Below are 135,704 nucleotides of genomic sequence, written 5' to 3' on the forward strand. Positions count from 1 at the left end.
AATTCAAAGGGGCGTGGGGGTTCTTACACTTGAAACTTTTGATCCCATAGGTTGCTGCTGGGTGACACTCTATGTTGAGAAATCTGAGGGATTGGATTTCACTTAGTAAGTGTGCTCATTTCCCTATTATGTTTATTTTTGGAGTTTTTCACATTTAAAATCTTTCTGATGTGCGCTTACAGCCAGACCTGGCGTGTCCTGGGCCTGCTATGTACTGTATTATTGATGAGTGGAAACAGATGCAATGTTTCTGTGTTACTTCGTTCAAATAATCTCATCATGTTTTTCAGGGCCAGGGGATGGGTTTTGGGGGAGAAACACTGGTGTGTTTGAGTCACAAAGTCATGTCATCCTAGCTTTCTCTAACATACTGCTGCAGTATCAGATAATTAACTGGATGCACTGGCAACACAGCTGTTTAATGCAGAACTCACTTGAAATAAATTAGTCATGGGTTTATATTTGTGTTTATTCCAGATGTGCTGTGGTATCAAAAAATTAACCACTACCATTTTAAAAATATAAAGTAATGGGATCTGGCATCAGTGCATCTCAAGGTGCTGCTAATACTGTAACATGATGTAGAAATGATTCCACATCCTCCCAGGAGCCCTGTTCCCAGGATCTGTGCAAAAGATGTAGCTCAAACCATGGCAATAACACCCCCACTTGATATCTGAGTGGGAGGAAGATTTCAGCATTTTTTTAGTGTGTGAGAGAGTGCACTTCTTCCTCCTACTGCACACAATCCCAATACTGTATGTCAACTATTTGTGGATTGACAATACACATATAGTATAACCACAAACGATGTAGTTTATATCAACATCCCTGTACCGGTTGTATTATACATGCTGTTGTGAACATGTCTGGTCTTTTGACAACAAAAGTAGCTCAAAGGAGGACATATTTTTGCCATGTGTGTGCTTTTAAAGCAGGGTCCTTTAAAAAGAACATGCTTTTAATTAAATTTCTGATAAAGATCAAGATAAAGGGAGCAAGTGAGGCTTATTTATTTGGACTGTGACTCTATACAGCCTTCTATTAAGTCTCTACCACTCATAATATCAGTAATATCCTTCAAACTCATTTTCCTGCTTTCAAGTTAATAAGAACCTTTGAAAGATGCAACAATATTAGGTTGCACACAAATAACTAAATAACACTTTTTAGGTCCATCGTGCCACGATATTACCAAACAGGGAACATTTTTCTAATCTACTATTGTACAATTTTGGGGAACCTGTGAAAATTGTAGCCTCAGTTTCATGTTCTTAGCTGATAAGAATGACACCCAGAGTGGTCCTCTGCTGCCCATCTGCTTTAAGGTTTGACTTTTTGAGGGCTCAGGGATTGTATTCTGCATACCTTGGTTGTAACCATTTAAGTTACTGTTGCCTTTCTATCATCTCCAACCAGTATGCAGATTCTCCTCTGACTGCTCAACAAGGCATTTTCATCTAAAAACTGCTGCTTACTGGATATTTTCTCTTTTTCAATCCATTCTCTGTAAACCCTAGAGATGGTCAGGAGTGAAAATCCCAGTAGATCAGCAGTTTTTAAAATGTTCAGACCAGCCTATCTGGCACAAACAACCCTGACACTTTCAAAGCCATTTAAGTCAGTTTGAACTTCAGCAGGTGTGTCAGCTAATCAGGCTGATTATCTGTTTTTGTTTTTAATGTAAACCTGCCATTAAGGATTAATTGTAGGGCTGTTGTATTGAACTGAATTAGTTTAAATAGGAGTAAACAAACTGCAAGCTGAATGTAGATCCTCATGCTGATATTCTTTTTGTGTATATGACCCCAGCACTCTTCGAAAGTTCAGCTACAGTTCTTGTCAACTACCACACTTGTTATATTTCCCAGACACATGTAAACAGCTTTTAATTTTTTATTTTATTCATGATGTTCCTGTTCTTGTTAGTACTCAGTGCACCTAACTTGTATGATCCTAACTGACTCACTGTTCGTTCTCCTCAGCGTGCTGTCTGAGTGTTTCTAGTGGAGCTGATGATCAAACTGTATGGCTGCAGTCTCACTCCACCCCCTCATACCGGGGTATGCCCTTCTTTCCGTGGAGGCCTTGATAACAGCACTGACTGCTGGGCCGATTTACGTCACTCTCACATTTTTACTTTCAGGCACCAAACATGGAGAAAGCTTATGTTGCATCATGAGATCTCTTCATATCTGTCAGCCATCACTGGCTTACATAGACATTATTAATCCTTGTTCAGTGGCGTCACTGACTATGTAGGAATGGAGCAGCATCTTCCCAATGGCAGCAGGAAATCCTTGACTGATTTGTTCTTTTTATGTTAAGTTTGTGGATCTTTGAAAATTCTTTGGGCTGATTTTGTCATTGGCTGTGCTAGTGGATGAAAGAATATAATAATAAGACATTGTGTTTCTGATACCATCTACAGTTTTCCTTTTTTATTTTTTAATTCCACAGCAGCAATATCAAAATTTGTTCAGAAGGACATAGAGCACAAGGTGATGAGCACAAATCAATATTTATTTATTTATTTGCCATCTATAGCTCTAATTCTTCTGAAAACATGTTTTGTAGTTCAAGTACAGATTGTTACACTGTCATTCACTGATTTATTGATGAAGAAACCTATGCAACAATTTAAATTGTCCTTTTTTTCTGTCGAAAATAAAAGTAGTTCACAAGTGATTTATACATACTGACTGTTGTGTCTAAGTGTAAAATATTAGCATATCAACTTAGTTTTTATGCACCAAACAGTGAGCCAACTTTACACATTTTACTGATTTAAATTAATCAGTGTCTTATGTTCTGTATAACTTTATCTCTGGTGGTTTTAACAGAATTTAACATTATTGCGTACAAATGAGTGATAATGAAGCAAAATTTCAGTGTTTTTATATTTATGAAGTGATAACTTTCCACAGCTGACAGGTCATTTATTACCTCATTGATATTCAGTTGATGCAAGGTGTACCTGCATAGGTGCAGATGGTTAGTGTTTTCTATAAACCTGCAATCAGATTGTAGTTGTGTTTGTGAGATGATTATTGGTCCTTTTTGGCTGAACCTTAAATGGTACAGTCCTAGATACCCATGGCTCTGAGTGGCTGACTGATGAACTTACACATTTTGTGGGAGTTTGTGCTGGATGAGTTATGAAGTGCCACCATTTGCCAGCCAGACGAGTGTTAACAATTTTCCCACTGGCTATCACGCATTCACAGCAAGGAACAGGACTCAAAGACAGCTCATCATCCTTTCCAAAGTAAGCTGCACTTTTTTGTCATTGAGATTATTTTTGAGGAATTAAAAGTCCCATAAGAATGTAATTGTTTGGCATTCTTTAGCCGCCAAAGGCTCTATGAGAATTAGGCAAATAAGTTCACTAAAGTATTTACAAAAAGAAAGAGTGATGTTTCTCTTCTCTGTTGTAACAGAGTCTGAGTAAGGGAAGATACTGAAAGAGATGGTGGCTCAGGAGCAATTATTCACTCCACTGGTAAGAACAGCAGTATTTTTCATTGGTTTTAAGAAAGATTCTGCTCTATTAATTTGAACAAAACCAACATGTTTGACTTTTATGTGTGATGTAAGCTGCCAGTATATGTAGAGAACTGGGCTGTGTGGGCTTTGATTATCCCTTTAACAAATTACCTCTACTGTTGCACAGTTATTATACTCTATGTATTATAGTCTTATATAACTGTATATGGAGCTGTATAAGTTAGTAATAAAAAGATACAGAATCACTCATTTCATTCTGATGTTTAAGCAGCAAAGAGGGATTTGCCTGGAGGTGTTTTTAATTTACGTAATAAAATGGGGTTCATATTTACTCATCAACATTATTTTTTCTTTGCGATTCAAGGTGTGTGGGATTAAAATGGAATTCATTCTCGCCTTCTACTTAATTACTTTGGACCAAGAAAAACAATTAGTGCCAAAACTATCTGAGAAATCATTCAGTGAAAACATTTCCCAGCTGTAGCGTGAGCACACAGTATTTATAGGCTATCAGAACAAAAAGATAGGCTTCTTCTATTGACACACATTTCAAACTTGGCACTCTTTCTTAGCTGGCATTGAATATATTCTAGTATCCACAGAACATGATGAAATAATATTATAGTACAAAGGTTAATGCATTTGTAACATTACTTACATGAGAGGATGTCAAACTTTGGTGCCAAAGAAAGTTATACATTCACCACAGGCCAGGGATTTGACCGGAGTTGACTTAAGTCCAATTTTAGAACAATCCTGCCACTAGAGGGACTGTCTGAGCAGCTCCACAGAAGAGGAGAGTTTGTATCCCATACAACGTAGTCAAGATTGGACAATATGAGCATTTTATGTATGTACGCTGTGTTAAACTTTTATATATATATATATATATATATATATATATATATATATATATATATATTGTAATAGAATTAGCCTAATATAGCAGGTGCACAGCACAGTGGGTCCCACTCCCATTTTGTTACAAAAGCCTAAAAGTAAAGTCAATAATAATTATCCAGCTTCAAGCAGGATAACGAATTTTAAAATTTACCTCCACAGTCAGTATCTGGTGAAATGAAGAGGCTGGAAACTCCTTTTAAAAAATAAACCTAATTGGTCAAAAACAGTGATGCTATTCTTTAAAGTATTACTTTGCTATTAGTGCCAAATATTTTAACGCAGCGCGCATTGTGACGCACATTAAGCTGAATGTAACGGCAACGTCACATTGCTCAACTTATTTTTTATGTAATATGATTACAGAGTCAAAGACACATCGAGTCATATAACATACAAGGGAGTAAAGGAACTTTTATGCTCACGCACACCAGTTCACCCACATTGCCATACACACACTTGTATAACCGTTTAGATAACAGTCGGTCGCTCTGAGCCGCTGTGAGCCAACCATCGTCACTGCTTCATTCACCGGCAGCTGCGTCGTAGTGATTTGCTCTCGCAGCTCTCATGCCGGGAGAAGCCGTGGGTTTCCACGTGAAAGCGGTGACACCCTTACATAAAGGGACTGACAGCAGTTCGGACCAATGGCAGCAAGGAGCGTTGTTCTGGGCCTTCGCCCGCGCCAACCCTCTTTATATTGATAGGTTTAATCTGCTGTGTGGTAGCGGTTGGCGGTGGTGTAGACCAATAGATGTAAAGTTAGGGGAGGAGCTGAGGGAGGAGCTCGAAATGAGGTCACTGACTGCGTTGTAGATGCAGGGCACTGTGTGTGGAGTGGACGGCGTAACTGAAGGAAGTGGTGAACCAAACCAGACCAGGTCCAGTGGCACGCGTACCGCATCCCTAGTAGGAGTCAGGAAAAGAAGAGCTCCAGCAACAAGGCTTTATCTAACTGAGACACCTAAATCAACAGCGAGACTGCATTTTTTATCAGGTGAGTGGAGTTTTACTTGAGCTATAACGTGCGGAGTTGCTGCGTATTTAAAACATGTAAGATATGGACAACACAGCTGCGCTTTGCAAAATATATCAAATCTTGATTGTCAGTGTAGGATGAAAGTTGCATAAGTGTGTCACCGTGAGGAGTCAGTAGACTTTGCGTGGACACCGACCCTGTTTCGCACAACGAATCGGAACCCCGGTCCATGCCTGACGGAGCAGTGATGCAAGCTGAAATACCGCAGGTGACGTGCGGGAACTTTATATAAGAAGAGTAAAAGCAGCCAGCTGTAAAAGTGATGTGGGGTGACGGCGTAACTAGAGCAGAGTGACTGCGGTGATGTCAGATTCACATATGGAGCATTGTAGACGTGCACTGTGGTGTCACTGTCATGAAAATTCCGGCATAACCCTTACATAAAAGTCTACTGATGCAGCACATGCAAGTCCAATTAGATAATTTGCGATGTATGGTTCGGTTCTCCACGAAGAGACTTAAGCTGTTTGAACTGACATTGAGTAATCCTAAAAGGCAACTTTGCTTCTTGTCTGGGAATAAGGTGGCAAGTACTTCTGATTTACATCTGTTTTTGTGTTTCTTTTCTTTCATGGTGAATTAATGTTTAGTCTTAGGTTGAAAAGGGCAAACCAGTGTAGTATAACAGCTGGCTTAAAACTTATACTAAAACGTATGACGCAAAATCAGAGGTAATAATAATAATAATAACAATAATAAATAATAATAAAAGGTTTATAAATTTATTCACATTTAGGATTGAGTTTTAAATTAGGCTCTTATAATGAGATCCTGTGTCAACAGCCATGCAGCATGTGGCCAAATTCAGCTTACCCTTTGTGACTTGCGAGGGAGGAGAAAGGAAGACTGACGCATAAAGGGGTTGGCAAGGGAGAAGTCCAGAGTGTTTATCTTAATGCTGCAATCAGCGGAAGGGTTGCCATCTCTACAAAAACTTCCCTGCAGCCACTGATGCACAGGAGGGAATTCAGACTGCTTTAATGTTGTATTGTCATTTTATATTCAGACTTACCAATGAGACAGTCTGAATGAACACCAAAATACGGCTATATAAGTCCATTATTCAGGAATGAATGCCTTCAGCATGACGTCGCTGAAAGAGTGCTGTAACTTCAGTGATGGTTGTATAAGATGTGTTGAGGTGACGCAGTAGCTAGATGTGATGACCAGAGCAGTCATGTGCATGTTTTTACGTCAGATGAAAATAAATGTGAAGTGCTTATGATAGATTAATAGTCACTTACTTATTACAGAAAGCTCAAATTAATGCTATATAGTGAGGAGGATATTTTGAAAACAGTTTGATTTTAAAACAAACCCCACCAGATTTAAGTCTATGAGCTGTCGGTGTTGTGTGGGTTTAAAATTGATATTTAAAGAATATGATTCCCATAATATAGTCTCAGATTTATTAATTATTTGTAGGCTACAATTGTATGATCAGTAAAGGAGAGAAACTTGCAGCAGCACTTGTAGCCAAAGTAGTGGTCTGTTCACTAAGCGTGGTTGCGCATCCATCCGGACCAGTCACTCATCACCTATTGCTGCGACCACTGCGTCAATCTGTTGTCCTCCATCAGTTATCAGTCGTATTTGCTTACATTTTCCGATGATAATTTATGTAAAAACACTTTAAGTGTTGATACAGAGCTAATAGCTAACGTTATTTTTTAGGGATTAATTTTTCCTCTTGATGCCTCTTGAGACACAACTGACAGAAGCATGCTTTAGTTCGGACATCAGCACTCACGTGGTTCCTTCCTGTCTCCGTCTGCGTGCCTGTTTTCTGCTCTGCTCATACTTAGTGTCGTAGTTCTTTCACAAGGAATATCACATACCTCGGAACATGCTAGCCATATTATATGAGGAATGCCGGTGGTCCAGACCAACTGTAATCCACCGCACACTTCCCGTCTTTTCTCCCATTCTCCGGCCATATGGTGGCTACTACGCTTGTGTTAGTTAAAACAAAGTCTAAAATTGATTCTGTTTATTAGACCAAGACAAGTAAAATGTATGTAAACTTAAAAAAAATCATATTAAAGCATGAACATTACAATGAAAGTTCAAACTGTTTTATTTTTTTAAACAGGGGCGGGTCTTTAAGATTTTTGCTGGGTGGGTCAGGCACAGACTGGCACAGTGAATGAAACCCTTAAAAAAGATTTTTGGAAATAATAAACTTTTTTGTAGAGCTGAAGTAGTTGTATAAGGTTAAACAAAGTAAAGGAACATTTGTAAAAGCAAACAATAATATATACTTATCAACAACTGTTGATCCTGGATTGTATGGCTTTTTAATTAATTGATAATGTGGGGGGGGGGGGGGGGGGGGACTTCATTTGAACCAGTCACAAGTAGGATCAGTGTTTTTCGGAATTGTAGACTATTTAACTTTTCATTGTCACATCTGGTGGGTTTATGAGTGTTACACCCTTTAAAGTTAAGTCCATCCATCCATCCATCCATCCATCCTATAACTGTTTTATCTCATTCAATTGGTTTGCAACATTGCCAAGCTAGATTGATGTATAGTGGATGATTTGGATTTCATGGTTGAAAAAGACTGTGCAAAGCTCACAGGATTTTTACAGAATGGATGAATGTATCTGGCAGACAGGTAAAGATCAGAAATTACCTACAAAATAAAGACAACACATTAAAAGATTAATAGTAAGAATCACAGACTTTGTTTTGCAATGGTCCAGACAAACTGTGATGACATTAATCTATACAGATTAAATCAGATTTTAATTTCCCACCTTGATTAAAGCTATATCCCTAATGGTTTTGTGTCAAATGGAGTTTTTCTTTTTTTTTTAAATAATGCAATTTATTTAAAATGATTTCCCCTTTAAGTCCAAAAAGACTCAAAGGCCAAGTACGCATCATGTTCCCATGAGCCCAAAATAAGGTTTTGATTGAATTAAATTGAATTACCACAAAGAGCAATCTGTAACCTTGAACTGAGTTGTGGTTCTTATTCTACCCTGTTAGACACCTTTTGTGTACTTCGACCAGAAAACACTATAACTGACATGATATGTGTCACATGTGTCCATAGATTATGTAAATGAAAGTTGATGACTGAGTGACTCTGCAGAAAAAGGGTATCCATCAAGGACCTCTGCAAGATAACTCAGTTTAAAATGATGAGTGGCTTCCCCACAGGGACAGATTATATCCAGGTTATCATCTGCTCTGCTTCTTTCTCTGTAGCAGCTCAGCTGGATGGCAAAAATTTAATTAATGATGTAGAAGAAATGAAATACTCAGATGTTGAATTAGCCTTTGCAGTATTTATTGCACAAGTTGTTTAGATCAGTGGTTCCCAACTTGTTTTCATTGAGGACCCTCTTTATACAAACACTAAAAAGCCATGGAGCCCCCTGCCCCACCCCATGCTGAAACCATGCTTGGTTTTATGCTTTCAAAAGTGAGATTCTCACCATGAGTAATGTATTCTAGCTGAGTTCTATGTCCCCAGCCAAAGTTAAATTAACAACATATAGTTTTCGTTTTTTATTATTAAAATAGGGGAAATGTGTGGACATTAATCATAATGGCTATGAATGTTCAAAGCCTTTCGGGACTCCCTATACTCTTTGGGAGACCCCCTTTGGGGGTACCGGACCCCACGTGTGGAGCCACTCGTTTAGACAATCACAGGTTCTTATAAGACATGGTAAAAGGTGTTTTTAAACAGTAAATACTCATTTTAAACCACTGTTTATGACTTCTTTTTTTTCAGTCTTGTTAGCGTGTGAAAACCAAAGCGACTGCCCTGTTCAAATGAAATAGTCTGTCCAGAGAGCCACCTCATAACCATTTCAGTGTTGTCAGGGTAAATATTTGATTGTTTTACTCTGTTATGTGCCCTACATGATGGGGATTTTGGTTTGCAGCTGCACAAATATATTTAACTGACATTTGTCTACGCTGTGTATTTTTTTAAGCAACCTTGCTCATTAAAAAAATTAAGTTCAGTTAAACTTAATCAGTTGTCAGTATTAGCCATGACAATAATATATGTGTTCTCACCATCTCTCATAAGACTCATGCCAAATGTAGAGAAAATTGTTTACAATCTGTATATCTCTGTCTATTCTTGCCCTAAACTAAGTTGATGACCGTCCTGCTATCTGTCAGTCTGTCTCAGTATCAGACATACTTAGGTCTTCCTCCTCCTTGCCGCTCTGCTGCCTCACTCTTGTCATCTCTGTCTGCTGGTACTGAGCCAGTAGATTTGGCCTGATTGTAAGCCAATAAGGTGAAAGTCTGGCAGGTAGGTGGTAGCTACTGTGAACTTTTGGACTTTGAATATCAGATAAATTGGCTGTTAGCTTATTAACTTTGGACCATATTTAAGTTGCAGTTGTTGCTTCTGCAGCAACAACTGCAACTTAAATATGTCCCCAGCATAGTTGAAGTAAAAAAAAATACAGATGCAGTGTCCTGATCTGGTCCAAAAAAAAACCCTTGGGGCACCTATTTGTTCAGAATGTTCAGTATATGAAGTACTTTGGGTGAGTAATGCCCCTTGGTTAGATGGTCCACTTTGCCTAATAAAGTGCTCTGTGTAGAGGGGATATTTATTGTGTCCTGCAGGAAAACCTCAGCCTCAGAAATTGAGTCATTGCCAAACTGTTTGCTCCACTTTAGCTTACTAGGCATTTTCCAAACTACAGTCCCTGGGTTTCTCATTCAACTCTTTTTGATCATGTCACTTACTGGCTAATGCTGACCCAGTTCAGCACAGCCACTGGAAATAAGCCTAGCTTGAAGCAGCTCAGTGATAAGCAGAATAGTGTGCTCTCAGTGCTCTGCCATCTGATAAGACCAACAAAATTGTTAACTATTAATAACAAGTACCTTGCTGCAGTCGTTTTACTTTTTTTTTTATGCCAAAGTATGTCCATGGTGTCAAATTGCATAATCCATTAACCTTTTTGATTTCCAGTTGATACCGGTTAGGAGCTGAACCAGCATTTGAACATGCACACAATAGTTTTGTTAATGGAAAATCAGGACACTGCATCTGTTTTTTTTACTTCAGCTATGCTAGGGACATTTTATAAATGTCTTTTCAAAAGTTCTTTTAACTACTAATTTGAACAAATTTAACTCCTGTGCACTTTTCTTTTTCAAACATGCTTAATACAAGTACAAACTTTCAAAATAGTTCTTGCTAATTGATGGTATTGTGTTAGCTTTATTCTGTTTTTTGTTAGAGAACAGTCATATAGTCTGATAGTTAAAGCTCTGAAATAACTCCATAATGTGCTGTGTAGGTTAGGAAGGATGAACTTCTCAGGCTAATATAACCAATGTAAAATGAAGGTCAATCAAGTTGTGATTAAAAAGAAATAAATCCCAACACAGTCTTTTAAAAGTGCTTAATAATGAGAGACAACATAATATTTGGACATAACTGTAAGGGCAGCACATTTTAACATAAAATGCCTTTATAACAAAACATGCACACTCTACTAACAGTCTTAACTCTGCTGTCAACACATCCTTAGCATATTTCAGACAACAATCTGAGTGACGCAGAAGATGAAGCTTATGTAAAAACCCCTGTACATGCATGGACTTGGACTTGAACTTGAAATCTCAATCTGTGAGACTGTGCAATACACTGGGATGTGTATTGCCCAGTAAAAAAAAAAAGTAAAAAAAAAAAGAAAGTCAAAAGCCATGCCAGTGTCTTCTCAGCTTATCCCAGAAAAGCAGCAGGATGACAGTTATACACAAACACTTTGTGGCTCAGCATGCTGCTCAGCAACAGAGTGATCGTTTATTTTATGGTGCTCTATATTTAAAGCTTGATGATAATTACCAGCTTAGCTTAATGTTAGTTTCATCAAGTTCAAACTTAAATCTACATAAATCCTAGCTCAGATACCTAACTCCAAAGATGTCTGCAAGTTCTTCCTGCTGAGACAGTCAGAGAAACCAGGGGTTATATACATCACTGCAGCATAATTAGTACAAAAGTATATCATTAAGAACTAAAGGGGCAAGCACAACCTTTTTATCTCATCTGGTTGGATTTGCACGTGTAGTACATGTTGTGGGTGGACAGGGGGCTGTTATATTATAACTTGCATGGAATTTTCTAGTCCTCTCAAGCATTCCATGGTTTATCACCAATCAAACATGGGAATACACACTTGTGGTAACTTTGAACCTCATTTTCTTGTCATTGCTCTGTAACAGCTTTACAAAATGCTCCAATATCACTTTTCATAGCTACTACTGATCATAGTTAATTTCCAGCGTTCCTTGTGTTTTATTGCAAACACACTATTGTTGATTCTCCCCAAAGATAAGGTGTTTGTCACTTCCTGTAATTTAAAGTGTTCCCATTCAGTACTGTTTGAAAATCTGACAAGCATGTGATGCAGTTATCTGAGACTGCACAAGTTTTTTTTTTTTTTTTTTTTTTGCATGGCATTATGTCTGTAACCCTTCTTTGCTGCCTCACACGAGATCACATATAACAGGGCAAAGTTCCACATTGTTGGCCACCGACTTGCTGGCAGATAAATCTTGTCTAGTGTTCTTTGTTCCAAGGTGAAAAATCCTTTGCAAGGGTTGAAGGGCTCAGACGGGACAGACCTGCTATTCTTAAAGGCCACACTGTCTGAACCAGAGAGGCTTTCATTGCACATCAGAGAGGAATCTGCAGGGCTTCTCAGAGGTCAGGGGGTAAACCCTGTGATGTGGTCTGATCTCACACCAGACAAAAGGCATTAGACTCCTATTTGAAGGAGAATGTGTGCAGATTGATTTTAGTCTCAAACATATTTTAACTGTGAGCATGTGTGCACACATACAAATCTGTTGTGTTGTGCAGTTGCCTCCCTGAGTTTAAGTATCATGCTCGTGTTAAATGTTTGGACTAACTGAACACAAGTCAAACATTGAATTAATGAGGACTATTTTAAGAAGCTCGTGACTTCACATTAGGGGAAAATCTAATTTCCTGTGCAGGCTGTAAAATTCAGTTGATCTAACTGATTTGTTTCCTGCCAACATTTACCTGTCCAGGAAAAGTTGCACCATCACCACACTGCAATGTGACTGAATTTATTATATAATATATACATCTGAAAAAAAGTTTGATTTCCCTTGAACTCTAATTTACAAAGTACTTTTTGTTGCAGTGCCTAGATTTCAGTATGTTATTTCCAGATCTTTAAAAATGTGCATATTTACATTGTTAATTTCTAACACATACTATGATCTCTTTCTCTCCACAGATCATTCTGTTCCCTCTTTCATTCACTTGGCCATTGCCCTTCTAGAAATGGGGTGATTGCCTTATTTCATTTTCCCGTTAACTAACCTATAAGAAGCCCAGGGTGGAACTCCTCCTGATGTCAGTGGATTCAGACTCCAAACCCTATTGCTTCCCGGTGCAAGAGGACCAGGATGGAGCCTCAGGGTGCAGGCCATCCACTTCAAGTGGCTCCATGCCAAGGGGGGCCTCAGGTTGCAGCTCAGTCGCACAGCTGCACCGAATGGGTGGCTACAGCCAAGTTGGACCCGACCTAGGCCTCCTGTCAGAGAGCAGTGACAGCAGTGGTCAGGACCCTCCAGCTTCACCACACAACATTCGGAAGAATGCACGCTCTCGATTGCTCCCCGAAGAAGATGTGGAGATGAAAAGCAATGGGTCCAGCGGGAGTGGGACAGAATCACATGGCAATGAAAGCCAAGGCAATGAGAGTCATGGCAACGAGAGCAACAGCCACGAGTCAGTGGGCAGTTCCAATGGCAACAGCAAAGACTCAGCCCTGCTGGAATCTTCTGAGAGCAATAAAAGGCAAGTGATAAAAACAAATCTATTAATAGGTCGGACTTTTCTAATGGCACACTTATTATGATTTTGAGTGTTAAAAAAAAAAGAAAGGAAAAACAGAGAGAGATAAGACCATTCTTCTTGTTGGTATAGTGACGCCTGCAAGAATCCTCCCTGCATCTAGGGATGTTTAGTCTAGTCAGCTCACACTAACCCGCTTTGTTTTTATAAATATATTTGGTCAAGATAAACTATTAAATCAAACCTGCCCAGAACATTCAGGACAGTTGGATGAACACTCAGAAACAGGCGAAACTAAACAGGGTGAAGACCAAAGGTTACAGTTTGTAAAGTTTACATAGCAGACTGGAAAAGTTATTTTGAAAGCGACAGTACTGTCGTTTTTGTGGTCAGACAGCCGCTTATAAACTCAGGCTTATTGATTTAGCCACACAGTCATTCAACTCCCAACTTTTTTTGCGATAAAGGCAATAATCGTAATGCAGCTCCAGAAGAAATACATTTATGAACCCAAGCATTAGCCAAAAAGTCTGACAGAAAAAGCTACAAATAGCACTGAATTCATTTAGGAGTCGTGAGTTACAGGGAACACCTGTATTCATGGTGGGGAATTATTCATGTTTTCTGTTGAACCTCATCATTAACCTTGGCATGTACATATAGATGGCATGGAAATGAGAAATTATGTCTGTTCCTGACATTTTCCACTGATAATATATGCAACTATAAGCACCGGATGCATTTGTCAGCCCTGACTGCTGTCTGCAAATGAGTGAGCCAAAACCTCAATGATGGCCAACAAGCTGTTGACCGGATATGCGTTTAAAACGTACATGAACCTGCTTTGTTCATTTTCACTGACCATGAGTTGTCTCCCTCTCCCCACCCACCCTGCAAAACTAACATTTGAATAATAGCCCGTAAATGGCACTGCTCTCAATGACACTTTCATTGCCAGTTGAGCACGACCAATGGATGAACTTAAAGTAAATCTGCCCTTCCTGTTAGTCATCCCATTTTACCTTGACACTTAAGCCAAGTGGGCATTAATTGAGCTCAATTCCCTTTGACCAGATCTGGTTATCACTTCCTAAATTAGATCTCATGCTAACATTACGCACAAGTGAGTCAGCTGTTGTCTGATGGGAGCAGTTGGTGGTTGTTTTCAACAGCTCTGCGTGTACAAAATCTTGTTTTGTATCTCCATCTTGATGAACGTCTGCAAAAAGAAAAAACATCTGATTTGTATGTAGGACATAAAACTTTGGTTTTTCTCAATAATCTCATGTGAGAGAATTTAAAGGTTGACACATTTCAGTGTAGTAGTGGTACCTGACTAGAGTATACTTATATAGTTTCCAAATCTTAAAGTTAAAATGTGTGTGTATGATGTTTTTAGACAAACAGTCCAATTGTGACACACTTTCCTAACCTAAAACAAACCTCCTTTTTAAAGAGTTATTGGTGACTGTAGAGTTACATGTGCCAGCCAGATCCCTTGCTTCTTGTAATGAAAGCAATTTGTTTGAATAACCAGGACAAATGTTTGTAAAACACCCAAATATTCTCACAACGTCATGGTCAAACTATCTTTATATGCTAAGCAGTCTGCCTAGGAGAAGACCAGAACAGAGGAAAAAAATAAATGACATTATCTCCCAGTAGGAAACCTATATTTATGTCATTTGTGAGGCTGGGAGTTGGTTCTAATCCAATGCCATATGGGCTGTGTGACGCTCTCCAACGGTCTTTGCTTACCATGGCAACATAGTGTTTGTGTATGTTTATCCGGGTGGAGTTAGACAGTCACGTCTCTGACGTATTTCTCCATCTTAGTTCTGCCTCACTTAACTCACTTGATCCTTTATATCTAGACTTCTTTACAAACCACACTTTCCTGTTTGATCAGCTTCCTACGTAGAAGTTACCTTGCTCATGTGCTGGCAGGATGATTTTTATTATCCCTCCATTTCTCGCTTTCCTTTTCCACTCCCCTCATTGTTCCTCTTTTTCTGCACCCCCTTCCTCACTGCAGTTGAACTTCTAACCTTTTGTACCCATTTTTTGGGAAGGATAAACCATTCCCTCAATAGCCTCTCCACATCTCTCTATACAGATCAAACTTCTCTAAACACTCCTGCTTTTACTGACCCATATCACTAAAAATATAGCTGCGATTGGGTTAGTGCAACATAGGCTAATGTAGTCCTAGAAACAGTCCCACATTTTAGAAAATGCATGAAAGCATTTATATGTAATTGTTGGTGCTTATATTCAGTTTGGAAAAATGCTTGAAACATATTTAGGACAGAGACAGGAAAGAGGAGGAAATGAGAGGCTGTATTATAAAGAAAACAACAATAGTCTTTTACAACCTTGACTTTTGTGACACATCCCTAGAAACAGAAGCTCAGTATGAAAGTGAAATCTAACTTGTAGAAACTGAAACACAGATGCAAAACAAAAATAAACAACATAGTCTTTCGCAGCTGGAAAATAAGTTTTTCCAATAATATGATGGATCGGGTGCATCTACTTTCCATACAACCGAGCGTGCACAATAACAGTGGCTGGGAACTGTCCAGTCATGTCACTCTTTGGTTAATATTAATGCTTTAAATTACACCTGTTCTTGTCCTGCAGCATCATGTTCAAACATCAGGTGTGGAAAATAAAGATCTGTTGAGTCGTGAAATCACAAAGCACACCTGTTGTCTGCTTCATCGGCTGCTTTTTCCATAGACTGTGAGAAGATTATGAAGATAAGGTAGCTTTCCACAAAGTCCAAATTAGCTGGTGGTTGGTTTCTTCACCAGCTACATTTTTAGTTGGCAACAAATACAGAGCACTGTTTCCACATCAGTTAACAAACCTTGTTTTTTTACAGACTCAAAGAGTAGTTTTCCTCTGGGTTGAAGTGAAGAGTTTACATTTGTGTATTCACGTTTAAATTTTGGTTTAGATTAGATTTGTTTATTTAATTCATTCTTGAGACAAACAACATAAACAAAGGATAATCATAAATACAGCAAGTATTATTTATTAAATGTTACTGCTATATAAAGATTGTGTCATTTCAGAGATTTTGTCCATATCATTAGTTGGCAGTGTTGGGTAGTAACGCATAAAGTCGCTACTTTTCTCAGTAGCTAATAGTCTAATAAATTACTCTTTCAAATAAAGTAACTCAGTTACCTTTACCCTATGGTGCGTTTGTCTGTTACTACCTAAATTAATATATTTTGTCCAGCAGCTGTGCGCTTCTTCCTGTTTACAGCGGCGATGCAGCTCAACATGAGCAGTGTTGCAAAGTCCGCTTGTTGAGCTTATTTCTCTGAAAAGTCGCTTGTAAATATGGTCACTCGCGGGTTGAGGGTTCCTCTGCTCCCTTTGTGAAGCCCAGCCCAACTTCACTTGACAGAAAGACAGTGATAATGCCCGCAAATAACTAAGGAAATATGTAAATAAAAATACTTATAATAAAGAGTAGGAGAAATATAGTTGGCCTGACTAATAAATTATAGTTGAAAAATAATTTTTCATTTTGAGTTTTTTTTATTTTTTATTTCATACAACACTTTATATAAGTTATAAGGATATCAATGGGAGCGTTTTTAATGTTCTTTTACAAAAGTAACTACAAAGTTACTTTTAACAGTAATGCATTACTATGGTGTAAGTGATCAACAAAGTAACACAGTTATTTTTCAAATGAAGTAAATATTAACTGTAACTATTTACTTTTTTTCAGTAGTTAGCACAATAGTGTTAATCAGATAAACATGTCCTGTAGATAAGGATCCACTGTGTAAAAAATGATATTTGTTGAAAATAAATTTCTTCTTAGTTGGTTTCAGTTATCACTTTGCTTTAGGACTTTTACAGCATGTCCTCCTCATGACATTTTTGTCCATTTTTTATTCATTTGACAGCAAAATTTATTTGATGTCATTAGTATTTTTCTATGAAGTATCAGCTTCTTCCTCAGGTGACCTTCGTGGCCAAACGTGTCCAATTGACTGCCATTAAAACTATCTATTTTACCCCTTAATCATTACAGTTTAAAGTTATTCATTCTTTAATGTTATTTAATTTGGAGGAAACATAGTGATATTTAACTATTTCCTTCATTCCACCAAATTCAGCTGCTTTCACCTTGTAGACAGATGCAGAAAATCCTGGTATTTTGTGTGTTATATGTATGAGTGGTATAAATTTCTAATCAAAATCTTATCAACATTTTGATAATCAGAAATAATTTCACACACACATGCAAAGAAATCACTATTAGCAGCCCATGGTGATCCCATGATTCCATAATATATCTGTATAAAATACCAGGATTCTGGTTCTGCCTACAATAGGAAACCAGTTGAATCTGGTAAAATTAAGTAAATTTGTTAAAAGTCTCTAGAATTACATTTCTGGCCATATGTGATGTTCAAACATAACCTGTTGTAGAAAGGAGAAACAAGCAAACTGGTTCTCTATTTGTGACAGTTTCATTCTGCAAGTCTTGCTCTGGTTCATTCGAGTTAGCTTTTTAGTTATTGTTTATTTATCACACAAAGTGGAAAAATATACCAGATTTTAAGCTTGTTGGAGTTGCCCTATTTATATGCAAAGTGTTTGTTGTGTTATTCATGTGGCAGACACAATCTGTCAAGGGCAGATTTTTATCCCGATTGTGCCTCTGCTCCCATAAAATAAGCTGAAATGTCTCTGTCTCTTTCTCGATTTGCAGACTCACTAATACATGCTCAGACTGCCTAGTCCAAAACCAGCTGTTGCATTCTTCAGGCTTATGGTTATTTTGATAGAATTAGACTTACTTGTGCTTGGAAAGGCTATTTATGAAGATGTTGTCTATTCTTAGCATGTAAGCGGGTTATTCATAGTAGCTTGAGTTGTAGTGCAGGTGAGTAACCTTCTCAGACAGCTGTTAATAGTCTTTGTTAAGCTTGTTCGCTAATACATCACAGTGGACTACATCCACAGAGTTCAGTGGATTGCCAACATTTATCTGACTTATTGTACTACTTCAACTGACAATGTTACAGTTGTGAAGGAGTTTTTTTGTCTTAGTTATTTTTGCCACTTGCAGCCTTGGACTCCTCTCCTTTATAACAAATCTGAACAAATACAAAACTGTGTCTGAGCAGATTCTCAGACAAGTGGAAATAAACATCTTTACTAAGAGAGGAGGTCTAAACATCTTTAAACATCTAGGACAGAAATGTGTCTCATTCATTTTTTTAATTTCTCTGCAGTTACTTGATGCTAAATGATAACTTACACTTAAGATAAGATAAGATAAGCTTTATTCATCCCCTAAAAGGTTCAATAAAGTGAGTTATTTGAAAATGTGGTCTTACTCCTGTAGTCTTTGTCAGCGGGTTTTGAACAAGAAATCAACCTTAGTCATTTCCAGTCTTCACTAAGAAAGCAAATTTATACTCAAAAAAAGGCAAAACAAGAGCACAATTAACAAGAGCCTTGCTGTAAGCATAAAATTTACTAAATTAAAATGCTGCACAGTGGTGTGGTGGTTAGCACCGCAGCCTCACAGCAAGAAGGTCGCCAGTTCGAGCCTCGGCTGGGGGGAGGTTCGAAGCTGGGGGGTGGTGGCCTTTCTGTGTGGAGTTAGCATGTTCTCCCCGTGTATGCGTGGGTTCTCTCCGGGTTCTCCGGCTTCCTCCCACCATCCAAAGACATGCATGATAGGTTAATTGGTTATTCTAAATTCTCCCTAGGAGAGAGTGTGTGTGTGAATAGTTGTTTGTCCATCTGTGTTGGCCCTGTGACAGACTGGTGACCTGTCCAGGGTGTACCCTGCCTCTCAACTGTTAAAATGCTGGGATAGGCTCCAGCTCACCCGTGACCCGTAATGGAATAAGCGGTCAAGAAAATGAATCAATAAAATGCATAAACAGGAATGCATACAATAAAAAAGTCAAATAGAAAAAGAAAAAAAGACAAAATAAGGTTATAGCTATAGCTATTATAGTGATATGAAAAAAGCTGCAGCAGACCTGCAATCCTTTGGGAATTTGTTTCATATATATGAGGCATAAAAGCTGGAAGCAGTTTCTCATATTTAGTTTGAACTCTGGAAACAGAAGAAGACATTTTCTATTCCCAAACCATTTCTTTTATATGGCAACAGCAATGTTTTAGAATCATTGGACAGGAAGCCAGAACACATATTTATTTTTTAAGAACACTATCTGAATGTTCTTGCAATTTTTTGTACCTCCAACTAACTCTTCAAACAGTAGCTGCTGTCCTTCTTCTGTAAGCGCTGATAATAAAGTTACTTACATGTTCGATCTGTCCTGTCTAAAACCAGCTGTGGCATTTCTGAGTACTTAAGGTTTTATTTGACCCACCTATGCTTGGAGAGGCTATTTGTACAGGTGAATCCTATTTTTAGCTGGGTAAGGCTGTTATATACACTGTAGTAAGCTGTATTGCAGTGAGTCCCTGCCTCTGAGTGCTGCTGATTTTAGAGTATTAGTGCAGAGTAAAGCTTGTGGGTTAACACCTTAGATCACATATTTATTCTTCAGCTGCAGGCTCTTAGAATAGCTGAAGGAGCACAGACACGACAACTAGAACTGAAAAGTTTAACAAAAATAATACATCTAGTTTTGCCTTACGTTTTTTTTTCAGAACTTTGTTAAAAATCTCCACCTTTCTCAGCGAACAGAAGGGGCTCAGTTTGACCTAACTGTGGAAAATTGGTCATGCGAGTTGTTGTCGTGGTGGTGATTATCATGGCAACTTCAAGTTATCATAACATCTGAGCACAATGAAGTCAAGGACGACACTGCTGGTTAGATACAGAGTAAGCTTCCCAGAAGCTAAGGTCAAACACCTTCTGTTTATGTCTAAAATTAACCATTATTATTGGCAATATATATTCTTGCATTCAGTGTATGGTTTAAAAAATGGCTTTACAAAATCTGTTGTAGTTGTAAATTAGCAGCACAAAGCCTAGCTTTTCACCTTGAATGCTGAAGATCAGGACTAACTTTCTATTACTATTAATCTCAAACAAGTCTGCAATCCTTTCTACATATATTCACTACCACTGAAACTGGGAATGATGTATTTTTAAAATTTAGATCCTCCTGTTAAAGTGGCTTGTAAAAATATTCAACTTCCTTTGTGTTATTCTCATTTTTTGCATTGCACCCTGGAATTTAAATGTGTGTGTGTGTGTGTGTGTGTGTTCTTTTTTTTAAACTTAATGTACTTACACAAAATGGTCCCAATTTGTGAAGAGAAATTAAAAAATGGTATCTTTAAAAATTAACTAAAGACAATTCATATATTTAATTCAATTTATATTTATTTCTTCAGAACAAAACCCAGTGCTACCAGAAAAAAATGGTAAAATGATCAATGGTCTGTATATATATATATATATAGCCTGGAACTTGGAATGATACCCAAAGCTCTTTACATTATACATCACATTCACCCATTCACACACACATTCACACACTGATGACGGAAGCTACCATGCAAGTTGCTAACCATGACCCATCAGGAGCAATTTGGGGTTCGGTGTCTTGCTCAGGGGACACCGTGACATGAGCTCAACAGGCCTAGGATCAAACCAGCAAAGTCCAGATTAACCGACAACCACTGACCTGACCTGACTACACTGACCCTGCCACTGAGTATATTTTGTCCTTAAAGGGAAACACTGTTTGGCACAGGCACAGTGAAGCATAGTGGTGGCAGGACCATGCTGTGGGATGTTTTTCATTGTCAGGTACTGTGAAACTGGTCAGAATTTAGGGAATTGTGGATAATGCTAAATACAGAGAAAGTCTTGAGGAAAACCTCTTTCATTCTTCTAGAGATTTCAGACTGGTAAGGAGATTCACCTTCTATCACAAAAATGACCCTAACCATACTGCTAAAGCAGTACTCAAGTGGTTGAATGTTTGGTCTAAAATTGGGGAGTCAGAAGCTAGAGTCACACAGGAGTCTAGGAATAAATAACCATTATAGACTGACGATGATATTTTCTCAGATGTAGCACCAAATGAGCGACTGGTCTCCCCTGATGTGCTGTAACCCCTTATTCTTTCTTTAGCAGTGCTTTCCTGCTGTGCAGCCATTGAGCTGCAGACACACTTTGGTCCTCAAGTAGGTGAGATGGACCTCAGCTTAAGAGTGTTCTTTCTTTTGTAACTCGAATTAGATACAAAGCTGCATGCAGACTTTTCCCCATGCACTTTTACAAAGGCAAAAAAAAAAAACAAAAAAACAGCAGATTCTATTTTAGGTTAACTTAATGACACTCCATAGAGTGAAAATGAGTACACTTCTACTTTTCAAGTTGATGGTAACTTGAGTACCTCAGATGCATGTTGGAATCATGTGAAATTTGAGCTTTAGTAAAGTTAATTTGATGAGTAAGGGCTCAAAAGCAGGCCGACTAAATAAAACTCAGGAACAATGGTCTTCCTCTCTCGCTCTTTCTCTCTCTCGTTGTGGTAATGGAAGTAATTTTGCTTCATTTTGCTGATATTCAGTCAGCAATGTTAAATCCACTGTCCTTTTTTCTCCTGTACAGTTCCAACTCTCACAGTCCGTCTCCTCCAAGCAGCTCAAACGCCTTCAGTCTGCTGAGTTCAGAGCAAGACAACCCTTCAACTAGTGGCTGCAGGTTAGTTCACTGACCAGCACTGCTGTTAATGTCACAGGACACAGGATTTGTTAAGGAAACTACAAGTGGTCTCCAAACTGACACAAGCCATAAAATCTTAATTATATTCTTAATTATTTTATTTCCTTTACTGCTCTGCTTGTTTTCACAACTGACTCTTGATTGTGCATGTTTGTCATGCAGTAGTCAAGAGTCTGCCAAAGCCAAGACCCAGAAGGAGGTGCTCAAGATTCTGAAAGAGCTGAAGCTTCACCTGCCAGCTGAGAAGAAACACGATAACAAGTCTACCACACTGAACACCCTTAAATACGCCCTTCGCTGTGTGAAACAGGTAGAAGGTATGTAGTGCATTAAGACAACATTCTGTCTGCCTTCTCTGCACTTTGGTCTTGTACCATCAAAAATAAAAAAGTTTATAGTCCATCAGTCAAAAGACATAACTTTGAGTTGGAGGGAACATTTTTCTAGGCAATTCTGGAGCTAATGGTCTGTAAATGTTTAATTTAACACTTTTAAAATGTTTGCAGATGGAAATGGGTGGGTAGAGGTTCAGCAGCACAGTTCTCAGTATGAGTTTGCAGAATGTGACGTGTTCCAGCCTTCCTCAGACACTTTTCATCACTAAAAAATGTCTTTGACATCAGTATGACTTCATCATTTTTATGTTTGAATCTTACTTGTTTTTGTCATTAAAATACCAGTTTCTTTCATAGCTGGTCTCCAAGAACATGATATGTTCTTTTTATGTATTGACCAAACTCTGATGAAAAGATGTTTTCTTCTTTCTTCCAGCTAATGAGGAATATTACCAGCTCCTGATGATCAATGACAGTCAGCCCCCAGGCCTGGATGTTTCTTCTTATACCATAGAGGAGATAGATAGTATCACTTCTGAATACACCCTCAAAAACAACGTGAGACAAAGCTATTTTCTTTTCCCCCAAGAAATATTTAGATTTAATTTAAATCATATTTACATACATGACTCTAACCAAAACATTCAGATTGAATTTGTTTCAGTGGTTTGGCACAAGGTGTCTCATTTATCTCCAATTTGGAATGTGTCTTCAACAGGACATTTTTGCAGTAGCAGTGTCTCTCATCACAGGAAGGATAGTCTACATTTCTGATCAGGCTGCCTCAATTCTCAACTGCAAAAGAGATGTGTTCAAAGACACTAAGTTCGTGGAGTTTCTGACACCCCAGGATGTTAGTGTCTTCTACAGCTTCACAACTCCTTACCGCCTTCCATCCTGGAGCATGTGTACTGGAGCAGGTACAACTATTATATGTCTCTTTTCCAACAAAATATCAATAGATACAGCACTCTGGAGGACATGTTTTATGAGTTTCCTTCACAAAAGTTCAGTGAATTACCACAGCAATCATCATGGTACATTTAGTACAGCGTGAACTGACCTTAACTATTCATAAAGCTGGTTATGTTTTGGCTTTCAGCTAAGCTGAAGAGAACATACTGAGCTGTCTGTTTATAAGCATCATTAGAAAAGAATAATCTGCAAATGACAGCTTTTAAGGAGTCACAGGAGAACAAAATGTATAAGTGCTAATTGCAGTCTGAATTGAGATGAAAAATTCATTTTAAGTATTTTTTTAGAGACTCCAATTTAGCTGGTAATGCCATCTAGAGTGCCATTTACATGAGACCCACAGCTGCCCTTTTCACTTACTGATTTGACCTCTACATGCCTTGAAATATTTAGGTTATCACTTCAAACTGAGAACTGGACTCTGTTTAAATTCAGTGCATATACAGTATGTGCAGAGGTGTGCTTTAAATCATGTTTTTTATGCAATTAATTAAATCTTATACGCCTGCAGGAGCCAGTCATTTATGTGTATCATGTTCCCTTTGAATTAAAACATTTCTTTTTCCTATTTCAGAGTCATCTCCGCCTGACTGCATGCAGGAGAAGTCCTTTTTCTGTCGTATCAGGTGGGCTTGAGTTGTTTCATACGCACTGTCAGGCCATCTGCTGCCCGTACCTGTTTGTAGTTTATATTAATATTTTAATTACAGTCTAGATGCTTTTCAATTAGTTTGTGACATCATACACGCTTGAACTGTAATTAGATGCTATTTTCCAGGTCTGTGTTTTTACATATTTACAGACTCATAAAAATTTAGAGTTCACATTGCCTTTGATAGGATACTCTGTTGATTTTAATATTCTTTCCTTCAAATCCCTTGTCTCTTCATCTAAAAGTCACTATCACAGCTAGGAGAAGAGCAGACATTCAAGATGCACATTAACATGTGCCACCAAAATGAATAGGAAAACAGCTATATAGTGCCCCCGTGTGTTCAGTCTGAAAACCCAACTCCAGTCTCTTGCAGAATATGTGTGCATGTCTGAATGAAACAAACTCCTCTGGCTTCATTGAGTTAAGTGTAACCATTGTTCTAACATCCAGTGGTGGTAAGGAGAATGAGGGTGACCTACAGTACTATCCATTTCGCATGACACCGTACCTGATGAAGGTCCAAGACACAGTCCATGCTGAAGACCAGTTCTGCTGCCTTCTCCTGGCTGAGAGGGTTCACTCTGGCTACGATGGTAAGAACTTACCTGGAGCATTGAAACAAGAAGTTATGGATCACATCTTACTGTTTAATGTAGATTTACAGCCAGTTACTTATGATAGTCAAACTTATTTCTAGCTTTTTTTAGCATATATTTTTTTGCCAAAAGCTGAACAAGAATTCAAGTAAATATTGATCATTGAACAACCCTGTAATTCTTTTTGTAATTAAATTCCTCACAGCACCCAGAATTCCAACAGACAAGCGCATTTTCACCACCACACACACTCCGAGTTGTGTTTTCCAGGATGTGGATGAGAGGTGAGGCATTAATGTTCAGTATATGTCCGACATCCCTGAAGTCTTTACAGATACGAACAGAGACGATGTGTTTTGGTTTGTATCAGGGTGGTTCCTCTCCTCGGATATCTCCCCCAGGATCTGATTGGTACCCCAGTCCTTCTTCACCTGCATCCCAATGACCGTCAGGTGATGCTGACCATCCACAAAAAGAGTGAGTCAAACAGATGAAAAGATGAAGGATCAACGTTCCATGTCTGACCTGATCTGACTTGGCCGTTTATCGTTTCATCTTTTTCTACAGTTCTTCAGTATGCAGGGCAACCATTTGACCACTCGTCCATTCGCTTCTGTGCACGGAATGGTGAATACATCATCCTAGACACCAGCTGGTCCAGTTTTGTCAACCCATGGAGCCGAAAGGTCTCGTTTGTTATTGGGAGGCACAAAGTCCGCATGTGAGTATTCCTTCTGTAAAAACCAAGAAGGGCTTCTTGCAAATATTTTCATAACAGAGGAACAAATATTTTATAACAAGTGAAAGTAAGCACACACAGTTAAAACTATTTATGGTCATTTAATGAATATTTTAAAATATATTTAAGAGATAATTTAAATAACTGACATGAGCAACATTATATCAATTATTGGTTCTTAATGTCGGTTTCAATTAACTTTTGATTAATTGCCCAGCCCTAACACAGATCACCAAGCCACTGCTGGAATGAAAGAGTTTGTTTCTAATCGGTTTATGTATTTTTTTTTACCAGGGGTCCCGTGAATGAAGATGTTTTCAGGGCCCCTGTGTCTTCTGTCGGACATATGAAGACCATAGACTCTGACATCCTGGAGATAACTGAGCAGATCCATCGGCTCCTGTTACAGGTGAGATTGGAGCAAGGACAGTTCAATCAAAGAAGAGATGCAAATGCTTGCATATGAAACAAAAGGATTAGACTAACTTATTGCTCCAATAAATCAAGATCATATTTAAAAGACTCATAACAGAGTGAAAGGAAGAGCAACTTAAAGACCTTCAAGTCCCAAAAGAATCTAATAATTTCAGCATCCTTTTTTCTACTCCTTTTTAAAACCTGTCTTCCCTTTCTGTATCTGTAATCAGCCGGTTCATAACAGTGGGTCCAGTGGCTACAATAGTATGAACAATGATCACCTTCTGGGAATGACCTCCTCTAGCGAGAGCCTGAACAACGTCAATGGGAGCATAATGCAACAGGAGGAGGGGGAAGTGAGCAGTAAAAGCAGACCTGTGAGTATTACTGATTCCTGAAGTTGTGTCTGAAATCTAAAAAACTGTTTGAAAACTGAATTTGCTTCCAATCGTCTAGTTAACTATTGAGCATTTAAAATTGGGAGTTGTTACTGCATGAACAACTGTTTTGCACTCTGTTCCAGGCCTTAATGCCCTGCTTTGACTAAACCTAGTTGTATTTACTGTGTGTTTTTTATAGAAACCTGTAACTTTTTTTTTTTTTTTTTTTTTTTTTTTTTTGCATTTTTTCTTTTTGGTTTCTTGAATAGATGTTGTATTGACTCACTAGTTTTCTGTCTGTCACAGCGAACCTTTCAAGAAATATGTAAAGGAATTCATCTTCAAAAGAGCCAAGAGCAGCAGATGGCAAAAATAGGCCACAAAAAAAGCAGTGCCAGTAAGTCTTGTCCAGCAAATGTGAAAATTTCACACTTATCCACATCTTATTCTCAGACCCTAACTATTGATTTATCTCAGAGTCTGAATCGAAGGGCCAAGCTGTAGTGCGACTCAAAGACTCGGCCCCTTCTATAAACTGGAGGGACGCAGCAATGGAGGAGAGCAGAGCCTCTTTCCAGGACGAGTTGGCCCTCAATGATCAAGCGGTGTACTCTTACCAGCAGGTCAGCTGTCTGGACAGTGTAATCAGGTACAAAGATAAAGACTCATATGAATGTGATAAATGTTTGTCTTTAGGGTGGTTCATCCTAAGGGGAAGAACTGTAGCTCCATTTTTACAAAAAGACAGTAGATAAGTGAATTTTAATTTTGTAAAGACTGTGGAAAACCTCAGACTCAAAATAAGTCGAACTTGGACTGAAAGTTTTATTTTACAATGATGAGAAAATAGAAGAACTTGGTTTCCTGGAGAAGCAAACCAACTGAGGTTGTGGTGCACCAGAGAAGGGCAATAAGTGGCAAGATGGTGAGGAAGCCACCAAACAAAAGCCAGTTCAAACAAACTGCTGCTGTTCTGGGGCTGCAGTAAATATTTTGCATATTTAGGGGCTTGGGCATGCAAGGGACCATGGGGAGGGAGGGAACAGACAAAGTGTACCTTAACAGACCCCTATGATGGAAAGCAACTTTCAGACATGGGTCACCGGGGTGCCCCTCTGGAGCCAGGCCTGGAGTTGAGGCACAGATGCAAACACCTGGTGGCTGGGCCTTGGCCCACGTATCCTGGTGGGCTCACCCCCTGCAGGAGGGGCCGTAGGGGTCGGGTGCAGTGCGAGCTGGGCAGTAGTGAGTAGAGAAGGAGCCTGATCTGGTGTGTGAGGTTGAGCAGTTCTGGCTAGATAAAGTTGGACTCATCTATCTTTCCTGGATTTTGTTTAGCCTCTGGCTCCTGTAGTGGACCAAGAAGCTGTCAAAACACAGCTTATACTGTTACAAATTCACAAAACAGAAATCTTTCAATTAAAGAAATCAATATTTCTCATGGTAGTTCTCTTGTGCCAGCCACTGTAACTCAGTGGCTACACAGAGTAAGCCTGGTTATTTTGTCTTTTGTAAGGCAGAGCTTCACTGTAAAATGCTTGACCTTGTGTTTTGCGGTGCTTCTTACCCTTGTAAATAATTACCTGACAAGTGATGGCGAATGCGCTGAAACTGACCTTCATATTGTGATTGATGGTTCTTCAAGGTACTTGGAAAGCTGTAATGTTCCCATCACCATGAAGAGGAAGTGCCAGTCTTCCTCCAACACCACGTCTTCTAACTCAGATGAGGACAAACAGAAAGGGTCAAATGGCATGCAGATATCAGAAGGTATGTGACACTACTTTACTATATAATATAAGAAAACAGACTTGTTACCTTGCCATACAACGCTGCGGCCTTCTTAGGCACTTTCACACTCTTCCATTTAAACTTCTCTCTCAGACCCGGCAATGGTCTGTACTTTTTTTGCCAGTACCTCATCAGTAGGTCTTGTTCTCTGTTCTCTTTGGCAGAACCAGCCTTATTGAAGGATCAATCTGGTCTCTCCGCTTTGGATGACCCTGACAAAAAGTCCAGTGAAACGGCCACGGCTGTAGTGGGTACTTCGCTGCCCCTACCTGTTCCAAACAAACCAGAAAGTGTGGTGTCCATAACCAGCCAGTGTAGCTACAGTAGCACCATAGTGCATGTTGGGGACAAGAAACCTCAGCCTGAGTCAGGTACAGTGGGGTGAAAAATACTGCTCTCTAACCAGATTACTTCTTTGGTTGCATACTTTTCATACTGAAACAACAAGATCCAAACAAAATATACTATCAGACATGTAAGATATGACCACTTTTATTTACTAACATGTTGCTTCTAATTGTAAGCAATAAGTAATCTAACTTATAACACTTTTAGATGCTTTAGCTGCTATTTATATTAAACAATCTTTGGTCTCTAGCAGAAGAGAGGGTTTTTAAGCATCACCTAGCTTTAACAATGATCTAAGCTACTCAGTGTGAGAAATATCATATAATAGAGAAAATCATATCAGAGGCAAATGGTTTCTCACAGCACTGTAAATGTATGTAAGTATAGGGCAGGGTGTCAGTAGATGTGCGAAATGACATGCTAAACTACAAAAATATTATGCTTTTATAAGGCGAAAGTTGAACAATGATTTGTTTATATGATAGGAAACCAAACAGTTGGGTTCATGGTCTGTAGTCTATGATATTTTCAGCAGCAAATTAGTTTTAGTAAAACCGGCAACTAGCTCATCTCTAATTGTCAGCTCCACCATCTCAAGTGATAATCTTTCCAGTCGGAGCATGCTTAACTATGTAGTAGTCAATATGTTGTGGTAAACTGGCTTGTTTTGGTACAGTTTTGTACCTTTTGTCTGTGTCACCCTATCTGTCTGAAAACCCTAAACTGTGCAATTGTTTTATGCTTATTCATGTTCTGGCATCTGATAGACCTGAAAGTGATTCCAGCTTGTGTATAACAGGCCAAACTCACTTACTTTGCACTTCTTTGCCTGATTTTTCCTGTACTCTGTCTTTAAATAGATTTAGTGCTTACAACAGAGTCTTTTACTGTATTCTAGTATAAATGTTTTGCTCATATAACTTTCAATAAAGCATTTGCTAAATAACTAAATGTGAATGTGTGTGGCAGGTATGTGACCTGCAGCTGCTCGTTGCTTAATCAGCATTGCTCTTCTTGTCAACCCTGTTAATTGTTAACAAGTCTGCTTCCTAAAACTCTTCCTTTCACTGTTTGACAGTATGTTAAAATTGTCATCTTGCTTTTATCCATGCAGAGATCACAGAGGATGTACCGGGCACGGGGGAGACGGCAGAATCCAGCCAGAACCCCGGGAATCCTACTTGTGCGGTTTCACCTCCCAGTCAGGAGAAAGAGTCCTACAAGAAACTGGGCTTGACTAAAGAGGTGCTGGCAGCTCATACGCAGAAGGAGGAGCAGGCCTTTCTGTTTCGCTTCAGAGAGCTTCGTGGAATCGTGGCCCTCAAAGCAAACTACTCTCAGTACCTGGAGAATCAGAGAGAAGAGACTGCCAATGATGGTAACACTAAATACATACGCCTCACTGTTATGAGTCAACATGGACTCACCATGTTAATTTAGCTTACTGGGTTTTGCAACATCACCAAAAGAAAGTCAAATACAGTAAAAGACTGGAAAGTTTCTTCATATTTTATAAATGAAAAAAAAGAAAAAAAAAGATCACCTTTAACCAACTTAATTGAAATTCCCAAATCACTTTTTTCTTTTTTCTTGACCCTCTAGCTGCGTGTGCCACCCGACCCCACAAACAAGAAGAACTGGTTGCAGATGCAGCCATGCGTCGGGCTTCACGGAACAAGAAGACCAAGTCAAAGCGAGCGAAGCACATCACTTCCACAGCTACCACAGTGTCCCAACAGAGACAGCAACAGCTGCAACCTCCTCAGCCAAACCCTGGTCTTAAACAGACCTGGTTGTCTCCTTCTGATGCCTCACAGTCCACTTTCTCTATGGCGTACCCTGCCATGATACCAGGCTACCCCCTACAGGTTTACCCCAGAACAGATTCCACATCTCTTTGCACAGAATCCACTCCACAAGGCTTTGTAGACAGCCAGGGTATCCAAGTCCCTCCCTGCCCTCCTTCCATTCATTCTGCTCCCTACACCTCCCCCCTTGTTACCCCCATTGTGGCTTTAGTCCTGCCCAACTACTTATACCCTCTGATTGGGCCTGGGCATCCACAACCACCACCACCACAGCCAATGTACCAAGTAGACTCTGGGGCCTTCCCCACCCAAATGCAGCCTTTTGGCCAGGCTGCCTTTCCAAGCCAAGGTGCCTTCACATCTCCACCTTCCTTTAGCAGTCAGAATCAGTTCAACACCAACAATCACTTTACTCCTCAAACAGGCTACCCAACTCCATCATTTCATGCCCCTTCGTCCTCGGAAACCCCAATGCCCCACGTGAAGGGCCACTCCCGCTCCTCCACACCTCAGTCTGGTGAAGCTGGAGGTGCAGCATCCCCACCTTTGTTCCAGTCCCGCTGCAGTTCACCCCTCAACCTGCTGGAACTGGAGCTGTCTGTGGACAGGCAGGACAGTGCAGCACCCTCTTCAGGAGGACAAGGGAATAATATGGCTGAAAGGGAGAAAGGAGCAACCAGCAACCAGACCAAAGAGAGGGAGCTGAATCAGGTAAATGAGAAAATCTTCCACAGCCGCCTTCTGATATCCTCCGCCTGAAACTGCCTGACAAAAAAGTGCAAATGCTTCACTGAACTTTGCCATTGTGGTCTGAACCCCACCCACGCACCCACTAGACTTTGAATCATGTGTCTGTTTTGGGATTTGATCCCAACATCACAATGATTCATAAAAATAGTCACAGTATTAAATTGCTGCAGTTTTTTGTTGTATTGCTATGCCATGTGTAAAGTCAAATCAGTCAAGACTCCTCAGATGAAATGTGGAGCCGGGTGTTAATCCATGATGTTATTATCCCTTACACCCTTTAGCCCTCTCTCAGTCTCCTTGGTCCACCTGGACCCTTGTATTTCGAGGGCACAACCTGTGTCTGTGAGCGTTTGTCTTGGGATAAAGTGTGGTCTAGGCTGGGGGCGTGCAGCAAAGAGGTAGGCAAATAATCAGAAAACCTCCACACCTTTCAAATCCTATTCCTCCCAGATACCATATATCAACTGTAACAGTTTCTCTTCTGTGCATTCATCTGACCTATGATTTATATTTTTACCTTCACTGTACTTATCTGTTTAGTGGCAAGCTTGGCATGGATTTCAATTTAAGCATGAGACTGAGGAGCTTAAGAGATTTGGGAAACAAGTTTTAGTATGTGTGTTTGCACATGTCATACAGCCTCTGGAATTTTTTTCTTTTTGTAATTGTTAAGAAAAATGTGGTGTGTTCTTCATCTAAATCACAACTGCAGTCAATCACACTGTGTTTAATCAAAACTATGTTTAAAGTACAAACAGTTTGAATTGATACTTTGATTTGTGAAGTGGTCAGACCTCCTGGCAGAAAGAAATGCACAGAATTCAATGGAAACATTTTTTTACAATTCATTTATTCTTCTTAGCCAGATTCACATCATGTCTCAGGGGAATTCTTGTGGTTTTGACATGTTTCTGTCAAAGTAAAGGGTTTGGGTTGTGGCTGAACCTGCTTTGGTTTTTAGGGTCACTTTCCTGCTGCATCACCAAGCATCCGCTAAGCTTCAGCTGATACCTTTATCAATTCTTTTCCATTTATGCCCCAAGGCAGCCAAACACCCTCAAATCATGATGCTACTTCTACCATGCTTCATATTTGAGATGAGATTTTCATTGTTGCACACACTGCCTTTTATTCTTTTTTCACATATTTTTGTGTATTATCACCAAACAATTCAACCTGAACTTTCTTAGTCCTGAGGACCAATGTGGAGTGTCAGTGGGCAATTTGGCAAACTTCAGGTGCATAGTGGTATTTGTCTCTTATTAGAAAGTAGCAGTTCTTTGGTGTCACTGCATGAACTTAATTTGTGCTAAGCAGTTTGGGAATGATAGATGTTTGAATTGATAGTAGGCAAAAAATATCTTAGACACACACACACTGCCTTATTTGATTGATTAGACTACTCATTATTCAATCTTGATTTAACTGAAGTCATTGCCCTGCAGGTCCACATCATCTATAATCAGTGTGTCAGTTAAATTAAAAAATGGTTTGTGAGTCAATAGTAAAAATAGATTGTTTTTGTTTTTAATTGTTGCTTATATGAAGATCTGACCATACTTTTGTTTTATTTTCTTTTGCCACTGTGCACACTCTGATTTTGCATGCAAGTTTCTGGTGATTCATCAAAGACAATAATCTCTTCCATGGAAACCTGTTTTAGCATCAGCTGTGGGGAACTTGCTCTTTGGATTCTGTTATACTAAGATGTGACAAGGAACACAGGAAGGAAGTTGTTTTCAAGCATCTTGTATCAGTGGAAATATATTCCCAGGTTGCGAAACAGCCAGCGACATTGAATCTGCCTGCATTACAAAGAAGCGGCAGAAGGGCAGTTTGCTACAGCACCAGGTAGTGTGATCAAGTTCATCCTTAATGATATCGCTTCAATTTCTGTGTCTTTACAGAGGAGCTTGCATGGCTACGGTAACAACAGTGATGCTAACTCTACATCCAGCGACATGTTGGACATCATTCTACAAGAGGACTCTTGTTCTGGCACCGGCTCAGCCACATCTGGCTCAATGGCCTCAGGGTCCAACGGCTGTGGAACTTCAGCCAGCGGGACATCTAAGAGCAGGACATCAGCCAGTGGAGCCTCAGCTAGTGGGACCTCAGGCAGTTGTTCAGGTCTGTACCCAACTTACAGCCTCTTATTGATGTTATAAACTGAGCTTCATTCATCTTTAAGGGAAAATGAGGCGAACAAACTTGACATGGGTAGCAGTAGTAGAAGAAGAGAAGATTAAAGGGAACATAATTAGATTTCATTTCATTTCATTTTCATATTTAATCAAGTGTTGTACATTTCTTTGACTTTCAGCTGAGTAACCTAGCTTACTTTACTCATAAAAGATAGCTTTTTTTTATCATACACAACCACAGCATGTGATTTTCGTTTAAGTGTGGGTTTTTTGGCCTCTTTTCAGGAAGCAACAACAGCAGTAAATACTTTGGCAGCGTGGACTCGTCTCAGAGCAGTCAGAGGGTCAAAGGTCACTTAAGCAACAGTGAGAGAAGACCTGTGGAGATGGAGCAGAGCGAGCAGTTCATCAAGTGTGTACTGCAGGATCCCCTGTGGCTGCTTATGGCTGACACAGATGAGAAAATTATGATGACATATCAGCTGCCCTCATGGTGAGTCCAAGGATGGGGCTGCAGCCATTGAGAAGGACAGCAGCCCTGTAGTCAGAGTGTTCTCTAGTTGTCATTCATATTCTGTTTTCCCGATAAAGGAGCATGTGTGCAGACATGAGACAAACAGATGTATGTACATGTTAGGATCTTGTTTTATCTGGAATCATCAACCTGTGAAATGAATTTAAAGACATTTTACAGAAAATAGTAAATTACTTTCTTACTTGATGTCTACTTTTTGACCCTAGCTCCAAATACAGCTCAAAATGTTGTGCCTGGATACTTTTTCATGCACAGCAATATGCTAACTATTACATAAGATAGTATAGGCTATGATTTTTAACTTGGCTGCTGATAAGATGGTATTCATGTTCCTGTTTAAATCTTACAGAGCATATTCTAAATAATGATTTTCAAAAACCTTATATCTCCTATTAGCACTATGCTCTTTGTACTCATATCCCTCAAAACATAGAGTATTATTTAGGTTCTGCCTTCCATTAAAAGTGTTTTGGGCTAATATTGCATTTTATGCACTTCAGAAGTTGTAAAAAGATTAAGAATCACATAATTCTTGACCTCACATAAAGAGGGGAAGAAAAAAAGTTACCCTTTCCTGCTTTTTTAGTCTATTAACAGCAAATCCTGATCAACAGATACATAGCTCCCGTAACTTTAGAAAAAACTAATCTAAAATTACTTTAATAGTACTTTGCCCAATGTGTCAAAGAGTTCAATTTAAATTGGTATGGTGAATTATTTAAATTACAAAGGTTGTGTATGACAAACTTCATCTAAGTTTCCAAAAAGGAAATATGTCTTTTGGTGGTGTTTATATTTTGCATTTGGAAATGAGCAGTTCTGAGTTCCCTACTGGTACTGAATGCAGCGAGAGAGCAAAGGTCTTGGTTACATTTGTGTGTTTGTCCCAGTAGTTAAATAATAGACCTAATGAAACATAATGAAGCGTTTCATCGTACTGCAGTGAGAATTTTCTGCCAGTAGATGGCGCCCTCATAAACTGTGTAGAGCCTGATATTAGAAATAGGTAGTGGATGACTGTACTGTGGAGGAGCAGGGACTAAGCAAAAGGAGATAGGAAGTCACACCAACACACACTGCAATAGCTCATAATTAAAGGAGTCAAAGCTTTGTTGTTGTCCCTATAAATAATGATCCAGCTCTCCTCTATGCAAATCCAACATTGTCAGAACCTTTGTCGAATGACAATGTTTACTGAATGTGGTGGTTTGTGTTTGCATTTATGTACAGTGACATCCAGAAAATACTCAAAGAGGACAAAGAGAAGCTGAGGCTGCTGCATAAGTACCAACCTCGGTTTTCTGAGGAGCAGAAGAAGGAGTTGATCGAGGTCCATCCCTGGATGAAGAAGGGAGGTTTACCCAAAGCCATCGATGTCAAGGTAGTCACACTTCTTGCTAGTTTAACACATGTTGCTCCTGACTTAATTGGCCTGATTTAATCCTGTATTTGCGTTTACCAGGGGTGCTTCTGCTGTGATGGCACCTCAGAGACAGCAGCTGGGATAGAGGACCAGCCAGACATTGAACTCAGTGATACAGAAACAGACCATGTCAGCTGCCAGCAAAACCCCAAAGATGAGCCCTTGAACTCTGACATCAGCACCTCCATCGGCCCTTGTCAGAGCCCTGACCCCCCTACATAAGCAGAAAGACAATTAACAGAATTTTAGAGGGGCTACTGTTACTTTTTCACTTATTTTTCTGCAGAACTCTGAAGAGCAAACTAAAAAAAGAACTGCTTTAGATAAGCTCTCAATGGTTTTGTCTTTCTGTAAATGTTGCTGTAAAATGTGAATGTATGTGGTGGACATCAAATTACATTTTATTTTAAGGTACACTAAGCAGGATTTAGTAGTTGCTTGGGAAATTGCTTTGTGACTACATATGTTTTATTTTTGTTTATTTGATTTGTTTTTTTTTTTTCTCATTGTAGCACACATATCAGTGTTTGCCACCTTGAAAACATACCATGCACTAATTAGGGGATGCAGCAGCCCATTAAAAAAATATAAGCGTCATAACACCATGGATGGTGCCAAAGGGCATTCCTCTTGCCACCTCACACAACTAACAGTAAAGTCCTACAGAGGGCTATTCATAGAAACTCCTGTTTGTCCTCAAATCAGTCAGATTATATATATATATATATATATATATATATATATATATATATATATATATCAGAGTTAGTTTCAGATGCCTGTCACTCATACACACCAAACACCAAATGAGCACAAGTGCACTTTCTTTGCTGCAGTGGATGAAAAGATGGATTTTGAAGTTATTGTTTGGTTATTGAATGTTTAACAAGCGTGCAGCATATGGGCCTGGTTTAAAAAGCTGATTTCATGTTGTGCTTGAAAAAATCTTAGTGTTGTAGCTTAAAGTAGTCACGAGTGTATGTAGTAATGAAACTACTGAGACACGTTTACTGATCATCACATTGGATGAAGGTGGTGAGGACATTTGAACTCAGAAAAGCACAATAAAGCTTAGCATTTGCTCTGTGCTACATTTACTTACTTGCCCCCATGTTTTAGAATTTCAAACAAGATTACTGTCTGTCAATTACTGTCAACATTTTTATTGTCCTTATCATTGGAGCCATCTTTGTAACACATTTTTAAAAGCAGCTCATTATGAGAATATTTTCAGTCTCTTGTTTCTTACAAAAAGTGTAATTTGTTTCAGATTTGAAGCTTTTCTTTCTTTGCTGCATCTTATTTGAATAAGCTGATGCATTGTGTTAATGTCTGTAACAGTCTTTAAGTGTGTGTATATAAATGTATATATATTTAAATACGATGCTTATGAAAAAAAGATGTTTCTAAATTATAAAGAAATAAAGCTTCAAAAGCAACAGGACCACATTTATCACTGTAAATGCTATTTTGAAGATGTGACTCGTGTTATCCACATTAGCACCGTTCCCACTAAACTGAAAACACAAAAACGGTTGTATTGTGGTCGGTGGGGACGGTAAAGTTTGAAATATTGTCCCTGGTTTATTAAATTGTGCTTCGTGAGCCTGATATTATCTAACGTTGCCCTGGTAGATGTGGATGAATAGCATCCTGAGCTCTGCAGCTAATTTCCATGGAGAACATAAAAGGAAAGCAGGTCACTTCAGACGGATTTTTAGGGTAATTGCAATTGGTAATAAAGCAGCTCAGACAGATGTCAGGTGGCTGGAGTTCATGTTTTAATTGGACATGAACCAGTTCTCTTTCTCTGCACACTCAAACTTCTCTTGAATTTGACATTTTTGTTATATGAACACATTGACGCAAAGCTTTTATCGTTTCTTTATTTGTTCTTATTATAAATTAATAATTATTTTCTCAAAATAAAATGTTGCCTAATTTTCTGAAGTGTCATGACTCGTTTGATTCATCCTCTTTTTTTCTGCATTGATAGGCAGCGCAGATTAAACCTGAGTCTTTCCAGATTGCCGCAGTTTGATGTCCGACATGCGGGCGTTTGTTGAAACAAGTATAGTCATAAATCACTTTTGAGCATCTCATTTTGCGCGTGACGGTTTAAAAATCCCAAATATGGGCCAATAAATAAGTTGCATTACATAGGTATAAAATGATCAAAGATGTTAAGTTTCAGTGGTCTGAGATCGTGACTTTCACCTTCCTGATGCAAATATCTGCGCGATCATTGAAACAAAAGCCGAGATTCACCCTGTTGGCAGACAGGCAGCGTCTCGTGATCAAAGCGAGCGCCCCTCCGCTGTTCACACCTTTTTACTTTAATACACGCTGAGGATGAAGTGTGAAAATGTACAAGCTGCTTCCTACTGCGGTAATTTACACCTCTGCAGATCCGCAAATCCGGTCTAGTCATTACAGTGTCAAATAACTGTAGCCTATAAAGTTCATCATACTCAAGCTGTTCTTTATTTCTGTCAAATGGAAATATATTTACGTTAAAAAAACAGTAAAGTAAAACTATTAATATTTCATGACGCAGCTCTTGTTTTAATGTAACATTGTGAAGTCACAGAGCACGATTTCCCTTGTAGGCAAAGAACACGCAAGTGAAATAAACACGAACAAAATGCAAACTACTTAAAATCTTATCCAATTACAGTCTTTAGTACTCACTTTCCAGCATTGTGTATGCTAAATAGGACAGCGCTTTAATTTAGTCCAGTGCTTACTGTATTAATCTTTTTCTTGTTTCACTTTAAGTGTCTGAGTGATGGTGGTGAAAGAAGTGTAAGAAGTAACACTTGATGGATATCACAGGAACACCAGAGATGAAATAAGACTGGTGTCAAAAATGCTGTCTTTTCTTATTCATCAAGTGCAGCTGTAACTTGGCCCTATGTGTCATGCATGTGCATTTAAATTATTTGTAATACACTTGTCTGTGGTTGTATTTACACAATTGCAAATATTATTATATGATTAGATTATCATCTCTGGTTGCCAAACGACTATATCAGTTTATTGCATGCAAAGTTAGCAAATCTTAAAACCTCAGTCATGACTTAGCAAGTTGTGCAGCCAAGTTATTTAAAGTCATGAAAAAGCTGAGCTAAAGTAGAGCTGTAAAATCCATCTGACAAGTTCTCAACAAGGCCTATAAAAGGAGCGAGTGGATTACTCATTTCATACCTCACAAATGCCTACGATGTGTTAAGGGATCTTGGAGAGTGAGAGAGTGCACACAAACTGGCCCACAAATGCAGAGTAATAGCTAATATCTTTGTAACAGACCAAGGTGGGTGGTTAGTGGGATCATTGTCATCATATTTATTGAAAGTTAAACCTTAGACAAATTATGTGAGGTAGCCTGCTAAGCATCATTTGAGAGGTTTAAATACATCTCTAGTGTCTCTATTGTCTATGCAGCCCAGTCAACAAGTACATATTTACAAATGCATATTTCCCCTTTACTTAAGGCAGGCCTATACTCTTCCAAAGGTAGACAGCACAGGTAACTGAAATATCCAAAAGATTTAATTAGATATTTTACTTATTAAATAGTTCAATTGCAATTCAAAGATATTTTACAAAGAGCTCATCACATGCATTTGAATAAGTTAAGAGTTGTCATCTTATCAGTGTTTTTTAAAGCCATTGACTGAGGCCTATACCAACATCCTAACACAAACCATTAAATCATCTATCTGTTTATATCACGCGTCTTCATTTTAAATGGTCTACCAAGGTCTCCACACTGACTTGGACAAAGTTGAGCCAGGTAACACATCAAGGCAGTCTACCTCCTCTAAGGAAGAAACCTGACTTTGCTCGGAGTCTGTCTCATCCAGATCAGAGCTGAGGTCATCAGTGGAGATGGTGGAAGGTGCTGGAGACACAAGGGCCGAGTACATGTTCTCAGGCAAGGACCAAGTGCTGTTGCAGCCGGGGTTGTCTGGCACAATGTCTGGGAGCATCACCTGGAGTCGGTCGTCGTAGTTCAGGGGCATGCTTTCTAGAAGGTGGTTCAACAGCTCCATTGCTATCCCTGGGTCTATTCCCGGAAAGCTGGACACAAAGGTGTGGACGTCGTGCATACACTGGATGTAGCCGGCTGCAAACCGCTCAGAGGCTTCCCGGTTAACAGCATCTACCTCTGGGAAAAGACAAATTCATATAACAGTTTTAGAATTACACACACACACACACAGACACACACACACACACACACACACACACACACACACACACACACACACACACACACACACACAAACAGACAAAACAAAAAAAACATTAAGCCACCTGACTCTCTGCTCTGATTGGCTTAACCGCTGTCGAAACGCACATATGACCACTGTGCAATTAATTAGAATAGCTATTAAAGCTATTAATCCACTAACTTTAATGAATTTGTATTTGGCTGGTAAACAGTTCACAAGAATTATATATTTTGGCGAAAGAATAAGTAAGTTAAAAAGCTTTGTGATCTATATTAAATTCTGTGTAATTATTTTTTTAAAAAAACTTTCCACAATGGTACCGACAGTTAGTGTAACTGATTAGTAATGTTTACCTTCGACACGGCTTTGCAGTATGCTCTCCACGCTTTTCACTGTCATCTCCAGCACTTCGGCATTCTCCATCTTTGATTGTAACTGGCGAATGACAAAACACACAAGCAAAAACCGTTAGCAACATAAGCTAAATGATGCTAATAAAGCTATGTCGGCGTAATTAAGTTTTAGGAATAACGACTAAATTTCTTACGTCTGCATCCGCGATGAGAACTCTGAGCTCTTGTAAACTTTCATTGATGCGAGCCCTCCTTTTCTTTTCGACCAGAGGTTTCCTCATCTGGCAACAGTTGAGTTACTTTGTCAGTTCCATACCCAGTCGTAACGTGGATAATGGTAATAAGGGCCCACTCATCTTACCTTTCTGTCAGAGCTGACTCCACTGTCACCCCTGTCCGGTCCTTGTGTGTTGTTGCGGATGGGGGCCATTTCGCTCAAGTTTGGACTGGAGGCTGGGGTGCAATCCAAAGAGCCGTTAGAGCTTGTCAGGGAGACAGATGGTGCGACTCCAGCAGTAAGCCCTCAGAGAATGGGCTGTTAATGCTGCTCCGAGGGGGCATGTGTGGGGCGTATATGTTGGTTCATTTACATGTGAATGACTGACCTGGCTGCGAAACATCGAGGGCGCGCAGCGGTCATCACCAGGGGTCATGTTAACGCCTGTATGAACCGCAGAGCCAGATAAACCCACCAACCCTCTGATCCCACATCCTATCAGCAGCTTCACCTAAAACAGTAGAAGTACTTTCAAAACAATTAATGTCGTATAATGCTAATAGTCTACTGAAAGCAACTAAATATATTTAAGGACATTTTAATCTATCAAACGTATCTTGCATATTGAATAACATTTCAGCATTTGCTCTCCAATGTTGCCAAGCTTAAGCTCTGCCTTAAATGTGATCATCACTATGGGCCATATAACTGGCAGTTCTCACATTAGATCATTAGTTACTTTGCTAATTCATTCTTGATTGTTAACAATCAGCCCACCTATGACGATGACCAAGTCTTCCAGATAGATAGATAGATAGATAGATAGATAGATAGATAGATAGATAGATAGATAGATAGATAGATAGATAGATAGATAGATAGAATTTATTTATCTATAAATAGATAGATTTAGTAGTTAATCATAAGTGCACTGTCATGACTTTTCACATGTGCCAAAAAGAGCTGTCTGTGTGCTATGACTGTATGTGGTATTAGTTTGCATATGACAGATATATAAATATTTATAATAAACTGTTTTTATTTAATCAAATTAAATCTACGTTATGGATCTTAATTTTAAATCTGCAAATGAGTATATTCTTAAAACTCCACTTTGTTAGCACAAGTATTTTATAAACATTACGGTCTATTTAGTTGAAATTATAGGCTACATTGTTAGAATGCACCAACTAGAAACAAATAGCCCCAACAATAAATGAACATCATTATTACTACTCAGTAATAGCGACCTATTGATAACTTTATTGCTGTATAGTTGCTGTCTGAGCTAATTTCAAACATCACAACATTTCCGGATGACAGTGTTAGGAACATGGTAGAGAGGAGGATATTCAGCTTTAAATAAAAAGCGGAAAACACTACCATATTGGGCACTGTCCTTCAAAATAGCGGGCAATGTAGTCTACTGTCGACAATAGAGCTTTAAAATGCGCATTTTCCCCCATGATGTATGCATATAAACATTTAAATAGTTTAAATTATAAGTAAATAAGCCATGCACATTAGCTTTTGTGTCAATATCAATATGTTTTAGGCTTATTTAGGTTTTTATTCTGACAGCGGTGAGGAGGATTTCCCTCATACCCACACAGCGCGTGTTCGTCAGAGAAGACGCTCTTCTGACGTGACAAAGTCCCGGGGGCGAGCCCGCTCCGCCGCTATATAATCTTCCCGGTGTGGTGGACGATTCAGCGCATTGAACCAGATAGGAGACAAAGCAATTGCATATACTGAACTGAAAAAATGGTGAAGATCACTTTTCAACCAGTGTCGGCGCAGAAGCCTGAAAAAGATAACGATGAGGACAAGATAACCATACCGCAGGTTCATGTGAGTATGCACTTTCTTTTTACGTTCTTTCTTTTACTTTTTTTTTTCTTTTTAGGCTTTTGTTTTATACAGTATATTTTGTCTTGTGTCTAGTATAGCATGAGTGGGCTATACTCCTCTGCAGAGCCTATAACTAAGAAGATTAGCGTTAATCGTGTTTGGCCACGCATCATCCTGTCACTGATGGGATTTAATATTAGTCGGTTAATCCATTTAAAAAAAAAATACTTATACGTAAACTAATATATGCATACAATGCTATTTAGATTTTAAAAAATATTAACATGACCAATATGTTTCTACTTAGTTGAGATGGTGCAGTTTATATTGGGCTAAAGTAGTAATTAAGTAAAAGTATTGAGCAAACAAGGGAATGAATCCATCATTGCATGTTATCCCAGCCTGAGTATGTTGGCATTACGTCATAACATTTGGCCACTGGGAGGACACACACTGCAGATAGTTGTGTCTATAGCTGAGCCTTCAGCAAACTGTGACACCATCATTATCAGTGGTTCGTAAAGTATGCATTCACAACACAAAAAAACTCCCTCATCTTACTACTTACTACAAGGGCGTTTAAATAGCTTTGCACATTTCATGATGTCAGTCTAGGAAAACAATCAGCTATCTGCTGCAGTTACTGCACCAGCATCTATGTCAGAAGGTGTTATACCACATGAATCCTGCAGGCAGTGCTCAAGATGTATAAGCATGAGTGGTGTTCAAGATGACTGTGTTGAATGTACAATGGTTATTGCCTTAGTTAAAAACTAGCACACAAAAGTGAGTGTTTGCAATAAATGTAAATAAAGTTTTATTAAATCTAAAGAAAAAAACTTAAAGGAAGGACTCAGATATCTTGCAGATTAATTTTTTTCTAGGATCTATGTAGACACTATACACATTATCTACATATTTGACTGTAAGTGAAATTAGTCTAATCAAGTTAACTCTGAGTTGGGTGTGTTCAACATTAAGTAATTAGGATTACCTTAGATCTGTCACATAAAGTCCAGCTCTCTTAGCCTCATTTCTGAACTCCTTATCAGCAGTGAGGGGTAATTATAGATACCCAGCACTCACACTTCAGACAGTGAAAACCTCCTGATGACGCATCCATCACTTCTGCAAACACAAATTTTCATCAGTTGTTACGTCAACAGAAGGATGTCAGAGACAGTGTAGATTTTGATTGGCTAAAATGGGAAGTGAGGCGTCAGAGCAATACGTGTAATCTATTAATACGCCTACCTAAATTGAGGGACTCCTGCTCTACGCAGTTGTCCTTATTTTGACTCCCACTCAGGGAGCCTAGATTTAATATCTGCAAATATGGAGCATGGAAGTAGGCCTCTAAGAATAGACACAGACAACCACGTGCCAGCATCTTCGTCAGAGCCTGGCACAATCTGTTCTCCATGCTTCCGTTCTCCATAGCAACAGTAGTAGGAAGAGGCAGCAGATTGACTGAGAGACCGTAGGTGGGCATCTGGCATGTCTCATTCTAGCCCATCCTACGTCTACGAGATCTCCTTGCCTGACTAATGAGTTGGCAACTGTCTCTTGTCAGAATTAGTTCTGTTACGATTCAGGCTTTGTACAGGATAGTGTGGCTTTGTAATGTGCTGTTACATTCACTGATGCTCCATCATTCAACTACATGTCGTTCAGTTAAAGAAAAGGAAAAAAAGAACACATCAAACTTATTGTCCTCCTTTAAGATTAGATTAAAATGAAAAGAGACAGTTCTAGTTTACAGCCTGGAGTGCTAAATGCACTTTTATTAAGGATCAGCAGCACATGTGCATGTGTAGTTTATGGAGGTCCCGACCCTTCCTCTAACCAGTCATCTTTTCTCTTCTTTACAGCAGCAGGGATATCCTCCTGTCCGGCCCAGGAAACCCTTTCCAACTGGCCTGTGCTGCCTCACCTTTGGCCTGGTGATTTTCGTGTCAGGACTGGTGCTGGCCTCAGTCTACATCTATCGTTCTTATTTTACACCTCAGGTTAGTCGAGTTTACAATTCTTACATTATATCCTTGGGCCTGCAGTTAAGTAAATTACAAAAAAACATGCTAACTCAACTCTCTTGCATCCAATTAGCAGGTCCCAGAGGACAGCTTATTCCACTGCAGGGTCATCTATGAGGACTCAGTATATGCTCCCCTGAGGGGACGACAAGAACTGGAGGAGAATGTTGGCATTTACCTTGATGACAACTATGAACAGATCAGTGTACCAGTGCCTCATTTTGGAGGTAGTGACCCTGCTGATATCATCCACGACTTCCAGAGGGTAGGTTCTGACATTATTTCCTTTCATTATATTTTCATGTTAAAGTGTGATTTTAACTTAATGCTCTATCTGTACTGATTCATTGCAGGGCCTCACCGCATATCACGACATTGCCTTGGACAAATGCTACATCACTGAGCTGAACACAACACTGGTGATGCCTCCACGGAATCTGTGGGAGCTGCTTATTAATGTCAAGGTGAGGCATTTGATGCCACTGGTGAAGCTTTATGAAAGCACTGTAAGAGATTAATGCCTGTCAGGCAGAGGGAAGGACATTGTGTTCCCTTCCTCCTGTTGGCCGTGTTCCTCCCACTGAGTGATTAATTTGTGTCTCTTTGCCACAGAGAGGGACGTACCTTCCTCAGACTTACATCATCCAGGAGGAGATGGTGGTGACAGGGAGGGTGAGGAACATGAGGCAGCTGGGCCCGTTCATCCACAGGCTCTGCTTCAGCAAAGAGACCTATCGCCTCAGACGCCGCAACCAGCGCCAACGTAAGTAAACCCTTCCAATTATTTCTGGGTCACTTCCGTTAGTTATTACCCTCTTTCACACCAGCCCGTGGTGAGATGCTGAATCATGTGATGCCTGTGGGGTCACTAAGATCTCTCTGTATGTGAGGAGTGAATCACAAGGAACCCAGAGTTTAGAGTTGTTGTGTGGGAGAAACAAAAGTTGACCGGGCAGAAAGCAAACACAACCAGAGCCAAATAGGGACTTTCTTGTGAATATTTCAGACAGTATTGTTACAGCTTGACAGTCTGACGATCATATACGCATGTGCGTATGTGTGTGTGTGTGGGCAAAGCCTGGGAACTTCCTGCTACATGAGTCATTCATAGTGCCGGGGACACATCCACACATTGTGGAGGAGGTAGTGATTTAGCAGAAACAACTGAGTTATCACATGAGAATTAACTCAGTTGTTTCTGCCTTTGATTGGCATGTAGTGTTTAGAAATGATGCAACAGCTTCACCGGTGTACATACAAGGATGTGACTGAAGTGATTGTGGGGATCACCAGTGCTAATTCAAACTAGGCTTTGTCATCATGGCAGCAGCACAGTATGAACACTTTAGGTGCTGAGAACATTTTCTAAATCTCTTTTTTTCTCTTCTCTTCCAGGTATTGAGAGGCGTGAAACAAAGAAGTGCCACAGCATCCGTCACTTTGAGAACACTTTTGTGGTTGAGACTGTCATCTGCAACCGGTTCTAAATCTGAGGCGAATATCACAGCCATCAAACACCGAAGCCAATTTTAAACCATACCTCTTGAATTTCTTACGCGTTAAGCTGCACTTTAAGAGCAAACATTGTCTAGTAGTTTTAGTTTAAGTTATAGTTTTTGTCTCAACTTGAGCTGCTCTTTTACTGTCCAGGTATGATGTTAATGCCTTTTTTATTATTATTATTCCAATTGTCTGTATATGTGGATGATGTTATCCATGTGTTTGGATTTATCTGTAAATGATTTCGTTAAGCAGAAGCTGTTAAAGTGAGTCAGTATGTGGCATCTACATCAAAAGACTTGATTTGAACTGATTTTTGACTTGTCTTTGTAATGTGAGTAATACAGTGCGCTGCAGGTGATGGTAAGGTTGCTTGAAAGCTGCTCTGTGCACTAATGTCAGTACTTGTCTCTGTTCTAATTATTGTCATTATTGAAGTTCTTTGTTTTATTTTTATTTATTTATTTTTGTTAAATGTAAAAAACATACCTCATGTAGTTAAGATGTTAATTTGCTGGTTTATATCATTAATGAATTGTATATAACTTTGATTGTTCTGAAGCAATATATACTGTAAATTGATTTTCTTCTTAATATATTGTTACAAACATAGATTTTTATGAGACACTGACATGTTTTGTGAAAGATCATTTCGTTATGGTTTGCCTCTCTTTTTTTCTCTTTTTTGTTTTTGGTATCACATTTTCCTTGTTCTTGGATATAAATGGCTTTAGACTGTAATTAGTAGCAGTGCTGTAGAGGGACAGAGGGAAATATTCTGCAGTCAGTGATGCTATGCGTAGTGTTAAGGATGAAAATATTTATAATGAGTGCTTTATAGTTTAGATCACTCACTGTAGATGATATCAAAGGCTGAAACTCACTTTGTTTTGCTCTTCCTCCTCTTCACTCGAGATTTTCTTGTTTGTCTTTAGCTCTTAACCTGTTTTCGGTCCCTTCCAACCTTGGCATTATAATCTTGATAATGTTGACTTGTTACAATTTAACAAACATTAGAGTGTCTCTATGATGTATATGTGCTCATAATTCATTGTCTCTCACACTTTGAATGTACTGTCAATTCTTCTTGTAATATCTTGCTGCTTTAAGAATAAATGAACAAACTTTTATTGTCTTTTAAAGTTAATCATTTTCAGTGAAGCATGCACATAATGCATGCACATAATCAGTGTGTAAATTATGGTTTACTTTCTTTGCAGAGTTGACATTACTGACAGCATGTTTGCACTAAAAAAAGCAGACAGAAAAAATGTTATATTTTATTTAGATTTTAGTCCTCATCAGAGTGCACAGCCATCATGTATCTGGAGAAAAATGCAAAGTGAATATTTTAATACCCTGTCTTAATATCTATGGATGACATTTCTATAAAATGACTTTTCTATAAAACTGCAGCTTCTTAAGAAAAAAAGAATTATTTAAAACACAACAACATGAATTAAAATGAAGATTCCTGCAAGACAACTGAGATTATAGTTCAGTTTTGTTTACCCACATATAATTACAGTATTTACATTACAAAAGTATTAGTGATCAACCTGTAACTAAATGCTAGCATATTAAACCCGTCTTGTTTGCACATGACCATTAAACAAGAGGGATATAAGGCTAACAGCTTTATCCCCTTTTTATTAACACTGTTTTACTTTAAATATATTATTATGAAAACAGTCTTGTAGTACAGAGCTACCATAACTGATTTTTACTTCAAATTTCCTTTAGCCATCTTACACAGTTAAAGCTGCACCTTAAAACGAAACAACAGAAATTCAAACTTAAGTTTATTATTATTATTATTTAATAAAATATTTGGCATTTTTCATGGCCAGTAATATGTCATTTATGTTCACACCAAGATAACCGTAATGATTGTAAGAACAAACAGAAATAAACACATTTTCTTCTGTAAAACGTCTAACTTTCTATGAGCTTCCTCATATTAAAATTAATATTAAAATGGCTAAAAGACATGTGTTAAAACAAACCTCAATATGATCATCTAGATTTGTTAGTTTACACAGATAATAAATTAATTTCAAGTTTTGCCTCAGAATTAGTAAGATCACAATTTACTAAATTAATACATAATTGAAACTTCTCTTTACAGATTGTTCTAACCTAAATTTATGGTTAATGCTCTCCTAATGCTAAATTTACAGTTACTTAGTCGCTGTTTTATGTTACAAGTAAATCACGATTCTTAAACAGGGTCCAAATGTACAAAAGAAACAAAACAATAAATAAATCAAATTAAGTTAGTTTATTAAAAAAAAGAGAGACTGTAAAGATCTTGTGAAGCTACAAATGTACAAATGTAAATAATTGTCAATTAAACATTATTTATGTTTTTTAAAGATTACATGTTTGGTGTTGGAGTGATTGGCACATCATAATTAAATTTAGGGATTCACATTTTAATCAGTGTGTAAAACCGATGCACTATTTTCATTTGTTTCACAAAAGTTTTTCCATTTAAAATGTTTTCTATTTTTTAATAGATTACATATTAACATTATTATTGTCATATTTAGTGGCCTGTTGGAAGATAAAAGTAATAATAAAAAATAAATAATTCACCAAGTGTATATCTAAAGACCCACATTCAATTTACATGTTTCATCTGTGAAGTTAAATAGATAATTTAATCTTTAATGAGAGTATCAGAACAATTGAAGCTTCTTTTTCATCTTTTTGACTTCAGGTTGTGAGAATTACATCAAAATAGGTCTGCCATGTGCCATAACTGGCTGAAAATGAGTCATGCCAGACGTCAGTTTCTGTCTCACAGTTTGCAGAAGTCAGCAATCTGAAAGTGTTTTCAGCGATTTCTCTTTCATCTGTATAAGCGCGTCATATTGTAACGCACTGGTGGATTCTTTTTTTGTTTTTTGTTTTTGCTGCCTATAGTTGAGGTTTTAGATGTGCCTGCTGCATTTCCGCTGAACCAAATCCCCTTTAACTTAACGGTTCATTGTTTTTACATCCTGAGCTGTTTATTTTTCTACCCTTTGTTTCAGTGCATGGCAGACTTCCTCATCGGCTAAAGGCGCCCCATTTGTTTCATTTGCTGTTGCTAAAATAAAAAAGCCAAAGTGGGTACTCACGCCCATTGGCCTTCTAGGTTCAAATCATATCATGAGGTGTCCTTATCAGGTAATCAGACCTCTGAAGTGCTGAAGGTGGTTCTTCTTGAGTTCCTATTTGTCAGCATCTGTCTGGGGCTCCTCATTTCACGGGCGATGAAGTAATAGCAGAAAGCGTCCAGACAGCAGGTGATGTTGGACAAACACATGGAAATCTGAATGAACATGCTGATATGTTTCTTGGTGTCACAGTCCTGAATCATTCCTTGGTGCACCTGGAAGTATGTGCATAGTTAAGACATCATCATTAATAAAATGAGTCACAGCTTTTGAAACTCTTGCTTAGACAACAGAGTGACAGACAACTATGCACAGTGTTTGTTTTTTGTCCTTTTATATGATATGTTCATTGGATTGATTGGGTTTTGCTTCCACTTATTTTGTAGAACACCAGAAACCTTTCCCAATACTGTGTCCTAATAATATGTTGTCAAATACACACCTGAGTCCACTGGTTAGCCATTGGTGCTAAAAACACTATAGCCATTAAAGCTTGTCATGAAAGTGACTCATCTGTTCATAACTATCACAAATGTTTTTACTCAGTAATACTGCTGAGGTGGTCAGTGAGTTTGAAAAATTACATTAATTACAAACTGCATATATAAAATGTGTCTGTATCTTCTACTTTGACCCAAAATTATATCATGTTGCATTGCAAAAAAAAAAAAAAAAAGGATATGGGCCACTATGTCCAATTACTGAGAGGTTCATATGTCCTGTTTAATGCTAAAATGGCACTGTAGTCTGAAAATCCAATAAATGAATGCAGACATACACATACATCTGTGGTGTCCACAGCATATATACTACAACTTTGTGCAAATTAACTATTTACAGCAGTTTTTCCAGCATTTGAATTTCAGGGCATCATATGTATGCAACAAAGCAGCAAATGTTATCAATTTACTAAAGATTATACAAGAAATATAATATTTGTACTAGCACAAGTGTATAGTTTCATATCTTATTCTGGATGACACTTTTGTCATTTCATTTGGTTTTGACCTGAAAGCAAACAGCTTTATACAGAGTACCTTAATGTCTTTAAAATGTACAGTGTGTGCAGAATTATTAGGCAAATGAGTATTTTGATTACATCATCCTCTTTATGAATGTTGTTCTACTCCAACCGGTACAGGCTTGAAAGCCTACTACCAATTAAGCATATCAGGTGATGTGCATCTCTGTAATGAGAAGGGGTGTGGTCTAATGACATCAACACCCTACATCAGGTGTGCATAATTATTAGGCAACTTCCATTCCTTTGGCAGAATGGGTCAGAAGAGAGATTTGACGGACTCTGAAAAGTCAAAAATAGTGAGATGTCTTGCAGAGGGATGCAGCACTCTTAAAATTGCCAAGCTTTTGAGGCGTGATCATCGAACAATCAAGCGTTTCATTCAAACTAGTCAACATGGTCGCAAGAAGCGTGTTGAAAAAACAAGGCGCAAAATAACTGCCCATGAACTGAGGAAAATCAAGCGTGAAGCTGCCAAGATGCCATTGGCCACCAGTTTTGCCATATTTCAGAGCTGCAACATCACTGGAGTGCCAAGAGGCACAAGGTGTGCAATACTCAGGGACATGGCCAAGGTAAGAAAGGCTGAAAAACGACCACCACTGAACAAGACACACAAGATAAAACGTCAAGACTGGGCCAAGAAATATCATAAGACTGATTTTTCTAAGGTTTTATGGACTGATGAAATGAGAGTGAGTCTTGATGGGCCAGATGGATGGGCCCGTGGCTGGATCAGTACTGGGCACAGAGCTCCACTCCGACTCAGACGCCAGCAAGGTGGAGGTGGGGTACTGGTATGGGCTGGTATCATCAAAGATGAGCTTGTGGGACCTTTTCGGGTTGAGGATGGAGTCAAGCTCAACTCCCAGTCCTACTGCCAGTCTCTTGAAGACACCTTCTTAAAGCAGTGGTACAGGAAGAAGTCAGCATCGTTCAAGAAAAACATGATTAGAAAAGGTCTAAAAGAAGAAAAAATAATGACATGGCCTCCTTGTTCACCTGATCTTAACCCCATAGAGAACCTGTGGTCCCTCATCAAATGTGAGATCTACAGGGAGGGAAAACAGTACACCTCTCTGAACAGTGTCTGGGAGGCTGTGGTTGCTGCTGCACGCAAAGTTGATCGTGAACAGATCAAGACACTGACAGAATCTATGGATGGCAGGCTTTTGAGTGTCCTCGCAAAGAAAGGTGGTTATATTGGTCACTGATTTGTTTTTGTTTTGTTTTTGAATGCCAGAAATGTATATTTATAAATTTTGAGTTGTTATATTGGTTTCCTTGGTGAAAATAAATAAGTGAAATGGGTATATATTTGGCTTTTGTTAAGTTGCCTAATAATTATGCACAGTAATAGTCTCTTGCACACACAGATATCCTCCTAAGATACTAAAACTAAAACAGCCCCACTCCAACTTCCAAAAATATTCAGCTTTGATATTTGAGTCTTTTGTGTTCATTGCGAACATAGTTGGTGTTCTATAATAAAATTAATCCTCAAAAATACAATTTACCTAATAATTCTGCACAGCCTGTATTGTTGTTGTTTGCTGGTGACTGAAAGAAGCTAATTTTTTGGAAGGAATGGCCACTGAATGCATTTTGTGCCAAAGCAATGCAAAAGAATGTACTGGGATGTGGATAAGGGTTTTGCAAAAGTAGACATACGTGAGACAAGTCTAAAATAAAATTGTAAGAAGTTTGTAAAATGTCAAAACTGTTCATCTGTTTTGTCATTCTCTAGACACATTAAGCAAAAAAAGAAAAAAACACACACACACAAGTCAGTAATTTGCAAAAGAACATATTCTGGGCTGATATGTTTGCTGGTATGAAATAGATTTAGCAGCTTGATAGCATTTTTTAACAAAACAGCACTTTTGTCAGGTCTTTCATATATTTGCACATAAATCAGATGAAGAAATGTTCTTTTTGAATGAGGAAATTGATCAGTTTTTAATTTTCAGGAGCAGATTTATATATTCTATACTGATTTATTTGCATATATAGTATTTTGCATTGGGGATATTACCCAAAGCTCCAGAACAACTACTACATATACTTAAAGGTGATGTTGTTTTGTTAAACCCTTTCCATCTTAAGCTTCACTTCATTTGAGTTTAATCTATAGTGTATCTCACCAGAAACTGCAGGAAGATGCCCAAGTGACTTGGAGTGAACGGCACCAGAAAGGCGCCCAGGCTGCTGTAGATGATCTTCACGCAGGCCCGGCTCTGGGCACTGTGCTGGCCAGACTGCTTAAGTGTCCCGATGTTATGAATTGAACAGCATATTATCACCAGTGCAGGCCCCAGAAACCCAAACACCTGCAGGCAGATGATCACCCCAGGACTCCAGCCTTTCTTTGAAAACCCGTGGAAGCAGTGGAACTTCTCTTGCCTGTTCTCCCCAAAGTTGTAGGTGACTGGAAAGATTGCAGCGAATACCAGCAACCAAACACCGATGCAGATCATCACAGCCACTTTAGGTGAACGCAGCTGCTTGGATCTGAATGGGTAACAAATTGACACCCATCTATCCATAGCTATACACATAATCATGTAGATGCTTCCATATATTCCAACAAAGTACAGGTTCTCCAAGACCAAACAAAGTGGCAGGAGATGTTTATCCCACGTGTGATAAGCTGCATGCATTTTAAAGGGAAGAGGTAAGAGAAGAAGAAGGTCCATCAAGGCCAAGCTGGTCATGTATATTGCTGACTCCGTCCATTTTGGGAAACACGCACAGAACAGCACCAGAGCTGTAAAATTGACAATCATCCCAATAAGGAATATGGGTATGTAGATGATCAACTCCGAATATCTCATCAAGTTGTCCACGCTGTCAAACGAGCAGTTGTTTATCATGGTGGCACTGCAGAAAAACAGTTTGATTTAATCTCATCAGATCTGCCAAGATTTCAAAGCAAAGGTTTAGTTGTGAAGTTGACTGTGAAATGACTGTATTGCCTGTCACTGCTCTTCGTTTCCACATAAAAACATGTGTATTATAAACCACTGTACCAACAAAACTGAAACCTGTTGGCTGTGTGGGTACACAAGCCGTAAAGTTGTTTTTTTTTTGTTTCTTTTGTAAATTCCACAGATAGCATGAGAGTCTAACTGTATTAATTGAAATCCTGGGCTTTTTATTCTTATTGTATGTTTCAATTAGCAGTAACATTAATAAGACATAAGTTGATGCAACTGGTAATTTATTCAGGCTTTTGACGTAATTGGAAGTTACCCAGATTTCAAAGGAAATAGTATGTCTCTTACAAAAGACTGGCATCAGCAGCAACATAGTCATGGCCTACATGTTTTGATATCCTTTGATAATTCACACCAAAAGTTCCTTTTGGTGTTTGTAAATTTGAACTTGCCTCAAGACTTTCATCATATGCAGGCATACTCTCCTGAGCTAACTTACAGCCATCACTGATCGACTCAGACGGTGCCATTTTTTTAAATAACTGGATAGTTGTTGGAAAAAATACACAGATTGTAGAAGTTGTGCATAACATTTAACTAGCTCAAGACCCGTAAAAATAAAAAACCTAATTTTCTTATCATTTTCAAGGAAATCTTCATTATTATGTATGAATTTTAGCAAAACAGGAAGTCATTAACATACAACTGCAACATGTGAAAACTGCAGCCTGCATTGTTTGAGTATCAGCTTTCATGTACAGTGAAAAAAGGTAAAATCTAACTGCTCTTACCTTTAGAGAAGGCTCAGAAGACTTTTGAGTGTTTCTGACTGTCTGTGCTTTGCCAGACACGCTTCTGCTTTTCTACCTTTGTTGGCTCATCACCACTTCCTGAGTCATGCCACACACTGTGCATCTGTGATTAAATGTACATTATAGCTGAACTTGTCCAGCTGGTCTTACTCTTATATAGATCAAAACACATGCAATAGAGTTCACTGAAATGTAGCAAAAAGTAGAGATAATTTGTGTGTGTAACCATCTGGAGAAATGAAATTATTTAACACAATAAACATGTGTTATGCTGTGTTTATTTTCATGACTTTATGAAGGGTTACTTTTAAAGTGAATTTTAAATTATTCTTCTATTATTGTGAAATAATAATAAATTACATTTTAACCACTTGTTTGGCAGAACAAAGTCTTCAAAGACACACTCCCAGGATTTTTTTTTTTTTTAAAGGATTAATTGTGTTTTGAACATAAAGATATTTACAAGGAGAACATAAATGTTTAAAGAAATTTCCATGAATATCTTTTAAATAGTTTTAAGATAATCCAAATAACATACATTATCCTCCAGTGACACACAGAAATTGTCCTTACAAAATGTCAACTTCACCAACCAGTTGTTATTGTCATATTCCTGGTCATATGATATTGGTTTACCGACCACTGAAGTCATCTCACGTGCCACAACATCCACATTAACAGGAAGAAATGCAAGTAGAATCATCAAGAAGAGAAATAAAGTGGATGTTAAAAAACAAATTGGGGAAATGTTTGTGTTGGCAAATGCCACAGGTCTCCCTTGACTACCGATTGTGGTTTATATTTACACAGAATGGAATTTCCATCACAATGTAGCTGGTTAGTTTTGCTTTTTGGTGTTTAAACATGTACAAAATACAAGCTTTAAAAATGTGAATATTACGTAAAAGTAACAACTACCAAACAACTGAAGTAAACCCAAGCTGTGATTTTAGTTGCCCTGATGAGTTCAGCCATTAACACTGGCAGAGTCTGATTCTTCTCACAGAGTAAAAGATGAAACCGGGAGAGAAGCAGATTTAGACCGTGATTAACTTTAAGGGTTTCCTGGTTTCAGGTACTGAGATGACTTTACTAGATTCGAAGTGTGAGAATATCTTGCTCCCCCCATTGAATCAGCTAAAAGATGCAAGTTCAAACATATTAAAATCTGCCAGGAAGTAACACTGATGAATGATTTAAGATCATAAACATCTGGGACACATCAATGCGAAATATTTCCTTTTAATGTTTTGCTTGCCAGGAAATAAGAACTTTTTTTATTAAAAATCTGCTCAGCACACTGCCACCTGCTGGTGAAGTGGTGCCAAAAGATGTCAAGATTAATTTCTTTTAAATTTGGTTTATAGTGTTATTTGACATATAAATCTTGATATTTTGAATTTTTGCATTGGCTCAGTTATGTTTTTAAGAATAGCAGTGCGATAAATGGTTCACAGGAATGTAAATATGAGTTTTCAAAATCAGAAAAGGTTGTAAACCAAATAATAAAAAAGTACTGCACAAAGTGCCTCAGTCCTGACTAACACAACTAAATTAAACAGATTAATAAATAAAACATAAAATACAAAAAGAAAAAATCCAACATGAATATAAAGACTATGACTATGTATTAAAGAGTAGGCAGTGATCAGATGTTTGGTTTTTATTTATTTATTCAACATAACTTTGGCCAGTGACATTGAAAGGAAAAGTCCAGCGGTATAGCAGAGTACTCTGAAGCAAACAGAAAAACACAAAAAAAAACTTAAATATTTTCCTATATCACGAGGTTAGGTTGTGGAGAAAAAAAAACTTTCCAGCTTTGCTTTCATTTTTGCTCTGCAGATACAAACAAAACAACTAGTATTTTCTTCAGCTGAAAGCCTTTTTGTGAATGTTCCCAGCTTATTTTGACTCTACAAATGTTTGAAAATGCTGTTACACCAACTTCTTTACTTGTTCAAGAGTGAAACCAAGGGAGATGTTTTTTCCTAATTATTATGGCACAAGCTAAAGTCATTGTCAAAGACTTCTAAAAGCTTCATTTAAGGCACACACAAGTTACACATTTCTTTGTTACTGAACAAAAGAGAAACCAAATTTTGAAAAGATTGCTTGAAAAAACAACTAAGCTGCGGCAGTAAAAAAAAAAAAATGTAAACAACAAAAAGAAAACTATCAGGAAACCATTAACATTTTAAAGAAGGAGGAGCTGAAAGAAGAAAGCAAAAAGCTCAACAAAGTCATTATGTCATGATAGAATTGCACTGGAAGAGCCAGCCAGTTTCTAGGATTCAAGCAACAATTTGAATGTTTAGTTTTATTGTTGGATAAGGGACCTGCCACTATTTTCATCAACTACAGCATGCTCTTCTCTGAAGGAAAGATGATAGGGTGAATTCAGAGTTCAGATTGACAGAAAGGTAAATGACCACGCATACACTCATCTTGTACAAACATACACAAACAAACTCACACAGAAATTTAGTTGTGTCCTGACTCTAGGAGGCCATGAACTTCCTAAGTGTGATGACAATGAGAGCGAGGAGGACCGAAGCACCCAGGAAGACAGCTATGACAATGGCTGTGATGGCTCCTGGCCCCAGAATGGCTGCCAACACAAAAATACACACAATTACTTATTGCATTAAACAGGAAATGTGGATGCTTATTGATCAAAGACGAGACACTCACCTTGATCCTTGTCCAAATTCTCAGAGTCTGTAGATTCCTCAAAGTCAAAGTCATCGGGCAGTTTTGTCATGAACTGGAAAGGGTCTTTGGTAGAAACCTCAATGGGTGGATCCCCAGATATGGTGTCTTGGTGGTCTCTGTTTAAAGCAGAATCTGCCACTGTTTCTGCAGAATGAGGAAAAACTATTTAATCACACGAGCTTCTTTTCAATCTAGAGCCATTCACAAAATAACTTAAAACCTTTCCTGACATCTTCATTGCAGTTCTTGAAGATACTCTACAGAACTTTTGCCATTTTCTTAGTGACGCAACCCCACCAAGCTAATTCAGCATCCATCTTGTATGGTGTATAGACAAATGCTCACAAGACTAATAGAAAAAGAAACAAATGCTCACAGATTGTTTTACAATCTTTATTTTTCAAAAAGAAAAAGAAAAGAACTTTCTGTTACACGTCACATAGGACACATTAGAAAGGCCTATGCATGTGAGAGGGATCACATCTCCCTGACAAATGAAATGGTGATCTTAAAGATAATCATCAGTGTGACTATATCTGTCAGTCCTGTCATCCTTATGGACATAAGTTAGGACTTGTTAGAACTCATCATATACCAGAACTGCTCAAAAGTAAAGGGACCGGCTTGGTGATTATGTCATGGCAATACTCAAAACAATAGAAGTGTATTCTGATGAAACGTGTGAAATTGAGTGTGATAGGTATGGCTAACCAAAGAAGTATACAATTAGATTTGTACCATTAAGACTGTTGCTAAAAAAAAATCTGATCTGATCAACTCTGAGTCACATATGGCAAACTAATCGGAAATGAGCTGCCGTGTGAACGTAAGGAGTCTCAAAGCCCTTTTAAACTTTCACACTTTCACCAGTGTGTGAAATAAAGTGTGACCTTAGGTTTAAGAGACATACAAAATAAATCAATTTCATATAAATATTATATTACATTTGGGTTTTGAAAGTATTTGTACATACAAACCTATATTTGTATATATGTATACTTAAATTTTTTGCTGTAAATATAGATTATAAAAGAATTTGTGAGCATTTGTCTGTTTCTTTTTAGTGTTGAGTTTTTTGTCTTGTGAGCATTTGTCATGTAATCATCTTGCATCCTGTCTCTCTCCAGCTCTCATATTTCACTCTTATCTCTTGCTCTTTCTCGCTTTCTTTTCTTGACTTCCTCCGATAAAGTCTTTTGCATTTTTTAAGTAAACCAGTATTCACTGGTGTGAATATGCGCTTACTAGCATGTGAAATTCGGCTGCAACGTCACGCGGCGTCCGAGGAAAAAAAGGTTTATTGAGCAGTTTCTCAGCGTCGGGGCACTGCTGGGTAGCGACTGCTCCAGAAAGTTCGGAACGCGGTGTTTTAAAAAGTTACGTAAAGCGTATTTTAGGCTGTCATTTCGAGGCAAAGGTTTTGCTAACGGCCCTGCTTGTCTTTTAGACGTTACAGAGTGCCATGCATAGGCTCTTCTGTAAGACTCCAACAGCCCCTCTCTTGTCTCACTGCTCAGGTCTGAGCATAAGGATGTCTTTGTAGATGATGGACATTTTGTCAGTTTGAGTCACAGGCAGTCCGTGTTTCCCTTTTCCACAAGGGTTCAAGCAAACTTCAGAGCAAACAGACAAAGACTGTATTTATTTAAAGCTGCCTGCTTTCGTCTGTTCTCTTTCCATCCCAGATTGTCCTCTGACATTCCTCTCCCCTCAACATGAGACTTTTCACACCTCTTCCTCCACAGCCAGAGAAGCACGGAGTCTCTCCGAGGTGCATTTTTTTCTGTTTCTTAAGTAAACTTTTAGAGCCCATGTCTCTGGAAATGCTCAGTTGGATCTTAATTGCCTTAACGGCTCTGTCATTGCGGTTTCTAGCATCTTTCTGGAATCTGAACAGCTGTGGACATTTTCTTTTTTAAACAGGGTGGGACAATAAATAAATAAATCTCTTCATGCATCCCAGTTGAGCCAGTAATCCTCTTCTCATCTATTTGCAAACCATAATCAAAATATTTGTACTATCAGCTCATTTCACACTAGTTTGTAGCCTCTCTGTCGTTCAAATTCATCCATGTCTTCTCTGCTCGGAGGAAGATCATGACAGAGGTATTAAAATATGTGCATATGATAGATCAAGTCTTCAGTAAAGACGCTAACATTAGATGTGGTTTCTGCTAACATTTTGAAATAGCTGTGCGTATTTTGATGCTGCTTTGTTGACTCTCAGTGTCGTGTGCAGCTTTCTGTCCTGCAACTGGCTGAAGGTCTGGAGGCCTGGGTCTGTGGCCAACTAAGCCATCAATGAGGCCTTTAGCTGAGGGCACAAAAGGCAGCTTGTGCGGTCACGCAGGGCGGCAAACTGCAACCAGTAACAACCGGCCGGGCCCAAACTAGGCACAAGCAAGGCCCTGGATGTCAAACAAACTTGTTTATTAAATAGTCCCAGTGTTTAAAAGACTGTGCCTTCTGGGCAGCCTAATTTAATAAAATGGCAAAAAATAATAAGTTGATGTTTTCCTTTGGTATTTGTTTTCATTACAGCTTGCTCAAGTTGGTAATTTCTAAAACATGACAGAATCTGCAGGAAACATAACCTTAATCCCAGCCACTATGTCACTGGCCCAACATGTTTTGACCTACAGCCTTGACACATGAGCCCAAACACCCCCTTAAATGTTTTCATTACTATAATACAGAGATGTTTTTCATGACACTTGTATTTATTCATTAGAAAAGTTAATTAGCTTTTTTTGTGTAGACTCTATTAACCCTATTCAGTAATAATTCTACAAGTAATTTTAGCTAATTATTTAAATACATCCCTATGATTTTAAAAGCTACATATCAGTTTTCAATAATTAGCTTTGGTTTTAGAAATGTTTAGGGGTTTTGTGTTGACTCTGTAAACCAGTTTATGCTAGGTGAAAATGCAACCCATGCCACAAAAATGGTCTCTAAAACCTCCACCTCTGCAGTACCTGAAATCCTAATCAATATTACACTAATTACATTAGTTAGTTTTGAATTTGAGGACATTTTTTTCTAGTTTCATACAAACATGTCTGTCAAAGTTTTAATAACAGCATAATTTACATTAGTCTGCCAATGCACACACGGACCTAATCATGCGTGGGTGGAAAAGAACGTAAAAAATTACACAATTGCACACATTCCTAACTTGATACTGGCGGAAGAGGAAACTATTTTTAAGAAAAAACCTTCCTTAAAATGTAAATGTTAAAATAAAGAATAATTCAAGCTGCAGCAGTCACAGGAAAAGTTGCACACATATCACAAAAAAAGAAAATCAAATCGCTCTTAACAGCTTTACCTGCGTGCACAAAATTGACCAAGAGGGTGAAGAGTGCCAGCAGTACAACTCTACAGATAATGCTGCGAACCATGGTGGCTGTGGAAGATGAGCGTCTTCAGAAATCCTCAAGCAGGGACTTCAAACGAGTAGCTGACTCTGGGAAAGGAGCAAGAGAGGAGTACATGGGAGATGAGGAGGGAGAAAGGTAGGTAGCCAAGGGGTGAGAGAAGGGGTGGGGCTAGGTGTGCACAGCACTGTTTGGACAGTGCACACTTTGTGAAGACATCATCACAGGGCCAACCCACCCTAAAAGTCACATACCTGGGTGTGAGGGGTAAACATTAACTGTCCACTGATGGTGAACAGGTCACTTCACACAGACATCTGCAGGACTTTACGGTCAGTGGAAATACCTGAGTGCAAGCAGAAAAATGTGGAGTACTGAAAACTTTGATGTAGAAATATTACGCTGACCCCCCTCCCTGCGGTAGTTTAGTAGTTAATAGCTGCACTTTAAAATGTTTGTATAGAGAATTATTTTCATTTGGTCCATTTTCAGTGAAATGTCTACCAATGTGTCAACCTCATGCATAATTATTTCATAGTGGGCAAAGTCTTTACTCTCTTAATGGGCAAAGCTACAGCTGGCAAGAGGGCTTTTTTTTTTTCTTTTTTTTTTTTACTACACCTCGCTGTGAAAGTTGGGAGATGCAAGTGGTGACTAAGCTTTTATACCAACACAACTCAGTTCTGGACCGGAGCCTGTAAACCTGGTTCCTTATGGGCTCTTCAAGACCTTAAGAACTGAGGCATGAACTGTGACATTATCTTTTAAGGGCACATATAACTCAGAATAGAATATTAATAGAAAAATCTGAATAAAACCAATTTATTCAATTAATGTTGCATGACTCTTGACACAGCAGTATCCAGAGTATATCTAGAGTACAGCTTGACTACTGGTCACCAGTTTTAAGTGACTCGCATCTTCATTGATGTACCTATGACAAAGATCCACAAAGTGCAGTGTTCATTATTTGGTGTGCACTGTAAGGAGGCAGTCGGTCAAGCTAGTTTTTTTTTTTTCAGCAACTATAACTTTCAAATAATTAGTAGAAAAAAAAGTGTCATGGTAACTGCAGCATAAAATCCAAACTTTGTATAATGAGAATATTAAGCCAGATTCAGAGTTAATTGGAGGGAGAGAAAATGTGCATTTTGGCCTTTTTTTGTCTCAGAATCACAAGCAAGATCAACTGAAGATAACACCTGGACAAAGCCCTTGTTTTAGGACACAACACTATATTCATAAAGAAATTAAGTTTATATTCCATTTTCTGCTGCTCTGGAGTCAGCAGGCATTGTACACAGATTTTTTTGTGGTTTTAGTAACAGCAAATGAAAATACAAGTGTGCCTGGAAACATGTTCGCACTCTTCTGTGGAAGGAGCCTGTCAGTTTCATTTCCTGCAGCATTCTTTAAAAACAGTGACTAAATCGACCTCAAAGATGCACCACAGCAGACAGCGGGTTGTAAGATTACTGAGTGAATTATTTTGAATTTCATAATTAAAAAGAACAGTTAAAAATGCTCCTAAAACCAATTACAAGGCACTGATTACTCTAAATCCCAGTGTCTGTCTATAGTCATGTCATTAAGGTGTTATAAGATGTCCATCTACAATGTGTTAACTTGGACATCAAACTAAATGTTTTGGGTAAATCTGTATCTTGCCTGCTAGGCCTTCTTGTGCTGCCAACATCTGTCATCGTTGATTTTTTTCTGTCCACTTTACTGCATTGAAAAACCCATCACTGCTATCACTATCACTTTCAACATCATGAAGTTGGAAAAAAGTGAATTGGGACCAATAATGGGAGATAGGGATTGTCCACCAAAAATACAAGTCAGATGTTTACCACTGCTCTCGATGTGCTGCACAGCTGATTATTACCTTGTTGTATAAGGCACCTCAACGTCAGGCAGTCATTGGTTTTTACAGATACATCTCCAGCCAATCACAAGAACTCTAAATGTGATTAATATCAGTGTGACTGGGTAATTGAAAGACTGGATTCCAGTAACTTATTTAAATGGTTCAGACACAGATGTCAACAGCCTACACATTAGACTGTTTTATTATTTCATACTGCAATAAAAAAGTATTGACTCCAGCAGATCATTTTCATATATTATAATACAGATGCAGAATTGAAAGTTTATTCTTTTAAACAGCCTAGTATTTTACAAGAAATAGATAACTAGTTGGAACTTTTGAACATGTCCTTAAAACAGGACATAAGTGGGCACGAATCCTTGGGCTCTACTTTACTGCCATTATCCATGAACACCCAGCTGAAAAGAGGGAAGATGGAGGGGAGAGAGAGAGTGGAACTTTCAATAAATAAAACAAAAACAATGGGCATTACCTTTCTAACCTTTTCCATACAACCCCACCTATATATCCACAGCTTGAAAAAAAAAAAAACCCAAACACTGGAGGCCAAATTTGAAATCTGTCATTTCTGAGTTTGTACATGACGTGATGCACAATGCCTCCCCAGGTAGTCTGCTGAACCCTCAGTTTGTTGCTTATTTGGTCAGTTGGATGTTTCATTCACCACTTTGCTCCAGTTACAGGTCCACTTGCAGCAGAAAGCACACCCTGTCTCAGACGTCATGGTTTGTTCACAATTTGACATTAATAAGAGATGACCAGACTCTGGCTGATTAATGGAAAACTGAAATACAAAAGTGAAGCTGTGGATGCAGTTAGGGGCAGGAGTTTAGGTAAGACAGCTGCTGTTCAAACTGGATACAGTCATTGGGATTTTGCTTGGCCGCAGTCTCTTAAAAGTCCTCCAAAGTTTCAATTTCTCCCATATTCAACCTCTCAGACGATGCATTCACAGAAAATCCTGAAAGTTGAATAAACACACAAGAGATCAAATTAGCAAGTGAGATTTAAAAATGAAAACATTTCTCCTGCATTAGGTAGATCTACGTTTGCTCTTACCTAAAAGGCTGGGGTCTGCCCGGACCATCTTCTGTTTCTTTTTCTTCTTCCCTGAGGTGACAGTCTCAAAACGCTGCTGCTGGCCAGTCGTATGGTTGGACTGGTAAAGCGAAGACGACCCTGTTCCTCCCCATACAGAATCCTTAGAAAGAAAAGGATATTTAAATTAAGACTTGTATAAGATTAATCAAAACTGTATGTTTTTAAAATGCCTTTAGCACAGATTTAAAAACCCACCACCTCACAAACTTCTTACCTTATTACTTCTAGACTTTACGTACTATCACTTTATTGATACCAGTTTTAAATAATCATGAATGAAAGACAAAACAATTAATACTTTCAATAATAACTTTTTCAAAACTGGTAAAAGTTTGCACATTTTTAATAAGAGGTCTAAATTTCTGGTAGTTTGTACAAACAAAAATCCAAAGTTTTGTGTTGTAACTAATTTGTACTTATTATATCATCAGTAGTGTAAGTTTCCTTAAAGAGAAAACATTATTTAGTACTTTAAAATTAGTTGCAGCTGACATTGCACTAAGTATGACAGCACTATGTCACAAGATCTGTCTTGGCTGGCCTCATGGTGGTAAGCCCAATACGTAAACTATTTTTGAGAAGTGAAACTTAAAGAGGTCTCGATTGTATTTAAAAAATGTGAGTAAAATATTTGGGCTTTATATGCTGAGTGTTTCAGTGACTAACCAGTTTAGGTTAACTCACCTGCTGCTGCTTGACGGCTTGTTGTTGGTTCAGAGGTGTCTGTTTCTGTTGGTTAGCGTTCTGTTTGGCACGGCGTTCCAGGAACTGCTTGGCAAAGTCCTTGGCCTCAGGAGTGTCCCCCAGATAAGCCCTGACATAATCATGCACCTCATATGGAGAGTCCACTTCCTTCAAGAAGGATGCAAATGTAGGAACTGAAAGAGACATATGGAGAATATTTGTGACTGGGTCCCAAATAAGGGTCCATTAAAAACTGTAGGTTAAAAAATAATAATAATTTTTAAATGAATTAAATTTTTTTAAGATTTACCATCCAGATTGTTGGCTGTGTTGAGCGTGTGCAGGGTTTGCTCACACCACTGCATGAAGGTGTCTTGCTGGCTCTTACCAACCCCTTGAAATAACTTCAGCAACTTTTCTTCCTCCTCTACCTTCTTATTAGCTCGCCCACTCAAAGAGTTACTGTTTTTGCACAAAGAGGAAGACAAATGTAGTTAATACTGTTTGTGTATTACTCATATCCTACTTATGGTAAGTCATGATTTCACCACAGGCTGTGACTAAGATATTTTTCTAATTTGGCATTTTTAATGAATACCTGAGGTTGGCGTTGCCTTTGTTGTTCTTCTGAGTGTTGCCTTTTTTAGTCTGTTGGGGTTGTTGGACAACTTCCTTCACAGCCTCATCCCAGAAGCCCATGTTTGAGTTGTGGGTATCACCCCAAATACTGCTGGAGTCTGAGCCCCAGTTAGTGCTGGTGTTAACAGACCCCCACACTGAGTTACTCAGAGATGTCTGTAAAAGAAAAGAGACATTTATGAAGAAGCATTTCAGGGTAAGGTCAACAATAACAAGTACTGAAGATAAATCTGCCCCTAACTTTTAAAATTTAGAAAAAAAATACAGAAAATGCTAAAGGATGCTCTCGATGGTCCACAGCATGACGTCTGCAAATAGCTTGTCCAACAGTTCAAACCCCAAAGGTTTTCACCTTAGAACATAAATCATGCAAAAAGCAGTAAATCTTAAAGAGTGTTTTGCATTTGGGGACAGAAAATTACTAAAATATTTATTTAAAAATAAATTGTACTGATTGAATGATTTGCAGACTCATAACAGAATGAAAGAAATTTTAGAAACTTGCTTGCAGATTAATGTTAAGTTGTAAATATGGAAAAAATAATCTATTGTTAGTTATTAGTTGAATGGATATTAATATGGATTCTGTAACAGTTGGAACACATTCTGCTGTGTCACAATTACTTAATTTCACAACTGATCTCGGTATTAAATGCCACGATATACTTGTATTTACATACAGTTCTGCTTTGAGGTCGGGTCTGTTGGGTGGTGATAGGATGCTGCTGCTGTTGGTGCTGCTGCTCCTTCCGCTGCTTCATCTGCTGGGCTTCTTCTCTCTGAATTTCGAGCAAAGACTTTGTGATGACTGGCTGTTTGGCCACATTACCCCAACCAGACAGCTTGGCGTGGGACTGCTGTGCCTGTTGCAGGGCCTGCTGTTGCTGTTGTTTCAGGAGCTCTTGCTGCTGACGTCGCTGCTGTGAGTGTGATAGGCACATAAATATGCATAAAATGGTACGTTCTTTTAAAGTTGCATGCAATACTCAGAAAACTTTACTTATCAAATAGATAAGCTCAAGAGTAATATACTGCTCAACATACAATTAATAAGGCTCCAGATCAACTGCAACTGGGATTAAAGAAAGTTCAACAGCATTTGTGTGACAGAAGAACAAAAAACATTTACAGAAACAGAAATTATCACTAAACGTTCCACAAGTGAAATAATGAAGGAGGCACTTGTGACAGAGTAATCAAACACCACCAAGCTGAGTTGGAGGTCCGCTGCTGCTGTTCCTACCTCCTCACGTGACTGTCGTTCTCTCTCCTCTTCTAGTTTCTGGATCTCAGCCAATGACAGGGCATTCTGAGTCTGGTTTAGAGTGTTGGCTGACTGTTGTCCCCACTTAGAAGAGGATGGAAGCTGCAAAGCAGGACGAGATCATTGTCAACATTAAGTCGACTTAAGTTTATCAGTAATTTGATTCCTACTTGTCTGGAGCCCTTACCTTCATTTGTGCAAGCTGCTGCTGCTGTTGCTGCTGCTGTTGCAGTCTTCTGAGGGCCTCTTGTTGCTGTTGTCTCTGTCTCTGCAGTTCCTGTTGTCTTTGAGCCTCCTGCTCCCGTCTTTTTTGCTCCTCTTGTTGCTGTGCTAAAGCAGCAGCAGCTGCAGCAGCTGCTGCCTCTTCCTCCACCCGCTTCTGTTCCTCTTCACGCCTCCTCAATGCCTCTAGCTCCTCCTGCTTTCTGCGCTCCTCTTCCTAATGAAACAGAGAATAATAAAACATTAAGCAGAAATAAATAAAACAGAGAAACACAGAATATTAAACTATAAGACCAATCAACAATAAAGACTAAAGCACATTGCCTAGGTTTAACTGAGCAAAAGGTCTGGGGTTGCCTCAGCTGGTGAGATCAAAGTTAAACAAGAATGTGTATCAAAAAAAGTGGTCATGTGACTTCCTATCCAGTTAGGTGAAGCATTTCCAGACTGTTGCTTTGCTTTGGTAAAATCCAGATTTTATATTGGTAGTGTAACCTGACAAAACTCACCATTCAAATAACTTTTGTGAAATGACGTCAACTATACATGAAAGTTACAATGCTCTTCCACAGAGAAAAAAACAGTTTGATGTTCAGGCCTTTTTTTCTACAAACTTAACATTGGACACATTTGTGATATTACTCACCTTCCCATGCATGCACGCCCCCCCCCCCGAAACAGAAAAAAAGAAAAGAAAAAAAAAAACATCTATGTGAGTTTACCTGTTTGCGAAGGAAGTCTTCCCGTTTCTTTGTCTCTTCCTCTTCTCTCCGCCTTTCCTCTAATCTTCTAAGAGCTTCCTCATGTGCCAATCTCTCCTCCTCCTCCTTTTGCCTGCGTTGTGCCTCTTCTTGCTCCCTTTGCCGTCTCAGTGCTTCCTCCTAAAGTCATCCAACATTAGGTCAGTCTCAGTGCCAGTGGGGAAAAAAAAGGGTTTCTCAACGAAACGGAAACTCGGAGGCTTTCACTGTTTAAACTGATACTAAAAGTATTGACCTGTTTTTGCCGTGCTAGCTCCTCTTCTTCTAGGCGTTTCCGTTCTTCTTCCTGTCGTGCTCTGAGAGCTTCCTCCAAACGTTTCCTCTCTTCTTCCTCCCGTTTTGCCCTCATTTCTGCCTCACGTCTCTCCAGCTCCAACTGTTACACGACAGCACATCTTTCAATAAATAACAGCTGTCCAAACTTCACATGAACAAAGCGAAAAATGTTCAAAGTTAGCATGTATATTACATTTTGTTAAACAGGAGGCCAGTCTTCGTTTACATGTGAATGACTTAGGGTGCACTCAGACCAGGATAGTCAGCTAGACTCTGTCCAACTAGGGAATCGGTCCATTAGCAACATTCATCTGGATCGATACTGCGTTCATGCTTCACTTCTCAAACAAATCTGACCTTTTAAAAATGTGCTCCACTCTCTGCCAAAGGCAACATTGAATCAAGAATTACTTAAGGAGAAGACGAGACGCACAACGAAGAAGGAAACTTGTTCATCTATTGGTTAATGCAGAACAACGTTGGTTTCTAGTACATAACTAAATATGGAGCTGCATCAGATCCTGGAAGTCTTGGGTTGATCAGATTCTATTACAACCTTTTATTCCACAGTAGTCCTCTTTTTATTTGGTCTATTTGGTCCGCTCGAAATGGACCAAGGCCTGGATTTGTCGGTGAAGTGAGTCCACTTCTTTGATTTGAATGACAATTTGTTTGCGCATTCACATTAGTCCAAATGAAGCAGACTTTTTACCGGCAAACGGAGTAGGAGACAAATCAACAAAGCTGGTGTAAAGGCCCCCTTAATAGCAGAAGCTGCCACTACAATTCATCTGTGCAGGGAAAATTTGAGGCTCTTTGATAAGAGCTCAATAGCATCCAGAAAGCCATGTGTTTACAAAATAATTTGTGCACAAGTTTGAAGAGAACTGCAATTAAGGATGTGGAATTTACTTCAAAGATTGTGTGGTCTCTTCACTGAAGAATACTTTCATATGAGAAGTTAAACATCCTAACCAATCAAGAAAAGGAAGTCCATTTGCTTTTATTCAAGCTTTTAGGAGAGTCAAAGTTAGATTCAAGTGTACATTTTAATGTTACATGTGAACAGGCTTGTGTTTGATCCATCAGAGGGTACTCTGCACTTCTGTTTGAGCACCAACAGCTTACAAAATTTAGGGTGAGGAAATTATTCTTACCTTTGCAGACTTTGCTTTCTCAAACTGCTGCATCTGCTCAATAGTTGGAGCCTGTGCCATAGAATCTATTGGCAAATCCCATACACTGCTGCCTTCCCATGCTGTTGACAATAAAATAACATGATAAATAAAATATTGTGTGTTTCAGTTCCAACAATGTAAGACATTTAGCATGAGAAACCCACTGCTTGTAGCAGCTTGTTGGAGGTTTGGAGTGCAGGAAGCCTGAGAGGATGGGTTCTGCATTTCCCACACAGAACCAGAGTCTGGTACAGACAGGGATCGGGTAACAGGAGGTAGAAGGCTATCAGAAGCTCTACGAAAACAAAAGGACGGAAAACATAACTTAATGGTATGCTTCCTTAATGATACTTCGAGGTAAGATTTCTGACAACTGAAGGACTTATTCAGCTGGGGTTCAATGATGATTCAGAGGCAGTGCTTCAAAAAACATGTTTGTGGAAAAAGTAATAGCTGTCAACCTTATCTTAAGAGCTTGGTATTGCTGTAGAAGCAGGTTGATCTGCTGTTGATGCTGCTGCTGCTGCTGGAGAGGAGCTGAACTAAGAACTGCAGCTTTCTGCTGGGCCAGTGCCTGGGCATACTGCTGCCTGTACGAAGGGAGACAAGTGAGGAAGAAAAGTTGCATGAAAAAACAGAAACGACACCAATCGGCTGATTATTTACATACAATGGTAGATGCCCGAATCAAATCACAACAGAAGCAGGAAGCTCTATTTTTGTTTGAAGAAAAAACTAAAAGCAAGGTAACACATAACCAATGGTACCTCCTCCAAACAAACAAAAAACAAACAAAAAAAAAAAACAGAAAGTTGAAAAACCAGTTTAACTCATGTTGTCTCTGCTCCACACCTGTTTTTACAGAAAAGTTCTGTTTTTCTGTCATCGACCACTGTTTGAGATTTAATATATTTTTGACTTCATATAAATTAAAATTAGATAAATGATCATACATCACAATATGCGAGAACAGTGGGATTATAGAAATGTGAGTTTGTAGAGCAGGGATTATTTACTTTACGGTTGCTTACTCATATCTAATCTACTGGCCAATAAAACTAGATGGGGAATAGTATGGACACTGGGAAAACCTTTAAATTAGTGTATTAAGCTTTCTTTAGGGCATTTCTACTTTGATATAAAAAAAAAGTCAATAAATAAAAAATACAGGTGGAAATCAAAAGGGAAACCTATCAATCGCACAAGCCATCAAGATTATGCTACACACTCGAACAAGGGTCATTATAATTTATCTCTACAGAGGAAGCTTGGGAAGTCTGCAGTGGGGTGTGTGCTCATCAAAGTGTCAGATTTGAGCCTCGTGTACCTGAGGAGGTATTGATATTGGAGCTGCTGTAACTGGTAAAGATTGAGAGCAGTCAGTTCCTGCTGCCTCTTCAACCTTTCTTGGTCACCATCTGCCTGTAAACACAAGAGACAAGAATCTAAATAAATAACAGCATAACAAAAAAAGACAAGTTCAGAGTCCCCCCTCTAATATATATTTTTTTAAATTATTAATTTCTCCACAATATTTTACCCTAAACTGATATACACTGCTAAAAAAAAAAAAAAAAAAAACGCTTGAAAAACAAGATCTTGATGAATGAAATATTCCAAATGAAAATCTTTATTCATTACATAGTGGAATGTGTTGAGAATAAAAACATAAGAATGACCAATGGAAATAAAAATCATTAACCCATCAGGGCGTGGTGGCAGTGCATGGAATGAGGCAAGATGTCCCAGGGGTGCTGGACTGGATTCAGGTCTGGTGAACAGGTAGGCCAGTCCATAGCTGGAATAGCTTTGTCATGCAGGAACTGCTGACACACTCCCGCCACATAATGCCAAAGTCCCACTGCAGCAGCATATGGTCTGTCAATGGGTCTGAGTACTGGTACCTAATGGCAGTCAGGATACCTTTGGCTAGCACATGGAAGTCTGCACAGCCTTCCAAGCAAATGCCTCCCCAGACTGTTACTGGTTAGGTGAAACTGACTAATGATCAGTATCACTGGACAGACTGATAACCCAGAAGTGTGACTTACTTTGAGTTACACGGTAATGATTATGTGTTCCCTTTATTTTATTTTTTTTTTTAGCGGTGTATATAATTGAAAGCAGAGAGCAGTTTTAAAGTCTGTTGAAAGTAGAAAGCTTCTCTGAAGTCACCTAATCTGTGAGTTTAAATTTTCTACCTGGAAGCAGGATTTGCAACATTACAGCTTATTTAGAATCACTTCCGTGTCCAGGTGAAAGCTTGCCCAAGTGTGGTTTAGAAACCTGAAATCTGCCAGCACAAACTCTGATGAGGAACTTTCAGCCATGTAAAATATATCTTTTAGTGATTTAACTTTCTAAGTAATTAAGACTTGATGCAACACACAGGCCTTGCATTTCCCAAGACAAGAGAGCGCCTCAGGGCTTAAGGTAGGATTGGGGGGGACCCACTAGAGCAGCAGAATCAGATTCTGAAACAAGCCAAAACCAAACTAGAAGTCAACCAAAGAGCTAAACAATCTCTTGACTGAGGTAAAAACTTGACCTACAACTTAGATCTCTTGGTGGGAGTCGTTTTTAAAGAAAGAAGGTTGTTAATGCCATAAAGAAAAACCTCTGTCTGTCCAGTCTGACAGAGTAGCCTGAGTGGTTGTCAAAACAAATAAGTTTATCAGCATGAAATGCAACATGCACAGACAGAGAAGCTGCATGCTCCAGTGAAACATTTATACACAGCTGCATCTATGCAGAAAAGAAACAACAGTTGCTTGATGCAGTTTTATGGTTTAAATATTACATAATATAACTTGAAATGGAAATAAAAATTACATTCATGAACAGATATTAAACTATAAAAAAAAGAAAAACAAAACTGCATTATAAGAAGATTATTTAATCTTATACATTGGAGGGTCGTTGGATTTTAATAGACATCATAATCCAACGACCCTCTTACAAAGTTTACCAATGAAGACAGTGGGTATATAACACCATCTGCAGGTCACTGGCTAGACTGCAATTAATGTTGAATTACTTAAATTACTTTTTGGCAAACGTGAACCAGGTATTGGTCCTTGTACCATTTTAGAGCTGGTTAAACTTTAGAACCATCTTAAAGCCAGTTTGCTTTTCTAGAGGATTTTATAACACGACATTGGAAATCATTCCAGAAGGGGTCTCAATTTCCCAGCAACTCAATGTACTACACAAGATGCCCCAGAGTATAAATGTACAACTTAAGATGCTTCTTTTTATTTCTATATGGCACTAAGTTTAGTAAAGTATGTTGACAAAAGGCTGACAGGCAGGTATAAGAGCCAGCAAAAGCAAGGTTTATAAAAGCAGTTAGAAGACAGGCTCAGAAGTGCTGGTTAACAGAAGGACATTTACAAATAGTTGAAAAGGCGTTTTGCAAACATGCAGCTCTATGCAGCTTAGACAGCAGCATTCACAGCCACTAACTGGCAATAGTAAATAACAGCAGGGAAACTGAGGACTGAACACACCAGGTGCTTTACTACTTTTTAATTTCTCTTTTCTCCCATCTTTTCCCTTTAAAGGATCCAGCCCCTAAGTTACTATGGCTTAAAACTGGGTACAAATAAAACATTAATACTAGAATTCATGTGAACCGTATTTTGCAGGGGTCCTTACTTGTAGAGGTGGAGGTGCAGATCCTGAAGCAAATGGCACCCTTCCCCAAATTTTAATAATTTCTCCCAGAGGTTGAAATACTTCATCACACCCTCTTTTGACTAGCAGAGACATGGTGAAGTAACCAGCCTGAAACCATTCTGACATCTCTTGATTACTGAACGGACCTGGGTGAGTAAAGGGGAGTTGGGGGTTTATACAAGTACTTTTAAGATCAATGTACAGAATGTGAAGATTTATGCAAAGAAAACTGAATACATTCTCACCCTGTATCTCCCCCTGTGGGTCTTTGTAAAACCACTTGAGAGCAGCTTCATGGGTAAGAGGCAGGCCTGCAGGTTTGGGTTTCTCTGGCGTCTTTGCGGCAAGTCTGTCATCATCCACCCCGCTGTCCTGGAGGTATGCTACCATCTTTTCTGCCTCCTGGATACGATTTGGAAAAGAAAAAGATAAAGAAAAAGGTATTGCACTACTCATTGGTCCATTTAAAATCAGTAAAACTTAACAAAAATAGAATTGCTCCTTTTCCGCAGGTTAGTTAAATAAATGAAAACTGCAATGAAAACTTTTTATGATCATTTATTGGAAACTAAAAAAATATCTATCACATTATTAACAACAAAGTCTTTTTTTATATGTATATAAAATTATCACCACAGGAAATGTTTGATGACAAGTGGAATTCTAGGACAGCAATACTACTGGCATGTTTAAGTTAAAAGCTTACAGAACTTACCTGCTCAAAATGTTTCAGTCCTTCATCTTCATCAGTGTCATGTGGCACAGTGATGGGCCTGCCAATAGGTGCCATTATAGTTGAAGGGAAGGGTAAAGGATTGTTCATTGCTACAGGAACTTCTATTGGCTTTTGCTGTGGTAGCTGGACAGTTGTTAATGGAGCAGATACTTCTGCATAAAATAGAACAAAACAGCAGATGAGATTTTTTTTTTCTCAAAGAAAATGTGTTATTTTTACAATGACAATGAAGACAAAGGCCCTTTGTCTTCTATGCCACTTCCACATGGAACATGATGCAAAAGGACTTGAAATAACCAACTTGTTTCATTGAATGACTAAATCCAGACAGAGCACTTGAGACAGCCTCCTTAACTTGTAGTTGTTTTTCTTAATTTGTAAGTAATTTGATTGTTAATTGTTGTAACTGATACTTTTTGCTGCCTCTTGGCCAGGACTCACTTGCAAAAGATGTTTGTAATCTTAATGGGACTTTCCTGGTTAAATAAAGGTTAAATAAAAAAAAAACAAGTCTAACCGGCCAGGGTAGTGGAAATGTGGGTCATCGGAAGAGACTCGAGCATGCTAGTAGTCATGGGGACGTGCATGGGGGCTTTGCAGGGCTCTGGGGGAATATCCAGGGTGGGCTGCCGTTCAGCTGGCCTCTCAGGCTCCTCTGTTCTGCTGGGCTTGTTTGGGGGCAAACACTGTGCAGGGGGAAGGGACCCTGAGAGAGTCGGAGCAACAGGTGGAACAACAGCTGAAGTCTCTTCTGAAGCAATGGCCAACTCTGAAACAAACAGTAGACACCACCAAAGATGAGGTTTTCTTAGTACACTTATGGATAACATGTCAGGAAATGCCAAAGAGCATGAGAGAATATTCAACACATACTAATTCTTCAATCATGTTCAGGTCACATGGTTTCACAATGCCACCATTCAGCTTCTATTTCATGACAGCTGGTGGACGAAGGTGCCAGTATTTGCTGCTACTGTGTCTTGAACAAAGTGAATTTGAGCTGAACATCAATGCAGTTAATTTTTAGGTGTGTCCAAACATTTGACAGGTACATATGAAATTTTCAAATCGGCAGAGCAAGACTAATGTTTACAGTAAAGCTCACACACTCTGAAAACCCTGTTACAACATCACAACCTAAACATCTCTTCCCGGTTTACATTAGATTGCTCACAGTCTAAAAAACATTGCAAACAAGATGACTAAATTACATCAGAGACCTTAGGATGGTTTCCAGTGGGAGTGAGGAAGAGATTCTGGCTGCATTAACCTTAAGAGCATCTGACACAAGAATACAGTCACAATTTGCTCTGTCTGCTATGGAAGATAAAACATAAATAAATATGACATGTAGAAACATCTTTTACCTTGTAGTTATGTTGTAAACTTTAATTTTGATGCACTTTTCACACACCAAACATGACTACAGTATCCACATGCTGCTGATATGGCTCCACAGTCCATGTGTGCATGTTTGTGTCACAAAATCTAGTTGTTTCCTTAATGCTTTCAAACAATCTGAAGAAAAATTTCAACATTTATACTGTATCTAAACTTCAAATTGTAATCATGATGCATATATTCCAAGATGGCACGGCACCGTCCAGACACTGTTTGGACTGCTCTGCTTAGGCTGTGTGTTTTATTTCTTTTTTAGTTTTCTTATTTGTGCCCCCCTGTTCCTGGTCAGTGCTCCTGCCTGGCGAACCATCAGAACTTTTCTAAACCCATCCTTGCATTGCTCAAGTATAAACCCGTCTACCACCAGCCAACAATTGGGTTTGAGGGTCCTGCCAAAACAATAATTTAGGTAAATATGCAACGGTGTGAACCCTGAACAGCTACTTCCCTCCTTCTCAGCTGAACACACGCAACAAGAGTGAAAAGCCAATCGGCTGATCACCGACCGCCGTCATGACTCACGGAACAACACGAGGAGAGAGGAAAGAAACTGCTGTGCTGCTCAAACACGGAGATGACCAGAGAGCCACTAGAGCAGACACATTGGTGCAAACGTTGGTGCAGGATAAGTTTAAAAACAGAATGCAGGAAAAGTGCAGGTGTGGCTCATCTTTTCCATCAGACCTCTCCATATCCCGCTGTCATAACAGAAATGAAGGATGTGTGTAGCTTGTCACGTGGCGCATGCATTAATATTAACATTTAATTACATAAATTAGTTACCACCGTTAACGTTACTTTTGACAGTCCTTATATATATATGCTTTTTTTTGTGGTAAACGTGTGTGCACAGCCTTGAATAAAGAGGTCTATTGCAAATTCAACAGCTTTTTCAATTTGAAAATAAATTATCCGATAATTAAAATCTCTGACCTCTTCTGTCAGCGTCTCTGATGGACTCTTTTTCTGTCTCTTTGGTCTCCTTTGGTGGGCCGTCCTCATCCTCCAGGCCCTCCTCACACTCTTCCAAGGGTTTGAAATCTAGCTCTGCTTCTTCCAGGATTGGCTCCTTTGAGGCTTTCTGATAGCAAAAGAAAAGACACAATTACAGGAAATGTGGCACAGAGTTCATCCCAAAAAGCTTCCATTATTCTTTAATTGTCCAGTCCAGTTGACATCCCAAAATATATAATCAGTGTGTCAAGTACTTTTGGAACTGGTCTTTGTGTAAAGTATCACCTTAAGGGAGTGAAAGGCTCCTGATGAGTCGAATGTGCCCGCCTCTTCATCTGCATCCTCCAGACACCACTCTGGTAAGCTGTCCCTCTCATCCTCCAGGCTGCCACTGCCTGACCTCGGCCTCCTGTAGCCACGCTCGTCTTCTCTTGCATCGAATGGGAAACGTCGCCGTTGGTCGGGGTGTTCCCGCCACCCTGCTGACCGAGGCCCATCTGGGTAATAATAAATCAATCAATAAATAAATAAATGGCACAAAAGTTTAATTGTACACACATCAGTTTGACAACATGTTACCTTTATTCATGTATACTTAATGTGGAAACTATCTAATAAAAGTAAAAAAAAAAAATCAAGATACAATAGAATAAGGTATGCGCATGACTTTTGTACCGTTAAGTCAAAAGAATAAGAAAGTCAATACAGCACTTGCCAAGTGAATCAATTAATCAATCATCAGCACCAAAAACCCCTGAAAGACGAAGTGAACAGGATTGGAAACCTTGAGTCCACTCATTCATGTCAATGTTACTTTGACATGTACCACTCCACTTAGCACTGATGCAGCACATTCACCTTCAGCTCCTCTAAAGGCCAATTTCCACCAGGTGCTCATGCGCCGTGTTCCATGTGCGCTGCAGCCTCCAGAGCCATTTGTGGCTGTTTTAGTCAATAGTTTAGTTTACACCACGCGTGCCACGGCACGTCAGAAGCGTCCCAGAAGCGCCTTGTCATGGCTCTCTGCTAAACATATGCACCGAGTCTATTTTTGACGGACCACACTTCCAGAACACGTCAAGCTCAGCAGTTCATATAGGGCCAGACAGGAAATTAGACATGGGAGCAGTGTAAACGTTTCCAGAAAATTTCAGAATAAAAGCTCCTTTGCAGATTTGTGCTCTCTGAACTATGTAAACATTATGTCATTCATCGGTCAAGGGGTCTCAGTTTTTTTTTTTTTTTTTTCATCATGGCCAACAAGACGTTTATCCTGGAAGTTTAGAATCACGAGGTTCTTCAATTCTCCTGTGATTTTGTGACCTTGTGGATCCAGCTCAGAGGACTGCACTAGTGGGTGCTCAGCGTCTTGACACGGTCCCAGTGTGAAAGAAATGGAAGGGCCCCAACAAACAGGACAATGTGACCAGTTCCAGTGCAAAGCTGCTCAGGTGCAATCTGACATACACAAGTAACAGCTCAAGGATTTACCCTCCACCTATCCATCGACAGAACAAGTTCCTGAGCCAGAATGCACAGCAGCTGAACGTCTACAATAACCTCAACAATATTTTGCAGGTTGTTTTAAAGTGGCTAACTTATGCAAACTCGTATTGAGGCCAATCAGAAAAATGTGGATGTGAAAATACTCCCCAATAAAAATTTGTTGTGTTAAAATAAGTGCACACAGTATCAAAGAGGTTGTTGACACAAATCCACCTTTTACCTAAACAGGATAATTAAAATGACAGTTTACCACCAATACATTTACCAAAGATGATTAACCTATGATAAATGTATGGGTGAGGTAGTTGATCCAGTGCCCACCTGGGCTCGGGGGGCACCACCGGTCACTTTCCCGTCGAGAACCTGCCAGGCGCCAGCCCCCCTCATCATCCTCACCGTTCTGATCATCACGAGAAGTACGCCAGTTCTCACTCTCTGATCGCGTAAAGTCGTGTTTCCTTGGTAATCCTGTCCCACCGTCCTCATAGTTGCCTCGGACTGAAAAAGTAGTGTAGAACCACAGGTGAGGGTGATGCCAATGAGGTTGAATAGACAGCAAAGTTAAACTTAAAACTATTTTATATAGTGAATATTTAAAAAATTTATTATAAAAACAACAAAAACCAAACAAATAAAATCAAATAATATCATCTGCATCTCAAAAAAAAATCCAGCAGGTTACTTTTTAAACTTGTACAGTGCATACTTACTGTGATTAATCTGAAAATGTCCTGGAGCAGCATCTGCCACATTCATAGAGAGCAAACAAAGGTTAACCCAGTGAACTTGCCGAAGATACATCATGTATTGATTATTTGAGCCGCAAAATGTGACACCAACCTGGGTCTTTTCGACCTGGCTTTTCAAATCTTCTATCACCCCTGGTGAGGAAACATGAAGCAAAACAAACATGTATAATCATGACTAAAAAGGACTGAACATCTGTATATGGCTAAAACAAAAGCCTGTTTAACCACAAAACTCGAAATCAGAAATTCAAGTACCTTTCTTCCCAGCTTTGAGAGCGGTGCATCTCCCTCCCTCCACGACCAAAACCTTCCACATCATCAAAACTTCTTTGGTAAAATCCTCCATCACCTCTTCCCCGACCTAAAAATCACAATGAGATAAATGCTAAAAATAAGGTGATTCCTTCATATTACCCTTGGGTTCAATGTTTAACATGGTCTTGGACAAAATATTTGATATGTTTTCCCATCAGCTGACCAGAAAAACCTAACCCATTTCCCTAAAGTTATTGGTCACTATAGACATTGGTTGTATTTCAAATTGACACCATATTCCTTACCAAACAAACACACAGGTTTAATGAAAGAACCACTATCTATGTTCTCCTCGTTTGTCTAAAAGGTAGTAAACATGTTTTTCAATCAAATCCATCCTCTTTGTGACAATCAACAGAAACCATACAGTCTGATTGTACTCTGTCTTTCTTAAAATGACTTTTGTTTTAAATAATTTGTGTTAATCTCAACAACTGATTACTTGAACATTTATATGCTTCCCATTTATAACCAAACCATGAAAGATTAATTTTTTAACATGTTAAAATGTGGCACAACAGAGGTCATCTGAAGTATATACCAGTCTGTATAAATCACAGAGCATCTAATTAGATGGGCGCTTATCTCTTATAGGGGAGAGCAGATTCACTTTTTAATCAATAAATCGCAATGTGGCACGTGACTATCCAATATCAATTTGAAAATGTTCAAAAAGCAATTATTTTTTAAAATAATTACATGACCGAAACAGCTGCAAAGTGTAGCAGGAACATAAAAGTTGTGCATGCCGCCCAGACACTTCAGGTGGACGAACCACTCAGTGAATCAGTCAAAAAAATTGGTGAGCTCCTCAAAATAATCTCGGCAATTTTTTGGAACTCCTCTGAAGCTGCACAAAACAGATAAGCAGATCAAACAAATGCCAATCTCAAAGCAAAATATGCTATATCAGTTCCACATTATAAACATAGCCCTTCAGATATTTCACCTTGACAAAGTAGAAGGAAACATAATTCATCTGTGCATGATCTTGACTGAATTCTTACCTCTACCTCTTGATGTACTTCGGCCTCTTGGTGCCCCAGCTATCGGTCCACCTCCTCGCCCTGTCAGCCGAAGAACAGCTGCACTGTTTACAGACATGGAAAAATTTCTCTGCAAATACAAACAGGGGGAAGGGAGGAAAGGGGAGAAACAGTCAACTCGCCACTCTATATTTTGCACCTAGTCAACATATTCCAAGAAGTGACAGTTAAGAAGTCAAATGATCTTCTATAACATTTATGCAATCAATTCTGATCTATTGTATTAGTCCCACATATACTTAACATTTAAACCAAGATACCTGACAATATGACAAATACTCTCACCTGTTCCTCCTCTGTAAAAGACACAAGTGCCAGAGGTGGCAAGGGTTCCTCTTGCAATATTGGTAAGAACTCCTTATCATGTAAGTCTATAGGGATCTGGGTGAGAAAAATACAAAACCCTTTGCTTAAACACTAAAACTAACAAGGCTTTGAAGACTCTGTTACAGAACAATAAATAAAGAGAATGAAAACCTAGTCTTGGCACTAACATTGTTTCCATATTAGTTCTTATTCAAGGCTGTGCTGACAACTGCTGATATTATGGACCTACCCACCTTGTTATCCTTTACATAAAGTGCTAACATTTCTTCTCTCCCGTAACGATAGTCTGCAAGTTTATACTTTGGCAACGCAGGTGAGAGGGGTGGAGAGGCAACAATGGTGCTGCTTCCACCAGCACCACTGCCACCACCACCTCCAGACAGGGCACGGAGCCTGCAAAGCAAGACAATTTAGTTAAACAAAAAGGATGGACAGAGGAACAGGAGACAAGTACAGCTGAGGAATCAGTTAGCAAGTTGGGACATGCATGCAAAAGCTCCGGGTTGAGACGGGGGAAAAAAAAGTGTCTCACAAGTCAAAAATCACTTCTCACACACTAATCATTCATTCACGCCAGTTTAATTACCATTCTGGTCCAAAGTTAAGTGTCTGGGTTTCGGCCATTCTTCCTTGAAGTTCTACAAACATCAAAAGAAAGAAAGAAAAGCATTAGCATCACACATTTACGCTCTGGCTTAATTTAGCAATATTTTGATTGACAAGCATTAACCAATAATTCGGTGGAACAGGATTTCAGTTTTGCTCACATTACTCAAAAATGTAGGGTTCATGCATGTTTTGACAGGAAAAAACTAAATAAGCAGCCATTTGTAAGCGTGTGTGTCACAGAAACACACAGTGCAACTACTGTCCTACTTTGCCAAAATCATCTAGCACACATCCTAAATAGGTTTACATCTTTGCAAATATTACAACTTAACTAATGTCAGTACCTACTGCAACTGTCACTTTCTTGAGATAATTCTGCATCCGTTACATAAGTCTGTTGGACACTATTGGGAAAATAAAGTTTTGTTACTCAGTTTTATGTATTCCAGCTCCTTAAGATATACGGCCCATCCCACAAGCTTACAACCCGTGTACAATTTCAATCTGCTAAAGCTATTTTAGGAAGTCTCCCAGCCTGGGAGTGTATGTCAAGACACCTGTAATTGACAACGGATGTGTTGTTCACCAAATAAACTTGAAAATTAAATAAATACATTAAGAAAATAATGATGATGATCATAATAATCATGTTGTGGTCACAAAATTAGTCATTTGTGTACACGAACGTCCATAACAGGAAGAAGCTATAAATGTAGCATGGCCTCCACAAATATGAGGCACAAGAGGGGACAGTAATGGTCTCACAATGAGACATACTAGCCATATGGAAGCTTGGGTAAGGCACGTGTAAGTTACCAGTTAGGGTGATTAACACAGGAACTCTAAAAGGTTGAGCAAGAACTTTGCCAAGTTTCCTGTGCGTTTTGTGCATTAAATCGTGTTGACATAAAGCAAAACCTGGCTTAGTTTGCATGACGTTAAGGCTTCTTTGAAATGATTTACGAGGGATAAATTACCAACTGCCTTGCTCTGCATTCAACAACTTTGACTAGTTTCTTCTCGCGTTGAGGAAAGGGGGGTTGGCATACATGGAAACTAACTGAATGATTAAATGAAACTTTGTATAAAATGATAAAAATGTTTTACCTTGTATTAGACACAGAGCCAAAACTTTTAACGTAGATTTAAATCGAAAGGGAATATGCCGTTAACGTTACCTAACGTTCCTCTTGCGTTACTAACATTTTCTAAAGTTGGCTTGAAAAGCTTAATACGAGCGATGATGGTCAGGAAGGTTAAGTATAAACTACCCTCGCTTGCCATCATTGCGCTGGCTAAATCAGTGAGCTTACCAAAACAAATAAGTGATATGAACCATTCACATACATTATCTGACATTAGCCACCCCACTTCTTCTCGGTTAAAAGCTTAAGGTACAGTCATTGTTAAGCTGAAAGGTCGCTGTAGGGTCGCTGTTAAACACCCGTCAGCCACACGCTGTTGCCACCAAGAATTTTCTCTAGCCAGCGACTCGACAGCCAGCTGTACTAGCACGTTAGCGAGCTCTTTGCAAGCAATATTCTATCGCAACGCATTCAAAGTATACATTGCCATAGACGGATATTTACATATATGTTAACAATATTATAGTTGATCTAATCATTCACATATTTCGCATAACTGTCCCTATGGAAAATGATCTACATGATTAACACTAGTAGCTAGCACGCTAACAGATTAGCTACTAGCTACACGCGGCCTTCCCAGTAGCCTGGATTCACAACATTTCCTCATCAAACCGCACCGCACTTCTCACGGCCTGGACCCGCATACATACACACCAAAGTCCGGTGCTGCAAGGCCGAATTAACATGGTGGTTTAACATCACTTCTAATCACCCTCGCTCGTCAGAATATGCGCCTTTGACATGACACTTGACTCAAATGTGCGAATTTTCCTGATTAGTGTATCAAACTTTGGCTGTCTTACCTCAGCTAGTTCTGACAGCACAGGGTTTGTATGCGTGTTGTGTCTCTCTCTCTTCGTTTTCGACAAGATGGCTGAGTGTGGGTCACATGACCGTATGCCGTGGACAGATATGCTGACTAGTAGATAGTAGAAAACAGTTATACTTTCGCCCCCGTATCTATATCTGAATACTGATTACAGTACATAGAATCTGAAACATGCTACTTAAAATGTAAGTAAAGTGAGTATTTTGTCTTTACACATCAAAAATGTTTGGAAAAGGATGTGATGGGCCCACCCTTAAAACCCTGAAGAAGCCAGTGCACTCTATTTCATATGTGCCCATTTAATGTGATCTAAGTATTTGAATAGATCCAAACTGATTAACAACTCTTAGACTGTTACAATAAATGAATATCTTAAACTAAACTAAACCAATTCCAAGGAAATCTCTAGCTCACGGAAGGTCAGGGAGAATAATTCTAAGTATGCCTTAAAAAATACTTGCAGGATAAAAATAGACTGACTGCTGTCTTGCTCAGATGCCTTGTAAATAAAATTGAAATGACACGTCTTTTGTCACTTTTGTGTTATTCTTGCCATCTAATCTGAATTTATATAAAATAAGTTACATAATTTGAACAACACAGTCCAAATACTAGATACAGGACTGACATACATTTTTGTTTGACAAATAGTGTTACTAATCTGATACTGTATGTTCGTAATTGATTACTGTCCAGAAATGTGGTCTTACTTAACAACCACCACATGAATAATGGCAATGTCAGACAGGCCCGTGTCACTGCAATTAAGGTGTGGCTGATGAATATATACTTGAACAGGCCAGTTGTCAAAGCCCAAGGCTGAAAACCAGAAACTACTCTTTTATTGTTTGCTTAATTAAATTCCACAGTATAGACTGGCATACAGGGCTTGGCTACATGCTCTCAACTGCTGTCAGTTGCTTTTTGGTTTGTTGGTACCTTTTTCAGGTTGGTACCTTTCAACTTGCATGATATAAGATAAGTGTAACTCTTGTGCTGACCATAACAGGTAAGAGATCCGCTAATCCACTACAAAGACAACAAGATCATTCAAAGAAACTACAAAAGAGTACAAGATCATGCAGTAACCATGATATATCACTCCCACAACATTTCTATACTTTACTCACATGCATGTGTGAGACACTAATCTTACAGGTTATACCAGTAGAAACTCAGAAGTCAGTGAGCATACCAGTAGGCACACCAGGAGCAGGCAGGCTTATTCCTTAACTTCATGGACTTCAAAGATTTGATGAGTGCGTAACATTTTGTTGAAAAAGAAAAAAAAGAAAGAAAGAAAAAATAGCTTTAAGTTACTATATATTTATCGCTATCCCCCTGAGCTTCAAAATCACAGGAAATATTCTCAACACTGCAAATTCTACGAAATTGTTCGTCGGCTCGTTGGTCTAGGGGTATGATTCTCGCTTAGGGTGCGAGAGGTCCCGGGTTCAAATCCCGGACGAGCCCTCCTTTAGGTTTTCTTTTTTGTGAACGAATTACACATTAGAGCTGCAGCAGTCTGTTTGAGAAAGAGCTTTGCTAGCTGTGTTATTGTTGGCATCCCTGGAGCTGATGCTGCTTCTTCAGTACACCACAGCATGATGGCACAGGCCACCACAGACTGGAAGAAAATCTCCGGCAGTTTGCTGCCGACATTGAAGGATCTGTGCTTTCTCAGGAAGTGGTCTACTTAACCCCTCAATTTTGAGAAACTACACTAAAAAGAAAATAAATATTCAACAAAACTATGACCCCGACGTGATTTGAACACGCAACCTTCTGATCTGGAGTCAGACGCGCTACCGTTGCGCCACGAGGTCTGAAAACTTATACTGTAAATGGCGGGAGATATGCCAGTATGCGTAAAGTGTGTCATATGTGAAACACATATAGTGTGGTGCTAAAAACGCCAAAGGGGTTAGGGTTCGATCCCCGTACGGGCCAATTTTCTTTTGGACGATGTTGTTTAGCACACACCAGTGTGTGCAAGTTCTGTTTTGTAATCAATATAACAAAAACAACAAAAGACACTTTTCCGCCCAACATCACGTATCTCGTAAAAATCAACATGGATGCTCAAGGTGTCGCGTTGCGTTGGTGGTATAGTGGTTAGCATAGCTGCCTTCCAAGCAGTTGACCCGGGTTCGATTCCCGGCCAACGCATCATTTTTTTTTTTTTTTTATATTTTCTCTCTAAATGTGTATCTGCATTGCAGAAATAAACACCAGTTAAAGATGTTTGTTCAGCCAATGAACGTGATCATATTACATTTCCATTTACCTTCACTATCACGTTGAATTGAACTGTAATTGACTTACAAATTAGTTAAGGTAAAGTAATCAATAAAGTAACTGAGTTACTTTCTGGATGAAGTCGTAACTGTTAATTGGACCTTTTTTCAGTCACTAGTACAACACTGCCTGTGGGGGCAGTGCTATTTAAGGTTGCTGCACTTGGTCAGGTCCAGGTTATGTGCCCAAAGAATGAGGCCAGCTGACTACCTGAATGACCAGGTTATTTGATCAGCGGAGATTTTACTCCCTGATGGCAGGGACATGATTCAAGGTGACAATGCCAGGATTAATCGGGCTCCAATTGTAAAGAGCGGTTCACCGAGCATAAGACATCATTTTCACACATGGATTGACCATAAGTTAATCAGTACTGGCTGTTTCTGTCAACACACACACACACACACACACACACACACACACACACACACACACACACACACACACACACACACACACACACACACACACACACATCATATATGTAAATGGCTCTGGAAAAAGACAGAAGGAACTTCCTTGTACAGTGTGCCACCGTTTCTTCTCAACCCAGTACTGTATGATCATTTGTCACCCTATTCACTGGTGTTAATACTCCTTACCCTCGTTTTCCCTCTGTTGCCATGGATATGCTATTTCTATGGCAACTGCATGCCTTTGTTGATGGCCTTGGGCCCCCACCATAGTGCACTCTCTAAACCTTTCATTACACATTCCCGTCGAGCTTGCAGACAAATCACACAAGCTGCAAATGGTCTTACTTTAATTGTGGTCTTTTCTTTCTCTTTGGTCGCTGCACTTCTCTCTGTCATGTCTTTCTGCTACTCTGCTCTTGTAATCCTACTGCTGTGTCTTACTTTTAAGTCCTAATCTAATTGCATAAATGTGTCCAATCTCCAACACAGCCATGCATCAAGTTTAGTGTAAATGTTTTGTTAATTACACTCTAGGCATCCATTATTTACATTAAGAAACCAGACGTTGTCGCAGGTGGGATTGTGAGGACTGTGTTGAGATTTCTTGAATGACTCCATATCATATATAAGTAACCGCTCCAAGCTTTCTAATCTTCAGTGGCAATGGAAACCAGAGCTCCACTTTAAAGATGCATGAGACATCTTGAGAAACAGAATAGAGATGGAAGCGCTTTCAGTGAAAGTGTTACTGTGTCAGAGAGAATGAAAGAGACGAAGGGTTGAGGCTTGTGCAGATGACAGGGAGATTGCCACTGTGTTTGAGGGCCCAGAGTATACTGTCAGGGATAACTGTGTGTGAGTGAGTGTGTGTATGTGTGCATGTGTAGCAGGTGGGGGTCCTCCACCTGCTGAATGAACCCTGTCAGTGTTGGGGAGTATCATGGGCTACGAGTGGGCTCGGCCCTGCTCAGCATTGTGGCTGGCTGCATCATCATTGGGGTGTCCAGGGAATGTGACGCCGACGCTGTTGGAGGAATCTTCCTGGGAGCAGGAGGCCTCGGTGAGTGTGAGTAAAACTTTTTTTAGGGAGAGCTCATGCAGCATAGAAAAGATATTAAACTTTTACTGCTACTTGTTTTGAGCCTTTACTAAAATAAAACAAAGGGAAACTGATTGTTAGAGGATTCATTACAGTAACAGTGAATTTGCTATTAAATTTGTTGTAAATTATGCATGTTGTATGTTATAGACCCTCTGCATGCCTCAGTAGACACGTCTTTTGTTATTTAAACTTTTGAACTACCTCTGAAAACCCATGTGGATGCAGAGGAGCCTAAGAAATACACAACCTGAGTAACGACAAATATATATTTTTAGGGGAAGATTGACTTAGATTTACAGTAGGATAAATGAGACTCAATGTAATGACAAAGTGCATCTGATGACATGTATGTTTTGGTGAGTACAGGCTCATATTTGATTGGTGAACCAATGAAAATGTTTTGAAAAGCAATTTCAAGATCTGTGGCCTGTGACATTTTCCATCCAGTGTTAATCTGATACAACAGTGTAACCAGAACCAGCAGATAGTGAGAGGAGCTGCACCGCCAAGATAAAGATGTGTCTTAACTGGTTTCCTAGAAAGAGAGAAAGACAGAGAGAGAGAGAGAAAGAGAGAGAGAGCAAAGGGCATGGTGTTTGATCTCAGAAAGACAACATCAGTGTGCATACATAGTTAATGTGAAATACAATCTCTCTCTAATAACTTGATCAGCTTTTAATAATTAATTTGCCTTCCTAACATGCACACAAATTTACAAATCAAAATTGTTCACCACAGCATGACGGAGACATTCACTTGGCCATAAGTGTGCGACTGAGAAGCAGCTAATTATGTGTTTTTGGGGCTTGTGTACCACGATGCCGCCTCCGACACAGAGGCTGACTAATGAGTATGAACAGAGTGTTCTCGGCAGATTGTTTTCACTCCTTCTGCAGTTTCATGACATTTTAAGCACAGACATGCATCACAGCCACCCTCAGGAGCTGCCAGGCTGTAATGCCAGCTCTTCAGACTTATAAGGGAAATCAATAACTGTGCTGAATTGGAGTGCAGTGCCACTGAGAGGCACACAAGCCCTGCAGTTCACATATTACTTCCTACTTTGATTAGAATAGAAGTCACACACTGCATCTGGTACGCTGAACATAATCGTAAAGCTGAGATTAGAATTTGAAAACTGAAATTCAATCAAACAACCTTATTGTTTGTCTGTGTCTCAAAGGCAGAGTGATTAAGAAAGACAGGAATAAACAGGTGAATATTTACTTTTTATGCTTCCCAGGCCTGCTCATATCAATTTATCCCTTCATAAAAGCCTGGCTGAACATCAACCACATTCTCCCATCCTTTGGTAAGTGGATTTGATACATAAATGTGTTCCAACATGAACAAAAAGCAGCTTTTCTTTTTTTTTGTCTAAGCAATAATTTGCCTTTTTCTCAGGAAACTTCAGAGTGCACCCTACAGCAGCTAATCCTGCCCCTGAACAACCAGCTGAGACTCTAAGACGAGAGGGCAAGTTAAAATAATGTTGTTTTTGTTTTGTTTTGTTAAGGTTTTTTTTTGGGGGGGGGGGGGGTCTTTTTGAATAGAAAGACAAAATATTGCTGTAGGTAATGCTGGGTGAGCGGTCATCAGAAACAACAAATCATCTTTTTATAGTTCAATGGCATAATTAAGTTTTCCCTCTGTTTCATGATAACTTGTTTTGTCCTAAATGGAAAAAAATTGTGCTCAAAATGAACAGAATCAGATAATTAGTGTCTATTATCTGTCCGGAAAAGACAATGATGGGAGTGTCATGTTCTGCAGATGATCATCTGACAGTGCACAGACTTCTGAACACAGACACACAGTCAATTCATCTCATTAAAGACCAATGCATTTAATCTTATTATGACAAAAATTATAGGCCAAAGCATAAATGTTCACAACATGATCAGTTGTTGGAAATATGGTTCAGTCATGATTTGGTCTTTCTCACCGAGCAAACTCTTAATACATCCTCACTTTGTCTTTAGCTTCTTTACATTTAAATTTCTCATTTCCAACAGTTCAGGACCATAGAAGGCACCAGTACTTAGAGGATTATAAGTCGTTTAATCTTAATTCACTGTCTAAAAAGAAAAATCTAAACATTACTTTAAAACATTAATTACCTTTGACCTTACACTGGGATTGTGCAGCAAAGACTCTAAATACCACCTTTATTGGCTTACAGCATGCTCTCCATTTCCTTATTCTGTTACTCTTTTATGGGCTTGTGGTACTTGAGCACCTCATACTCATTAGTTTCCTCTACGGTCCTCCAGCAACAGAACCTGTCTAGAAGCAGATGTTAGCAACACGCTGAGACTAAAGGAGGCTGTTGTCATGTAGTCTGGGAATCTGAGCTGCCTGCCTAAGGGTGCATTCACATCAGGATAATTCGTGGGACTCAGTTTGATTAGGCAGGGAACCCCGAAAAATTATGTCCCTTTGGTTTGGTTTGCTTTCGCACTGCACTTTTCTCAAGAGAATCAAACTGCCTGGATGGGTGGGATGGGGGAAAAAGTTTTTTCTAGATGCATCCCAAAGCAGTCAAGGATCATGTCTACATGACTGCAACTGGGAAACATCTAGATCCCTGTCTGTTAAACTGTAGCCAGAGACTAATAGTTGCTTATAAGGAGCTGCGTACAGCTGTGTCTCACAACATAGATTTTTTTTTTTTGGGTGAATACAGGTGATAATCGACAATCATAATGTGGTAGATTTGCTCTTCCCTTTCTGTCGCCATCATGATACAATGCAGTTTTCATATTTAAACATGTAAAGTCAAACTCAGTGTTGAGACATGTTCTGTTTGCTTTCTTGTGATCCTGCCAGGAACTCAGAGTCAAATCCAACTGGAGCGTTCTAAGAGTCGTATGGGAACCTTTGTGGAGGGAGGACCGATTGCTGAGCCCAGCCCAGATGAAGGGTATGAAGCCATCACTGTCCATGTCTTGTTTATGTGCAGTTAATGTTGATTTCTGTCACACACAAGAGTAAGTATATGTGTAGTATTCATAAAGTGTAAGAAACTATAAATATGAATGGCTCATCCGACTTGAAGTCCAGTGACTTGGAGCCACTCATTTCCTAATCTTAAACATCTCTTCTCTATTGTTGAGATACCATGAATACTATTTTTTATTTATCAATATCAAAGTCAGTCAAATTTCTACATGGAGGATGTTGTAAGTTAATAAAAATGTGTTCTGGGAAACATTTTACTTCCTCCAGAAATATTAGGCTCAAACAAATATCCAATCTTTGTTCATGGGGGAAATAAATGAAACTCATATTCTCACCTATTGCTTTTTGCCAACACAGATACTTAATATTGAATATGCCATATGAATGTAACCATCACGTTTATAGTGACAACTTCAAAAGGACAACTTTCTTGAGGAATGTAATTATTCTTTAATTTCACTATTGTGATTAATACTTTTTGTATGCTGAAGACTCTAAGCCCCCCAATAATACATCAGTCATTTTGTTCACAGTGTGCAAATGTGGCGTGCAAAGCTGCAGCTGGCTTTATGCCAGATATTAATGTCTATTAATGAACAAAAACATTTAAAAGGTTAAAAGTGCTGTAACGTGTATTAGACTAACTTAAAACCAACAAAAAACGCCACTTAATTAAGCTAAACTAAAAAAACAAAGAGAATATTGACAGAAGAATTTCTTTTATTTTGTTTTATCATTTATTTATTTATTGCTGTTCTAAACCAGGGGTAGCCAACGTTGGTCCTCGAGGGCACCAATCCGGCAGGTTTTCCAGATTTCCGTGCTCCAACACACCTGACTTAAACTAACGAGTCATTGTGGAGATCCTTATAGGCTGTTGGATCCATTTAATTTGAGTCAGGTGTGCCAGAGCAGGGAAATCTGGAAAACCTGCTGGATTGGTGCCCTCGAGGACCAACGTTGGCTGCCCCTGTTCTAAACATTTTTAGGGTGTCTTTTCATCAATTTTTGCCTCTCACACGACATTATTCCTCTCCATTACTTGGCTCAACTAGGCTACTGGGTTGATTATAATTAGATAATGATGTCATTTAGTGACATTTGGGACAGCCTTTAGCTACCTTCCTTACTGAGAAGTTGTCAAAAGGGATTTCCACAATGAAGGTAGAACAGTTAGCTAGCTAGTTGCTAGTCTCAGGGTAAAGCATTAATGTTCCAGTTGTTTTTTCATTTATATACAAAGTCCAGCAACACAACTGATATGTGATTTTAGACATTTTCTGAGCAGAAAACTGATAACAAAAAAAAAAAACCCCCCCAAAAAAAAGCAAAACAAACAAAAAAAAAAAGTCTTAACAGTCCATATCTACAATTTAGTAAAACACGATTCTCACTTTTTTAATATGTCCTATGCAAGTATAGCCTTCTGTCTAAGATCTGCTTCCATGTAAATCTGAATTTTAAAATCAAGGGTATTAAGCTGATTTCAACCCTTTAACTCTGCAGCATCTTATCAGTTTGTAGCAGAGAATATAAAGCCAGGTGGGCATTACATGTATCATTATTTGTTTATTTTGTCATTTAAATTATATTTATTGTAAAACTGTCAGAACAATAAAACAAGAGAATTAGATATGAATTTTCAAGTAATTTAAAAGAGAAAATGGAAGCATTTTGAGAGTGAACATTTTAAGTTATCAACTCTTTTTCTTAATCAGCCACTTCAGATGATGTTGATATAGAAAACCCAGATACTTTATCATTCTCTAACAATAATAATAATTAAAAAAAAAACATTACATCATATAATAAATGATGGACGGAGAATGAAGTGCTGGTTGTCCCAATACCAGGAAGATGTGCTTTTAACAGATTCCTCCACACAAATTATTTTCTGAATATTCACATTTCTTTTTAATCGTTTTCTCAGTTCTGTCCCACACTGACACACACCATATAACACTTCTTGCTTGTGTGACTCATTCGGTGGTCTGTTACAGGACTTCTTCAGACATGCCAGATGTCTTATCAAGGCGCAAACTGAAACAGTCACCCTCTGATCAAGACCTGCCGTGACGTCATCATGTGACATGACTGGCCAATAAAGACATCCTGCACCACTATTCCTTCTTTTCTGTACACTTGTTTCATATTAACTGTTGTTGACATCATCATATATAAATCATATGGTCAAGTAAACCTTTCAAGATTAAATTATGGTTATTGTTGGATTATTGCCTCGCTTCCTGACACTGAGTGAAGCAAATTACGCCCAGTAGTTCAATTAGTGTGCCACTTATCTCACTGTAATAGAATTAAAAAAAATTATGAGATGATGGATTCATACGTTGTTCAGCTCAAGCTCCAGCTGGCCGAAAAAGGAAAAAGAAAAAGCAAACATGTGCCTGTGTACACACAAACAACCACATCTTTTAAATGCACATGGTGACCTGCATCCTACTGTGGAACATAATAGACTAATATTCAGGACAGACCAGGGAGCGTGGCGGCTGCATGAAAAGCAGTGAGGAGATGGAGGCTGTGTCCTTACTAAAAAAGGGTCACATGCTGGTAGACTGAATAATTCTGTGTTGATAAGAATTAGCAACGGGATCCTGGTGAATCATGATGACAGCCAGCAACTTGATTGTCAAATCAAAATGCCTCAAAACAATCCCGTTGTGTCTCCAAGAAGTTAAATCATGGCTGTGCACATCATCTGTACACCATTCAGGGTGTTTTTGAATGTTTAAATGCTTTTACCAAAATAAATTAATTAATTAAAAAAAAAATTAAGCTTTAATGTTTAATCTATTAAACCAGGCGAAAACAAAAATAAATGCTTGCAGTGTACTTACAGTTTGTTGTTTACATACATTTGAAAGCATGCTTCATACTCTCAGAACTATACACATTAATAACATTCACACACACAAAATGGGCAAAACCATTCAATTTTACAGCAAAATGGAACTTTACATTCAAAACAATGCTATTTTTTCTCCAAATGGTATTTTGTTTTCAAATACCATATGAAATACCATCATCATAATGACTTAGGCCTTTTATTTTGTTTAGTGTTACAGACAGTGAATACATGAGTGTGTTGTCAAATATTTTAGAATGTTTTTATACTCAGAACACACAAATACACGGTACAAATACATCTTATTTTTCCCATAAAAAACTATGTACACAGTGAACATCCCAACTAACATAAAGTTACACATACAGTGGCCCACATACACACACACACACACACACACACACACACAAAAAAAAAAAAAAAAAAAAGAATTTACTGTGTTCAGTTACAGTAAATAAGAAAAACTATGCTGTTTCGGTCTGGCCACATCCACATCATAAGCAATGCTTTCCCTGGCCAAGCAGCAAGGGACATATTGCCTTGCATGGCGAATCCAACCATGGAAAGCTTCACCTGCTCTGAATTGCATTTTAAATGGCACCCTGTAGACCTGCTTCATCCTCAGATTATTTATGTGCAAGACACAGACACAGAATTGTGTGTAGTGTTTTGAAAAGAGTGTGTTTTAGAAGCGCAATTTGAGTGTAAGGCAGGAATTGTGCTTGTAGTTTAGCTGAAGTGGTTGGGGAGGTTGGTGCATGAGTTACATTTTGTAGTCATTGTGTCTCAAGTACCAGTATTTGTGTGTTAACAATTGAGAAAAACTGTAACTGCCAAGAGTTAGGGGATTAAAAAAATAGCTGACTTTTGATTCCTGGTAGAGAAACAGAGAAAGAAACATATTTTTAAAAAGTGCTGTTTTAGGAAGTGATATATTTTAGAGATAAACTGACAGCATCATCACATGCTTGGTGATCATCATGGACAGCCATGATGGCCCAAATCTTTAAGGTCAGAAGTAAACCAAATACAGTCTGAATACTTCTGCTGAGTCTAACAAAGTGCTGGGTCTGACAAAGTCAAGTCTGGGTGCTGATCTATCCATGTCTGGATCTTCAGTCAGTCCAAACAGGGTCAAATAAACCCCGCAAACCTGTCTTCCAACCCAAATTGGACCAGAAACCTAAACCGGCCAAATTCATCAGCAACACGTAGTCTAAATGGAAACTGCTGAGAGAGAGCAACAGTCTTCACCTTTATCACCCCGCCCCCTCCACATGCACTAAGCTACGCAGTGGTGATGGATGCATGGTGACGCGGAGACAGGGGAGTCGCATCCAGCGGTCCAGAAAGAAGGGAACACGCTATGTGCGACACATCACATATAAACTCATAAAATATGACGACCTCACACCGACTACTGGGAAGGTGCTTCGCACACACCGGGGGCTTTATTTCATTTCCGTTGCAGGGATGACCTGGCAGGTGCTACAAGCTCTCATCTGGTCCACATCAGGAGTAGCGCGCGGTGCTGCGTCTGCGTGTCACCTCAAAAGAAATGCCGTCTCACCGAAGTGATCATCTATTTCCTGGCGGATTTTATGCCACAGCAAGCAGGATCGTCTTGCATTGTGTTTCTCGAGTCACAGACTGAATTTGACTTGTGTCCCCAGGACTGAAAAAGCTTCGAAAGCCGGATGCAAAAACCTTCGTTTGGTGCTTATGCAGCCTTGTCAGTAATTACACCCCACAGCTAAACCGGGAGTCACCCTATAAATCGACTGATTAAACAATGGAAAGACCTTCAATATGTCGACCTAGAGGGTAAGACTTTTTTTTTTCACCCCGCAGTTTAATTTTTCAGGAATGTAACATCAGGGCAGTGGATGTGTCCCGAGCCAATGCGCTTCACTTTGTTATAGTCTATTTCTAAAAAGATTTAATGACTTAAAATGATTTAATGATTTAATTAAAAAAAAAAAAAAAGAAATTAATTTTAAAAAGAAAAAAGAAGAAATATAATGAAAAAAAGTCTCCATCTCATTTTCCCATTTCCCCCTATCATTTCTTCTGGATGCTTGTTGTAGAATTAAATAAAATAGATCTTTTGGCTGGAATTTAACTTGCAGATTCTTAAAGGGAATGAATCAAACACATTTAAGTTTGCAGATCAGGAGAAAATACACAGAAATGCTGACTAGACATGTTCAGTTTATTTGCTTTCATTTATTGAATCTGAGATGCTCATTTATCTTGCACCATTCTGTGGTCATGGGGAAGCTGAAGCCTAACCTAACTCAGCATTATGGCGGGTGGGTCACCGGTGGCCTGTGCTCTGGTTTTCAGCTTGTTTGTTGTTTGTTTGTTTGTTTTTGCTTGTCTACCTGAATTGAATTGTTGTCAGTGTCATTGTTATTTCAGAGTTGAATTTTAAAACAAGGATACTAAATGATGCCATAGTCGAGTTAGGTTAATGTCCAGGCAGTAAACCAGATCATGTAAAACAACATTCAGGTGTCACCAGTTTATAAGTGCCACTCAAATGTCAGTTTTAACTGTCCCACTGACCTTCAGTAAATTGAGGCCACTGCTTTCTGCTTGTATCTCATCAATAATCATTGTGAGCTATTTGCCAGTTTACAGCCTCTCCTGATATTTGTAATTTAGAGAAGTAGCAGTGTAGTGATGAATGATCAGAGCTCAGTGATGGATTGCTCTGTCTTTTAGGAAGGACACTACACTGTGCTCACTCTAAATAGATGTCAAATCCTAGTGCTTACAGCAAGAGTGGTGCATTACATGCTGATGTTTATTTTCTTTTATTTTTTGTCTAAAAAGATAGAAGAGAGAAGGCCTGGAGTTGAAGCCATGGTCATCACTGATAGAAACAATGACACCCCTGTGCCTAAAAAGGATTCCCAGAAGAAGAGGAAGTCTCGTCCTCATGGCCTGCCCTCTCCTGCACTCTGCTGTGCCTGTGGCCTATGCATCATGCTGGCAGGACTCAACATCACCCTGGTGGGAGCATTTGCCTTCAGCACATTGGTGCCTTCTGCCAATCCCCCTATAATCATTGGACCTGTCCTGCTGCTGGTAGCTTTCTCTTTTTTTGGAGCCTGTTGCGTGTGCAGCCGTCTCCCTCCTCCCAACAGCTCACGAGGGTCTAAAGTGGGTGCCAGGGGCACAGGATTGATGGGACGTGGCGGGCTGGCTGGTGGGGCAGCATTTGAAATAGAGACAAGTGAGCACACGCTCCAGGACACTACAGCTGTGCAGCTGAGCCCCACATCCTCTCCTGGATCATCCCGGGCCTCCAGCGCAGAGATAGAGACCCCTGATGCAGGATCTTGCAAGATTTTCACCATGGAGACCAACGGTCCTTCTTGTGTTTCTGCTACAGCGGTATATTCAGCCTCAGCAGCAGCAGGCAGGGAGGTGAAGCTCAACCTGCCACGTGAAGAAGTGGTCACCTAGCAGAGCAGGAACTCATCCAAAGCCAGAGTTCTAGCAGTGTAAATATCCATCTGATTCGAGGGCTTGGTGGGAGTGATTGTGTCTTAATGTTTACCTAGTGCCATCTGTCTAGTCGTGACAAATTGTCAAGGGTATGATTTTAATTTCTCTTGCTGTTCAACAAGTCAGTAGCATGCAAATTTAATAAAACATTAGTATTTTGGATCATTGGTATTGGAATTTAAATTCCTACCTCTGTTGTGCTGTTTCCTTTTAGGTCTGTTTTAAACATGGGGCATTATGAACAATTTTCATGTAGAAATCTAAGCATCAGAAATATTAAGTATTTATTTTTCTCTGTTACTGTGGTTAGTCACATTCTGTCAGCTCAGATTGCAGAAAGTTCAATAGAAATTTTTGATGAGTGATTAATTCTGAAAAGATTACATGTGAAAGGCCAACAGCTGATCTTCACAGGTGACATTTGGCATTTTGTGTGCCATGCTCAGCCCTGAACTTGTTTTGGGGCCTATGATATTTTTTAGGTCAAAGGGGCCCCAAAGCAATATTGTTCAGCAAATATTCAACTTTTGGCACAACTGTGTGATGGCACAATGCTATAGGCAATGAGTTTGCAGTACTTTTACATGCAACTGTGCACAGTTTTGGATCTTGGAGGCATTATACTTGTAGTTTGATGTAGCTTTTGTCATCACACCAACCATAACACTGTGAATATTATGTTTCGCTCCATGGTCTCAACAGCTTCTAATAATGTGCAAAGTTAGTTGCAGCTTCCATGCTCATTATATATATATATTTTTTTCCCCCCCAGCAGAGTGGAAAAGGAGTTTAGGCCATGATGACTCTTGGGTCATGTCAAACTTAAATTTATAGCGGGACTCAATTTAAACAGTATATTTTCTGAATTTTAAACACATGAATTTCACAATACGCATTTACCTCAGCTGCACTACTATTTATAATATTGGAAAGCCAAGGCATTAAACAGAGTTTAGATATTCAGATTACTTTTTAATTACTTATTAAAAATAATCTGTTTTACCGTCACTGTGATGTCTTCTTGTCATTCATACAGTAGGCCTAACTGGTCATAGGAGACATTTAAACCCTGTTCTCCTTTGAAAGGAAAGTTGCCTTAGACTGAAATATCAGGATCAATTTAATGAGGGCTATATAAAAGTGCACAACAGCAGTTTTCTTCAGAAAGCCATTGCTTGGCTCTGAATTTATAGGAAAGCCTCAACAAGTTTTGGTTTTTGTGAGTGTTATAAATGCATGTGAATGGCTTAAGTGTTACATCTAACAGACATATAGAATAGCAGCAGAGTAAACATCTGCATACATCCACATTCCTTGTACACTTAAATTATTTATGATGCAGTTTTCCTATCAAAGCACAGTTTCATGCCAAATGAGAGTGCTTTGCCCAATTTTGCATGTTTAGAAAAAGAAATGTGGAAATGCAAATACCCCTGAATTATTGATGTTTTCTGTGTTTTTGATTTGTGTAGCACTTAAACAGAAACTGGGGAAAAAAGAAAACATGTAAAGGCTGAAATATTTTTGTAAAGATTATGATATCAAGTAACCAACTCAAATGTGAATACTTCAAAAGTCCAATATAAATAAATAAATAAATAATAATAATAAACAGCTCTTTCAGTAAACCATGAGATTGGTGGTTATGTATATGAGATGTGTCACTGTATATTTGTTATATTGCACTTAGTGCCATATGAGCACAAAATGTAAATAATCTGGAAAAAAAGAAAAGAAAAATATTCCTCATTATGGGAAAACATTAACTATTTATCATAAATAAGATGGTTATATTATGTGAAAAGTAACACAAAGTTTTTAAAAGCAAATAGCCACTGGTATTTAATCCATAAAAGTATGTCCAAAGTATGTAACCACTATTGCACAAAGACCTGAGATGCTTCATTTATAATATAAAGAAAACCATTTGTGAGTGTTTATTGACCGAACAACCAATAAATTTGGCATAGTCATCACATGTAATGCTATTGTGTCTTTTACATCCTCTTCATAAAATATAAACAGTGTGGAGAGACAGAAGTTCCTACCCATGTAAGCATCTACAACACCTTGCTTAATGAATGCTGCATAATGATAAGGAATGCTGGTACTCATGTGGAAATAACAGAATTTTTCTTATGAAATGTGCTGGAATGGTGATGTTGATGTAGAGTGATCACCTGCAGCCAAATGTGCAGCTGTTTGCACTAGTATACTAGTGCAGTTCATGATCATTTTCTAAACTTAGCTCTCCAGTGTTAGCTACCCAGCACTATTTCCCATGTCATGTTATTTATTTTGTTTGTTTTTGTTGTTATAGGGGTTATTTTCAGGCTACTTATCTTTTGGTAATATCCCGTAACAATAAACATTAAGTATTCAATCCAAACGTAATTTTTACTTACTTGCATGTACAAACATAATTTTGAAGGAGTGTGTCCTCTGAGTACATTACATGGGGCCTTCACCAAGATAAGGGTCAGTTTACACTGGATATTTGTTAGAATTTTACTGTCTAAACTTGATGTGGCACCTGGGAGGAAAGGCCCATGCGCCCCTTAAGCGATCCCTTTGGCTCACCTTTGCCCAGGTAAAAGATAGTGTATAAAGAGCTTGTGTCAAATTTCATTTATTGTAGATAAATTCAACAATCATTATTCCTGAATAGGTCCTGTGTTTATTAGATATCATCACAAAATGAAATTTTTCATGTTTTTTGTAATAATGAGCAGTGAAAAAAACTTAAATACATTGCTTTCAATTATACAAAACATGGAACAGCAGGTCGCTTGAAGAAGTAGTCAACATTACTTGTTAATCTTTTGTCAAAACTGATTTATCAGTTTAATGTTTTACACTATTCATGCCACATCACACAGAAAATCCAAGGCAGAGTGGCTGAAAATCTGGCACAAAGGACAAAAAATGTGGCCTTGTTTCCTAATGTACTATATGAAGATTGCTTTAAGCAAAGAGTTAAATATGAGCTCCATCTAGCTCCTCTCTGCAGTGGTCAAAGTGAAGACAAAATGTTGCCAGTGGAGGGCACTAGAGCCACATTTTTGCATTTCAGTGACGTTACGTAATATGTGGCTGTCATTTTACATCCTACAGAGAGATGTCAGTAGATCTTAACAAGTGCCCATTGTTGAGGCCGAAGCTTTGCTGTGGTAGATAACATGAGTGAATGTGGTGACACTGCAAACTGCATATGGATTTGTTTTAGAGAAGAATCATTAAAAACGGTTGTTTTCACAGTACAGTGATGTTTTGCAAGTTTGACAAGTTTGCAAGATAAGGCTGTGATAAGCTTCATCATGCGTCATCTGCAGGACTTCTTATGACTGTGTGAAAGCATGACAATCAGTTGCTTGTGGCCCTCTCACCTGAAATCACTAATGGTGCAGTTGTATCATTTGAAGAATCCTTGCTGCTGATGAAGCCCTCTTGTTTGTATGAGATGATGATGGCTCAGATTGGGGCTGACCTACTTTCTGAGGCAGCTCACAGATGGCAAAATTGACTTGGAATCCTTTTTTCAGGCTCTTAAAAGTACTCACTCTATTTAACAGGGACATTTTTACTTGAAGATTTAATTTAAAGTAAGTTCTACATGCAATTACTACAATTTACCAGCAGTGTCAGAATGAAAAGGAGTAGAGTTATTTATTCGAAAGGAGATGTGATGATATAAAAGATTACATGTATTTGGTTTCTTGTACAGAAAAACAACAAGACTGTGCCTCATCCATTTCTCTCTACAATACCAGTGAGGTAAAGAAGTGTTAGAAAGCAGATGGCGGGTTGACGCTAGTCACTGTTAATAGATGAGCCAAAAGGGGAACTCAGCCAAGAAAGTGAGTCTGTCATGTTTCGACTGCATATAATGGGATTTTCTGTGATTTAATCTGCACCAGAACAGCTGATATTTGGAAAAACATGAACACCAATCTCCTTCTCTTTTAAACTGCTGCCAGGTTTATGTTGCGTTGCACAGAACTCTTCCCCTGGGGCCACTGTCAAACATACTACAGCACTTCTTCCTGCATCCTGTTTCTTGGCTTCAAACGACAACACTTGTAAAACATATTGAACGTTTAGCCACCTGAATGCTGGAAGATTCATTGCCTTTCAGAAGTAAACAGGTTTGTGCCTGAGCAGCAGTTTGAGCAAAATAATTTCATGTTTATGGTCTTTGTGATTAAAGTTCATGGAAATGGGTCATGGCTAACGACTGCAGTTTAGCTTACTAGTCAGACACACAAAAAAATGGAACAAATGGATGTGGCCCTTTGCCCCCTGAGTTTTCTTGTCACCATGTGTCCTCAGACTATTTTAAAACCCATTTTACTAGCATGAAAGAGGGAAAAGCTGTGATTTCCTCAAGTGCCCCTCATATACTGAAAGACTGTCAAAACAGTGTTAACCCTTTGTCATCCCTTTTCACAACGGTCAGTGGCTTTTTAAAGCTCCACATTACAAGAATGTGGACTTCCTTATTGCTGCAATTACATTATGATTCTTGGACAGCTTATTTGGCATGACCACTTTGTGCCAGATGATGAGTAATGATAAACACTTTGGGCAGACACATTGTCTAGGACTGGATTAATTTTTACCACAGCAGGGTATCATTTGCTGGCAAAATTCTAGATACAGCTTATCAACAAGCGATAAGAATAGAACAACATGTTTAATATCTCTCAAAAATGTGAAGAGAAGAACATTTAAAAGGGGCATGGACGTCCGATGTCAGCAGTCTTCTTGAAGCAACCACAGTGTGTTACAAAACTACTAGTATGTCAATATTAGTGTGCAGTGTGCATTTGTTCACACAAATATAAGGCTACAGTAATGATTGAGAAGTGGAAAGGTCTTTTCACAAATCTATACCATGGTGAACACATACAGCTGACCTCATATGTATCCACCACATGTTTATTGTGTCTTTCCCACAACAAGATGCTGCACACTAACAAAGCAGTTAAAACACACACATACAGGCTCCAACACCTGTGATAGCTAGCATCCAGTCCACTCTGAACCGGAGCACGGCGGATCCAGAAGCTCTGTTCATGTGCTCCCGTATGATTGCTCTTGTGTGTGAGAACATTCATTGGAGTGAGTTAGTAGAGGAGGGGGCTGGAGGGTGTAATCAAGCTGAAAAGATTAGGGGAAGACGAGCTGCGGGGGATCTATGAGAACAGACACTGGTTATATAACCCTAACCCAGTTCACTCCGCTTCTAGAGTCAGACTGGGCGGGAGGAGAGAGAGAATAAAGAGAAACTGGGGTGAATTTTGTGTACTCAGACTGATATGAACCAGGCCATTGATTATCTGCATGCACCGTCTGTTTAGATGACAATGGATGTAAAGTACTGCATTTGAAGTGCTTAAATAAAATTGGTCTCTGAGTACCTTAGAACACGTGATTTGATTGGAAAACAAACAAAGCTTGTTTCATTGATAGGGCTGTTTTGATGCTACGTGTACAATGTACGGGCAGGCCTGTGACTGCTGGGCTCATTCAGCTGATCACTATGATAGGAGCAGTCTGAGGGCGACATGCAGAAGAAAGCTCCTCACAGATGGGGGAGAAAAGATACAGCAGATTTTGATCAAAATCAACCAAAGTCCTAACGGTAATGCTTGCAGAGCCTTGCATACCAATGACTGTTGACAATGGGTCCCTTGCCGTTCTTAACTCCTCCATTCACCCTCAATAAATGGCAGCATATTCAAGTGGCTGGGCTGTTGCATAACCCTGTTTTTCACAATTCTTTACGTGGGCCCTGTGAGAGCGAAACATACATAATAGTGCATAGAGAGAGGACCCTAGTGTAGGTCTGGGAAAATATATTATAAAAGATATATTAATAAAACAATCAGTAGTATTCAGCTTCGTGTGAACAACATCAATACAAAACAGCCAAATCAATCAGTTTTTCCTATATCCATCCATTAAGACAGTCGATGTTGACTTTTGTTACTTCAGTAATGCTCAGCTACTGTGCACACACAGTGTGGACTGTTTCTCTTTGGCTCTACTAGGTGTTTCTGATCTTTTCTGTAAGCGTTATCCTCATGCATGCAACCTTTTGTTTAGCTAAGAAAATCAATACAAAGACCAAAAATAGAACAGAGTTGAACCAACATGTGAGCCCAACCCCTGGTCAAATATTTTAGTCAGGAGTACAGAAACTCAAAATAACACACTGTGATGAGTGGGCTTCAGAGTAAACCTAAAAATAGCCATGATTTGAAAGAATTGTCAAAAAAACAACAACCCTGATAGGATACTGTCTACAGAGGGTGTTTTAGGGATTATGTTTAAGAAGACAGCTGCCTGATCGGTTACAGAACCAAATCACAGCACTAGGATGTCCTGAGGTGCAAAGTGTCAGTAAACAACATGTAGTACCATTTGATTCCAGCAGAGGCCCCTGCATTTCAAAGAAAAACACAATGGATAAAAAAACACTTCTGCACAGCAGACTGCTTCAGACCGGTTTCCACACTCCACATTTGGGGAATCAGTCACACTCAGGACATCAACATCAGACCGATGTCAGCTCTTTCTTTCTTTGTCTTGTTCCTCTGCACTGTAGTGATCATACCAGTTTATCTGCTGATTACTTAGAAACTGGAGAGTGAATTACCTGTAATTGTTTTATGTGCCACAGTTAAACTTGTGTTCTAGCAGTAAAGGCAATCCTCTAGCATTAAAATTCCAAATAGCTACTTGTACTTTTGTTCTGTATGCAGTGACGTCTTTTGTGGGGCTTTATTGGTTTTGTAATTCTTTGATAACAGCTTTCCACGAGGGTCATTTCATTGGAGAAAGGATGAGGTAGTTTTCTGCTTACCTGAGCACTGTCCAGTGCACCACTTAAATATATACTACATGGAATAATAATTATATGATCAGTGAGAGAAAATGCTTGGTGAATGACTATTACCTAAATTATTGGCCTCTTCATCATTCATCACCATGCATTGACTATCAAGTATTCAGCGTGTAATCTTAAAAAAAACATAATGATCAACTCATCTTTGCTTAGAGAGGATTAAAATACACCACCAACTGCACCCAAAGTTAGTAAGTCCTTTTCCTGCAGGAAGAAAATATCTGATTTGATAGTTTGCTGGTGAATATAGACACTGGCCACCTGTTGAAGAGAGGAAGCCATTCTCTCTGTGCATTTGACAGGCTGGTTTTTCTTGCAGTGAATCGGTTTGCCATGGCAGCGGCTATCGGTACACACGGCCCTGTGGGGGTGGCCGGTCAGTGTCAGCACTCATTACCATCCACCGCTTTAGCTGGAGTCTCTTCCAGGAGTCTTTTAGAAAGAACTAAAAGAGAGATGCTTTACACTTTAATGACTTTCCCACAGTGGCTCCCATAAACAACAGCTCCCCTCAAATTGCTGTGCACTGGCCGGAGAGACTGGAAGAGAGTCCCCGCAGCTCAGCAGAGGAAGGGAAATACTGAGTCCACTGTCTGTTCACCCTCTACGGCCAGCCAACAAGGAGGGGGTGGGGGGGATAATCAGATCTTTATGTGGCATGGGGCCTAGAGGGGACAGCCTCAGTATTGTCCCAACTGCCCTCACCTCATTGTTGTTTGATTGTTCTTTATGGTCACGTAGAGATGACCCAATAACAAAAACTAGGGTCAGTACAGCGCCTTCCTGAAAAAACCTTAAACCAACCAGTTGGTGGTGTTCAGGTTAAAGCAAAAAGATGAGGCCATGTGTTTTTTTAAATTTAGTTTTGGTCATTTTCCACATATCTCTTGCTTGGATCTTCTGTTGTCACATTTTTAAAAGTCAACATTAAGGGCTAAGTTTCATCTGGCTGGTGATCACATCTGGAGACATATCAATGTCTCCCTAGAATTTGTCTTTTTTTTTTTTTTTTTTTGGTAGACCATGCTCTATTTTGTTGGAGTTGACCGTTGACAAATGACAGCAGATGATTACCAAAATGTGAGATTCACAGTGCAACGCTGCAAACTGTGCTGACACTAAAATATTTATTTACTTTGAACAGAAACAAGAAACTGAGATCAACTATAGTTGCTTCAAAGTGAGCAGTATACATACAACCCACATGCCATCTCTAGAATATAAATGTTGATTTGAGAGTCTGTTATGCAACAGCTGAGATGGATGAAGTAGAGAATTGTGCAGCCTTGGCTTTTTTCTCCAGGGAATTTATGAAAATACATTAACATTTTGCTTCCAAAAACAAGTGTTTTCAACTGTTAAATGAGTCTGTTGACAGTAATCAGACCAGTTTTGGCAAAAAATGTTAGACACTTCTAAATTATGCAAAGCCTTCCTAAGACTTAAACACATTTGCAAATTTGAAGAGAGATCAGGCATTGACATACTGCATTTATTCATCAGTGAATCTCAATAAGGTGCCTCTTTAAACAGGAGGAACGGGGGCTTTATTTGATTAAAACTCCTGATTTGAGATACCATCGTTCTCCTTGTGGTATTGGTTGTGATTCAATGTTAAGATCTACTATGTCATCATAAGTGATGTGTGCATGTATCAAAGTCTCATAAGGTAACGATGCAAATTTTAGCCATGACCTTAAATAATTCCATTGTGTGTTTTATCTGAATCATGTCAGCAAACACGCCCTTGTTAAAGTGGATTACAACCAGTGACGGCATGTGTAATAAAACATAATCCTACTCTTGTAGCTGTAAATCCTCAGTGAGCCTGTTCTGTGAGTGAGTCTGTGTATATTACATGTAATCATGCATGTGTCCATCTGGACAACTTTTTTTGTCTAACTCATTTCTAGGGTTATGCAAAATGTAATTTATTGTATTGTAAAACAACTTGCAGCCAATATCTGTTGCCATAACAAATGGGTTGTGTTTGTGATATCCCTTTATAACTGTTCTCTAGAAAACCTGTGACAGACATCTGACTTGCCCAGGAAATCACTTTGTTATCTATCTGATATCTGCCCTACTTTCACAAAGAAGAGAGGGGAATAAAACTGAATGAAACTAGAAATTTTGTTCTTTTAATTATTTTTTTTTTTTGTCATTTACTTCCATTTATATTTTTAATGCTTTAAAAATTGTGGAGAATAGAATCAATGTGAGTTTTAAAATGGAAAGAGATAATGAGAGCAATAATAGTCAGGAGTTGCTGGTTGACACAAAAAGTTAAAAGATAAGCTTTACACACACTGATATACAGGCAGGAGCAGTTAGGAAATGTGAAACATGATTAGAACAATATTTGAGGTCACTAGGATTGGTGGTATATATATTTCATGTGAAACTGGCTGCAACACAAGCCCAAAACATGACTAACCAACCCCTGTGCTTCGCTGTTAGACCTGAGTTCTTTGTAAGATTGCTTTTCATAAAACAGGCTGTTCTCTGTGGCCAAATCCTTCTGTTTTAACCTGATAAGACCCCTGGACCTATGTCTAAAATACAGACACTTTTCTAAGTTCATTTGCTTAAGTCATCAGATAATGCCCAGAATCAAAGGCAAAAAAAAAAAAAAAATTAAAAAATTAAAAAATTAAAAAAAAAAAATCACAAGATGTCATCATGGTAGACGTTATAATTGAACATTATTTGACCTGGATCATGATATTCTGGATCTGGTGGATCTGGATCCAGAAGGTTTAAAATATAAGCGGTACTGAGTGGGCTGTTGGGCCTTTTGGGGTTTTTCTCAGGTGAGTGACCCTATGATTTGACAGAGGTCTGTACTCTCTGAGTGCTTCTAGTTATATCTAATCCCTCAAACACAAAGCATTACTCAGGTTTAACGCCAAAAGCAAGTCTTTTGTTTTTCCCACAGATATCAAATTCTGGGAATGTGTAAAGATGCTGTGGAAACTCCAGCAGGACATAATAGTGAGATTAAGGTGAATACTTGTCCATATAATGTAGCTCAGATCAGAATACTTCACTGATTATTAGTACAATCAGGTTAAAATCACTATGTTCTTGCATGTAAACTGATCCACAGAGGACTGATGGGTGTGTTGGGAACACAGTAAAACAGACAAAACAAGGAAATCTTCAATGTGTACAGGCAGGGCTGTAACATTTTCATAGTAACAGAGGTGTATGTGGACCCTAAAAAAGGTCTCACCTGACAAGTATGTGCCCTAAATCTTGGTCAGGGAAGTGCATGTCAGTGCAAGGTAATTAGGCACATATCTAATTAGCAAATTAACACATGGCTATATTCTATGTCGTACCTACACACACACACACACACACACACACACACCCATACACTCACACACACAGGCTATTTTCTATACATAAAACTTAATCATGAATATCACTGAACATTGGAAGCCAGTGGGAAACAGTGACACAGTTACATGTTTCAGCAGTGTACTGTAGGTAACACTTGTCTATGCTGCTTTCAGGTCATCACAGGACAAAACTCTGCATTCAGTTATGAAACAATTACAATTATTATGCAAATCTTCTTTTGTCCTTTCCTATTGCCAGACTGCTTGATTGGGAACTCCTGCACTAAATGATTCAGTCATTACTGAAAAGTACTTCACAGAAAGAGTATGCATGCAGGAGAGGCATTACATTATAAAATAAATAAATAAATAGCACAACAACTTTCATGTTTCTCCTGAAATACATTCTTCACAAGAAAAGGATGGTCAGCATGAAGTCATAACATTGTGATCACAGGTATCACCAAGGTGGAGGCATAATAAAGCTATGACACAGAGAGCTGAAATTAAATCTGAAAACTGGGCTGCATGTCATGGACTGTAAAATTTGTTTTCACCATTTGTTGCTGTGTGGTTTCCCACCTGTACCTGAACAAAACTTGAACCACCTTACTCCTCCTGATCTGATTACAGGTATTCACTCGCACCTTAACAAAGTGAGAGAAAAAGGGAAAAGAATAACATGAAACTGGAAACCACACACTAGCATGTGCAACTGAGATGCTGATAGAAAACAAGGCAAAGGCCAGACAGCAAGCTTATATAGGCTATTGTCCCATCACCCGGTCAGCCAGAGGTTAAAGAAAAAAGTTCAAAGTTCTTAATAGTTTTTCTTCTCTGGATATGACACTGCCTTTAAATTATATAATTCATGTCAAGACATATGAAAAAGAGACCATGGCAAACTTCATATGCTAATATCTTCACAGTATTATAGAAGTATTATTACAAAGATAACTAGCTCACAACAGGCACATAAAAAGCCAGACAGCATAAGGAAGCAGTTGTTTCCTCCATTTTTCCTGACTCATATTGCCGTCACAGCTGACTCATGAACAAAGTCACTGCAATTTCATCATGTGAACAAACTGCTTACTTAGAAATCTGACACAGTGACCGTATTGGGTGTGGTGAATTTCTTTCTTAGCCTTGTGAAGGTGTGTTTTGAAAAATGTTGTCTTGAAATGTTTGAACCATACAATGAAAACAAAACTGAGCTCTTTATCAAAACATTTGACATTTTTGATTGACTCATTTTTAACTTAATGATATCAGTATTGAGCAGTTGCTTTTTAAATACATTCTAAATTAAATTTTCAATTAGTATGCATAATTACCGTTTATAATCACTAAGTTTCTAATAAGTTTGGAAAGTTGTTAAAATATTATGTCTATTTCTTCACAGACCTAATTTTAACACTTTAAAGACCGACCTAGGAAAAAATGGGGAGAAAAGCAAAAAAAAAAAATTATCTGAAGTCTTTATTTGGCACTTTACCAAAATTATTTTTAAAAATTTATTTATTTATTTTATATTTACTTATGGTTTATTACCATGTGATATGTCAAAGTATTGCGGTGCATCATTTTATTATCACTGTATCCACCAGGGGGCAGAATACAAATATAAGTTTGTGTACAACAGCATTGTGAGCCAAGTTTTTAACATAAAATAAGGTAAAAGTTCTTAGAAACTGTATGTATTAAACATGATACAGCATTAAAGGACTAACTGAGCAGGGCTGTAACTGTGCAAAGGTGGTCAGCCTCCATCTAAAAGGAAAACTAGCTTTGTGGTGTTCTAACTTTTGATGTGATGATTCATTGCAGTCTTTGCCTAACATATTAGTAAATGTATTATCTGGTTGTAACTGCATAACTACGGTTACATGCACAGCTAAGGTGAGCTGTGATTATAGCTTGACAACATCATCATTCAATCATTCATAATTTGGACCACTGCCTTTGTTTCAGCATGCAGGGACAGGAAGATATTCAACTTGTTCATCAAAGTATACCATTCACTAAGACACTGTGGACTGTGTGAAAATCTTGGAGAATCTCATACAGTGTAGCTAAGTTCACAGAACAGACATCCTTAAAATACTTGAATAGTGACTTAGTTGGACAACGCTGCAGTTATCAAATCAGGCTTTTAAAAGAGTGAACGGCATTCTGTAAATGCTATATACAATTTCAAGTTGACTAGGTGGATTATTGGACTTTTCAGTCATTTCCACGTCTGACATTTCCAGTTGTCCAACAACAAAAAAATATATGAATGAGAGCAAGTTTATTAGTAATTCATCTTTATTTATATACTATATCATTTACTGCTTTTACAAAAAGATAAAAAAAATATGGAACTTTTGAGCTTGTATTGTATACTAAGGGCCATTTGAGTCTAGGTGAGCATACATATGTTGGAGTTATTCTATCACCTAACATGTAATCTGGGTGGATTTGGGCCATTTTGAAAGCTTCAGTTATATGATTTTAGTACAACAAATGCATTTACATGCACTTTAAAAGTTCACTTTTGGTCTGACTAGCACAATAAATTTTGCCTGTGTCATATAAACAGGCTAACAACTGCTAGGGCAGGAATCTTAAAGGCAGGTCCTTGAGGGCCTTGAGGTTTATGCTGATGGTGCTTCAATACACCTGACTCAAATAAATGGTCTTTGTGCATAACTTGACAACAAAAAATTGGATCCAAGTGCATTGCAGCAGGGAAGCGTCTAAAACCTGCAGGACATAGTGGACCAGGGTTTCAGGTTTGAGGTTTCCCATGTAGTCAGTCGGCAACTGGAAGACAGCTATTTGACACCCAGGTCAAAATAACCTGTTGTATTTAAAAGTCATTATCATGGCCAATTCTTTTGTCCTGGTGTGCTTTTGATAAACCACTCCACTCAGTTTAGACATAGTTTAAGTCAACAAAAAGATCACATGAAAACACTTTGTTAGCAAGAAATATTTTAAAAGCAGTTTGTTCACTGCTATAATTGGTGTTTAAATTGTTAAATAGTTTTAATTGTATAATAAAACATTAAAAGCATTTTTGGTTCATAACGAACCAGAAGATCCTAAATGTCTTTTGGTTCTAAACCATTCAGTGTTTTGTAAACAGCAGGATTCTGAAATCAATTATTTGACAGAAAAGAAGCCAGTGTAAAGATCTGAGGACTGGTGTTATATGAGCTACTTTCTTGGTCTTAGTGAGGACTCGAGCAGCAGCGTTCTGGACTAACTGCAGCTGTCTGATGGACTTTTCAGGGAGACCTGTGAGGACAACATTACAGTGGTCCAGTCTACTAAAGATAAATGCAAGTTTTTCTAAATTCTGCTGAGTCATCAGTCCTTTAGTCCTTGATATGTTCTTTCAGTGATAATACTCTGACTTCATAACTGTCTTAATATAACTGCTAAAATTCAGATCTGAGTCCATGACAACTCCCAGATTTCTGGCTTGGTTGTTAGTTTTAAACTTAGCTGTTTGAAGCTGAGTACTGACTTTTAATCTTTCTTCCTTGACTCCAAAAGCTATTATTTCAGTTTTGTCTTCATTTAACTGAAATAAGTTCTGGCACTTCCAAACTTTAATTTGATAGAGGCAGTTGATCAGAGTTTGGATCTGACTGTAGTCTCCTGGTGAGATGGTTATGTAGATGTGTGTGTGTCATCAGCATAGCTGTGGTAACATAGTTTGTAATGTTTCATAATTTGAGCGAGTGGCAGCATGTAGATGTTGAACAGCAGTGGCCCCAGGATGGAGCCTTGGGGAACCCCGCAGGTTATTTTGGTTCAGTCAGATTCATAGTTACATAGAGACACAAATTAGCCCGTCTTTTAAATAGGACTCAAACCAATTAATTGCAGTGCCAGAAAGTCCTACCCACTTTTTCAGCTGGTCTAGTAAGATGTTATGGCCAACTGTGTCAAATGCAGCACTGAGATCTAGTAGTATCAGGACTGAAATGTTTCTGTTATCTGTGCTCAAGCAGATGTCATTAAAGACATTAACTAGAGTAGTCTCAGCGCTGTGGTGTGTCCGAAAACCCGACTGGTAGACATCAAAACAGTTATTTAGTGTCAGGAAGTTGTGTAGCCGTTGAAAGGCAGCTTTTTCTATAATCTTGCTAAGGAAGGGGAGGTTTGATATCGGCCTGTAGCTGCTCATGAGTGACAAGTCAAGGTTTTTATTTTTCAGTAGTGACTTGATGATGGCTGTTTTTAGGGTCTGAGGGAAAACACCTGAAAGCAGAGACATGTTTACAATCTGTAAGATATCTAAGGTCATGCATCCTGATACATTCATAAAAAAACCAGTTGGCAGGGTGTCAAGACAGCAAGTGGACAATGATCTCATCCAGATTTTTAGAACTAATTGGAGAAAAATGTGTCATAGTGTTCATGTCTCTGAGTGGACACAGGGACATATGTCTTGCCCCTGGCATGGAAGCACTGACTGACTGCCCGGTTTTCAGAATTTTGTCAGTTAAGAAAGAAGCAAACTCATTACAGGCCCGGTTGGACAGAAGTTCTGGTGTTACTGACACAGATAAGTTAGTCTGTCAACAGTAACGAACAAGGCGCAAGCATTATTGTTGTTCTTAGCAATGAAGTCAGAAAAGAAACATCCTCTTGCATTTCTCATTCTTGTTTTCAGCTCTTACCAACGAGGCTTTTTTCAATGGAACTCTTTTTTGACAGCAATCACTTTTACCTTAATGGGAGCAGTGACATAAAAAAATGTTTGTAATTTTACCATTGAAATGATCCACAAGCTCATCAACTAAATTGTATAAACATTTCTGTGGTATTTTCACTAATATACTGTTTCTTGATAACCTCTGTTTGGGCTTTTTTTGTTGACAGTAACAGCACTCTCAAAGAAAACACAGAAATGATCAGAGCAATATCCATCACTGCAACCTTGGAGATATTCAGACCTTTAGAGATGACTAGATCCAGACAGTGTTCTCTGTTGTGTGTTTTTTCTCTTACATGCTGAGTTAGACCAAAGTTATCAAGAAAACAGCACGATTCTTGGGTTTCTCCGGGTTATCAGCATGAATGTTGTAATCACCAACAGTAACCACGCAGTCAAAGTCAACATAGATTGTTGAAAACAGTTCAGCAAAGTCATGAAAAAAGGTTGCTCAGTATTTACGTGGCCGATAAATGTCAAGAAATGATGCGCAAGAGGAGGAGGTCATCTGGAGAGCCACATATTCGAAAGACGCAAAGTAATAAGATATCTGTTTGCATTGGAGGGAATCGTTAAACAAAGCAGCCACTCCTCCATCTTTCTTATGTAATCTAGCTTCACTCATAAAGCTGAAGTTTGGAGGAGCCGCTTCTATAAGAACAACCAAATTATTTTCCCTGTCTAATTAGGTTTCTGTTAAAAACAAGAAATTAAGTTTGTGCTTAGTAATAAAATCATTGATTAAAAACGTTTCAACAAAAGTTCTAACATTTAGTAAAGCTAGCTTCAGTGTGTTAAAAACATTATCTGTCCAGTTTTTGTTATGGGCAGGCCGAGGCTGATGAGGAATAAACACAAGATTTGATCAATTTATAGAATGCACTGGGTGAATCTTGCTTTTCTGAACGGTCATGTCAGAATTTATCTGTTTTTTTTTTGTTGGCTATTAAAACAGGGATAAAAGAAACTACTTGATTTTTTTGGAGAGAGCCTGTGGTGTAGCCTGTGTCAGTGTCACCTAGTGATTGGCGTATGGTTTGCCATGAGATCCAGCCAGCAGGATGGTGAGATCAGCATAATCAAGAAGCCATAAAGAGGCACTGCATTCACAGAAACACACAGTGAATGCTCCCAGTCATTTCATCCATAGATCTTTGGCTCCTTTCATATCTAATAAAATGTCAAAAGCAGCAGCTTGAAAGTAAAGTTTGATGTGTTGCAATGTCCCAGCAAATATGACAGAGTTGTTAACACATTTGCTTTACCAGAACTTTGCTTTGCTCTTCTGAGGAAGGAAAATCAAACAGAACAAAGAAAAAGCAGCTCAGTGGATGAGGCTTATGTTCTCTTTTGGCTCTAGGAACAAGAATGCTCTGCATAACAAACAAGATGGAGGTGGCCTCTCAGGAGAGGAGTGTGCACAGGGTATCAGAAGAGTACTTTTCCAATATCCCCAGTGGGCTAATCCTTAACCAGGTTTTATGTCCATGAAAAAGGGCCTTTAACCACTACATCCAAACAATTTCTACTGGATTTAAACATGTACATTAAGTTGTTGCTGTGGTGCCTGTGCTCTATCTGGTTTAGTGTCTGCTGGTGCAGAGAGTACAGTCAAAGAGGCTTATGGCCATCCGCTCTTAATGAGGCTTTGCACACACCGGGCCTCCTGTTGAGAACAATGACCCAGCTGTATGTGTGTTCCTTTTCTTTTTGGTGTCGCGCAAAACACAGAAAGTTCCACAAATGGGTCAGTGGTAATATAATGAGCCCTAAATCATTTCTGTGGATTTTTCTTCGATAGTATAGTTACAGATCAAACCCCACCACACCAGGAACACAGTGTACCCATGTGTTTCATCAACGTTCAAGAAAGAGCAGAACTTACATAACGTTTCGGGACACACTAATAAAGAGCAGGCCTCATGTGTTCTGATTTCCTCCCTGTTTTGCATGCTGCTGCCCGTGCAGAATGATTACATTTCAGTTGGTTGCAGTTCACCATGCCATTTTGCATTAGCAGGAGGCTTCTTATGTTTGAAGTTTGAAAGAGGCTTTAGCCACTCGTGTAATAATGAAGCCATTGAGATCCGAAAGGGCTTTCACACAAACTGAACTTACTATGAATAAACAAGACCCTGTTACATAAATAGTGAGTGAGGCCAACTCTAATTATTGTACATCCACACACAATGGTCTTCCAATCTGAATTTCATGGTGTCAAAACCAGTTTGAGTTTTGCTTTATGATGGTTTTACACATGTATCGACATCCCTCTGTCTCTAGCTGTGGCGGAAGTTGATCAGGAAATCCAAGATACAGATGAAAATATGTGAGGAGAGAATGCCTGCCTCTTCAACCAATGTTAAAAAGTAGTGATGTAAATAAAAAGTGTTGATCAGATTTAAAAGAGTTTTTGTTCTCAAGAGATTTTAAAAGGCCACTCATGGATATCTCTACAGTATTGTACTATTAACATAATAATAATCCTGCTACTCAGTGCAGGATTATGGGTCACTTTTCCTATTGGTAACATCTAATCCAACAGACCAACAGCCAAGATATTGATTAGATTTTCTTAACTGCTATTGCCATTGAGAAGAAATAAAAAAAATGAATGGATTATATAAATTATGGATATTCAAGTCATTTATGTCAGGTTTGCCATTGCTGGAATTTACTACCTCTTGCAGGTTGGCTCTCCATTTGTTTTATGCAAATTTTCATCAAAAATGATAAATTCAAAAAAGAATTGAATTGTTTTTTTGTTTTTTTTGTTTTTTTTTGTTTCACAATTTTCATAGTTTGAGTTCTTGTGGTTTATGGTTTTATTTTATTGAATCTTGGCTGTTCTGATTCCAATTTTCTGAGGTTTGATTATGTTTATGTTGGGTTTTCTGCTTGCTTCTTTTTCTCCGTTCTTGAATTACATTCTCAGTCTTTTCCATTGGTTTTCAGTGGATTTTGATTTCTGCTCTTCCCATGCACCTGGACTCAATTAACTGATTACCAGTATAACAGTAGCATTTGTTTGTCATTAGCTTCCTCTTTATAAATTCTTTCTGGTTTCCTTAGTTCTCTGTCAGAGCTTGTCTTTTTTGTTGTTGTTGTGCTGACTGGTTTGTTATACAAAGTCTTTTGTCAAGTACAGTAAAGTTTCTGGATTTTTTGTTGCAGCAACACTCTTGCTTTTGTTACGAAATGATACTCTGTCTGCATTGCACTAGGGTCCAATATACCACCTTGACATATGGTAAGACAGCACTCAATTAATGTGGTTTTGTCTTTTGCAGCAGGACCGCTGTGCTATGTGGCAATAGCAATGCTCCCTTTTTAATCAGCTCTGATGTCCGACACATGTTACTCACATGACTTACCAAAACATACCAAAATGTCAATAGCCATCAGTTTAAAACATCATCTTTGGTTCTAGCAAAATGTCATGTAGCTACTTGTTTTTGGAAAGTATTACTTTTCGGATTTATTTTGTAAGTGTTGCTTTTATGGCTGGTTAAATCACTACTAGCTTAGTTGAGGGGTTAAAAAGAGCCACTTTGCAGCTTGTGACTGATGTGAATGGGGAATTTTCTTAATGAGTCCTCATATCCTGGTAACTCCAGAAATCAGATAATGATCAGATGTGTGCATGTAAACAGGCTTCAACAGCAAACTATTCTCAATTTGGGGAGTCATCAAGGAATTCTGATCAGTCAGCTAAGCTACTTGAGTGATACCACTCTCCATGAGTGACAATCAGTGACATAGGTTTGTCTCTTTCTACAGACAAAACATCTTGGTTAAAAAAGTGCATGGTCATTTTCCATAAAGTTAATTATCATAGCAACCTCAGAGCAATAACCTATCAATAAAAAGGAAACTGAAAGCAAGGCTTGGGTCATGCATATAATATGGGCCTTGTTATATAATAAAAATCATTCTTTGTGTGGAGATTCTTGGCAATAAAAGACTGAAAAAATATCCTGGAGTTCCCAACCCCTTCACAGAATACAGGTGTCACTGTAAACCACTGAAGGGATTTTAACTAGCAGCTCGCGAAACATAAAGAGACCATTTGTTGTCTTTGTATGCAGGTTTTAATTGAGACAGCTCAGCTAAATGTCAGGGCAACTGGGAAGGTTGGATAATAGGGCCTTCAGTCTGAACTCAGTGTTACACCCCAGAGAGAAACAATCAGATGCCTCTGGCCTGACTAGGTATGGGTCGACTCGGATGATGTTACACGGACAGGACCCTATGTGCCTACCAAATGAATTAGGTTCATGCCAAAGGACAATTCCTTTTTTTATCACACTGTCCCTTTTCACATTTCCTGTGCCACAATGACCAGCTCACCACAGATACAGTTCCCACGGTACAGTGGTTAACCTGGGACACACTGTGTTGTTCTTGCTGTAAAAGAGCACCAGAGTGTCTATTTAACAGCATTTAGCATCCATGGAGAGTGATAAAATGACACTAGGAGAACTGAGATGTGGAAACTTTAAGATAAAAAACTTTTTTGGGGAACCAGAGTGAAAAAGTAGATGTGAAAATGCTTCAGAGTAAGTTGATCCAGATAAAGACAGGAAAACAGTACAAGTGCATCCAAGTCAAGATACGTGTTTTTCTACACTCATGCAGCCAATATGTGGGTTTTGAACATAAAGAATTTACCCTAAGGCAACACCGAGGATTGTTTCCTCCTTCCTTGCTGACTCAAGCATTTTCCACTTTTTTTTAAATTCACTTACTTCTGTCCAAGCTTTTACTAGATTTCACTGTAATTCAAATAAAAACCTCCTGAATGAATTGACTGATGCTGGCATAAAATCTGGTTAAATGCTCCTCTCCAATATGAGTGACATGAACATTTAAGGGACTTATCTTTCATATCTTCAAAGAAAATTTTCATAAAGCAGATCCAGATGTGTTCAGTGAAATGCACCATGCTGTTGCTGCTTTTGATTACACAAAGATTCAGAAATGTTCCAAGTTTATCTCTTGCAGTCTTTCCACATTTATGGATTTGTTAAGCAAACACAGATTAAATAAGAGAATTTTGATTCGAGTTCACTTTATACACACATATATATATATATATATATATATATATATATATATATCCTGAAGATGACATAATCACATAATCATGTGTAGGAGGACAAGTGCAGAACAGAACATGACTCAAAATATCTCTTTATCTCTGTATTTATAACCAATGCAACCATTACAGATTTTATTTTGTGTAGCTTGTTTAAATCAACAGGACATATGAGGTTGCTGAAACTGCTCCTGAGATCACTTGCATTTTTAAGCTTGTCAAGCTGGTTGAAATGGCTCACAACTGGCGGCGTAACCAAGGGGCTGTCCCCCACACTTTACAGGTCTTTACATAGCACAGTAGGACTAATTTTCCTGAAATGTTTTTCTGCAAAAATTTACTCTCCTTTGGCCACTGGAGGGCAATCCCTATCCTCAGACTTTACAGTGGTTTCATCGTCTCAAGATGTAGACTTGATAATACAAAGCTGAACTGTGCAAGTGCAAACCAGATTCTATTGTGAATGCTATTTATATTTTGCCATCATTTTAAAATTGATAGTAGTAACTTGTAACTGTCACACATTTGAATAATGCCTGTCAAAAAATCCTATAACAAAAACAAAGTTGTTAAAAAAAAAGCTTTTCATACAGCAGAAAACATGCCACAATGGACAAACAATTTGTGTTAGTTTACTAAACAGGAAATAACAAAATCCTGTTGTTCTGGGAGGCCTTAGAAGTCCTAAACTTCCTTGTTTACATTTCCTTCAGAGTCAGAGCACATAGTGTCCACATAGGGATCTGTTTTGGTAGTTTGATAAAGATGAACACGCTTTACAAGTTTTACTTAAGTGATTAATCTCTCACTTATGTTTCCTTAATCTTAAATTTTGGCCACTGCTTCTGCTTCATTTAGACTTATCGTAATACATATGCTGACAGTGTAACACTCTCTGGCACCACTGAACATTGTACATTCAATAACATGTATTTCAACTAAAAATTGGACTGGCAAATAAACCTTTTGTGTAAATGTGGAAACTTTCTAAAAGATGTGCCTTTGGATCCCCTTACAGGGGGCCCAAGTCCAGCAACAGCTGCACAAAGTTTGTGAGATGTCATAGTGGGATGTCAGCAAAATCACACGTGCAAAAACATTCAGCCCTTCAGGGGGTAAGAAGTAAAGCATTTGACCTCAAACCTTTCTCACCCTCTTGAAGTAAAGAGTGTATTCTAATGACATTAACATTTGGTAGAGGAAGTGAATATGATCTTATTGGACTGCTGGGCTCATACGTGAATAAATCATCAACATTTAATAAATGTAAACTGTCTCGAACTAGAAAACATACTAATGAGTCCATTAAAAGTGATTAAATAATCTTATCTAAAAAGTGTACTTGTTTGTTCCCATCTCCTTTACGAACTGTTTGAGCTGGCAAAAGTAAAGTATCTGTGTGAAAGATCATGTCTTGTCTACCCAACCTATAATCTTTATTGTTTTACCTTGCTACTGACGTAGGTTGTCTTCCAAAGACAGTTGCTCTGTCTTGCTTTTTACAAGGGTGACAATCAATGTAACGTTGACTCAAATGAACCAAGATGGCTGACTAACCAAGTGCTGACTTTTTAAGATTCAAAAAAAGCTTTGGGTAGGAATGTGGTTTTCTCTGTCCACTTATTTGACTGTAATCTCCAGATCAGTTGTTGCTTTGTCTGACAGAGGCTGTACTCACCTGACTAGAATTCTTTACAACATAGTTTGTTATATACTTGCTTTCAGTAGCTATAAATACCTTCATGTGGGTTGTTGGAGATAGACAAAATTGCCCATAACCAACATTTAATGTTTAAGTTTTTCAGTCTCAGCAATAATATATGATTTTAAAATACTCTAATATAACAAAGTGAACATCTTATCAAATGTGTGACGTGAGAACAGAGTGTGACCTATTAGCATGAATCAGAGAACTGTGAAATCTGCCAAGACAACGGATTTCTCTGATATTATTGCCTGTAATGGTCACAATCCTTGTGTCCTTTTTAAAACTATCAACTGTGTTCTCAACGCCCTGCAATCAGTTTGTATTAAAAACTCTGTTGCGAGGTGTGAAAATGTCTTGAGCGTTTTCATTAATAAAGTTGCTGGTATTAAAGTCCACAATGTAAAACATCTGTTTTCGAATTGGCTTTTAATTCAGTGTGAGATGCTTGCTTTCATTGTTACTTACATAATGTCTTTTTTTATTTTGAAGTTATTATGAGTTATGGTTATATGTTTTACCTTTGCTGTTTATAGCACTTTGGTCAACAGTGTTGTGAAATTGACTGAAAAATACGTCAGAGACCTAAGTTTGTTCCTGCATTGTCGTCACTTTTTTGTTGTTACTACCAACTCACCAGACAAGTAATACAGACTATAGAAAGTCAGAGGACGTGGCTACTATTCAGCAAATACTGTTGTGTAAACTTAATACGTAACATGGAAACTGAAAACTATTTGTGAACAAACACATGATTAATCCTTATGAAGACTATTCCTGTTAATCAAGGTGCAGCACTTAAAAGAAATTTGTCATAGAGCTGACATGACTTATTTACTTATTTCAAGCTCATCAGCTGTGCACATTACAAATGACATTTATAATACCTTCTGACGCATAGAAATAAATTTGGTACTTTAACCTTAAAGGTTTAAGGTTTTGCTATGAAAGTCTCAAGATGACCTGTCTTTCTTCTGACAGCTAGTGTTTATTTATTTATTTATTCATTTATTTTTCTGCAGCTTCTACAAAGCAAATCAAACTTTATTTATTAAGCACTTTTCATGCAAAGAGCAACACAAAGTGCTTTACCGTTTTGGTACTGTGGTTTGTCCTAAAACCAGACTGATATTCTAATAAATGCTATGTTTATTCAAAAACTCGTGTAATTGAACAAAAACAATTTTTTCTATAATTTTGCTTAAAAATAGTAAGTTGGATACTGGCCGATGGTTACAATATCAAGAATGTTTGGGTCTAAATTATTCTTCTTCAGAAGGGGCTTCATCACTGCCGATTTAAAGGCAAATGGGAAGACATCTGTCTGAAGAGAGTAATTTACCATGTCTAAAAGCTCAGGCTCAAAGAAACCATAAAGTGTTTTTAAAAGTGATGTGGGAATTTGGGTCTAAAAGGCAGGTTGTGGGCTTTAATTGGGAGAAAACTCGACCAACCATCTTTGAATCAACCAGGACAAAACTCTCCATTGCTTCCTCAGGTAAAAGCAATGCTTCAGATACATATGTTAAAAGAGTTTATCTACAGAGTTACCTACAGAGCTCTGAAAGTTTCAGTAAAAATGTGGATGCCATTGAGTCTGCAAGAAATGTACAAAAAAAAATAAATAAATAAATAAAAAAACCAGAAGCTCTTAGAAAGTGCAGACCTCAGCAAACCCACTTACCAGAGAAAATCTCCAAAAGGCACAACAGCCCGCCCAGTTACCAGCCCTATGCCAACACTCTTATGTATACTTATGTCTGTTTCCATCATCAGCATAGATGACACATCTTATTTGACCCTAGAAACATACCCTTAGACACCAAGGTGAAGCAAGTGGCAAAGTGGATTAGCTGTTAGTGTATTTAACATCTACCATGATGTCTTGCAATTTTTTGTTTATTTGTTTATATTTTGCCAATGATTCTAAGCTTTATCTGTTGAGTTAGAAGCTGTACTGGCAAAATTATCCCTATCTCCCAATAGTAAAAAATCCTTTAAAAAAAAATCCTAGATCCAGACAGTGATCCGGATCACTCCCCAAATCTAATCCTTTGTTCTTTGTTCCATTTCTGACATTTCCTGAAAATTTTATCAACATCTGTTCATAACTTTTTGAGTTATATTGCTAACAGACAGACAGACAAACCACTGCCGCTGGAAACATTATTAAAAATATCAATCCATCTCAATAAGTCCAGTTCATGAGGAGACAGATGCACAGAAACTGTAGATAAGCCGTACAGCTTTGGTATCAGACAAAGTTCACAATCACAGATTGCATGCAACGCACATGAGAGATGTACCAAGAAAAGCCTTAATGGTCCAAAAAAACACTGAACACTGGTGTGTTCAGTCAGAAATTCTATCTGTCCCTTGGTGTTCATCATAAAGAAATTTGATCCTGCTGGAACTTTACTTTAGTACTGCGAGAGTAAAATTACCATTATAAAACACAGCACCTATACGCATAATACAAGAGACAAGGTAAGTTAAAAGTGATCAGTAATAACTTCTTTTTGTCCTGTCAAAGAACTATCAATTACCATCAATGTATGTCATATATTATTCAACTTCCTCTCATTTAAATGCTAGTGTTAGCTATCTTCAGTCTCAGTATTTTAACAAAAACTGAGTGAAGGAGAGGGAAGTGGTAAATGAAATATTCTAGTCTTATCATTTAAATAAATAAAAGAAATACTCAAACTTTTTTCCCCCCTTGGCATTATGGAAAAGACCACAGTTAATAAGAAAACATTTATTAAAGTTTATTTCCAAAAGCTCCCACAATCCTCTTAAAACAGTATTAAATTACTACAAAACTACAAAGTTATTTTTCTTAAAGAAAATCATTAATTTGACATATAGTCCTTAACAACACTAATTTTGAATTTAGCAGATGAAAACATTTGTAAAACACCCCTTTATGGACTTCACCTTATGAAAGTGTATTCTTTTCCATACCAGTACTCATGCTCTCCATGCACGCTTGAACCCATGTTTTAGGCTTTAAAGAAGACAGACAGGCATCTATCTAATCACCGGCATCTCAGCGGTCTGCTGTAACCCTGCTGCCTCATGACCTCTTCAAAAAGTCTTTCTCCACTGCAGTGATCCTATTACTCTGAGCAGGTTGCAGACGGACACCAAGAACAAGCCTGATGGAAAAATGCGTCATTCCCGTCTGTCTCACATCATTCTATTTTGATTACTGCCCATGGATTAGAAGAAAATTGTTTCACTGTGATGACAGACCTTTGAGTAGCGACACAGCAGTTTTTTTTTCTTTGCTCTTATTTCACTTATTTACTTGTTGTGGCTCATAAGGCTGGTACTCGTGTGTTGGATGTACTAAGAAAAATAAAGGATTTGTTGGGATTAGGCCTTTGCCACAGACGAATGGCAGTAAGAAACTTGCTGTGGCACCATCAGATGCATGATCAGCTTTTAATCTTACAAGCGCTCAAAGGGGTGTGGCAAGTTGGAGAGGACACTGCTTTCGTGCAATCATCCTTAATTCTCTAGGTTAAACAAAGGCCTCAAGCTCTCTGAAAGTGATTTGTGTGCTGTTTTTATCATTGTCTTTGCATTTTCTGAGAATATTGATTCCTTTCATTGAAGTAAACTATGACATAAATATAGTACAGGAGGGGGGCATTGCTGAGCCACTGACCAAGATGGTAGCGTAAGCAGAGAGCTCTGCTTGACCACACGTACATTAACATTAAAGCCCTCAGACAAAGTCATTAACTAGAAGCACTTAGAGAGGGCAGACCTCCGCCAAGCCTTAGGGTCACTCACCTGAGAAAAGCACCACAAGGCTCAACAGCCCACCCAGTACCCCCTATATTTTGAACACCAGATCCAGAATATCAACATGATCCACGTCAAATAATGTCAGATTACAACATCTACCATGATCTGATTGTATTTTTTTCTTTGTTTTTGCATTGAGGGCATTATCTCATAAGTTAGAAGCTGTAATGGCAAAATTATCCTTATCTCCCCCCAGGGCCGGTTCTAGGAATGCATACATGAGGGGGCAGGCATAAATTTGAAGGGGGCATTATGAGTACATACTTCAGCATTTTCTTGTTGTTGTTTTTTAAGTGTTTCTTTAACGGAACTGTGCTGTTAGTGGAGTCCAACTTCAAAGAAATGGATTGCACTTTGTCAGGCCTCTACTCTAAGACCTGTCCAGCTTGGGTGTCCCACCTGAAACCAAAGCTCCTGCTGGTATAGCTCTTAGAGTCACTGAGGCACGCAAACCCCCTGACCACAATAAGGTGGCAATCCCTCAGGGGGGGAACAGAAAATATCAATAACAAAATGAAGTAAGAAAAAAGAAAAGAATGATCCATTATCAAAGCTTTAACAACCAACAAAATAACAATTGCCCTATTGGACAGCCATTAGATGTCTAAGCATTTTGAATAAATTTGAAACTAATAACAATAAACTCAACTATCTGTGTGTTTGTTTCTGTCTGTATATAGACCATAATGATTAAAGAATCATAACTATCAAGCACAACAATAACAGAGCAAAAAATTAAACCCCCTACCAAAATAAGGCAGTGAACCTTCAGGGGGAAATAATGATAATAATAAATGAAAATGAGTAAAAACTAAATGATCCTTCATCAAAATTTTAAGAACCAACAAGGCATACATGAAGCTCTGAGCTGAACTGCTGAAAGCAGCGGGAATGTAGAGTGAAACTTTCTGTTATTTTTTTCTTCAAGCTAGCATGCTGAACTAAAGGCTGGGCGGAGCTTGAGGGGTCTCATATGCGCAGCTCGTTTTCCCTCAGTCTAGTACCGAGGAGGCAGTCACATCTATGGCCCGTGCGTGATTGATCACTGCTCCTACTAACAGGCGTAGACACGTTTAAATAGAACAGAAACAAACCCCAGTTGACAGAATAGATGCAATAAATACGTCTGTTATTATAAGTATTTATTCAGTATCGCTACAACACATTTAACAGAGCTTTACTCTATAAGTTTTACCGCTGGAGCTCAGCAGCCGCTCTCTCTACGAGGGGGAGAAATATGACACCGCAAGATCAGGCTGTATGTCAACTCATTTGCATACTAAACACTGATTGGTTGTTTTCTGTGGTGGTGGGAAGGACTTGTTGAAGACAGTACAATGGATCCTGTGAAGCTCCGACACACAGAGTTCAGTACAGAGGGGAGAGAGCGTTTGGAGAGATTTGCCCATTTCGGCGCATTTGATTGAGGGGGCAGAATGTTTGTTTGAGGGGGCACTGCCCCCTCTTGCCCCTGCGTAAAGCCGGCCTTGTCTCCCCCTCAAATAATTGATAAAAGATGTAAAAACATTTAAAAATTGATTTTGTTATATGTTAGCTGATAAGAAAATGTTGTAAGTATTTGACATTTTCTATTTGAAATACAAGCTCAAAGTAATCCCACATGCTAATAATTTATTTATTTGTTCAAGCTTTGAACTTCTAAATGATAAAAAAGATTCAAAGGGAAAGAAAAACTGGCCTCTGCAAATGCCACCTTTATCATTTTTATGCTGTGGTAGCAGGATGGCAAAATGACCCCATCAGGGGCTCTAGGTTTAACAAAATAAATAAATAAAAAATCCTGGATCCAGCGTTGATTCAGATCAAACCCAAAATCTAAGAAGTTTTTTCTTATTCCATTCGGAGATTTCCAGAAAATTTAAGTAAAATCTTTCCATTACTTTTTGAGTTATGTTGCCAACAGACAGACAGTATGCTACTGAAAAAAAAACCTCTGCCTTGTTAGTGATAATAACAGTAAAATTATCTCTAACTGACTACCATCAAGGAATGTGACATTTTCAAAAAAACTACTTCTTCGCCAATGAAGCAAGGAGAGGACGTTAGCAACATGGCCGACTGGCAAGCTGTGCTAGCAGAGCTCAGGGCTTTAGAGTTTAGCTTTAAACTAGACAGCATTGATGACCAACCGGGTAAGATGGCTAATTCGGTTAACACACTGGGGAAATTCTGATATAGATCAAACCGAGGAACAATTAAGTAGCAACTGTGCCATGGCAGCTAAGACAAGGAAACACATTACTTTCTTGGAAATGAAAGTTTAGGACCCTCTGCACTGAAGTCGAAGGAAGAATCTTAGTTTTAGTTTTTAGGATTCCAGAACGAGCTGAGGCTGGTAAGTCAGCTCTGGAAGAGAACATGGGAACATGGAAGAGATGTTACCATGCTGGTTGGGTACCCATCAATCCTTCTTTTTGGAAAGGGCTGAACCATTACTCTTACACCTTGAAGATCTTGTAGTAAAAAAAAATAAAAAAGAAACAAATTTGTGTTTTATAATGCATTTACTACCTGTAACAAAGAGTCTAGCAATATAGAGTAGGGTTGAGGGGCGGGGTTTAGATTGTGTGTGACCAAGAGCATGACTAGGTGTGTATGTGTGTGTGCTTTGACTTGTTTTTTGATAAACTTTAGGTGTGTGACTGCTTGTGTTTTTATGATGCAAAAACTAGTTTTTATCATGTACAGCACTTTGTGCTGCTCTTATACATGAAAGTGCTTCACTAACAAAGTTTGATTTGATTTTAATAACAGGTAAGAGACATGAAAAATTGATATTCAATAGAACATACAGCAGGATGAGTGGGAAAAGGCATGATTAAAAGCTCAGAAACAATCAGTTAACACAAGACTGAGACTATTACAATACAAGCAGTTAATGCGAACTTGCATTACACCTGACATACCAAATAAATGATCCCCTGATGTTTGTTTTAAGTGTTCCTGATGTAAAGGTACTTTGTTTCATTATGCATGAGACTACCCTAAACTCCAGAAATACTGGGAGATGATATTAGGCATCATTTTGGAAATTATTGGAGCACAGGTAGGGGCAGTGTGATGCAAAACTCTGTCGATTGGGAATCTACCTAAAGAACCTTGCTTCATTGATATTGGTTGATTTTAGACTTTTACAGGCTAGAAGAATCGTTGCTTTAAGATGGAGGAAAATGGATTCACCCTCAAGACCTATGTGGGTGAAGAAAATCTTGTCCTATGTTATATTGGAGATTTACTGACCTGTATTGTCAAAGGAAAGGCAGATGAATCTGAAAATGTCTGGAGACCTTTATTGGATTTCCTGAAATACAACAGGGCATGATTCAATGCAAAAAGTACATTTTTATCATCTGAATGTGTTTGCTTAGTCAGAGTGAGTTCTCTGCAGTTATGGGACTATGTTTATTGTGGGATCGCTCACTAACCACAAAATGCTGTTGGCAGTTGTGCAACAGCAAAAATCTGTTTCTGTGTAGAGTTATAACTTGATGAGAACAAAGATTAAAGAGTTTGTGCCTGGTGGTTTGTATTTATGGTGATTCAGATTCTGCTGCTGTTAAAGGAAGAACAAATAATAACATAAAAAGGAATGACAAGGGTATGAACTTAAGTAGACTAAGACAAGGCAAGGCAAATGTACATTTCATGTACAAGGTAATTCAAAGTGCTTACCTTATAAACTATATATATATAAAATGAATGAGTTTATATGAAATAATTTTGCACATACATGCTTTCATTATAGCTGCTTTAGCCAGTTCAGGCTTGCAGGGGTTGGGATTTCTTATGAAGAGGCAGGATAAGCCCTGAATGGATCACAACTGTACCACAAAATTTACCATGCATGCTCACACTCATCCCCAAAGTTGATTAAGAATCACCCAACTATATAGGATACATGGTTTTGGACTGTGGGAGAAAGTCAGAGAAAACCCATGCTACCACAAAGAGAAAATGGAAACTTTAAACTGAGATGCTCTCCTTCTAAACAAAGACCACTTTTTTTTTAACCTCTGCTTCAAAGCAACCCTCAAGATTTTAAAAATACAACTGACAGTCTATAAAGTTAAAATATACCTTTACTAAAAGTGAGTTGAGTCAAGTTAAGTTATTATGTTATGGGAAAAGATACTTAAGCCCAGTTTGTTTATTGAAAAGTTCAATGTTGTTTTGTTTTGTTTTTTTTTTTGGTTGTTTTTAGAAAGATTGTGGAAAAAAGTGCTAATATTTGTTCAAGGGTTATTATAGAAATTTAGTTCAGTGCTTCTACAGTTGGAGGTTCTCAGAAGAGAGACAGATTTCAAATAAAACAGGCAAATTTTACATTTCTGTAAGGCTGAGATGAAAAGAAGCCTCTGTACTGTAAGCTGTTTCCTGTGGAAATAGTAATATTTGTGCAAAATTGCATGCTAGTGTTCTTCAGAGTGGAGCAGGCTGGTGGGTAAAGTGGCAGTCTGACCAAACAGCATTGTTGTTCCTATTACATCACTGTCACTCAAAACTATAAATAAACAGCTTTTCACAAGGTAAATGATACTAGCTCACATCTTACTTTAGTTATTAACATCAGTCAGATATAAAGCACTTTAAAGTCGAGGAAAATTGAGACCTTGGTTGAATTTGAGCAAAAACATAATGACAAAAAGCAAAACCATAGAAAATAAAACTAACACATTAACTAAGAAACTGCACTAGAATGTGCTGCTGTTGCATTGTAAATGTTATGTAATTATCAAATTATGGCCATCATGTGAGCTTTACCTTTTATGTCTTCTCACATGAGCAATTACATGCAGGTTTATGAATTATGTAAAACACAAATGGCAAGGGACATGACAGATATATGAATGTACAAGTACAATATTCAGTAGAACATAAGGTCATTCTGTTTACATGACTAATCATGTATATAATCTGTTACTGAGAGGAATATATATATATATATATATATATACATATACATATATTACATAATCATGTGTTGGAGGACGGTCAACAAATAAACGCAAGTGCAGAACATAACATGACTCAAAATATCTCTTTATCTTTGTATTCATAACCAATGCAACCATTACAGATTTTATTTTGTGTAGCTTGTTTAAATCAAAAGGACATATGAGGTTGCTGAAACTCAAACCGAAACTGTTGATTCTCCTGAGATCACTTGCATTTTTAAGCTTGCCAACTGGTTGAAATGGCTCATAACTGACGGCGTGACTAAGGGGCTGTCCCCACAGCGCCAAATTGCAGTAAAACCACAAAAGTATTTTGGCAATCCACCCTTTCATCCCCACGAAACCAGTGATTAGCCTCCATGAAACTGATCACATGTGAAACCAGTTTGAAACCTCTACTGTCTGTGGTATTGTGAGGACAGTGTAACCACACAAGTGGAGGATGTGACGTCACTGTGATTAATGTGCACCAAACACAGCAACAATAATGGTGTTGGTGGCCAACTGTGTTGTGATGCTGCTCCAGACAGTCCTGGCTTGTGTAGAGCTTTTGAACCAAAATGTACTGCTTTTACAACACAGTATTGCCCTACTAGCAACGGCAGGAGCAAGCAGATATGTCATTATCTGTGCATGTGTAGTATGTATGACAGCGGTTTCGTGGGGATGTTTGTGCCACCATTTTCACACCTTGCCGCTGTGTGGACATAGCCTTACTTGGCAGGATCTGCTGTCATCACTTTTATTTACTTATTCTTTGTGCTCCATGACGATCAGGTTAGAAATAAGAAATGTTTGCCTGTGTTGGTTATGTTACAAAGAGGCAGGTGTTCCCAGTCTGTAACTGAAGAAGTTTGTCTCTGTTTAAGTTTGCAATTGGCAAACCGAGTGGAAGTATATTTATATGTTGGATTGTACAAATGAAATTGACAGGCTATATGGTACTTATTTCGACATTTTGAGATAAAATATTATCATTAGAAGTATTCCTTTTGAGATCATGAATGTAATCAGTTAAAAAAAAGTCCAGGAACATTTAATCCACAATGTCACACAGTCAACTTCTAAATCACCCTCTCAGCAGGTCATCTTACATAATACTTGTAATATCTACTTCTTAAAGTCAAAGCAAACAGATTCACGATTACATTCATATGATGTGCAATCTTTTGTTTTCATCTAAACATGTGCCTTATCAAAACTTCAGACCAGACATTTTATTTAAGGACAAAGAAACACTTTCAACTTGTGATTGATTCCTTTCGTTTTGAGCACTAGTTATTAGCTTATTTTCTACTTCTTAATAAGAGCAGGCTCAGATTACCAGGACTGAGACACGTGTGTGCATGTGCTAGTAAATACTTAAAGGGAGGTTAAAAAACAGGTCAACCCCAATGCTCAAAGAATAAGCATTCACTCTGTCACGCATATGAACAATAGCAAGAGATGTTTGATAGGGAGACTGAAAAACAGGCTTCTCCTGTCTTAGCTGGTGAGGACTAGAAGCACATGGATGAATGAGGAAAGGGAGACAAAGCAGCACCCTCTGTCCCTCTCTCATTGTTTTGGCTTGGGAAGTGCCTGTTCAGTATAAACAAACCAGGTTGTTCACTTCACAGAATTAACCTTGTCTTTGTATCCTCTTTTCCATGCTGTGTGTTGCAGTGTAAGTGAATTACATAGCAGTGGTGGGACTGGACTGTAACAGCTTTCAACTTGTTGAATCCAGACTTTATTAACCACACATTGGAATGTGATGATTCTCTGCTGGCACACCTAACACTTTTTGTGAAAACAGTGAATATAAAGACTTGTGTTAGGCTACATTTTTGGGACTTTTCTATGATTATTTCTGAGCCTCATTGCTGTCAGACATTTCCAACAAGTGTTCCAAATGAAACAGACATATAGGTGTTTTTTTATATATAAAACAGAAACATAAAAATTGTGACAAATGGCAGAAGGGAAATACGAGTTACCAACAATTTACACATTATTCTCATTTCTTTAACACCTGCTACCTCTTTATGTTAAGTTGTTTTTTATTTATTAATTTGTTTATTTTTGAAGATGGGTAAAATTCAGATACAATCCTTTTCGAGGCAAAGACGACCTGGCACCCCCTAAAGAAGGTTTTTTTTTTTTTTTTTTTATAAGAAAAGATGCCAAAAGAAATATCATTTGTAGACAGTCAAGTGAGGAAGAAGAGCAAATACAGAGGATTGGACCCATATGGCATTTTACAGTACTTATATACTTAGAGTGAGACTTTAATGTGTTAATTGTGATAATAATAATAATAATAATAATAATACATTTAATGGCAGTTTTTATTCCAAACAACATGGAACGTTTGTCAGTGCAAGATTTCTGATACACCGATTACATTGCCGGACATCTCAGAGCTGGGCTAAATCAGTGTTGCCAGTTTAACTACTTTGGTGTTATAGTTAGCGAGTTTATATCTACCATTTATTACCATGTGATAGTTTAAAAATATTAGAATGTGTTTTTCTGCTTCTGGGTATCTATTAGAGAAAAGAAGACAAGTATCAGATTGTGTTCAATAGGACTTTGAGCAAACTTTATACCATAAATTGAAGCAAAATGTCTCAGAAACTGTATGTAACACACATGTCACGTCGGGCTCTTATGGGTTAAAATCACACTTTATCTTTAGGCCTGTTTAGTTTTGGGCAGGGATATTTTCTGTTTCTCTTTCTACCATTTTGAATTGAAATGCAATCAAAAACATTTTTCCAGACATTACTAGAGCTTGAGTTTTCAATATTAATGTATGTGTCTATTATTGGATTCAGCCGTCAAGTAAATCTTTTTAAATTAAAAGTTTGTTTTTAGGCAAATATTGTTATGCCATTAATCAAAATTAATTAATTTTCAAAAATTAGATTTTTTTAAATTCAAGTCTTACCCCTTTATTAAGAAGACATGACACAAGTTATCCTGATACATATGTAATTACTCCTGCTGACACTTGAGTACAGCTTAACTAGAGGACACAGCACTTTTTCTTTTTTTAGCTAACTCAACCTATGCTAGACTAAGCTTAAATGATGAACCCTGTCAGTTTTGACACATTCCCACGGTTTTCTGTCAGACCAACTGTTCAATTATTTCATGTGAGTCACTGTGGGTAATTTTCCTATTTTCTTTTAGGCAAAAGTAATTAGGAAAAACTTTACAAGCTCATTCATGACATTTGTTTTTCCAGTTAGTCACAAACTGATTGTACTTACTGTTTGCAGAGCAGCATATGATGCAAGCAGGAGCAGCCAACAAGGAAGTGCAATATTAAATACCAGGGAAACAAAAGCTGTAAAGATAGTTATGTTTGATCATTAAAAAAGAAAAAGAAAAACAAAAGAGACAGAGAGCGTGTGAGAGAAAAGTATTCTTTTCCGGAAACTTTAATGTGGCTGTCACAGTTAAAAATATAAGTTGGTTTCGTTGATCAGCGACCCAACTGATTGCTGAATGGATGTTGACACTGTGAAAATCTCTCTCATGATAGATATACAAGTTTATGTCTCAGACGTTTTATCACTTGCTTTTACAACTGCTGAAGGCATTATACACAAAACCCAGTTTCTTTTTGTTTCTTTTGACACATGACTGGATAATTTCATGAAGTCTGACACCTATTAATTTCTAAACTGACATCACCTGCCTCAGTGTTTCACACAGTACAAACAACTCAAACCCAATGACCCTGCACGTGTGACTTCTTAATTTGTGGGCGTTTTGCTCCACCTAAGTACACTTTTGGAAATTACTTGAGTGCTTTTATTTTATATCTCTTTGTATTTCCACTTCACCAAATGGATATCTCCTATTTTTAATTCTATCATCAGAACCAACTTTGATTCACTCAAAATGTGGTGACCCCTCTTAATAATACACTCGTACTTGACACCAAACTCACTTAGTCCCTTCAAATAAGTTTGAAGGGAATGGGATACTGATGACAAGAATAACACACTAAGGCAGTGCAAATTTCATGTACAAGACTATTCATAATGCTTTACATAAAACATTAAAAGCTTTACAGCTGGGTGCAGGAAGCATATTAACCGCATCAAAACAAACTTTAAAAAAATAAATAAATAAAAAATAGGACACTAAAGGGCATACAGATTTCTAAATTTATTAGTGAGATTGAAGACTTAAAGATACCTAAAATTTTTCCAAAGTTGCAGGCACTCTTTTTTTTGGCTTGTGCAACTTACTGAATTAAATGTTTGGAGTTATAGGCCTCTATCGAAATGCATTGCCCTCTAAACCTCCCAGGGGGTTAATTTATTGATTTATTGAAACCAAAAGTAACATTTTAAAAAGAAAACAACAATTACAGAAGAGACAAAGAAAACATAAAACATTTGGGATGATAAACTTTTTTTTTCTGTTTATCATCTCATGATGCCTGAGATTTATTTATCATTCACAAGATTGGAAATGCTGTACTAATGCTGTATGGTAACTAAAATACATTAATCAGTCAAAGTAATAAAGTAATGAAAATATGGCTAGTTTTATGGAAGCAACTTTTCTTTGAAATGTGATTGTCTTAAAGAAGCACTGCTGAACTGTAGCAGATTTTTTTTAGTGAGTTGCCTCCTATCAACAGATAATTCGGCATCCATCTTACATCATAAGTGCTCTCGTAAACCAGCATAATTCAGCCTGATGTTTAATTTTTATTTTATCTCTTGCTCTGTCCCTTTCTCTCTTTTTTCCCCTCTCCTCTTTTGATAATGTCCTCTCACTTTTCTCTGATAAATTAGCCATGGTGCAAAGTCAAAACAGTCAGTGTGTTGAGATCCAGTTATTTGCGTGTGGCACTGAGTAAAACTCAGATGTAACGTGAGAAAGAGTCCTGAAAGTAACGTGAGAAAGAGTCCTGAAAGCAAAAGTTGTGAAATGTGGTTCTTCAGCATTGGGACACTTCTGGGCAACAACACCTCCAGAAATCCACATAATTAACGTTACTGTGCAATTAAAATGAATCAGAAATTCATTTTTTTAAAGTTGCAAAGTTACATAGTGCTACTTTAATGGAAAGGGTACAGCATAATTTTGATAATAGAAGCACCGGAAGAAATGATGAATGCCGTGGATCAAGGAAAACATACAATTGGTATCTTTATAGATTTTGAAAAAGACTTTGTCATCATAAATCATTCAATACTTCTTAATAAATGGCAACTGTATGGTGTTAGAGGAGTGACACTGAGTTGGATTACAAGTTATTTTTCTGAGAGACAACAGAATATATCTGGGTGTATGGAAATTGCCTGTAGGGTCCCCCAGGGGTCAGCATTGGGCCCCAAATTGTTTAACATATATAAATGAAATAAAAGTCTAGTTTTATTCAGGAAACTAGTTATTGTTATAATCAATGAATTAGATCAATTTAAAAAGGAGGAGGGATAATTATAAATTATCACCGTATGTAGGGGAAAACTAAGGTATTTTTTACAGGTAATTGTAAAACAAAGTTAACATGTACTTCCTATAGATAATGAAATTATTGAAACTGTAAAAGAGATTAAATTTCTGAGTGTGATACTAGGTACCTAATACAACATAACGTTCAAAACAAAGTGGCAAAAAACATAAAAAAACATTTGTGACACTTTATATTTTCTATTTTTCATGAATACTATCTTACTTAAAGTACTGTATAGAGGTCCAGGCCAACATTTATAAAAATACTTGAAACAAACTTTCTTTTTTCTCTCTAAGTTTCAAAAACTCCAGGACCTGGTTAATTATCGCACAGCACAGATAATGTTAGCTAGCTGATTGGTACTCCAACAACTAAACTAAACTAAACTAAACTAAACTAAACTAAACTACACTACACTACACTACACTACACTACACTAAACTAAACTAAACTAAACTAAACTAAACTAAACTAAACTAAACTACACTAAACTACACTACACTAAACTACACTAAACTAAACTAAACTAAACTAAACTAAACTAAACTAAACTAAACTAAACTAAACTAAACTAAACTCTTAGTGTTTGTCATTCAGCTGTATGTCAACAGTGATCACTGGTACCATGTGATAGGCAACAACTCCAAACAGGCAATCATGCAACAAACTGCATGCTTTCTATTTGAAAGAAAAAAAATTAAATAATATAGAGCTTTTCCTTCTGCCTGTTTAGCACCTTCGGTTAAAGCAACTCTGGGGAAATTTATAAACCTTAAAATTCTGTGCTTCTCACATGTTTTCATGTCACAGACATTTATTATACACAGTCCTGGACCTGAAACTGCTCTGGAACACCCAGGGACTGAAATACTGCAAGAAACAACTTTGGTTTTCACCCCTAAAACCACTAACTATATAACAAGACCCCCACACCATGATGAGCCTCTTTCTTTCTTTCTTTCTTTCTTTCTTTCTTTCTTTCTTTCTTTCTTTCTTTCTTTCTTTCTTTCTTTCTTTCTTTCTTTCTTTTTCTTGTTCAAGCTCAGAGAAAAAACAAGATGGAAGACCAATGCATGGTTTTGGTGTTGCTATTGGTAAGTTATAACAGATTTCTTGTCCTGTGTCATGTTTGCTTTGCTTAGCTATTACAACAATAAAACTAATTACTTTAGCTTATTTATACCAGACATTTATTGTAGGGCTCTGTACTACTACTAATGGTGACATGTTCTCATATATAACATATATAAGTTTATTGTTGTTGTCACTTCCTCGCAGATAAAGTCTGATTAAAACAAACAATAAAAAATGATGTTTGCAGCCTTTCACATGCCTGTCATAAATAAATCATATTGTTCTAAAGAGTAATGGTTGTCATCTTTCTGTCTTGCACCTACTTGAATAAGCCTGACTGAACACACTCTGCTGTTTTGTCATTATTGTGTAGCGTGTGAAGAATTGTGCATTATGTTCTCCAGCTTGTGCAGCACTCTTCTCTGGACAATCAGCACCAGTAGTTTCAGTCCCCAGCAAAGAGCCAGGAATCTTAATCTTGATTCTTGAAAGATAATATGAAGGAAAGCTTGTTTACAGTTCAATGTGCAGATCTTTTCCTTTGCCATGACACATCCAATTTAAAGCATTGCAGGACCACCTCCTTTTAGCTTTCCACTAAACTCATTGTTTCAATCTGCTTGTCTTAAAGCAGCATAAAGACACATGAAGCCCATTATGTGTTTCTGCAGCAATTTCTCAGTGAAACACAATTTTGTATATTCCTTCTGTGTTCTAGGTTTGGCTTCAAGTGCATGCATTTTGTTAGCTAGCAAGCTCACATTTCACATCAGAGTGGTTGGAAGACATGTTGTAAGTTCTTGTGGTTTTTTTCTCCACCTTGCCCTGCCCTGCAGTGTTTTCATTTCCTCTTCAACATCTCTATGATATGCTTTGTTATTTTGCTCATTAATTTGGTTTAGAGCTTGATCAATCGGTCTTGCTGGGAAACAACTTTAATTACCATGACTACTTGTCACAACAGTTCTTGAAAGAGTCCAACGTACATGGAAAAACAACTGGAGTACCACAGCATCCAAACTAGCATGAAAACATACATTTGAGAAATAGCTTTACAGTGAATTGTTTTAGAAAAAAGTCTGATGTATGAGAACACCTCCTACAATTTCTTCCACCTAGCAGCACATTTGGGAATAAATGTCAATTTTCCAAGATCCTACGGCAAGCCCAAGAGCAGAACCAGCCAGATTCTCTTCTGTAACTTTATGTATTTCTTTAAGCTTTATTTCATTAAAAAAGTCATAAAAAGAAATTCTATTTATAATTTGAAAATGGTTATATTTTTTATAGTTTTTAGTAGTTATTTTTCTAAATTCTTCAGAAATTTCTACATATAATTGTAGACTTTTTTTTCTGTTTGCTTTATTTGGATTTAGATTTGATATGTTTCATCCTCTATTTTTCCTGATCAGTCTTTCTTGTTGGTCACTTAATATTACTTAAGTGACCAACTTAATTACTTAATATTCACACTTTGCATTGCAAGGAATCAGCTACTCTGACAGTTTTAAATGGGATTTACTTCATTTTAAAGTGACCAAAATCAAAAAGTATTCCAGCTGAAGATCTTTTTAATGTTTAAAAAAAAAAGTTTTTTTTTTTTTTTTTGTTTGTTTTTTTTTTCTTTTTCCTTTTGTTGTCCTTTTGTTGTTTCATTGCAAAAGGGAAAATTACAGAGAAAGCAGACTGGTGGGAGTTTACAGGTCATCCTTTGTTCTCGTGTAAAAGGAGAGACAGCCCATGAAGATAAACCAGCAGTTTATCAGGGGGAGGGGAGAACTTCTTGTGAATTTGGAGTTGCAAGTGCACTGGCATCTGGCCATTCACTCAGTTAGCTATCCACTTCATGAGAGTGCAGACAGAGCTATCGTGGAGCTGAGCTGAACTGAACTGAGGGACTGTTTGTGACTGGAAAAATTAGTGAACCATTACAAATTATTTTTAGTTCATTTCAAATTCTATAATGGATGAAAAATTTGTTTCAACAATGAAAAAGAAAAGCACAAAGGATGCTGGATGATTGCAGAAAATAAATGTTTATTAAAGTTAAAAGAACTCATATACATATTTCCCTCAGCAGTCCAACCAGGTCAAGTATTACAAAGTCAGAACAGCTACCAATTAATGGAGCAGGGGAGGAAAGGATCAAGGGACTGCTTTCCTAAATCTTCTAAATGCAGCATTTGCCTAGGTTAATGAACAACTGGCACAATATCTATACTCAGTTCTACATGTGCAGGATTGTTAACACAATAAATCCCTGCTTTTTTTCTATTTATTTTTTATCCTGCTGCATTGCAGAAACCATCAGTTCTGTCTGCTATGCCTCCAAAAACAAGCAGATTGTATCTGAGCTGCAGCAGCACAGTCAAAACTGTGTTACTGTGTCATATGCAATGCCAGGACCAATCACAGTACAGGTAAAACTGAGTGGCTGAAAGGAATCCCGCACCTAACCCAATCACACCAGAACGCTCAGCCAATTGGAGACTCGAGTCATGATACATCTGTGTTTGTAAAATAATGACACTGTGAGTGTGCAGTTGGTGCAAACATGCAGCCTCTGCGGACAGAGCTGGGTAAAAGTGTGTTTCTGAGTGTATGAACAACTTCATCCTGTGCAGAAATGCATGTGAGAATCAACATTGTGTGTGGAAGAAGGGTTAAGAATACCTATTAGTAAAAAAGAATTAGTTATAGAGCAGAAACATTTAAACCCCCTATAAGATATGCAGAAATTCATCCTCCACTGTCTCCTCAATATATGAGATTATACATGCTTCTTACCTAGAAATGAGCCATGAGAGAACCCTGTTCTTCCCTGATCTATCTCCATCTTTTGTAATGTTATCATGCAGCAATTTGCACAAAACAACAAGCAGCAAACAATTTATTTCTAAGCTGTTCTAAAACTATTTTCTAAGTCATGGCTTCAAATGGCGTTAATGCGTGGATCTTTTCCCCTGTTTCACACTGAGGAGGGAAGAGCCAGTTCTAGTTTGAACCAGTATGACGTGTTACACAACAACACGGCATAAATGACTAGGATTATATTGGACATGCACTGACAACAGTGTCAACCTTTAAAATGACAGATGCTTAGTTCACATGCAGTTTCTATAGCTTTTCTATGTGTAATCTTATATGAGATTACACAAATCCACTACTTTTAATATGGAGAAATGTAGAGAAACAAAGTTGTAGGGAATTTGCATCATTTGATGCCGCTGTGTGAGCGCATACGAGCTGACTGTATTTCGCCATGGGGAGGGGGTATTGTGTTGCACTTATTAAACCCTGTTTCGTTTTCCCCCCTTACACAACATGGATGTTTTTTTTTCTTCCTCCCACCCCGCACAAGAACCACCACGATCCAGCCTGTACATTCCGGTAGTTGTCATAGCAACAGGGCAGCATCCCTCTCCATCCTTTGTCCAGTGTTTCCCCATCATTCGAGCTTCCCAGGCAGAAGGAGGTGTGGATTCTGCATGCAAATCGGACCCCTTAATTGTGCTTCAAAGCAAGGAAGTGGAAGGGAATTTTGTCACTGACTGAATGTTATTAAGAGGCTTTCACAGATCATAGCAGGGTGGCACGTCACACTTCCTGTGATGGCGTTAGAGCACTCAAGTGGTAAACAAGAGGAACAGAACACCCAAATACCGCAATTTTGCACCAGCTACACAAACTGAAATGCACTTAAGGGGACTGGGATTAAAATGTTTTCTTTTCCAGTGTTTTGGAGACATTTATACCCAAAGGGACTTTTTGAAAACAGAAAATAACAGTATCCAGGTGGAATGAGTGGGTGGCTTAAGGAAAAGGACATGGTGTCCCTGTTTGACTTGGACTGTAAGAAGTGCTGGGCTGAGAGTATAGCATAGAGTGCATGTTTGTTTGTTTTTTGTTTTGTGTTGTTTTGTTTTGTTGTGTGTGTGTGTGTGTGTGTGTGTGTGTGTGTGTAAAGCTTTGAAGCTGAATGCAAAACTTTGTTTTCTTCAGCATATTTTTCTCTTAACACCCTGACACAGTGTCTGGGAACTCAGGACAGGCATACACAAAACAGGTGGAGGGTACACGTGTTTCATGTGTAGCAGAGACAACAAAAATTACCAAAACAAAGTAAAAGTACATTTACTGGCTGCAGGCCAAACATTATCCTCTGACACAGGACTGAACTTGCCTTTTACTTTATGATTGGTTAAGTAGTTCCAGGCAAAGCCAATCAGAGCACTGACTAGCACTGATGTGAGGGTAGCTGGGATGTAGGGGAAAGGTCTCAGCAACAAACTTTGCAGCCCAACCCCCAAGAGCAAGGCAGAAGTGCTTGCTTCTTGTGCAAATGTGGTGCAACTTGTGGTTCTCCTTGTTCTGACAGCATGAAATAGAGTTCTCAAAAAACTGCAAAACATGACCCAAATGACCCAAAGTATGCTGAAGCATCGGGAAATTTTCAGATAAGAAATTTGCTACACTGATCTAATGTGCCTTTGACAGAATCTAACCAGGCCTCTGAACTAGAAAACTGGAATATGAACAGGCTTTTCTTTTGTTTCTCAGTAAATAATAAGACCCAGACAAACTAAGTCATGTTCTCATTTATACCAATCAGTTGTTCCATGAAGCCGTTTATGACACAGCACTGATTATTGGCCTCAGGCTGTCACAGTGAAGGAGCCTAATAACTGTCTCGTGAGTTCACCAGTTTCCAGTTACTACCCACGAGGTCTGAAAAACCAGTTAGAACAAAGCAGCTGTTGAGCTCATAGTCAAATATAAGCCAGGCTGAAAAATTAGAACATTTGGCAAAACAAGGCACATTCAGGGATATAGTTGCCTTTGGGCAGGCTTCATTTCACTGGTTTGTTTACTGCTTATAGTAAAATGCTGCTGCACCAAATGTTTGCAAATGCAAAAGGCCATGTTGCAAACTGTAGATCAGTTGGAATTCCTCCTGCAGCCATCTTGGGAACTGCAGTGATCATTATGGCTTTTACAGCATCACCTAACATGATGAAAAGTCC

At 38.4% G+C, this 135,704-nt stretch overlaps 8 protein-coding genes and 3 non-coding genes across 17 annotated transcripts; 6 read left to right on the top strand and 5 right to left on the bottom strand.

The window, feature by feature from the left end:
* The first annotated feature begins 5,234 nt into the window (after positions 1-5,234).
* Positions 5,235-35,320, top strand: per2 (period circadian clock 2). 3 transcript variants are annotated; one of them, XM_041993370.1, is made up of 24 exons: positions 5,235-5,404; positions 12,715-13,280; positions 21,871-21,963; positions 22,147-22,301; positions 22,756-22,877; positions 23,038-23,239; positions 23,869-23,920; positions 24,400-24,542; positions 24,751-24,829; positions 24,916-25,022; positions 25,113-25,266; positions 25,579-25,693; positions 25,932-26,078; positions 26,388-26,478; positions 26,559-26,730; positions 27,727-27,851; positions 28,037-28,243; positions 29,335-29,598; positions 29,823-30,739; positions 31,060-31,176; positions 32,686-32,908; positions 33,208-33,415; positions 34,688-34,838; positions 34,920-35,320. In XM_041993370.1, exons 2-24 carry the CDS (start codon positions 12,832-12,834, stop codon positions 35,100-35,102), a joined length of 4,476 nt encoding a protein of 1,491 aa, XP_041849304.1. In that variant the 5' UTR covers positions 5,235-5,404; positions 12,715-12,831; the 3' UTR covers positions 35,103-35,320. The 3 variants fall into 3 exon arrangements, with proteins under 3 accessions (XP_041849304.1, XP_041849305.1, XP_041849306.1); XM_041993371.1 differs by lacking the exon at positions 31,060-31,176; XM_041993372.1 differs by lacking the exon at positions 28,037-28,243.
* Positions 35,321-38,213: 2,893 nt separating this feature from the next.
* hes6 (hes family bHLH transcription factor 6) lies at positions 38,214-43,668 on the bottom strand. Its single transcript, XM_041993377.1, has 5 exons — positions 42,534-43,668; positions 39,833-40,132; positions 39,666-39,752; positions 39,472-39,553; positions 38,214-39,051 (listed from the first exon to the last, which is right to left on the bottom strand). The coding sequence occupies exons 2-5, from the start codon at positions 39,899-39,901 to the stop codon at positions 38,636-38,638; spliced, it is 654 nt and encodes a 217-aa protein (XP_041849311.1). The 5' UTR covers positions 39,902-40,132; positions 42,534-43,668; the 3' UTR covers positions 38,214-38,635.
* itm2cb (integral membrane protein 2Cb) lies at positions 41,397-46,200 on the top strand. Of its 2 annotated transcripts, none has more exons than XM_041993374.1 (6): positions 41,397-41,539; positions 43,411-43,548; positions 43,646-43,837; positions 43,926-44,036; positions 44,185-44,335; positions 44,968-46,200. In XM_041993374.1, exons 1-6 carry the CDS (start codon positions 41,453-41,455, stop codon positions 45,057-45,059), a joined length of 771 nt encoding a protein of 256 aa, XP_041849308.1. In that variant the 5' UTR covers positions 41,397-41,452; the 3' UTR covers positions 45,060-46,200. The 2 variants fall into 2 exon arrangements, with proteins under 2 accessions (XP_041849308.1, XP_041849310.1); XM_041993376.1 differs by having other exon boundaries at positions 43,649-43,837.
* Positions 46,190-53,079, bottom strand: LOC121645067 (G-protein coupled receptor 55). Of its 2 annotated transcripts, none has more exons than XR_006011347.1 (4): positions 52,985-53,079; positions 51,402-52,137; positions 48,198-48,451; positions 46,190-46,397 (listed from the first exon to the last, which is right to left on the bottom strand). XR_006011347.1 is itself a non-coding variant. In XM_041993373.1 (4 exons), exons 2-4 carry the CDS (start codon positions 52,128-52,130, stop codon positions 46,374-46,376), a joined length of 948 nt encoding a protein of 315 aa, XP_041849307.1. In that variant the 5' UTR covers positions 52,131-52,137; positions 52,985-53,079; the 3' UTR covers positions 46,190-46,373. The 2 variants fall into 2 exon arrangements, 1 of the variants encoding a protein (XP_041849307.1); XM_041993373.1 differs by having other exon boundaries at positions 48,257-48,451.
* A 1,588-nt stretch (positions 53,080-54,667) lies between these two features.
* snorc (secondary ossification center associated regulator of chondrocyte maturation) lies at positions 54,668-61,095 on the bottom strand. Its single transcript, XM_041992186.1, has 4 exons — positions 59,355-61,095; positions 59,052-59,189; positions 55,700-55,864; positions 54,668-55,616 (listed from the first exon to the last, which is right to left on the bottom strand). Exons 2-4 carry the CDS (start codon positions 59,122-59,124, stop codon positions 55,507-55,509), a joined length of 348 nt encoding a protein of 115 aa, XP_041848120.1. The 5' UTR covers positions 59,125-59,189; positions 59,355-61,095; the 3' UTR covers positions 54,668-55,506.
* A 145-nt stretch (positions 61,096-61,240) lies between these two features.
* gigyf2 (GRB10 interacting GYF protein 2) lies at positions 61,241-80,485 on the bottom strand. 3 transcript variants are annotated; one of them, XM_041992184.1, is made up of 29 exons: positions 80,389-80,485; positions 78,415-78,466; positions 78,062-78,221; positions 77,787-77,882; positions 77,463-77,571; positions 76,396-76,501; positions 76,232-76,272; positions 76,102-76,134; positions 75,713-75,889; positions 74,171-74,382; positions 73,865-74,012; positions 72,048-72,299; positions 71,510-71,682; positions 71,040-71,196; positions 70,774-70,940; positions 68,444-68,538; positions 67,578-67,706; positions 67,281-67,411; positions 67,096-67,196; positions 65,898-66,038; positions 65,624-65,782; positions 64,867-65,118; positions 64,659-64,781; positions 64,096-64,335; positions 63,375-63,571; positions 63,087-63,238; positions 62,777-62,970; positions 62,051-62,192; positions 61,241-61,952 (listed from the first exon to the last, which is right to left on the bottom strand). In XM_041992184.1, exons 2-29 carry the CDS (start codon positions 78,450-78,452, stop codon positions 61,885-61,887), a joined length of 3,993 nt encoding a protein of 1,330 aa, XP_041848118.1. In that variant the 5' UTR covers positions 78,453-78,466; positions 80,389-80,485; the 3' UTR covers positions 61,241-61,884. The 3 variants fall into 3 exon arrangements, with proteins under 3 accessions (XP_041848118.1, XP_041848119.1, XP_041848117.1); XM_041992185.1 differs by lacking the exon at positions 80,389-80,485 and adding an exon at positions 80,240-80,258; XM_041992183.1 differs by lacking the exon at positions 80,389-80,485 and having other exon boundaries at positions 75,788-75,889.
* A 1,330-nt stretch (positions 80,486-81,815) lies between these two features.
* On the top strand, positions 81,816-81,887 carry trnap-agg. The gene has a single exon. It is a non-coding gene; the product is annotated as a tRNA-Pro (tRNA).
* Positions 81,888-82,168: 281 nt separating this feature from the next.
* trnaw-cca lies at positions 82,169-82,240 on the bottom strand. The gene has a single exon. It is a non-coding gene; the product is annotated as a tRNA-Trp (tRNA).
* Positions 82,241-82,511: 271 nt separating this feature from the next.
* Positions 82,512-82,583, top strand: trnag-ucc. The gene has a single exon. It is a non-coding gene; the product is annotated as a tRNA-Gly (tRNA).
* A 1,380-nt stretch (positions 82,584-83,963) lies between these two features.
* Positions 83,964-89,267, top strand: kncn (kinocilin). The gene is made up of 5 exons (XM_041992321.1): positions 83,964-84,194; positions 85,474-85,542; positions 85,635-85,706; positions 87,060-87,153; positions 89,192-89,267. Exons 1-5 carry the CDS (start codon positions 84,041-84,043, stop codon positions 89,265-89,267), a joined length of 465 nt encoding a protein of 154 aa, XP_041848255.1. The 5' UTR covers positions 83,964-84,040.
* Positions 89,268-91,379: 2,112 nt separating this feature from the next.
* On the top strand, positions 91,380-95,180 carry LOC121643887 (transmembrane protein 275). The gene is made up of 2 exons (XM_041991480.1): positions 91,380-91,881; positions 92,896-95,180. Exon 2 carries the CDS (start codon positions 92,926-92,928, stop codon positions 93,529-93,531), a length of 606 nt encoding a protein of 201 aa, XP_041847414.1. The 5' UTR covers positions 91,380-91,881; positions 92,896-92,925; the 3' UTR covers positions 93,532-95,180.
* Positions 95,181-135,704: the final 40,524 nt, after the last annotated feature.

The sequence above is a fragment of the Melanotaenia boesemani genome, chromosome 8, assembly GCF_017639745.1.
Source record: "Melanotaenia boesemani isolate fMelBoe1 chromosome 8, fMelBoe1.pri, whole genome shotgun sequence".
Lineage (NCBI taxonomy): Eukaryota > Metazoa > Chordata > Actinopteri > Atheriniformes > Melanotaeniidae > Melanotaenia > Melanotaenia boesemani.

Bases quoted from the DNA above. Each gene is read 5' to 3' on its own strand.
- hes6 (XM_041993377.1), bottom strand. From the start codon at position 39,901: ATGGCCCCCATCCGCAACAACACACAAGGACCGGACAGGGGTGACAGT. The intron at 39,753-39,832 runs GTAAGATGAGTG...AACTGTTGCCAG, and splicing joins GAGTCAGCTCTGACAGAAAG to ATGAGGAAACCTCTGGTCGA. The intron at 39,554-39,665 runs GTAAGAAATTTA...GTCATTCGCCAG, and splicing joins TTCTCATCGCGGATGCAGAC to TTACAATCAAAGATGGAGAA.
- gigyf2 (XM_041992184.1), bottom strand. From the start codon at position 78,452: ATGGCCGAAACCCAGACACTTAACTTTGGACCAGAATG. The intron at 71,197-71,509 runs GTAAGTTCTGTA...AATCGTATCCAG, and splicing joins GACTGAAACATTTTGAGCAG to GAGGCAGAAAAGATGGTAGC. The intron at 63,239-63,374 runs GTATTCATTAAA...GTGCAAAAACAG, and splicing joins AAAGGCAACGCCAACCTCAG to TAACTCTTTGAGTGGGCGAG.
- LOC121645067 (XM_041993373.1), bottom strand. From the start codon at position 52,130: ATGATAAACAACTGCTCGTTTGACAGCGTGGACAACTTGATGAGATAT. The intron at 48,452-51,401 runs GTGAGATACACT...ACATACTTCCAG, and splicing joins GCATCTTCCTGCAGTTTCTG to GTGCACCAAGGAATGATTCA. The intron at 46,398-48,256 runs GTCTGATTACCT...ATTTTTCTCCAG, and splicing joins CCACCTTCAGCACTTCAGAG to ATACATGATGGCTGTGCACT.
- snorc (XM_041992186.1), bottom strand. From the start codon at position 59,124: ATGGTTCGCAGCATTATCTGTAGAGTTGTACTGCTGGCACTCTTCACC. The intron at 55,865-59,051 runs GTAAAGCTGTTA...CTCATTCTGCAG, and splicing joins GGTCAATTTTGTGCACGCAG to AAACAGTGGCAGATTCTGCT. The intron at 55,617-55,699 runs GTGAGTGTCTCG...TTGTGTTGGCAG, and splicing joins GAATTTGGACAAGGATCAAG to CCATTCTGGGGCCAGGAGCC.
- LOC121643887 (XM_041991480.1), top strand. From the start codon at position 92,926: ATGGTCATCACTGATAGAAACAATGACACCCCTGTGCCTAAAAAGGAT.
- kncn (XM_041992321.1), top strand. From the start codon at position 84,041: ATGAACCCTGTCAGTGTTGGGGAGTATCATGGGCTACGAGTGGGCTCG. The intron at 85,543-85,634 runs GTAAGTGGATTT...CCTTTTTCTCAG, and splicing joins CCACATTCTCCCATCCTTTG to GAAACTTCAGAGTGCACCCT. The intron at 85,707-87,059 runs GCAAGTTAAAAT...TGATCCTGCCAG, and splicing joins TGAGACTCTAAGACGAGAGG to GAACTCAGAGTCAAATCCAA.
- itm2cb (XM_041993374.1), top strand. From the start codon at position 41,453: ATGGTGAAGATCACTTTTCAACCAGTGTCGGCGCAGAAGCCTGAAAAA. The intron at 41,540-43,410 runs GTGAGTATGCAC...TCTTCTTTACAG, and splicing joins TAACCATACCGCAGGTTCAT to CAGCAGGGATATCCTCCTGT. The intron at 44,336-44,967 runs GTAAGTAAACCC...CTTCTCTTCCAG, and splicing joins ACGCCGCAACCAGCGCCAAC to GTATTGAGAGGCGTGAAACA.
- per2 (XM_041993370.1), top strand. From the start codon at position 12,832: ATGTCAGTGGATTCAGACTCCAAACCCTATTGCTTCCCGGTGCAAGAG. The intron at 21,964-22,146 runs GTTAGTTCACTG...TTTGTCATGCAG, and splicing joins CCTTCAACTAGTGGCTGCAG to TAGTCAAGAGTCTGCCAAAG. The intron at 22,302-22,755 runs GTATGTAGTGCA...TCTTTCTTCCAG, and splicing joins CTGTGTGAAACAGGTAGAAG to CTAATGAGGAATATTACCAG.